General features: G+C 37.2%; 1 long non-coding RNA gene across 1 annotated transcript; it reads left to right on the top strand.

Moving 5' to 3' along the window:
• Positions 1-11,895: 11,895 nt before the first annotated feature.
• LOC144379334 (uncharacterized) lies at positions 11,896-53,989 on the top strand. The gene is made up of 3 exons (XR_013442154.1): positions 11,896-11,931; positions 15,228-15,339; positions 53,838-53,989. It is a non-coding gene; the product is annotated as an uncharacterized LOC144379334 (long non-coding RNA).
• Positions 53,990-122,972: the final 68,983 nt, after the last annotated feature.

Genomic DNA, 122,972 nt, shown 5'->3' with positions numbered 1-122,972 from the left:
GAAAATATACTTTGTGTATTTGCTTATTAGAGTATTTATGTTTCTAATAAAAATAGTGAGTATTATAAGGAGGAGGAAGAATAAATACTATTATCTGCCTTTGCTTTTTGGAGAATTGCTTGGCTGATATAATGACATGGAAATGAGGTCTGTTTGGAAGCTAAAGCTTGGTTTGTTTGGGGACTGTAGATAGATTTTTCAGTCAAGGCAAAAGTCATGACCATATTTATGTTTGTTATAAGCAAGAATGAGGCAGAGATTGTAGACTTAGTAATGTTTTTCTTTGTCATTGTTTTCTTAACTTCTGGAAGCCCAGCCTCAGGACTGCCTGACATGCAGGATCCTTCCCCATCCCTGTCAGGGTCTCATTTTCCCAGATGATTTTCTTGAGACTACATCTTTTCTCTTTCAAAACTCTACCCAAGGTCATACTTTCAGCTAGCTGTCACAAAGGATAAGATCTAATAAATTATTTTGTCATAAAATATGAGTGATCAATAACTTCAAAGCTATGACCACAAGTTCCCCCTACACTCAAGCATAGCAGATCTTTATTCATAACTTTAATTAATAATATTATTAATGATAATGTGACAGAAGAGTTCCCTATTGCAAGTTCTAAATCTCTAGAGATAGTCTACCTGTGCCAATTTCACCCCTGTTCTGAGAAGGGGCATCCAGCCTGCAGTTCTACTGTGGCTTCTCTGCCAGGAACCCTGTCACGGTCCTAGTAGAATTTCAAGGACCAAAAATGAATGACCAACTATGCTCTCTTAGTTCTCCAAGCACTAATTGCATTGTTTTGTTCAGAAATGGTGTTTAAGCAAGCATAAAACCTACATATTTGGACTTCAGTGAACAATTCTATCTTGTTTTGAGTACTGGTCAGCACCGCAGACAGCAGCCTCTGAGCACCAATGGGATGAAAAGATTTCTGTTGTACAAATGAAGCATTTATCATTTTCGAGTGACTCTATTTTAAGTGGTTATTGATACAAACCAATTTTCCTTGAAAGATATAAAACCCAAGAAACGTAGGGGTAGTTTGTGCATGATTCCCAGATTGTTGCATAAATCATGAGCTGTCTGGCACTGTTTCTTTACAATAGTAAGTGAATTTTACCATTGACAATAGATACCTGCCTGCTTCTTTTAAGCCATTTTAATTTTGGCTTTTCTTCATAGGGTATCGATAATTAATTGCATCAATCTACTACTTTAATAAAACTGGTCATCCACAAAGCAAATATGTATTGCTTAATTTTCAGTTTGAGAGTTGATAACCACTGAAAATTAATCATCCATAGAAAGGGAACTAAGCAGCACTTCTAATCTCTGAAAAGATTGCCAGTCTATTAGAGTTATGTGCTATAATCAATTCACTTATAACTGTATAATTTATAAGCTCCAAATTAGATCAGCTATCTATTAGACCTAATAAAAATGGAAATGTATTAATCAGATTAGAAAAATAAAAAAGAAAATTAGCAAGGAATTGGATGTGATACTCCTAGAGGAAAGAACAATGACAACTTTTCGTGTGAAACGAAAATACGAGCGGGTTAAACTGGCTTACCCTGTGTACAGCAATGTGCTTTTATTGATAGTTCTCTACAGTTGATATACAAAAGTATAAAAGAAGGCTCTTCTTGGAAATTGTATGGAAGCTAATATGCATGAGCAAAAGTTTTTTTACATCATCTGTTACTTCCAAGAAGAAATAACATTTATCAAGCACTTATTACATGCTAGGTGTGGGACTAGGCCTCACGGACACAGGCATACATTTTGAGATTAGTATTCTTGTTGAGCTTACTTTCTAAGTTATAGACCTCATTAACTATTTTTTGGTTTCTTGATATCCAGGTCACTGATTAAGTTTGTACTCATGTTTCAAAACCATGAATATTTTACATTTGGTAAAGTTTTAATGCTAATTATGAAATCTAGTTTTACTTTTATGCCACATTCCTTCCTTTCTTCATTTTGCTCCTCCACTCACCAGCTAAGGTTGGGCCAGACTCATACCGAACCAACAGAAGTAACCAACAACCACAAACCAACAGTTGCAGTAGGAAAAGTAACAGTAGAAATGAAATCACTTCCATAAAAGTATTCCGTGAAGAATAATATTTTCATGGTTTTTAAACATTCCTAGTTTTCTCCCAAGTGAAAGAGTTTCCAACTTGAAACAAACTGCAACAAACAAGTAACATAATGCCTCTGATCTATAATTAACCATTACTTACACATTAGAAACTTTATAGCATTTAGGGTAATAAAAGCACACAAGTGAATTTTTGTTAATCACTTATTTGTTGGTTTTGTCTTTTGAAATGTGGATATCCTTCTCCATCGACCTCCAAAAGATACTGAGCATATGTCTGCAAAATATTATGTATGTATGTATGTATGTAATATCTGTATAACTCTGTTATCATGGAGTAAATTTGCATGTGACTGACAGATATATCACTTACGTTTTTTCAAGTTTTTATTTTAATTCCAGTTAGTTAACATACATTGTTATATTAGTTTCAGTTGTACAATATAGTGATTCAACACTCCCATACAACACCCTGTTCTCATCACATCAAGTGCAGTCCTTAATCCCCATCACCTATTTAACCCATCCCCCCACCCACCTCCAGACTGGTAACCATCAGTTTGTTCTTTGTAGTTAAGAGTCTGTTTCTTGGTTTGCTTCTCTCTCTCTCTTTTTCCCCCTTTGCTTGTTTTGTTTCTTAAATTCCACTTATGAATGAAATCATGTGGTATTTGTCTACCACTTACTTTAAATCTATGCTGCAAAGAAGTAATGAACACCAGGACTTCAGCTTTCTTTGACGACTCTGTGTCAGTAGACAACATTCCTTTTTACAGTTTTTCTTTATGTTTGTTTATCTAGTGTTATGAATTTTTTCAATATTGTAGTATGTCTATACCCAGTATCGAGTAATATCATGTATTTATGTGGAGTACATATATACATTTATATGAAGCTTATTTTGCATTCTCTATTTTAAAATAATTAGTTTTTTAAAATTTTGATCAAGTTTTTTTTTTTTATTATGTTCTGTTAATCACCATACATTACATCATTAGTTTTTGATGTAGTGTTCCATGATTCATTGATTGTGTTTAACACCCAGTGCTCCATGCAATACATGCCTACTTTAATACCCATCACCGGGCTAACCCATCCCCCCACCCCCCTCCCCTCTAGAACCCTCAGTTTGTTTCTCAGAGTCCATAGTCTCTCATGGTTTGTCTCCCCCTCTGATTCCCCCCCTTCATTTTTCCCTTCCTGCTATCTTCTTCTTCTTCTTTTTTTTTTTTTTTAACATATAATGTATTATTTCTTTCAGAAGTACAGGTCTGTGATTCAACAGTCTTACACAATTCACAGCGCTCACCATAGCACATACCCACACCAATGTCTATCACCCAGCCACCCCATCCCTCCCACCCCCTACTACTCCAGCAACCCTCAGTTTGTTTCCTGAGATTAAGAATTCCTCATATCAGTGAGATCATATGATACATGTCTTTCTCTGATTGACTTATTTTGCTCAGCATAATACCCTCCAGTTCCATCGACATTGTTGCCAATGGCAAGATTTCATTCCTTTTGATGGCTGCATAATATTCCATTGTATATATACACCACATCTTCTTTATCCATTCATCTGTCGATGGACATCTTGGCTCTTTCCATAGTTTGGCTATTGTGGACATTCTTGCTATAAACATCGGGCGGCACATATCCCTTTGGTTAGGAAAGATGAGAGATCACAACCAACACCAAAGAAATATAAACAATTATAAGAACATATTATGAGCAACTATATGCCAGCAAATTAGATAATCTGGAAGAAATGGATGCATTACTAGAGATGTATAAACTACCAAAACTGAACCAGGAAGATATAGAAAGCCTGAACAGACCTATAACCACTAAGGAAATTGAAGCAGTAATAAAAAAATCTCCCAACAAACAAGAGCCCAAAGCCAGATGGTTTCCCAGGGGAATTCTACCAAACATTTAAAGAAGAATTAATACCTATTCTTTTGAAACTGTTCCAAAAATAGAAATGAAAGGAAAACTTCCAAACTCGTTTTATGAGGCCAGCATTACCTTGATCCCAAAATCAGTCAAAGACCCCATCAAAAAGGAGAACTACAGACCAATATCGCTGATGAACATGGATGCAAAAATTCTCACCAAAATACTAGCCAATAGGATCCAACAGTACATTAAAAGGATTATTCACCATGACCAAGTGAGGTTTATCCCTGGGCTGCAAGTTTGGTTCAACATCCACAAGTCAATCAATGTGATACAATACATTAATAAGAGAACAAGAACCATATGATCCTCTCAATAGATGCTGAAAAAGCATTTAACAAAGTACAGCATCCTTTCTTGATCAAAACTCTTCAGAGTGTAGGGATAGAGGGTACATACCTCAATATCATAAAAGGCTTCTATGAAAAACCCACAGCGAATATCATTCTCAATGGGGAAAAACTGAGAGCTTTCCCCCTAAGGTCAGGAACATGGCAGAGATGTCCACTATCACCACTGCTATTTAACATAGTACTAGAAGTCCTAGCCTCAGCAATCAGACAACAAAAAGAAATAAAAGGCATCCAAATGAGCAAAGAAGTCAAACTCTCACTGTTTGCAGATGATATGATACTTTATGTGGAAAACCCAAAAGACTCCACCCCAAAACTGCTAGAACTCATATAGGAATTCAGTAGAGTGGCAGGATATAAAATCAATGCACAGAAATCAGTGGCATTCCTATACACCACCACCAAGACAGAAGAAAGAGAAATTAAGGTGTCGATCCCATTTACAATTGCACCCAAAACCATAAGATACCTAGGAATAAATCTAACCAAGGAGGCAAAGAGTCTGTACTCAGAAAATTATAAAGTACTCATGAAAGAAACTTAGGAAGACACAAAGAAATGGAAAAACGTTCCATGCTCATGGATTGGAAGAACAAATATTGTGAAGATGTCAGTGCTACCTAGAGCAATCTACACATTCATTGCAATCCCCATCAAAATACCATCCACTTTTTTCAAAGAAATGGAACAAATAATCCTAAAATTTGTATGGAACCAGAAAAGACCCCGAATAGCCAGAGGAATGTGAAAAAGAAAAGCAAAGCTGGTGACATCACAATTCCAGACTTCCAGCTCTATTACAAAGCTGTCATCATCAAGACAGTATGGTACTGGCACAAAAACAGACACATAGATCAATGGAACAGTGTAGAGAGCCCAGAAATGGACCCTCAACTCTATGGCCAACTCATCTTTGACAAAGCAGGAAAGAATGTCGAATGGAAAAAAGACAGTCTCTTCAACAAATGGTGTTGGGAAAATTGGACAGCCACATGCAGAAGAATGAAACTGGACCATTTCCTTACACCACACACAAAAATAGACTCAAAATGGTTGAAAGACCTCAATGTGAGACAGTAGTCCATCAAAATCCTAGAGGAGAACACAGGCAGCAACCTCTTCGACCTCAACCACAGCAACTTCTTCCTAGAAATATCGCCAAAGGCAAGGGAAGCAAGGGCAAAAATGAACTATTCGGACTTCATCAGGTTAAAAAGTTTTGCACAGCAAAAGAAACAGCAAAACCAAAAGACAACCGACAGAATGGGAGAAGATATTTGCAAATGACGTATCAGATAAAGGGCTAGTATCCAAAATCTATAAAGAACTCATCAAACTCAACACTCAAAGAACAAATGATCCAATCAAGAAATGGGCAGAAGACATGAATAGACATTTTTCCAAAGAAGACATCCAAATGGCCAACAGACACATGAAAAAGTGCTCAACATCACTCGGTGTTAGGGAAATCCAAATCAAAACCTCAATGAGATACCACCTCACACCAGTCAGAATGGCTAAAATTAACAAGTCAGGAAATGACAGATGTTGGTGGGGATGCGGAGAAAGGGGAATCCTCCTACACTGTTGGTGGGAATGCAAGCTGGTGCAGCCACTTTGGAAAACAGTATGGAGGTTCCTCAAAAAGTTGAAAATAGAGCTACCATATGATCCAGCAATTGCATTACTGGGTATTTACCCCAAAGATACAAATGTAGTTATCCGAAGGGGTATGTGCAGCCCGATGTTTATAGCAGCAATGTCCACAATAGCCAAACCATGGAAAGAGCCAAGGTGTCCATCGACAGATGAATGGATAAAGAAGAAGTGGTATATATATACAATGGAATATTATGCAGCCATCAAAAGGAATGAAATCTTGCCATTTGCATCGACGTGGATGGAACTGGAGGGTATTATGCTGAGCGAAATAAGTCAATCAGAGAAAGACATGTATCATATGATCTCACTGATATGAGGAATTCTTAATCTCAGGAAACAAACTGAGGGTTGCTGGAGAGGTGGGGGGTGGGAGGGATGGGGTGGCTGGGTGATAGACATTGGTGTGGGTATGTGCTATGGTGAGCGCTGTGAATTGTGTAATACTGTTGAATCACAGACCTGTGCCTCTGAAACAAATAACACGTTATATGTTAAAAAAAGAAGAAGAAAATAGTAGGAAGGGAAAAATGAAGGGGGGGAAATTGGAGGGGGAGATGAACCATGAGAAACTATGGACTCTGAAAAACAAACTGAGGGTTCTAGAGGGGAGGAGCATGGGGGGATAGGTTAGCTTGGTGATGGGTATTGAAGAGGGCATGTATTGCATGGAGCACTGTGTGTTATATGTGAACAATGAATCATGGAACACTACATCAAAAACTAATGATGTAATGTATGGTGATAAACATAACAAAATAAAATTAAAAAACAACATAATGGACAAACTTTTTGAATAGGCACTCCACCAAAGATAATATACAAATGGAAAATTGAGATGCTAAATACAAATACTGAATATTATTTGTCAGTAGGGAAATGAATATTAAACCAAAATGAGATATCACTACAATTTGATTAAAATGTATATTTTGTATATTATATGATATTATGTGATATTCATAATATATTATATATATTATGTGATATTCTACAAACCAGTGAGTGTGCATGTGAGGTACAGAGAGGAAGGAAGAGATGCCTACACCCTATAGAATTTTCTTGGCCGGTGGAACTGCTCTGTATCCTGATTTCGGTGAAGAAGCTAGGAGTATGCATTTATCCAAACTCAGAACTGTACACTTTAATTTTGTCTCACTAAAATGAAATATATTATAGAACTGAAATCAGGGTAAATATAGTTAAATGATAATGAATTCCAAAAGCAAGTCACTTGTTTTGACTTTTTTTTGTACAAATTAATAGCTGTTTAAAATGCACTTATTAGAGATTAAATGAATTAAATGTATAGCATTTTTACAACAAAATGGGTTAGTCAGATTTCAAAAAACTACTCTTTTCTGTAGAGTTCAGCAGCAATATGCCAATGTTTAACTTAATTCATATTTGTCCTATCTCACATGAGCACTACTTTTAAATACTCTGGAGTATCACATAGTCACACAACCGTTTCCTCTCTTCCATTTGCTCCTCATGCTGCTGTAACAGCATGGTGAGCGCTGTGAATTGTGTAATACTGTTGAATCACAGACCTGTGCCTCTGAAACAAATAACACGTTATATGTTAAAAAAAGAAGAAGAAAATAGTAGGAAGGGAAAAATGAAGGGGGGGAAATTGGAGGGGGAGATGAACCATGAGAAACTATGGACTCTGAAAAACAAACTGAGGGTTCTAGAGGGGAGGAGCATGGGGGGATAGGTTAGGTAATATACATAATATCATATAATATACAATACAATATAATATGCTGTTCCCCTACTCCATTTCCCTTAGCACTGCTCTCACTTTTACCCTGGACCTCTCCAGATGTCCAATGCAATGGGATCATTTCAAGTTTCATCATAAGATACCTCAAGGCATTCAGGACTATTGACCTTTCCATCCTACACAGAAAAGCATTTTTAATTTCTTGAGTTTTCCCATATCCTCTACTGATTCCCCTTCAAACTCTTTAGCTACTCCTCTATTATTCTTTCAGTGGATAAGCTACTGAAAGAGCTTACTTTGTGGATAAGTTAAAATTTGCCATTCTCCATTCTTACTCTCTTTTCAGTGAATGCATTCTTCCTGGGTAAGCCCATCTCCTCCCATGCTTTAAACAACTCTCAGTATGCTTATGACTCACCAAGCCATTGTTGTCCCCCAATAACAGTATCTCGAGTTGCAGACTTATATTACTTTAAACTCTCTCATCTCCATCATCCTGAAGCTCAGTGAATAGCTGTCATTTTCTCTTTATTCAATGATGTCATCTCTGCAAACATGTTCATCAGTGTTTCTCGATCTCTAATAGTACTCCAAAAGTCTCCTGCTTTCCTCCAAACTAAGGATGGAATTAGCCGTTTGGCCACATTTTTTGAAGGATGGATCCTTAGGAGTTGCAATGTAATTGAATCAGTGTTGTGTCAGATAATCTTGAGCTAGAGTTAAAAGGACCATTTATACTTGAAATAAGATCTTGATCTCTTTTTCTCTCTCTTTCTTTCTCTCATTCTCTCTCCTGGTATTTTTTATTTCCCTTGGCTGGTAAAGTGACCTGGATATGTCTCCTCTTGGTTAGAAGTTACCACCATATTAGATAATTTGGGATATGTGCTTTGATAAATTTAGACATTTGAGCAAAGAGCCTTTTAGTCTCTTACTTTGGCTCTTGTATTCTTTTTCTTTCTCCTTTTCTTTGGATCTCTTAAGATTCAGTGGAGATTTGAAAGAACAAGAAATCTACAGTACAAAAATATAAGCATTTGGGCATCAAAGATAGAGGAAGAGAGAAAGATGCTCATATAGGTTATTATATTAATGGGAAAAGAGATAGGGATATGCTTCTCTGTGATTTTAAACTAACTAGAAGACTAGGGGAGGTGCTCAAATGTATAAGATTTTGGTCTGGGGATTGCCAATGTCAGGGAGTAATGGGAAAATAGACTAGCTGCCCTACATTCTGCTTTATTTAGCTTGTGCTGAACTATTTTCCCACCTCAATGAACATTTTCATTCCCCTTAATGAAAGCTGATAAGTTCTGAAACTGTAGAAAAATACACATAATAAAATATCAAATACAAAAATATTAGCCAGCCAGAATAAAGAAATGCTAATATTTTATTGCTTCTCCTTCAGATTTTCTTTTATTTTTAAATAAAATGTATACTGTATAACATTATGGAAGATTGTAAAGCCCTCTTTGTTCCCCATTGCAATGACATTATCTTATCTCTTTTTTCCAAGAGATAAGCACTATCCCCAATATGATGTGCATCCTTCCTGTTTATGCTTTTAGAATTTTGTCATTTATATATCCAAAGCAAAGCATTGCTTCGCATTGTTTTAAAAATGTGTATTAATGCTGTCATAGTGTATATATTATTCCAGAATATTTTTTTACTCAGTACTGTGTTTTTGAGATCTATTCTTGTTCACATGCATTAACTGGTTTTTATTGCTGTATGAATTGTGTGAATGCACAATAATTTATTATTGATTCCCTTAACTAAGGACACTGCTGCAGTGGTTATTTTCATGCATATTTTCTGTGGTGAATATGTGCAAGAGTTTCTCCTGGACATATATTTAAAATCAGCATTGCTGAGTCACAGATTATATATTTCAATATCCAGAGATTGACAACATACCCTTTAAAATGTTTTACCATTTTGCTCTCTGACCTGCTAATGAATGAGAGTTTTAGTTTCCTTTGTCTTTGTCAAATCTTGGCAGTATCAGAATTTTGAGTTTTTAAATTTAAATTGATATTAATTAACATATAGATAATTTTCATTGATAATTAAGGAAGATGAGTCTTCATATGTTTGTTGGTGTTTATTTTTTGGTGAATTGCCTATTTAACAAAACAAACAAGCATTATTATGGAAAACATATACACTGAGATGTGTGTCCACATAGCTTAAATATCATGACTGAGAACTGAGGCCACCTGTGTCAGCATGTCTACATGATTTATTCTAGGAAATTCTTGCCCAAGAAGATGAGTCTATAAGCCAATAAGTATTTTCACTATTTGCTTCAGGAAATTCTTGCACACCATAGGTCTGAGAAAAGAGTTTGCTCATCTGGGCAAATGGTCACCCTATAAGATATTAGATTGCTCACCTGAGTAAACAACTAGCTTATCAAACAACAGTTCATTTATCTTGACCCATTTCAAGATCATTGCCTCTTAATGTCCACCACAATTATGTCAGAAACTTCTCTCAAAATTAAGTAGTTCTGCACCTTGAAAAAATTACCTTTATCATTGAGCCTAAACCCTACAACCTATAAATGTCCTTCCTTGATATCCTTTTTCTGAGTCACTACTATGACTCTGTCATGGTGTCCTCCTTTACCACAATAAGTCTAATAAATTTAGCCTGATTTTACCTACCTATATTTAGGTAAATCAAAAGGTTTATTGATGATCTTTGGGGAGTCAACAATTGATAACATGTAAGTAGGATAACATAAGGATTTCTCCTCCCTATATATTTGTCACCCAACTTAAATAATAAGCAATCTTGTTTCATCTATATCCCTACCCATTTCCTTCTTCATGTCCAGATATTTTAAATTAATCCTTGACATCATATCATTTCAGCTCATTTGTTAATTAGATTGTATATTTTCTTATTTAAAAATCAAATATATCGTGGACATTCATTCTGTTTCTACTTATGTACTTCAAATATCCTTTCCAATTCTCTTGCTGGGCTTTTATTTGTGATTCATTAATATACAGAAGGTATTTATTTCTTAACAATTTTACAATGTATTTATAAACCTGCTTAAAATATGTTGAAATTATTGTTGTGTATAGAATTAGGTAGATATCTAAGTTAATACTTTTCCATATGGAAATGAATGTTCCCTGCTCTAGTTTTGAACACTTGTTTCCTTTGTCTTTGATTTGTAATGCTAACTTTGTCATTTATGAAATTCACATATATGTTTGAGTCTAAATCCTATCTCTGTATTCAGTTCCATTGATCTCTTTGTCTATCACTATATGAAAGCTATATGATTTTAATTAATACAACTCTATACTAATTCTAGATATCCAGTATGGCATGCATCAACCAACATATTGTCCTTTTATTAATCAGAATATTTTTGATGTTCTTGAATCTAAACTTAACCACATTTAAGTTTGTCTTAAGTCTTTTAACATTCTGTTTGAGATTTTTCTCCAAAGTTATATTAATTTTATAGATTTATTTCTGCACAAATGATACATAAATGGTGTGAACATTCACAACTATGCACACAAAATATCTATTTATTCAGATTTTCTTTTATGAACCTTTAATCACCTTTTGTGCTTTTTTTTCCAAAAAGTTTTTGTACATCTTTTCTCAAGATTTAGTTGTAGGTGTTCTGCAGATTTTCTAAATTAACTTTTAAAATATTTTAGAGTAGTATTAAATTTGCAAAAAACATTGTAAAGATAGTACAGAGAATTTCTATGTATCCCATGTTCAGTTTCCTTTATGTTTAACATCTTACATTAGTATGGTACATTTGTCACAATTAATGAACCAATATTGATGTATTATTAACTAAAATGTATATCTTATTCAAATTTCCTTAGTTTCTGATGAATTTCCTTTTTCATTTCCAGAATTATCTAGGATACAGCATTGCATTTAGTTGACATGTTTCCTTGAGCTCCTCTTGACTGACAATGTCTTGGACTTTCCTTGTTTTTGATGATCTTGACAGTTTTGAGGAGTACTCATCAGGCATTTTATAAATATTCATCAATTGGAATTGATCTAATGTTTTTCCTCATCATTAGGCTAGAATTATGGATTTTGGAAGAAGGAAGACCACAGAGGTAAGGTGTCATTCTTGTCACAGAATTTCAAGGGCACATATTAGCAACATGACTTACCACAGTTGATGTTGACCTTGATCACCATGTTTAATGTAGTGCTTGTCAGGGATCTGCTCTGTAATGTTAGTCTTCCTTCCTCTTTCCATACTGTATTCTTCTGAAGGTGATCACTGCATGCAGACCACACTAAAGGACTGGGGATTTGTGTTCCACCTCCTTGAGGGAGGAGTACCTGCATACATTTATTTGGAATACTTCTATGTGGATGCTTTGTCTATTCTTCCACATTTACTCATTGATTTTTTTATTGAAGTATAATTGACATATAACATTATAATAGTTTCAGGTGAAAGGTTATCTCTGTAAAATTAGATTAAGATTTTTCAATTGCTCTTCAAAGATTCTATACCATTATTAGATTTTATTTGTATAAGCAATTCACTTCTAGAAGATATAATTCAAATTTATTTCTCTGGTTACTATCTTTTTTTTATTTCTATTTTAGTTCTATAATTTCTGCATCTATAGGCCATTGCAGTTCACAATGATTTTCTTCTTAGTGGATATACTTTTAGAATACATAGTTTTTGTCTTTATCACCATTAATGCTTTTATCTTAGATTTTTTTTCTTATATGGTTACTGTTATACTAGCTTCCTTTTTAGTAAGATTGCCCTTTTATATGTTTTTCTGTCCCTCTATATTGAGATTTTGGGTTTGTTTTCTTCTAAAATTAATTCTTGAAGTAGTTTATCTAAATGAAAAATACTTGTTTTTTTTTTTACTGTATTCAAATAGGTAAATAGATATTTATTTCTTTTACATTTGTAAGATTGCTACTATATTTGAACTTTTTGTGACTTTGACTTTATTTTATGTTTTTACATTGGAACATCCCTAAAATTAGACTTTCTTACAATTGAGGATTTTCTTTTCTTCTGCCTTCTGGGAATTGATTTTGTTTTTATTGCATTTATTTCTGCCTTTAATATCGATTGATTTTTATTATTCATTTTCCTCTTACTTGTCTGGAAAGCATAGATTTTATTTCTATATTAGTGCCTAACATTTGTTATGTGATTGTTAAGTTCTTTGTATGTCTTATGGATAAGGCAATAAAATAATAGACTAGTATGAAAAAAGAGATTGTAAATGTAAAAAAAAATAAATTGAGGTCCAAAGAAACTCCATTTCAGAACCAGTAAATAAAATAAAAACCACAAGCAAAGAATAGACACAACTGAAATGTGAATCTACATTTTTAATAAAAAGAATGCAGAACACAAAGGCAAAGGAGTCAAGATAATTAGAAATAAGGTAACAACTAGAGAGGACAGAAATTTGCAATTAAATACAAGGACGATTGATTTTTTTTTAAAAAGAGAACACAACAAATGCAAACAAAACAAAAAGTAGAGTATAATTTCATGAAACGAGTAAGGAATTGAACATAGGCATAAATGACATTGTTTTAATGTTCATAGAATGCACTGTTTAAAGAGAAGATTAATAGAACCATAATGAGAAATTAAGCACATAATTACAAGAGGGCAAATTTCTGTTAATAAGATATAATAATATCTATGTAATGGGGTAGCTCCTCCAACATTGAAATTGAGGGAGGAACTTCCTAAGATCTTATGAATGAATAGCTGTTAATCTACTGAAATGAGAGGACAAAGGCACCCAAGAAATAGTGATAGTGTATGGGAAGACTTGAGGAAAAAAATAGCATGTTTTAGGAACTAAAAAGACATGCATTGTTATGAGATGAATTGTGCCTTCCCCGCCCTTGACCCCGGAATTCCAATGTTGAAGCCCTAATACCCAGGACCGCAAAATGTGGCTGTATTTGGAGATAATTAAGTTAAAGTGAGGCTGTTAGGTTAGGCCCTAATCCAGTCTGACTGATGTCTGTATATTAAGAGAAAATTTGGACTGAGAAAGGTACATCAGGGATGTACATGCCCAGAAGAAAACCTTTATCCAGGCACAGCGAGAAGACAGCCATGTGCAAGCCAAGGAGAGAGGCCTCAGGAGAGATCAAACCTGCTAACACCTTGACCTTGGGCTTCTGGCCTCCAGAACTATGATGAAATAAATATCTTTTATTTAAGCCAGCCAGTCTATGGTATTTTGTTGTGGCCGTGCTGGCAAGCTAATAATGCACATAGATGGAGTTGAGAGCAAGGAGAATGAAGCAAGATGAAACTGACATAAAACCAAAGCTATATCCTGCAGGCTTTATAAACCAAGCAAAAGGTGATCTTCTCTATTTGAAGTAGAATGGGAAGCAATTGAAGAGTTTGAAGCAGAGCCATGACATATTCAGATCTGCATTTTACAATGATCAGTCTAGTTGCTTTATGGGAAATGGCTTTGAGAGAGGCCAGACCGGATGGATGGCTTTTTTGATAGTCTAGTGATGAGATGAAGGTAGCTGGGGACTGAATGTCTGTGCCCCATCCCCAATTCATATGTTGCACCTCTATTCCCTAATGTGATGGTATTTGGGTATGGGGCTTTTGGAGAGTAATTAGGTCGCTATGGTGGAGCCCTCATGATGGGATTAGTATAGACAGAGACATGAGAGAGCTTGCTTCCTCTCTGTCTCCATCATGTCGAGGAGACAGCAGGAAGGTGGCTGTCTATGAACCAGGAAAAAGGTCCTTCCCAGAACCAAACTGGCTGGCGCATTAACCTTGGACTTCCCAGACTTCAGAACTATGAGAAATAAATATCTGTTATTTAAGCTAACTCAGTCAATGGTATTTGTTAGAGTAGCCTGAGTTGCCTAAAATGAAGGTAGTCTACACTGTGCTTTCACATCCTAATCTACTACTATACCATATATACTTACTATGCCACACTTCTACATTCTCATGGAAGTGTCCCTGCTTTCATTATAGCACCTAAAGCATTGCACAATAATTTAGCTGTCTACAAATATATATTTATCTGCATTAAACTCTGTGCTCTCTCATGATGGAAATGTTATCTGATTTATCTTGATTTTTGGAGCAGTGCATGGCATCTGAAGGTATTCAACAAGTCTGAGTTACCTTTCCAGAAAATTTTACAACGTGACTATTGAATTTTTATTCTGAACTCTTAACTCCATTGTCATCCTTGTGGTTTACTGTTACACAGTGTCTGGTGAGGACCTATAGAAATGTAGAAACATCCATCTGACTGCCATAGAGAAGTCAGAATTGTCACCTGCTTTGATTCTCCATAAAACCCTCCTACATTTTGCATTGATTTATCCATTGAATGTGCTCTTTCTATCTCTCCAGGTAAAACCATGCATTTTCTTTCTTCTGGCTCTGCTTGGAAAGTTGGTCAGCGTCTTTGCCGATACCTTGTATTTGAGGCTTTGTACCATAGATTGTGATTGATTTACCACATGTGAGTATTTGCATTTCCTATTCATCCTTTGATGTTTCTTTGTTTTTCTTTGTAGCTGGGTTTGCTCTAATGCAAGTAGGATTAACATCTTCACTTATATCTGAATTCTCCTGAGGTCCTCCTGATCCTTTACTTGAAACTTTCTTTACTGAGGTACACTTGCCTTTCATGCAAGCAGATTTGTTAGATGAAGAAAGTTGTTGAGTAATATGGAAACTCTCATTCTTGATTTTGGATATTTGTGTCATTAGATATCCTCAGAAAGGATAAACAATTATTTAGTCACCCTAACGTGAAGTTTGGGTTTCCCTGTCTTGTAACAGTTGACACAGAAATAAATTCTGTGAGCCATTCAGCTTTGGTGGAAATTTTTTATTATATACTGGTGATTGAAAAAGATCCCATGTCTATACTACATATCTGGATGGATTGTGTTTCCTGAAAAGGATTTAGGAAAAACAAGCAAGTGAAGCTTCAACTTGGCAAATTTCAGTCATTCATTTATGTACCACATGTATTTGGTATATACTATGTGCTAAAAATATCCTAGTTACTTGGGTTATGGCATTAACAAGACAGTGTCTGTCTGTGGAGATATATTCAGTATAGCGAGGAAGATAGAAGTATTAAAATAACTGTAATATGTTGATTGATGTCATATCCATGATCGGGGTATGCATAGGGAGCTATAAATATGATCCCAGGTCCCATTTATTTCTTTATGCTGAACAGGCCTAAAATACGTCGGAAGTCTTAGGATCACTCTTGGTCCTCTTTGGACCTGGAAACAAAAGATCTTTGATCTGACCTAACGTTAATCATTTTGAAAAGTGATGAAGTAAAAGTTCATGTATCACACTCGGGATAATGAACAGAAGTGGAGAAGGAATTAGAAAGTAGAAGTGTCTCAGTGTTAATTTTATCACCCACCCACCCACCTCCAAGAGAAGTGAATATTTCAAAACTGGAAGACTAGAGCTGTACCCAAAGGTCGTAGTGGGAAACCTAGTGATTCTCATTTTAGCATTTAAGACTAACTGGCATATGTTCCTGGCAATCTCATTGCATAAATTAGATTTTAAATAAATGAAGTAGGAAACATTCTCAGAAAATGAGGACATTCAAATTTAGAATTTCAAAATTGAGCATCATTTTTTTTGACCCCTAAACAAGGCCTTTCTGTTTATAGAGTATGCTTTAATGTATCGGCATATAAACTGAGGAATAAGTGGTTGAAAAAAAATATCTCAGGTTGTACAGTGGAGGCAAGGGAAGAAAGAGGAGCACACATTGGGAAGAGTCAGTGGGGAGTTAGATTTGGTGTGGGAATTTTGAGCGAATGTAATGAATTCTTGGTAGCTTGTGGGACTCAAGCACAGAGCAATGTCAATGTAATTTCTGTGGGCTGCAAGAGGAGACATGATGAAGCCAATATGGGTTGATTGAAGAAATGCCTGAGCCTGTGAAAAAATATAATTGGAGCACTGGCTTCCAGACTGTTGTTACCTCTTTCCAGAGAGGTGAACGTTCTATGTCATAGGTACTTAGTCAATAATACTATTAAAAGCTAATATTTGTTAAGCTCTGACTATGAGCTAGGACTATTCTAAGCGCTAACATATATTGTCATTTAATCTTTCCAACAACTCCAAGGAGTAGAGGCTGTTATTCCCACTTTTAAAGGATGAAACAGAAAAGATGAATATCTGTCCTAAAGTCACACAGCTGGAGAGTGGACAAGTCAGGATTTAGCCCAAGAAACCCAGCTCCAGAGCTCACTATGAGACTCTTAACCACTATGTGAAGGATATGGTGATACTTGGGTGTTAAGCCACTTTCATGGAACTCAGAATGCCATGGAAATCATTGTTAGATCTTGGCTTACTTTTGGGAGACTATGCTTACATATAAAACCCAGAAAGCCACTCGTCAGTACTGGACTTATTGCCTCTCTGCTCCAAATTCACTTTTTGGTACCTGCTCTGCATGCTGGATTAAACGTTTCTCCTTAATAATGTGCACAGTGTGATGCTCTGTCAGGAGAGAGCACTGAGGTACATTGCATGAGAAGAGGACTTCTCTTCATGGATTTGGTTGTTGTGTTTGCTTCTGTGTGCTCCTGCTGCATGACTGGTCTGTGGTGTGAGTGTACTGGGACATCCAGTGGTGCTCTGCCCTGGCAGCACCCCCAGAACACAGTACCTCAGGTACCTCAGATACCTCACAGCCATAGCTCAGGCCCAGGGGCCACTTTCATGTAGTTCTCCTGACACGAACACCAGGTGCTCCAATCCTGCAGTCATGCATGCCCTCAATCCCTTGGCCTGTCCACTCACCAGTCTCGGCTCACTTGTGAGTTGGAGGGTTTTTCCTACCTGTTCAGCAACTGTGGACAAGCATTAGAGTAGGCCAGCCAGTGAACTTGTCCAGCATCCTATAGTCTCCAACTCATGAAACTATGCCTTCATCCATGAGGTCTGAACCCCACTGTTGAAGAGGCATCCCCTTCGAATTCTGTCTTTCCACCCTCACCATCAGCCCTAGAGTACCTGTCTGAGTCCTTTTTACATTTTTATTGATCCTTTGATCATAGTTTAATAAATTCTTTGTATCAAGCTTCCCCTTTTTAAAATTATCATGTGGTTTCTGTTTCCTGATTGGTTGCAGACTGATAGAAAAGCCAAGCAGCTTGGGTACTGTGGAGTCCTCCGACACATATAAAGTACATACGGGGCAGCACATTTCTCACTCAGTGTGGGAAATGGTGGAGGAAGCTCTCTCAGATTGTGTGTGTGTGTGTGTGTGTAAGTTTTGAAGTTGGGAGTACAGCGTATACTTCCCAGATATTCTGATGATGATCTCTGTCCTAAGAAGAGGGGAATGAGGAACTGAGTTCCTACACATTAGACAATATTTCCTACTTAAATGCCAGATTGAGCAACTCATGGACACAGAGTGAATCTGAAACCTTCCTTTGAAAGATTCAGTCCATAAATCAATGACTAGATTACACTTTGTGATGGCTTTTGAAATTTACAAGAAAGATAATGTGTGTAACATTCTTTAAAAATTGACTAATTCAAGTATAATTCAGAACAATTTACTAATGTGCAGTGATTTATACAGAGACTTCGTTTTGCTTAAGAATTTCCAAATGGAATGCATGAGAGAGAATAGCCAAATTGAAATGGCTTTTACAAGTTATAAAAAAGATGGGATATCTTATGAAAAATGCTATCACCAGGGCATTCAAAGTGGGCACATGCTGACCTTATAGTGTCACAACATCCAGCCCGTGTGAACTGTGATTGATCCTGTGAGTCCGCTGCATCCCCTCCTCCCTCTCCTCTCCTCTGGATCTGAAATGTGACCCTTAGCATGAATAATGCTGGTGACAGGATAAGCAGAACAAACAGCAGTTTTTATGTCATGAGAATGGTCATGGGGTAGGGGGCATGTCCATATTTAGCACCCATCATCACAGTGTTCTAGTTTTAGCTACCCTCATACACTCATTCCACCTTCCCCACTAGATTATAATGAACAAAATTCCAGACATGTTAGGTTGAATTGTGAAATTGCTGAGATTTTCTGACCAAGAGAGAGATCAGTTTTATATGATCAACTTAATGCTACTTTATCTGGGAGTACTTTAGTACCTATTTCAAAAAGGTAAGACCTATTTTAAGATAGGGTCAAAATAAAAAAATATGACAGATTCTTTAATATCAAATACCTAATTGACGTTCAAATTACCTTGAATATCTATCTTTTAATAGTTGTTTTGTCTGTAATTTTCTTCTCTTGTCCAGACCTAGTCAAGTTTTGCTAGCAGGGTTAGGTTGACTTCATAAAGTGAGTTGGCAAGTGTTCTCTCCACCTCTGTTTTATGGAAGAGTTTTGTGTAAGCTTGGTATCATTGGTAGTTTAAATGGTGATAGATTTTACTAGTGAGGCCATCTAAACCTGGAGTTAGTTTTCTTTCTGGGAAAGGTTTAAACTACAAATTTAATTTCTTTCAAAAGATACAGGGCTAGTCATATTTTCCATTTCTACCTGTGGCCAAATTGGTAAATTGTGTTTTTGAGGAATTTTCCCATTTCAGATTGTTGTTTTTATCCATAGAAAGCTGTTCATAATACTCACTTTTTATCATTTTTAGATCTGTAAAATCAATAGTGGTTATTGTTGTTGATTGTAATTTAATCCTGTTGTTGTCAGAGAACATACTCTGAGTGATTTCAGTCCTTTAAAAGTAATGAGACTTGTTTTATAGCCTGGCATATGATCTTTCTTGATGCACTATCCATATCGACTTTAACAGAATGTATTTAAAGTAGTCAGAGGCAGTGTTGCATAAATATTAATTAAATCAAGATAACTTCTATTGCTATTCAAATATTCTTCATTCTTATTGAACTTCTTTTGTCAACCTGCCTATCAATTACTGACAAAGGAGTGTTGAAATCTGCAACTAAGTCCATTTCTCTTTTTAGGATTTTCCTTTCAATTTTTCCTTTATGTATTTTGAAGATCCACCATTAGATGTGTATTTATTCAGTATTCTGCTGTTGTCTTGACAAAATTACCCTTCTATGCTTATGAAATGCCTCTCTTTACTTCAAGTGTTACTTCTTGTCTTAAAGTCTTAGTTATTAGAGCCTCTCCACTTTCTTAAGCTTGATGGTTGAACTTTGTAGTTTCTATCCTTTTACTTCTACTGATAGGTATCTTTATATTTATTAAGTTTAGATATAGTTGATCAGAAATTTTTATCCAGTTTGACTAGATAAGAAATTTTCTTTTTTTTTTTTAAGATTTTATTTATTTATTTGAGACAGAGAGGGAGAGAGAGAGCATGAGTAGTGGGGAGGAGCAGAAGGAGAGGGAGAAGTAGACTCCGTGCTGAGCAAGGAGCCTGATGCGGGGCTCGATCCCAGGACCCTGAGATCATGACCTGAGCCAATGGCAAATGCTTAACTGACTGAGCCACCCAGGTGCCCCTAGATAAGAAATTTTCTTAATTGTGGGAGTGTATTTATTGATATGGTTGTATTTAAGTTTATCAACTTATCAAATTATCAACAAACTGTTTGTTCCCTTTCCTTTTTTCCTCCTTTCTGCCTACTTTAGGTTAATCAGAAAACATTTTCTAGTATTCTATCTTCTCTATTGGATTTTTGCTTTAATTTTGTATTAATTTTTAGTAATTGCTCAAGTTATTATAATATACGTCTCTAACTTTGTAGTACTTCACCTATAATGTAAGAACTTTACAAAAATATAAATCAGTGTCAGGGTGCCTGGGTGGTTCAGTCAGTTAGGCATCTGTCTTCGGCTCAAGTCATGATCCCCGGGTTCTGGGATCTAGCCCCACGTTGGGCTCCCTGCTCAGTGGGGAACGTGTTTCTCCCTCTCCTTCTGCCCCTCCCCCTGCTCATGCTCTCACTCTCTCTCTCTCAAATAAATAAATAAAATCTTAAAATATAAATCAGTGTATCCCTCATAGGATCAATGAATCCCTTTCTTTTCTAGTGCTAATTTGGTCCTATATTTTTACGTATACATGTATTTAAACCCCAATATACAGAACTATTACTAATTTTCTTTCAACATTTAACTATTTTAAAAAGAATTTAAGAAATGAAAAAAAAAACTACCTAAGTTTTACTATTTCTCATGCTCTTTGTTTCTTCCTTTAGATCTAATTTTCTATCTGGTATGATTTCCTTTCAACCCACAGACCTTTCTTCTGCATTTCTAGTGAGATTCTTTCAGCTACAAATTCTCAGTTTTCATTCATCTGAAAACATCTTTATTTTAAAATGATTTTTGAAGGATATTTTTATTGGGTATAGAATTCTAGGCTGTGTTATTTATTCAATATTTTAAATATTTTGTTCCATCAGATTTTTTTTTCCCTGTTGTTTCTTATGAGAAGCAAGCCATCATTCTTATGCTCGTTTCTTTGGTTGCTTTTATGATTTTGTTGTTGTTGTTTTGGAGTTTGAGTATAATATATGTAGGTGTGGTTTTCTTCATATTTATCTGCTCATAGTTTGCTGAGCATCTTGGATCTATTGGTTGATGTCTTTAATCAAATGTGGGAAAATTTCAACCAGTAGTCTCTCCAATTATTTTTCCTGCCCCATTTTCTCTTTTCTTTCCTTTTGAATCTCCAGTTTTATGTACAGGTTGTTTTTTTTTTTCTCTTGAATATAGGTTACATTTTCCTGATGCTTGGTATACAGAGTAATCATTGATTATACAGATACTATGACTGAAGTGTAGATACTCTGGATTCTGTTAACTTCTAAATGGTGTTTTATTTTTTCAGGCAGTTAAATTACTGGTAGGGCATCTTGATACTGGGAAAGCTTAGATATAGGCTCTGTTATTTCTGTTTTGTCTTTGATCCTAGGGTAAGCCCCTTCCTGAGTCCTGAACATGTTCTTTCTTTTATGGCATTGCCCTTTTAAAATTTTGAAAGTAAGTCTGAGTTGTTTGCCAATCCCCTTTAACATGGCAGGACTTGAACCCTGAAGTTCTCCTCTCCAACACTGAGCAGCTGTTGAAAATCTCTGCTCAATTCCTCAGCCTTCCAATCCTTCCATTTCTTCCAGTTCGAAACTTGGTTTCTACTCTTGCCTTTTGCATATCCAGATCAGAAGATCAAGATTTGATTGATATTTATATGCAGAATTTGGGGCTCCTCCTGTTTCTGTATCCTTATTTTGGGTTTCTCTCCTCAATCACATCTCTTTGGCAGCTCTGAGCTCTTCCCTTATTCCTCACCAGATGAGATTATGACTTTTCACTTGAGGTCTATCCACCATGTACTGTGAACAGGAGAATTCCCTCCAGGGAAGAACTGGTTTAATGTGGATCTCACCTAATTTGTTTCATTGCTTTAAGGGTCACACCCCCTCCAATTTCTGCCTGCTTTTGCTTGTTCTCCAATGACTTCAAAATTATTTTCTTTTTTTTCTGGATGAGTTTGTGGTCCGAGGCTTAGACTGATATAAACTAGTCCATCATTATCAGAAGTGATACTCCATAACCATCTGCTTTAGTCTTTTATTTGAACCATGGTAACATCCTCTTATCTGACCTCTCCGTTTATAAACCTTCCACCCACTCCTCCCCACATACCTTTGTATATAGGACATTCAGAGTAGTTTTTCTGAAAAAAAGAACAAAAATAATTTTGATTTTTTCCTGCCCCTGTGTAAACTATCTTGGAGCTTCCTTTTGCTTCCAATTTAAAGTATATACCACTTTTCTAGGTACAAAAATAAGAACTAAAATATTTAATAATTTAAAAGTGCTCTATATTGGCTACACCAGGTGAATCTGTATCAGGTTTACCTTTCCAGCCACATTGCCTGATAATGCCTTCCACTTCAGCCTCTATATTTCTGACTTCCTGAAAAACTCATTTTCCCCAAATATAGCATGCATGTATGGAACCATTCTTTTCCTTCATTGTTACATATACATATACGTGTATTAGTTTCCAAAGGCTGCCATAACAAAACAAACTGGGTGGCTTAAAAAGATACAAAGTTATCGTCTCTCAGTTCTTGAGGCTAGAAATCCAAAATCAAGGTGTCAACAGGATCATGTTCTCCCTGAAGACTCCAAGGGAGGATTCTAGATGGATTCATCACTTCAGTATTTGCCTCCATCAATACCTACCATTTTCCCTCTGTGTCTAACTTTTTCTCTTTTTATAAGGACATCAATTTTTACATTAGGTCCCATCCAAATGCAGAATGAGCTCCTCTTAACTCATTACATCCGCAAACACCCTGTTTTTAAATAAGGTCACATTTATAGGTTCCTTACAGGTATAAATTTTGGGGTAGAATGGAATATCTAAACTTTATTTGCCTGATTCCTGTCAAACAACTCTCTTCTTTGAGTACTTTTCTGATATTTTCATAAAATATTTCTCCTTCCATTAAGTAGCTGTGTCTACCACATATAGCATGGATTTGTTTTCCCTACTGCCTCCTCCAACAATTTTGAGTCCTTGGAGAAAGATTGGTTTATTATTTATCTTTGCTTCTCCAGAGACTTCTTCAATGCCTACCTTAGAGTAAATGCTTAATAAATGTTTGATAAATGAATGATTTTTAAGGGAACAAAGGCCCTGTCTTCTTCCTCATTCCTTAAAACCCTCAAGCACTATTAACTTTCATACCACTGGCCCATCCCTGTCAGCCACAATTTTATTTTCACCAAGATGAAAAGAAATTGAAGCCATATTCTTGGTAAATTAGAAACATAAACTTTGGTATCAGTGTGGACTCTCTGAGTAAAAAAACGATAGAAACATAATGTAAATCTAAAAATGTTACTGAGAATGTTAGTAATGATATTGACTTAATTCTGCTCACCAGGGGAGGACCATGACTGAACTCAATGTGTTGAAAAGTTCAGAGACATTAATCTTCTTATCTGTGCCCCAGAACTCCCCCTGCAAAGACAAATGAGCAAGCATTGATGAATGCTGTTTCATTAGGAGAATTTAAAAATGCAATTTGTCTTCATGAAAAGGAAGTATTTTTACATTTTCCATTTTAAAATGAATCAGTGAAAAGAATTTTTCAACCATTACCCTTTGACTTAGAATGGCCTTGTGAGCAACATCTCAATGCAGTAATAGACTTACTTTGGGGGAAATCTTGACAAAAAGATACTTCCTGGAAAAACAATATCCACAATATACAGGCCTCTTTGAGACTCTTTCATAACAGTATTTTTAGGGTTTTAAATTCTCCCTTTTGTTTAACCTCCTAAGAGACAAGAAAAGTAAAAACTAAAATAATAAAAAGCAAACAAAACACCAAAAACAGCATACCTTTAAAAGGAAGTTTTCAGGTTTATGCTAGAGTAAATATATCACCATCCCAATCTTGTATTTTTTTCCATATCCATATAAGATGTTAAATATTTTGTCTCTAGTGACTAGCATGAAAATCTGAAAGTCCCTACTGACCCAGACATAATTACTCTGCTCTAAGAGGGATATAGAATTTAAACAAACAAAGCCTTAATATTGCACAATATTTTTTAGTTAACCATTAAGTAAATAGAAAATGAAATTATTCAGAAATCCTCACCATACGATGTCTGATTAATGAAAGGCAATGTAGTTCCTTTATATGAGAGTATCCATTCAAGTAATTATTTTTCGCATCTAACTTTTGCTCCAATTGTTAAATATATTTTAGTGTGTTTCAAAATCAGCCCCAAGTTTGGGGGATACCAGGCATATTCCCTCGTGTGTTGCCTTTTATTATTATTATTATTATTATTATTATTATTATTATTATTATTATTTTGCGCTTGGGTCTATCTGTAGCAAATTTGTTATCAGTAATCTTCAGAATCAACTGGTGAACTTTTAAAAATTCTGCCCCAACTAAGAATTCCTTCACAGTAGGAAATGGATTGAAGCCTGGAATTTTGCATTAAAAAAAGGTGATTCTAATGCAAGGAGTGTAGGGACAATATTTTGAGAAAGTTTGATTATCTTTTCTCTACTAAGTATGTTTTCTGTATGTAGATCACCCTTTCCTCATTCCTGAGGAACACACGGAGTTTTGTTGCATCAGTGACTTTCTCTTATATCTTTTTAACTTTACATGTACTGAGAATTTATTTTGGAAACCACCAGCTGGCTCCACGTGTCACCTCCTTTACCTAGACCTTCCATTTTTTTAGACTCTTGTTCACAATTGAATACTTCATTTCCTTCAACCTTGAGGATCAATTTTGTACAGCCTCAAAATCCTTTTTCCCTGGGTCCTTGGCCTCTACAAAATTCAGCTCCTCAACTCAAGTGCCCACCATCTGGAAAAAAATCCTGCTTACATTTCTCTACCTCATCAGCTCTCCATATGGCTTTGAAACTCAGTTAAAAACACATCGCCTTCTTCTGTGCTAAGGATCTCTTGATTTTCACCTATCTTTGAGTTATAATTTATTTTTATCTCAACATCTGCTAACCTTGAAGACCATCTTTAAAAAAAATGGTTTAACTCTTGATTGGTGGTATAGCTTTTAAGATTGATTGCCAAGGACTGAAATACTAATCATGCCGGAGAAAGACCATCTCTCTCTCCTTTGCAGAGTAACTGCATCTATACAGACCCGTTTGTCTGTTCATTGACCCAAAACTGCACCTTTAGTTTTGGTCAGTATAACATCTTCTAGAGCCATTTGGTGTATAAGCTGGTTTTCTGATGATGGCACATTAGTTTTCTTCCTTTCCTTATTTTCATGGGAGACCCTTCTGGAAGATCTCCACTCAGCTCTTAAGGAGTGTGAAATATGATATGATCAGGAAGGAAATGGAAATAAATTGCAAATTTGTATGAAAAATGAATGTCATGAAATATTTCACCAAAAAAGTGATTCAAGGCTGAGGAAGCAAAAAATGTGAGAAAAAGACATTGGGAGCAATGATGCGTGAAATGTCTAAAACCACAGAGGAAATGCCTGACAAGATAGGTAGTAACAAGGAGAACAACATATCAAAGACTGGGAAGGAACAGCCCTTGAGGAAAGATAAGAGGGTTGACGAGAAGGAGTTACTGTGTGTCTGGGAAGGTGTTTAATATACTCAGCTGGGTAACACCCTAAGGGAAAAGATCACAGAATTTATCCAAAAATACTCTGTCATTACGGACTAACACTGCCATCAGAGAAAGAATGTTGGTGGAATTATTTAGAGAGCTTTCTTCTCTCTGAGTTGTAACTTTTTTTCCCCAAGATATTGATCAGGAACCCCTAAGGAATTGAATTAAAGCCAACAGGTGTGATAATCATTTGGGGAGTGCATATTCAGTGGACCATAGCTATTGAAATATTTTACTAGCTTTCCATTCTTAAGGGCTCGGGGGGAAAGAAAATGCTACCACCATAGACCCTGGTGGTGTTCCCTCTGAACCAGGTGGGAAGGAGATGGTGAATTCTGAAGCAATTCACATTTATTGTGAAATCCTATTGTGACAGGCTGCCTGAAGCCTTTCATTTCAGGGAATCTTTGAGTTCTGCCCTCCTATTGCTGCTGCTGCTGTTTCTAAATTTCCTAGTGCATTGAGGCTCTTCCCTCTCAACTCTGCCTTCTCGTGTTTTCTGTAATGGATGTAGGTATGTGGTTGGAGGTAGAGCCAGCTCATCCAATGGGGCAGATGTGTGACTCCGTCACACTCTGGAACACTTCCCTCCCCACCACTTAGCCTGCCTGCCTTCTGTGTGAAGACAGTTCTTCCTGTGTAGCAGCTCCTGATGGGAATTAAATCACCTCACTGTCTTTGCCAGCAAAGAATGAGCAGAGACAATGTGTATCCCAGGCAGGGTCAGAGCCTTAGCAGCTAGAAGGACAGAGGATCTTGAGTCCTCTTTTAAGTCGCTGTAGTGTGAACTGGTTCCTATAGAATCTACATTTACTTCCCTGTTGGCTAACTGCCTCAAAACATCCATACTAGTGTTCTGATTTTGAAAGCTAGAATCCTTTGACCTGTAGCCCTGGTTAATTTTTTTTTTCTTTCATTTAAATCAAAACTGACAGGAAGAAGAATAGACTAAAAGAGTTATTTTCCTTTGCTGCTTAATGGGATATGAAGCCTCAGCTTATGACTGAAAATAAAACTTTCCACTTGGGTAAACATAATTTTCTCCCTTTTTTCCCCCAGAAATAATCCCATTCATTTACAAGGATATAGTAATTTAGTATAAAATAATTCCCTTTCAACATCTTCTGTTGTAATTACTTGGCTATCTTCTTACTTCCCTTCTTCTGTGAATTTTGGACCATTCAGAGACTGAGCTGGCAATATAACTGTGGAGGAGGCTGAAGGGATGGGCACAGAGCCCTACAATGCCCAAGGAAGCCACAGGCTCTTAATACCACCCTGCTCAGATATCCCTGTAGGGTTGGTATCAGACCCAAAGATGGAGGAACCCTGGAACATCTCCCGCCATGCCATGGGAATTTGTGGTTTTTCTTGGGGGAGTCTGGGAGAGCATCTCTAATGTTTGGAGACTGTGATGTGCATATCCAGGGGAATCTTTGGCTAGTCCAGTGAGGAGCAAAAGCGATCAAGGCAGCTGTAGGGGAGCTTCATACACAGATAACTTTGGAAATGCTTTATCTCAGGCTCGGTGTCTTTTTTTCCTTCATGTGCTCCAGCTTTTGCTCAAATAATAAGGAGAAGAGGCAGAGAATTTATCATTTAAAATTATCTGCAAGTCCCTTACGGGGCTCAATTAGTCTTGGGTTTTGTCATTCTTAACATTCACTAAACTGCAGTTTTTCTTTTGAGAGCTTATTCTGCGTATATTAATGTGCATTAAAATGTAACAAAAAGTTTGGGATGGGGTTGAAAACACCACATATATATAGGTATATCAAGATTTCATATCTCTTTTGTGGAAGAAACTCAAAGTTTCCTACAGCTTGTTTAATATTGAAACTTAATGAGTCTACCTAGTGCTATTACTGAGAAAGTAATGCTAGGCTTTGCTAAGGAAGGGGCCAGACCCCAGGGCATTGGAAGAGAACAGCTAACCAGACTTTAATATAGAAAAATAGATAAATAGGGTGATAATTCAATTGGAAGGCAATGTACCTATCATGCACCAGGAGAAAGCACAGCTGGAGGATTTGAAAGTGATTTGGAAGCAAAAACCTCTCATTGAATTACAGACAAAAAAAATCAAGTTAGGGGTTGGCAGTGGAGTGAGACCTGGTTGTGAGGTTGTAGAAAAGAGACTGTCAGCTCTTCTGTTGTAAGCCAGAATTCCTCAGAGAGGCCAGCTTACCTCAAAAGTTTGCTTTGGGTTATATCTAAGCCAACATTCTCCTAACACACACACACACACACACACACACACACACACACACAGAGAGAGAGAGAGAGAGAGAGAGAGAGAGAGACGAAAAATTGTTCTTGATTTACTTGGTAGCCACATCTCTGGGGATTGACCCTGAGGCTGTCACTGAAACCAGTGTTGTTCAGAAGTCATTGATGGATGATAATTTAACCTGGCAGGCATGTGATGTCACAGAGCAACTAGCTAAAGGGAAATAGCTTTCAAAAAAGACATTACAGTTTACGTTGAATTCATACTGGCATAGATTAAGAAAGTTAATGGAAAAAAATATTTGTAGGATGTTTTAGTCTTTGTCTGGAGACCAATTTAGGATCTGTGGAAGAAGTCCTTAATTTTGGATTATTGACATGGCACCAACTAATTTCATGGTTGTGCATTTTAGGTCAAATGAATGTTTATTCTGTGCTCCTGTTACAGAAAGATGAAAAGGGAGTTAGACCAACATCTTTCCTTCAGGAGCTTACGGTCTAGAAGTGGGGGGAAAACAATGAAAGTATAAACCCTAATTCGGTGAGACAAAAGTCAGGGTCAAAAGAAAGGCAGTGAGAAAATGCTGGGAGTTTGGAGGAGTGAGATGTCAATTTTTTATTGCTGAGAATGTCAGACTCTTCAATGGCATTGTTTGTCTTCTGTACTCTTTGTAGGTATTAAACCATAGATTTCCCAGAAGTTGTTTTTGGAGGAATATAAAGATGATTTTTCTAAATTATTTGTATTTGTCTCATTTTTCAAAGACAGTTTTTCCTCCTTTTTCTTCCACTAGAGCAGCCTTTTCACCTTCCATTGCTGATCATTGGAAGGTTGTCTGTATAGAAATGTGTAGCCCTAATGCCTCCTGAGAAGAAAGGTGGAGTCCAGCTTTTGGATCCCCAGTCGTCAGTTGGTCAGTGCCCGGTAATGCAGAACCTGGCTCAGTCTTTGCTCTTCAAAGACTTTGGTTGCAAGTGGAAGAGCTTCAGTAATACTGGAAAGGAATCTCCTGGTCCTTGTTTAATCAACAATGTGGTGGCCTTGGAAATCAATTCATGGATTGGTGCTCTACCCATTAGAGCAAAACCAGACTGCTTTAAGCTTCTCCAAACTGTCAGGACACTTTCTGGCACTCACATTTCCAATTTTATGTATTTCCTTGATTTATACTTTTTTTGTGCATACATTCTTATCCTTTTATAGCTCCTTAGGAGCAGGATATATGCCTGAATTATCACTGTATCCTTAGTAATTCCTAGAACAATGAAAGGGCTTAATTATGTTTTGGAATAGCGGGGTAGCTGATGAACGAATATAGTTTTATTCATGGGTATTTTTAGACCTTTCTGTAGACTTTGAACCTTATTTCAAAATTGTTCAAAAAGAACTATTTTGACAATCAGGGTCACATTATTTCAACTCTCTGAGACTCAGTTTTCTCACCTACATATGAATCATTGAGACTTCAGATGTGGAGATGTTCTCCAACTGCCCAGTACTGACATTTTAGGACTTTGCAGGTCACCCATGAACTGAACTGCTTAAATGAATGTTGAAATACAGATAACTTTTCTGGCAAAGGGTTGTATATAATAGCTCTCTTCTACCTGGAGTGTGCACTTACTTGAAGATACACAAGAACTGTCTAGGGGCACCTGGGTGACTCAGTTGGTTAAGCATCTGACTCTTGATTTTGGCTCTGGTCATGATCTCAGGGTCCTGAGATCGAGCCCCACATCGGGCTCGGTGCTCAGTGGGGAGTATGCTTGAGGATTTTCTCTCTCTTTCCTCCTCTGCCCCTCCTCCTGCTCATGTGTGCATGCACTCTCTCTCTCTCTAAAATAAATAAATCTTAAAAAAAAAAAAGAAGTGTCCAGAGCTGTGTGGGAGTGTATACTTTAAAGAAGTCAGTTTTCAGATTTATGCATCTTCTTTCCTAAAATTGATCTTTGTAAAAATTCCTTTGCACTGCCATTCTTTTATTCCCAACTCAGTCTTCACAATTTTCCTGTTTGCATTTAGTGAAAATCTATTTCTCACCCATTGTGACTCTCACTGTGGTTTGTTGCCCTGTGGCGGGGCGGGGGGGGGGGGCAGTAAAAACTTCTGAGGCATCAAACAAGGGGCCAGAGGAAATGTCTTGCTTCAAAGAGAAGTCCTGAGAAAGCCAAGAGAGAATGTAGGGCCCAGCTTCATCCAGGTAACAAACTCCTGGCAATGCTCTGTGCCTTTTCTACCTGTTAATCTGTATTTGAATTAGAACTCAGAAGAGATAAGCTTGCCATTAAGTAATTTATTAATAAGTTTATCTGAACTCAAAAAAGTTGAAGTCAGGCTTTTTCTGACAAAAAAAAATAATTCTTATTTGACTGATTAACTGGATGCAAAAATTTGTTTTGCCCATTAGGTCACGTGAAAGATTGTATACATCAGTTGAGTAAGATAATCCTTCAGCTTTTTAACAAGTAGCACATATTTAAAGCACATTCAAAGCATACACTAGATTAGAAATTATAGACTTTGCGATTACACGTTCTTATGAAAAAATGTTGATGTCCGCTTAACACCACAGAAGAGGGTTTTCCAATACTCTGGCTGGGGGCTCTAGAAACAAAAGTTTGAAATTCAGGGAAATGTAGATACTGCAGTTAGCATTAGTGCTACTTCTTGTAGGTAATGATAAACAGATGGGAAAAGTATGCTCCATGTGAACTTACCTAGTCACCCCCTATTAGAGCATACATCTGGGATCTCCATACATCTGGGATCTCAATCCCAAGTTAGCGCTCTGTACTCACAATCCATTCTACCACATTTTCCTGATCTGTTCTCTACACTAATGTTTTAAGCCATTTCAACTTCTTCCAAACCTATAGTTTCACCCCCTTATCCATTTGCTCTCAACAAATGACCTTGCTTCTCACTTCACAAAGAAGTAAAGGTGATTCCAGCGATGAATCTCTCACCTTGTGCTACCAACCCTACAACTCCATTCTGGTTTTTCCTTACTCCTTAGTAGGAAGGGGCCCTTCGTTGTGTGTAAGACTAATCTCTCTTGACTCATGACTTTGCTCTTTCCTGTATCTTCCTCTTCCCCCCATTCTTTCCAGTCATTATTGAAACACTGAAGTTTTGCCTGTCTTCAACAAGCAAATGAACAGTAATTATTTTTATACAGTACATTGTCTCTCAAGTGTCATCTTTCCTTTGCAGACATCATTTTTATCTCTTTCCACCTCACAGCTAATCTCTAAAGAATTGTTAACTTGTACTTTTCATACATCTCTAACTTCCACTTATTTACTAGCCTGCTCCAGTCTGGCTCCATCCCTGTCTTTGCAGAGAGAATAGTTTTGCCTAGGATACCATGGACCTACATGATATTAAATTCAATAAGAATGTCTTAGTCCTTAACCTGCTAGATAACCCAGGAGTATCTAGTTCTATTGGCAGTTCCCTTTTCCTTTAAATCTATGTGTTTTGCTCTTGACTTCCATGATGTCATATTCACAGGCTTTCCTTATATCTCCTTCCTTTCTACCCAGGAATCCCAAAACACTCAGTACTAGACCCAAGGATACCTGGCTTGAGTTGTGTAACATTTTCCCACAATGAGGCCTCCTTTCTTTTACATTCTATACTATTTTTCTAAATAATGTCACTCATTCTCATGGTTTCAATTGCCATTTATGGGCAACTGGCCCCCAAATTTCAATTTCTAAGCTTCAAACTCATGCATCTGCTTGCTGATGTGACATCTCCTGTTAGATACCTCAAAGGCTTCTCAAATTCATGTCCAAGACTGAACATATATTTTTGCCCCCAAATCTGGCTGTCTATTCTTATAGTAAATGACACAAACACAACTCCATTTACAGAAGGCAGACATCAAGTACTCTCTTGCTTCCTGCTTTACTTTCAACCTTCAGATATAAATCATTTATAAGATTTGAACACTAAATGTTTCTTGCATCCATTTCTAGCTTATTTCACCAGCCCAGTCTAAGCATAATTTTCTATAAAATACTTATGTCTGTGTTAAGTAAAAATGATGGCATTATCTTCTGGAGTTTACAATGTATGGGTGGGTAATAACTATGACAACTCCTGCATATGGGAAATAAATACGCTAAGGTTGAGTTTTCTACATTTTATGTAGAAAAAGTAATTTTACATATAAAATATATTTACAGTATACTCTAAATATACTTTAAAAGATTAAGGCTGTGTATTTTAATCTGTAGAGCAACTATTAAAAAATAATGTTAAGAAGTATAGGTAAAAAGTCAATAGATAGATTAAAATGGGATTATAAAAGATATTGAAAAAGAAAAAAAAAAAAGGAAAGGAAGACCAGCAGAACAGAAACTACAGGGAGCAAACCAAAACCAAATAACAAAATGATAACTTTGAATTCATTAGCACCAATAATTGCATGAAGTATTAATGGAATAAATGCTCCAATTAATTAAAAGGCAGAGATTGTCAGAACAGATGAAAAAGTTAAGACCTGATTAACATGCTATCAACAAGAGAGATACTTTAAATACAAAGTATAATATACTTTAAAAATTAAAAAAATATATACTATAAATATACAGATATTTTGAAAGTAGTTGGATGAAAAGAGTATACACTGGAAACAGGAAGGCTGGAGTGGCTGTATTAATATCAATAAAATAAGCTTCAAGGTAAAGAGTATTACCAGAGATAAAAATGAACATTTCATAATGCTAAGAAGGTCAATTAATAAAAAGGACATAACAATCTTAAACATCCTAGCCACTTATTAGTTGTATGACCATAAGACCCTGAGCCTCAGTTTTCTTACCTGTAAGATGTATTATAGCATGTCTGGACAGGTATGTTAGATAATATATATGTAAATAAATATTAATAAAGAAGTAAGCAAATAGCATTTATGTATATCCCTTGGCACATAGTAGGTTTTCAATGAACATTAATTCTTTTTCTTACATAATTGCTCAGTTTGAGCTCAGGAAGGCCAAAAAGAATGGTGAGTAATTTTGTTACAGAGATAAATCCATCAAAACAGAATAAACTAAAGTACATATGATACAATAAAATTTTGTTTAATGATGGCATAACTTAGATGGAGGTTTTACTGGTACTGTTTCCTAGAGAGGGGGCTTCAACTTTTACTTTGAGATGCTGGAATTGGGGGAAAGTTATTGAACAGCAGTTTTCCCTTTTAAAGGCAAAAGTAACAAAAGCTAATCTTAACCCAAGTGTATTATTATTATTATTATTTTTTTTTTTTTTGAGAGAGACAATGCATGCAAGTGGGGGGAGGGACAGAAGGAGAAGGAGAGAATTCCAAGCTGGCTCCACGCTGGGCATGGGGCTCGATCTCACAACCCTGAGATCATGACCTGAGCTGAAATCAAGAATCAGACACTCAACCAACTGAGCCACCCAGGTGCCCCTTAACCAGCATCTATTGGTGATGCTTTTTCTTTCAGACAAAATGACCAGTAGTCACTTCTTCAGCACAGCTGCTAACATCACAAACCACTATTAGCACAACCACCTTACTTTTAATGAGTGTTACACACATTGTAGTGTGTGTAATCTTAACCACAGCTTCTAGAAGTACTTGGCATATTCTTTAACTTATACATGAATTGGGGTCCATTAAGTGTTTTCTTCTAGTTTACACAGCTCTTATATGGCACACACAAGGTAGTTTCAACCTTAAATCTAGGTTCTTAAATTATTTTGCCTCCAAAAATAGGTTATACTTGGGGCACGTAGGTCGCTCAGGCGGTTAAGCATCTGCCTTCGGTTCAGGTCATGATCTCAGGGTCCTGGGATTGAGCCACATGTCAGGTTCCTTCTCAGTGGGGAGTCTGCTTCTCCCTCTCCCTCTGCCCCCGACTCGTGCTCACTCTCTCTCTCTCTAATAAATAAAATAACATCTTTAAAAAATGGGTTATCCTTTCCCTAAATGGTTTTTAAAAATTGAAACTTTGTAGCATCTCCAAAAGCTGGATCCTATTTAAAACAATTTTAAATGAAAATTACAGTCATTTTTGAGGGTCATGATGGGATTTTAAATAGCAAAATCAAGGCTTAGTGTTTCTCCCAAGCTCTGAAGTGGACTTATAGGAAATAGATGGAGGAAAATGGCCACATGTGGCCTAAAATATGGAGAAAAAATCTATGTTCAATTAGGTAGTAACTAAACAATTCAACATGTAAAGTTGAATTTAATGCCTATTTCTCCTTTAGAAAATTTTATGAATAAGAATTTCACAGTCAACTCTGAAATTTATGGGAAAATTCCTGTACTGGATGCATATTATTATTTGTTGATCTTGAGGTCACTTTTCTAATTTCATGGAAATTAAGTGTCTGTGAATCAGTCGTCTTAAGTGGACAATTTCTTCTGCTTTGATGATGATGATACAGTGCAATGATAAACATTTCCTATTTACTGAGCAATTATTATGTGCCAGTAACTTTGTTAAGTGCTTTCCATACATTATTTAATTTGAAACTCATGAATTCTCAATGAGATAGATACAATTGTTATCCACATTTTAGAGAGAATGAAAATTAAACTAGTAGAGGTGAAATGACTTGTAAGTCCCACAGTACATGGTGGAATGCAATGGCAATGTAGACTGCTTGACTATGAAAGGCTCTATGTTGAATTATTGGTAGAGATTAGAAATTTTCTTTCACATAATCATATACAGAATCCCATTTCCCTTTTCATATGATCTTCAATGGCTAGTAGAGTTACCTTGACTTGAAAGCTTAGAAAGTGTATCAGAATCAGAAGAGGACTGGGGACAGGGTGACCTGGAATGAACAGCTTAGTTCACTTATACAACAAGCTTTGAGAAGAATAGGTTGTCACTCAACGAGTTTATTTTTCTGTGCTTCTTTTTACCAACACAGTGGCATATCAGAACTTGAACAGGCTATAAGGCAAGGTGGTCACTGACAAACAAAGCCTCAGACTTATATGTTAGGTCTTTCCTTGTTAGGAAACTAATAACGTTGTCTTGGTCCTCATCCTGATTCTTCCACCTCCTGACCAGATAGGATTTTGGCAAGTCATTTCTTATAGCATCTATTTCCCCATCTGCAAAATGGGGGCTTCCTTTTAGGGGTGTTATTTTGATAAAGGAGAGAATTCATTTAAAGTGCTTAGTATGATGTCAAGTATATAGTGAGCATACAAAATACATATTAGCTATTATATCATTATTATTTTCATCATTATTGTCATTTGCTTTGGGATGCCTTCCATGTGATAAATGTCATAGATAAAACTTGGGAATCTATGACAATTTTGGAAAATTGTTAAATAATTTGGGGACATCTACATCCTCCCTGGGGACTTGACAACACTTTGCAGTTGGCTCTGCTGTGTGATATGTCTTTGATGTCTTCACATGCATTGTGTTAGTAAAGAAAGACACTAAAACCATGGATGGTTTCACGGAGTGGATAGGTAAATACTATCTAAAGTGGTGATTTATCCTGTTTCTTTGCACATTTCTTCCTGGAAATGTTTCTTGAAAGAGACTCAAGGCATGAGTTGGGATTTATTTTATAAGAACTTCTGGTGTAAGTGGGCCACAGTGAATGATGTTGTGAGAACAGTGGTGCCTCTCCAATGAGTCATATTTCTGATCTTTGCTTTGTGACTGGCATGGAGAACTGGAGAGCTGGTAGGCATGATGTACTGGATACAGCAGTGCATAGTACACACAAGCAGACCTAACATTTCACAGCAAAATATCTTGCCATCCTTGCTGCAGGAAGGATACAGTAGTGGATAAAGTGTTTTAGAACAATAAAATGCTTAGCATTTGGGGGGCCAACTACTGTTAGGAAATGTTCTTTTAAGTGAAGAGCTGTGAGCAGTTAGTAGAAAGCAGCAATTTCTTTAGCTTCTCAAAAAAGAATATGAGTGTTGTGTGTGTGTGTGGGGGGAAGGCTTCAATTTAGGACACAGATGCTGATAACTTTATTAAATATTGATTTTTAAAAAATATATATATTCACTAAGCCATGAGCCAGAGAAGATCAGAGTTGGTGATAAAAATAATTATTAGTAGTATTTCAGTTTAATTGCAAACAAAATGAGTTGATATAATCTATGTATATAACTATATATAAAAATAACTCCCATCCGTAGCCCACTTGGAAAGTGGATGCCACTCTTTCTGTTGTGACAAGACCCACTTCAGAGTGTAACAATATTTGTTTCTTTTGTGGCTTTCGGGGCCAGCAAAGCCAGGATTTCTAGACCTTTAACAGACTTACAAAAACTATTAACCCAGGCTCAGAGACAAAGGTGCAGAATTTGTGGCAAGCAGGGCCTGGGAAAATTCTCTGGAGAGGAAAGGGCCACTTGAACAAAGACCAGGAGTAAGCAGTGGCCTTGCTAACTCAATATAACATTTATTTGGCATCAGGAGTGTTTCAGACTCTGGGAATCCTGAGAACCTTCAATGTCAGTCACTTCTGTAGATGAGGTGTAATGAGGAGAAACTACTGATTCATGCAAGAAGTGTTTCCTAAACTCAAAGATGTAAATGTAAGCACGGGAAGGGTTTGCTTCTGAACTTTGGAAGAGGCTACCTTGAAAACGCTGAGCTTCTTGTCACTACCAGTAACAGGCAGAGGCTAGACAAGCACCTCCCTGGGCATATGCTATTGGTGGGGTATTGAGTCAGGTCAGACACCCCCAAAGCACTAAGCATTCTGTAGACTTCTGCGGGCTCACATCTACTTTGTACTCTCTGTGCTTTTAGGATTGTAATGAGAGCAATACTCGTGTTGTTGTTGATGACAACAATGATGCTAACTAGCTAGCACTTACTGAAGTTGAATATATGGTAGGTACTGTGATGAATGTTCAGCAATCTGCACATGCAATCCTTACCACTACCCTAAGATGTCGATATTGCCTCCATTTTATGGGTAAGGAAACTGAGGCTTAGATAGATAAGAATTGGTTCCTGTGCTTAAATATTTGGGGATGAGATAAGACTCATAACTGCAAATAGTTACTGAAAACCTTAGTCTACTGACATGTGACAGTGTGAGAACTGTTATAAGACAGTACGCATGATGCGCATGCCAAGTGTTCATCAGCCAGACATGGCCGGGGGCCGAGAGGGAGCTTTACGGTGGAGGTGGGAACACATTACTTAAGAGGATGGTCTATTTGGTCAAGTAAGTGGAAGGTTTATGCTTAGTTTGAAATAAAATCTTAAAAAAAATGAATGTGCTAGCTGGAATGTTTACTGTGGTGTCAATAACTTCCCATGCTATAGCTATCAAATTGGCTTTGCCTCTGGATAAATATCTTCCCCATTTTATTTGGCTTTAAACCTGATTTACAGGAGGTACAAATCACTATAAGTAGGAATACCCAAATTAAATGAGGGTTCAGTTTTGAGTCTATCTGCCTCGGTGTTCTTAAGCCACACATTTTAAAATCCCTTTGGATGACGTTGGTGGGAATCTAAGTAGATCCAGATAAAGAAAACAGATATTTCTCCTACCTTTCTGAACTCTTAACCTTGCTAAACTGTTCTGTGAAATGGGAGATACTGACAACTTTGAAAGTGGTGTGTGCACATACACCTGTATATATAGTGGTTTTCTCTGACTTATCCTGAGATAATGTGCAGAGTGAGTTGGAAGACATGGTTTTCAGTGGGGACTTTGCCACTGTGACCTTCTGATTAACCTTGACATTCCCATCTGTGGGATGTGGCCTTTGTACAAGATGCTAGAATGGGATCATTGTGTTACAGGATCTTTTGAGTTTGTGTTTTTTTCACATAAGAAAACAAGTAGAAAAAACTGGAAGTCATCCTTGAGTACGATCCATCTTCTACCATGCTACTCTATGGAGGAGTTTTGGAGGTCATGTCAAGTATTCATTTAAGGAAGGAACGATTCTAATGCAAATTAAGCCAAATAGTCATTGGCATCTTCAAGGAGAAGGAAGTTTACATAACCTCAATTAAAAACAAATATCACTATAAATCGGTTTTTACGCTTCTTGAACTTCATATAAATGTTTGTTTGAAATATTTTCTATTTTGTGCCTGACTTCCTATGCTCAACATAATATTTTTGAAGATAATCCATGTCATTGCATGTTTCAGCAATTAAGATTTTGCATTTTGTTATATGTAAACCATACCTCAGTAAAAAAAGGAATGAAAAAATATTATTTAAGAAGGAATAAACAAAATAATCAGCTCCTGGGTCTTGAGGACAGGCTGAGAGTAAAAGAGATTATATTATGGGATAGGAGAGATCAGTTGGGGAAAATTTTTCTGCATCAGCAGGGTACTCATCTCTATGTTGGGCCGTTCCTTTTGTGTAAGCAGAAGTAAAGGAAAACTATTTAGGTTTGTAATATATCAGTTTTCCCCATTGTGATCCCACTTAACACAATGTTAAAAACCCCGCTGTCTTGCAACATGGAGATGGTGCTTCTTACCAGCAGTAGCAAGGCATCTGTGTGGATCTACTCTTCTAGCAGGAGGTGGGGACATGACTAGACACAAGCATGAAGTCTAGACTCCAAGCGTGGCGTTCCAAGCTGTTCAGAGCCAGGCCTTGATTCAGACTGATGTGTTCCCACTCCATTCTGATTTTGGATGGCTTACAAAAGAGCCAGATAGCTCATCATCATGGCACCCCAGAGCTAAATTTAAGGTGGTAGGTTTTTCCAGAGTGGTAATTCATTCAAGCCAGCTAGCATTTATATAGTGGTTATTGCATGCCCATCTGTTTTTAGGTAGAAATAAATCAGGGTGTGATCTTTTAAACTCTACTTTTTGTCCTCTTATTCCCTATCATCATTGCTGATATGAGCACCCTTTGATATATCATAGACTTAGAGATTCTAAGCTTCTCTCTGAAAAGTGAGAGCATCTTCCAGTTTTCACCTTATTCCTGGCAGGCTCCTTCTCTGAAATATCTTCACTCATCCACCCATTCATTCACTTAGTCCCTCACTCATTTCATTAAACCAATATTCTATTCTTGGTGATACATGGTAAAACAAAAATGCAGAATTTCCTATCTTCTTCGCCACAAGTGTACCTGTTATCCATTGTTCAGGAATCTGCTTAATTCTCATGTCCTTCAGAATCCTACCCTCTCCTGAGCTTCTGCAGGCCTTATCTTCAACATCATCCACAGACACTGCTTGCTTACACTGGCCTTGCAACTTTTCCTTTACAAGGTTAGATTGGTATCGAATTCTTGGAATGCAGATATTTCCATCTCCCAGCACCATTATCGTCTCCAAGGGGTTGTGCATTTTAGATCACTGGACTCCTGACCATTTCTGCCTCAATATATTGTACATAGTAGGTGTCAAGTTGACAAGGGAATGGCTATTTGCTTTCTAGCAATTATATGACAGAATGGACCTTGATGTCCAGGCTGAGCTCTATCTTCTCTTAAAACCTAGGAATCACTCTAATGTAATTCCACTTAAAACATTCCATCTGAATCTGAAGTTGCCTCAGTACTACCTTGGGGCTTGGCATATTTCTGTCACTCAAAAAAATTTTAAGTTTATGACTTTCTCAAGAAGATCCCATGGGTATTGCATATGCAAAGAACAAGAAGTTTGCTAAAGGACCTCCAAAATACTCATAGGCTGGGGTGAATTGGGGTCCTCCTTATTGGACTGGGAATATTCAAACAGACAATAGAGAATATTGAGTTGCCTGAAGTGGTTCTGGCCAGAGGGGACATCATGATCATGGTCTTATTCCTGGTCTTACTGTCTTTCTCCTTATATGTGATCCCTAAAGGAAGAGTATGGTTTGGCAGCAATGACGTGAAGGACTGCTCTCTGGGTAAGTATATTGAGCGTCAGAGAGTTGGGGAGAACTTCTGAATTATGAAAGCTGCCTTGGTTCTTGAGTTCTACCCAATTTTCTCTCAGCCAACAAGTGTTAATAAATTCTACTCCTCATCCTACTTAGAGCAGGTCATCTTTGGAAGGGGCTATCATAGGAGCATGAGGTTCTTGTGAATACAGCTGTTCAAGCGGAGGCCATATAAGCACCTCTCAGGGGATATGCTGCGGGAGGGCACTGAACTAGATCTAATGCCCCCTTTGTATCCTCCTTCAGTATACGTGCATTTTCTCTGATGTTATGTGAGAGGAAACCTATTGCAAGGGGGAGGGAAGACTTCAGTGAGGGGCTGCAGTTGGTCTTCTTAAGCCCCATCAATGCACAGTGGGAATTCTGGGTTGAGCTATCCAAGGATAACCAGTGCACCCAAGTGCAACACTACTAGCAGCCTTGAGCATTTCCACTTAACACTTTCATCTCCATTCCCACTCCCCGCAAAGTGAACTCAAACTGCTTACTACCTACATATCCTCCAGGCTCCTGTGAGGTTGAATGTGTTAATGGTTATAAAGTGCTTTGACCTTCTCTCTTGGAAAGTACTGCAGGAGTAAAAAAAATATTATTATTATCATTTCACAGACATTTTGCAGTTCCCACTGGTTAGTTTCATTCTCTCCTTCAATCTTGAATGCATTAAAGTGGCTAAATAAAAAGTATTTTGAGTAAATAAAGATACCCATGATTTTTGAAAGTTCTTTATTATATATTTTGATATGCATCATCACCTTCTCTGACTTTCCACATAAAGTGCTATGGCTAAACAGCTCTGTAATGATATTGCTACTTGGCTATAATTTCGAATGCTATAAAGATTATTTAGCACAAAGAAGTATTTCCAGTTAAAATTTAGCAACTCCTTTCAAATAGATTTACATTAAATCTTAGACTGAATTTTAGAAACATTGAACAGAACAAAAATAAAATCTAGTTCATGTTCTCATAAAATATCTGCTCTTCTCCTGGCTCTTTACCCTCTGTGTGTGTGTGTGGGGGGGGAGGGGGTGGGCAGATTCCCTCTCTGCTTAGAATCAACCTAGCTATCCTTCCTTTTTTTCCCCTACCTCTTCTTCCCTTTCTCCCTTCCTCCCTCCCTATATCTCTTCTTTTTTGCTTTCTAAAAAAACCAAAATGAAACAAAAACAAAACCGCAAATTGAATAAATTACTTCTTTAGCGTCTGGCATATTGTGAAGCCTAGATAAGTACTCAGTCTTGTTGTTGTTGTTATATACCAGATACTGTTTAAGTTCTTGAGAAGACAAAAGAGATTGAGTTCCTGCCCTTAAGAATTATGCGGTCTAGAGAAATAGAGACGTAGACATATAAATGTGTAAATAACAACATATTGTTATAGTCCTAAAATGGGGAATATAAAAAATGTTGTGAGACTTAATAATTTCTTAAGGAGCCAGTAAACCATAACTGTTAATTGCACAGACTTTGGAGCCAGAGATAAAATGTCAGTCTTTCCACTTACTTTCTATGTGACCTTAAACAAGTTGACGATCTCTCTCTGTTCCATTTTCTCTTCCGTAAAAAGAGGATACTCATGCCTTCCTCATATGCTTGTTTTAAGACTTAAAGGAATTAATATATGCACAGAACATAGGCTCGTCCATGGAATGTAAAAAAACTTTCAATACACATTTGCTATCATTTTTACTGGGAGCAGGGGAAGATCACACACACACACACACACAATCCTTCTCTTGAACTTCTCAAATTATCATCATATTTCTTTCATGTTTTTCGTAGCTACATTTTATGAATAGATTTTTACATTTTATTTTCTAGACCCTCCTTTTACCCCTTTAATCCCACTTTTTATTTAATTCCATCAGCACAGTATTTAATGAAAGTGCTTGGATCCTTCTGAATTCTGGTAGTTGTATGGTGCAAAGATAGTCACAGTTGAAAACCGACCCAAGGACTCCTGCTAATTCTGCTTTCCAAGTACGTCATTTTACTATGCCATCCTCTCCTCAACCCACCCCATTTGGGCTTTCCTTCTCATCACTGAACTTAACATCAACCACCTTCATCTTGCCATATCCGGTGTCCAGTTCCCCATTTTCCTTCTACTTCAACCCTTGGCCCTCATTCATTATAAAAGGCCAAGTTTTAGGTAAGGTGGGAGGTTCCTTTGACATCTTCCCTGTCCTCATCCTGTGCCCCCCTTTTTTTTAAAATTTAATTTAATTTTATTATGTTATGTTAATCACCATACATTACATCATTAGTTTTTGATGTGCCCTTCTTGAGTTCATTCCAAATCTTTCAGTAGCAACTGACCCTCTTCATCCTCCTCCCATTTACACTGCCTTTCTCTGCCAGTCACGGAGGAGACTCCACTCTATCTGTGTTCATTTAGTGTACTCTCTAGGGGGCATTTGGAATTTAAAAGTCCAGAGAGACAATCCATAACACAAGGGGATACACCATAATGCTAAAATTTCAGGGTCTGAAGTAGACATTAGGAGACATTTCTGAGTGTGGATGCTCTCCTGCGTTCCTTAAAGCAGACCCTATAAACAACCACGTGGCCAGCACTATGAAAATCCAGGCTCTGTTACATCCCTAGCAGCCTGGCTGGAGATTAGTCTCCACTTTGAGTTTACCTATTCAGTTTGAATGAGACAGGATATTCAAGAAACTGGAGGAATAGCTAGAAAATGACCTATCACCTTAAGAGGTGATGAGGCAATCAGGAGCTATCACTTCCTCCTACATCCCAGTGTCTCTCTCTTTCTGTGACATTTCAGTGTTGGTGTCATCTCCTAAATGTCAGATTCCTTTTGAAAAATCTTATGCATGGATTAATAAACAATGTGCTGTCAGTTAATTCTTATTAATCTAAGAAAATATCATGGACAATTAGAGATTCTGAAGTGAGGAGGAAACCCTTAAATATTGTTCAAGAAGCAAAGAGCTTATAACTGAATTTATTCACAAAGTTAACTGATAGACTTAGTGTTTTAAAATGCATATATATTAAAACATCAGAATTAATTAAATTACAATTGCATAATGATGAGTAAAGTGTGTGTGTGTGTGTCTCAGTGTGACACAAAGATTTCTGGGGTAGTTTATACTAACAGTCACCATGGGCAGCCCCAAGTTTCATTAGAGGAGATGTATAACTCACAGACACAAGTCAGTGGCTGCAATAGTCAAAGCTCACTGCATATCCATTGTGATACGGTTACAACAAGCATTTTAGATTCTAGCATATTCTGAAAAGAAAATTATGGTAACATGGTGCTGCTGCCAATTATCTGAATATGACTGACAGTCGGAGCAACCACGTAGAAAGTCTAGCTTGTGATTTCCCTTCGACTGCCAGTTTTTGAACTACAGGGGGTTGAGTTCCCAATCAGATTTTCTTGTTTCCCAGACTCAGCCTGTGTAGAGCTGCATTTTCCTTACTTTAAGTTTGTCATACTAGGGCCACAGGGCCTTTTTACCCCCCACACAGTGGGCTTTATTTCTGACTTGGTAACTACAAGGAGGCAGAGAATTCTGGGTGAAGCATCTCACACAGTGCGGTGAGCAATTGTCTCATGACTCACCAACCTTTAAGACCTATGTTCACTGAAGGATGTTAAGTTGGGTTCCTCAGATATGCCTTCCTTGCTTTATATTCAACCCAACACCTTGGTCATTCCATTGTCCCTAGGGCTGGCAGCATTGCATTTTCTGGGATTTCACTTGTACTTGCTACTTCCTCTGCCAAGAGTTCATCTTGTGCAACCACACGTGGAAAGCATGTCACTCTTTAGGGGTGACATTTCGACCCATCATCAAATCCTGTTATCTGTCCCTGTAAAATATATGCATAAATGACCACCTTTCATACCATCTCTGTCTCTACTACTTGAGCCCAAACCACCATCATCTCTGGCTTGACATTGCAATAACCTTCTGAACCTCAGATCTTCCTCTTAGAGGCTTGTTTCCTTGAAATTCATTCTCTATAAAGTATCCAGAGTGATCTTTCTGAAATTTAAGTTAGAATGTGTTACTAGTGTACCAAAAGTCTTTTAATGGTTTCCTACCTGACTCAGAGCATAAGCCATGGCCCTTACTAGCAGGAGAACCACCCACATTGTCCCATGTGAGCTGGCCACCTGCTCTATCAACATTTTCCCTTTTTGACCTCCCCCCCACCCCTTCCCGACCACATAGGTTTTCTTACATTTCCTCAAACTCACCAAGCACTTTCAAGCCTTAGGGCTTAATTTGCACTTTCTGATTCTCCAGGCAGGGATGATTTTCTCTGAGTTATCCATATGGCTATTACTCATTTCTTGCAGATTTCTGCTCAAAGATCACTTCCTCTGAAAAGCCTTTCTGTGGTAGTGTTCTTCATGTGGTTATGGTCTTTCCCTTTGCCGCTTAATTTCTCTTCCCAGCACTTAACCATGCCCAAATATTGTTCCTTTTTTGTTTATTGTCTATCTCCCCACTAGGATTGGGCGCTGCCTGCACAAGGCCTTTTTAAGGTTTGTTTACTATCAGGTCCACTCATCTAGAATCTTGTCTGTGACACACAGTAGCGTTCAGTAAAGAAATGGCTGAGTTAATGTCTGCGGTCCTTTGTACCCAGTCCTCCTCATTTTCTTTATAGCCCTGCACTTGGCCATTTCAGTGCCTCCTGGTGGCAAGTGAGCTGCTACATCAGGCTTCCTCATTTTACCTTCATCTTCCTGGAAGTTCAAGTTTGGTATTTGTGTATCTCATGTTTGATAATTCTGTTATTCCAGCTTTTAACAATGCTCACCTGGAAATAAACTTTTCTTTCTGGAAAGTTTTGGAATTATGGTAGAGAATTGGGAAGAAGAAGTCATTTCTAGTGCCCTTATATATAATCAGGGCATTACCTAAGCCACTTAGTTCAAAACCTTTCTTTAGCAGATGAGTTTGTGGCCCACAGACGTGAAGCACTTTTCTTGTCACATAGCAAATCACGTTTGGAGGTAGAACTCAAATATAGTGCTTCTTCCTGTTACTGTCCTGCCTTAGAATTGATTCCTGGGACCATCAGTCTCTGGTCTCTTTGTGTGGGAGGGCAAAGGAGGGGGCTATCCTGTATTCAGACATTGTGCTTTTAAGGGACAAAATAGGATGAGATGCATGCCCCTTTCTGTGGATCATGCCCTAGGGTCTCTAGTTTCTTTATCCTCTATTTTGTCTTGGAACCATTAATCATCTCTCTCCTGCCACTTGTTCTGGGCACCACTTACTTCATTTTTGTCCAAATTACACATACAGTTATGAACTCTGACCAACTAGCTCATGGGATTCAAGGTAACAGTGTCATTGTATATCTACTATGTGCTCCATACTCATTCTCTTTCATTGCAGACAGAGTTTGAATTAGCAGTTGTGTTCATGGAGACACAGATTTCTATACTGAAACATTTTCTTCCTGCCAAAGCCAAATGTTAAATACATTCATTCTCTGCTGAAGTTTTAGAAAGCAAAATTGCATAGTTTGAGAGTGAAAAATCAAAGTATCATTTTAGGATATGTCAGGTACAATTCTAAATCTGTGTGCAAGGATTGGAGATTTGCTAAGTACGGATCCAGGCTGGTATTAAAATTAGCATTCCTGTAGAATTCAGAGGAGCAAGCAATGCTAGCTTGGCTATACCTTTGAGGGCTGCATAGGCTTGCTTGTTCACCTGACTTTTGTGTTTATCTGACTATTTAGGGAGGCTTTGCCAGCATAGGGTTATCTACTGGCTTAACTACTTCTCAACATCCATAAGGATATACGTATGAAAGTACTTTTCACTTCATAGCTTAGGGGAGCTGATTAGATTCTGATTAATACACAAAAAATACCCGGAAGTCTTATGAGCAACTCTATGCCAGCAAATTAGATAACCTGGAAGAAATGGATGCATTCCTAGAGATGTATCAACTACCAACTGAACCAGGAAGAAATAGAAAACCTGAACAGACCTATAACCACTAAGGAAATTGAAGCAGTCATCAAAAATCTCCCAACAAACAAAAGCCCAGGGTCAGATGGCTTCCCAGGGGAATTCTACCAAACATTTAAAGAAGAATTAATACCTATTCTTATGAAACTATTCCAAAAATTAGAAATGGAAGGAAAACTTCCAAACTCGTTTTATGAGGCCACCATTACCTTGATCCCAAAATCAGACAAAGACCCAATCAAAAAGGAGAGTTACAGACCAATATCCTTGATGAACATGGATGCAAAAATTCTCACCAAAATACTAGCCAATAGGATCCAACAGTATATTAAAAGGATTATTCACCACGACCAAGTGGGATTTATCCCTGGGCTGCAAGGTTGGTTCAACATCTACAAATCAATCAACATGATACAATACATTAACAAAAGAAAGAACAAGAATCATATGATCCTCTCAATAGATGCAGAAAAAGCATTTGACAAAGTACAGCATCCTTTCTTGATCAAAACTCTTCAGAGTATAGGGATAGAGGATACATACTTCAATATCATAAAAGCCATTTATGAAAAACCCACAGCAAATATCATTCTCAATGGGGAAAAACTGAGAGCTTTCCCCCTAAGGTCAGGAACGCGGCAGGGATGTCCACTATCACCACTGCTATTCAACATAGTACTAGAAGTCCTAGCCACAGCAATCAGACAACAAAAAGAAATCAAAGGCATCCAAATTGGCAAAGAAGAAGTCAAACCCTCACTGTTTGCAGATGATATGATACTTTATGTGGAAAACCCAAAAGACTCCACCCCAAAACTGCTAGAACTCATACAGGAATTCAGTAAAGTGACAGGATATAAAATCAATCCACAGAAATCAGTGGCATTCCTATACACCACCAACAAGATAGAAGAAAGAGAAATTAAGGAATTGATCCCATTTACAATTGCACCCAAAACCATAAGATACCTAGGAATAAATCTAGGTATCTAGATCAAAGAGGCAAAGAATCTGTACTCAGAAAACTATAAAATACTCATGAAAGAAATTGAGGAAGACACAAAAAAATGGAAAGACGTTCCATGCTCATGGATTGGAAGAACAAATATTGTGAAGATGTCAGTGCTACCTAGAGCAATCTACACATTCATTGCAATCCCCATCAAAATACCATCCACTTTTTTCAAAGAAATGGAACAAATAATCCTAAACTTTGTATGGAACCAGAAAAGACCCCAAACAGCCAGAGGAATGTTGAAAAAGAAAAGCAAAGCTGGTGGCATCACAATTCCAGACTTCCAGCTCTATTACAAAGCTGTCATCATCAAGACAGTATGGTACTGGCACAAAAACAGACACATAGATCAATGGAACAGAATAGAGAGCCCAGAAATGGACCCTCAACTCTATGGTCAACTCATCTTTGACAAAGCAGGAAAGAATGTCCAATGGAAAAAAGACAGTCTCTTCAACAAATGGTGTTGGGAAAATTGGACAGCCACATGCAGAAGAATGAAACTGGACCATTTCCTTACACCACACACAAAAATAGACTCAAAATGGTTGAAAGACCTCAATGTGAGACAGGAGTCCATCAAAATCCTAAAGGAGAACACAGGCAGCAATCTCTTCGACCTCAGCCGTAGCAACTTTTTCCTAGAAACATCGCCAAAGGCAAGGGAAGCAAGGGCAAAAATGAACTATTGGGACTTCATCAAGATGAAAAGCTTCTGCACAGCAAAAGAAACAGTCAACAAAACCAAAAGATAACCGACAGAATGGGAGAAGATATTTGCAAATGACATATCAGATAAAGGGCTAGTATCCAAAATCTATAAAGAACTTATCAAACTCAACACCCGAAGAACAAAGAATCCAATCAAGAAAGGGGCAGAAGACATGAACAGACATTTTTCCAAAGAAGACATCCAAATGGCCAACAGACACATGAAAAAGTGTTCAACATCGCTTGGTGTTAGGGAAATCCAAATCAAAACCTCAATGAGATACCACCTCACACCAGTCAGAATGGCTAAAATTAACAAGTCAGGAAACGACAGATGTTGGTGGGGATGTGGAGAAAGGGGAACCCTCCTACACTGCGGGGGGAATGCAAGCTGGTACAACCACTCTGGAAAACAGTATGGAGGTTCCTCAAATAGTTGAAAATAGAGCTACCATATGATCCAGCAATTGCACTACTGGGTATTTACCCCAAAGATACAAATGTAGGGATCCGAAGGGGTACATGCACCCTGATGTTTATAGCAGCAATGTTCACAATAGCCAAACTGTGGCAGGAGCCAAGATGTCCATTGACAGATGAATGGATAAAGAAGACGTGGTATATGTATACAATGGAATATTATGCAGCCATCAAAAGGAATGAGATCTTGCCATTTGCAACGACGTGGATAGAACTGGAGGGTGTTATGCTGAGTGAAATAAGTCAATCAGAGAAAGACATGTATCATATGACCTCACTGATATGAGGAATTCTTAATCTCAGGAAACAAACTGAGGGTTGCTGGAGTGGGGGGCGTGGGGGAGAGATGGGGTGGCTGGGTGATAGACACTGGGGAGGGTATGTGCTATGATGAGCGCTGTGAATTGTGCAAGACTGTTGAATCACAGATCTGTACCTCTGAAACAAATGCAATATATGTTAAGAAAAAAAAAAGAAGAAGAATGAAGGGGAGGGGAAGAATGAAGGGGGGAAATTGGAGGGGGAGACGAACCATGAGAGACGATGGACTCTGAAAAACAAGCTGAGGGTTCTAGAGGGGAGGGGTGTGGGAGGATGGGTTAGCCTGGTGATGGGTATTAAAGAGGGCACGTTCTGCATGGAGCACTGGGTGTTATGCACAAACAATGAATCATGGAACACTACATCAAAAACTAATGATGTAATGTATGGTGATTAACATAACAATAAAAAAATTTAAAAAAATACCCAGAAGTCACACCCTATTTTCATAATTCACATCCAAACAGACCCTTGCATGTGACAGAGTTCTCTTTTCATGATTACCTGACTCAGTGGTTATTTAACCTTGCACTGAAATTCCTAAAGGAGGCATTATTAGGCATTTTGTTTCAAGACAATAATAACTGTCATATGAGGTCACTGTTCTTCCAGTAGCATTACCTCAGTCACTGCTGAGACTGGTATTATACCATCTTCACATACATAATGCCTTTTTAGTGCAAAAGTGAAAAAATCAGCACAAAAAAATAAATCTCTTATTGGGGTTTCAAAGGAGTGGATTTTCCATATCTAAGAAATGTATGAAGTAGAAATAGATGAAAGGAGACACAATCAGAAATGAAATATCCTAATGATTAATCAAAGATATAATCCCATCATTGAAAAATGACTCAATGTTTAAGGTTTTTCTCTATTTCTTAACATCAGAATTCTGCAAGACTCTGAACTCTCAATATTAGAAATGTAACTATAGAAAATTTTCACTCATACTTTTTTTTAACAAGATGGAATATCATACACTAAAGCATAGAATGATTGCTTCTTATTGCCTTTCAGTGAAAGCCCAAACTCCTGGGCTTGGACTCAAGAGGCCCTCCGGCTACAGCTCCCTACCTAGCCAAACCCAACTCCCTAAATTCTTAGCAGAGACTGACTGTGCCAGTCATCCTCATTGCAAGCTTCTCCTCCATCTTAAACACCTTTTCACCTCTCATTTTCTCTCTCTCTCTCTTTCTCAGCATCTTGACCATCAAGAACCCGTCGAAATCCATAAACTACTATCAGCTACTCTTAATGCTTAGATACAGAAATAGATATTAAGTGGAAGTTTAGTTCCTTTCTTCAAGGAATGTTTCCTTCCTGCCCAAATTCAGATTTGTCTCTACCTTTCCTAAGCTGTAGTAGCACCTATAAACTCCCATAGCGGTTCCTGCCAGCCCACGGTAGTATTATAGGCTATTCTGAAGTGCTAATAGACTGCAAATTCCTCAAGAACTCTGAACAATGGTTTATACTTCCTTACCGTTCCCCAGAATGCCTAAGAAAGTATGAAGTACAAGGCTTAGCCGTTGTTTTATGATTTGATATTTTCAGAGAGAACTCTATTGTTTATGAGAAAGGACATATTCTCATCTTTAGGCATGACCAGGTGAGGTTCAGGTAATTACTACTGGCAAGAGGTTTCTTAATGAAAATGTCAAGTGGCCTGGAGACACTATACTCCACATTCAGCACCTCTCAAGTGCTTTTCCTCACCTACAATTAGCATTTATATTCTGGATACTTCTTTAGCATCTGTAAAAATTCTAAAATATTTTCTTTATATGGAGTGCTCAAAAACACCTGCAATGAGGGGTAGCTGGGTGGCTCAGTGGGTTAAGCATTCGACTCTTGATTTAGACTCAGGTCATGATCTCAGGTTCTTGGGATCAAGCCCAACATCAGGCTCCCTGTTCAGTGGGCAGTCTGCCTTTCCGTCTCCCTCTGCTCCTCCGCCAACTCACGCTTGCTTGCACTCTCTTTCTCAAATATATAAATAAATCCTAAAAAAACAAAAAAGGAGATTTAACAGCAGTAGGACTCTGTAGTCCCAGTATGTGAGATCATCAGGGAAAGCATGTACCAGAAACAAAACAAAACTGGAGTTGTTTAAAATAGGTCTTTATATACCATCATAATGAAACAGTACTTTTGTACCATACTTTACAGTACATGATACACTTCACATTTCTTATTTTATTGTATTTTAGTTTCTTTTACTTCTTCTCACTTAATATTCATATCTGGATTTTTCAAAGATGAAGAATCAGAGGCTTGGAGATGGTGGTGGTGCTGGTGAGCTGTCCCAGATGCATAGAACACATCTGTGGCAGAAACTCAATTAAGGCTGCTTGTTCTTTCTATAACAGCAGCTCACGTGTCCCCTAATTCCATAATACAAATCTTGGAGGGCTTTATTAGTTACAGGGGAAAGTAATGCTGAGAATTCTTTTAACTACTTTTTCTCAGTCCAAATCCACATGAGACCAATATTTTCGGACTCTCTTTTAGTATATGATTCCCTTTTAACATATATCACTGTACCTTATGTACCTGCACAGTAAAGAAACAATACACATTTGCTGAGTAAGCAATTGAGAGAGTGTGTAAGCTAAGTAAATATTCTATTGAGGCAGGGAAACAAAAGTGAATCTGCAAGCTTCTGTCTGGTAAACTTCCTTTCATAAAGAATTTGTTTCAAACCTTAGAGAGAACAGTCCCATCTTTCACATTATGTGGATACTAGGTTATTAGTCTGGGGTGACATGAATTCTGTTGCAAGCTTTTTAGAGTCATATTGAGCCTCTGTTAGACACTGAGGTCTTAACATCGTTGAAAGCCTGAAAATTTTTAATTTTTGTTGAATGTCAATCATCTCTTTTCTAGATAGGTGGGCTTGATTGTTACTTTGATGATCCCAGTGAACCATATCCTCTGATATCTATGCTCTTGTGTGGTCCCTTTTGTTGAATCTGGGCCATGACCTACTTTAAAGATTAAAATATGGCAAGAATCATGCTATGCCTAATAAAATAAAATTAAAAACTGAAAAGTTAAAAAAAAATTAAAAATCAGGCTATGCCTATTTCAGGCCTATACCTTAAGACTTCAATATGTTCACCTTTGTGGTCTGGGGGAATTCAGCCTCCACATAAGACATTCGATGACCCTGTGACCACCGTACAATGAGAATCCAGACCCAGCCATGTAGCCAGGCTGTGTGGAGAACTGAGGCCCTAACCAATAAGCCAGCTGAGCTCAGAGCTGAGAGTCCTCATCAGTTTGTTGGCCGTGTGTGAGGTCACCTAAGAAGCAGTGTCTTCATCCTTAGTCAAGACATTCTCGCTGATGCCCCCTCACACAGAGATAGATCACCCTTGCTGAGTTCTGCCCAAATTGCAGAATCGTAGCAAATGAATAAAATTGTTGTCCTTAAGATCTATTAAGATTTTGGAATAGTTTGTTATGCAACAGTGTATCACCAAAACAACAAATAACCAGGAAACGGAGAGCTATCAGAAGAAGCTGAATAGGTAACCCTGCTTTGAAAGAGAAAAGTCTGCTGTTACACACTGTTGCAGGTTCCATCTGTCTGCCCCAGAAAGCTGCATCTCTGTTCTCTCCTTCATTCCTCTCTCTGACCTCCTGACCACTTGCACCACTTCCCACTTTCCCTGATGTCATTACCACCTCCCCTCACATAGAACAAAACACATATTATTACAACACAAGAAAATAATAAAAATTACCAAAACAACAGCAGCCGAAAACTGGTGTAAAGTTTTTATTTACAAATGGGCAAGAGGACTTTTTTCCAATTAATTCCACTAATTGTTGCCAGCATTTAAGAATAAGATTTGTTTCTATTTTATTGACTGTTTTTGTCATCCTGCTAATTAGTCTTATCTGAAGCTACCATATTTTAAATGAAACCATTTGATCTGTATTTACTATCTACACCAGCAGAAGTTCTAGTCCTTTAGCTCATATTCTTGAAAGGATTTTAAAGTCTGTATTAATTAATGAAGTTGGCACCCAGAGCTACAAATCATGGCAATTTTTACTTTTCTCTGACACAGTCTATTTTGCTTTCGAATGTTTTTCTTCAGCTAGTAAACAAACTTTCTGGTTTCCCAGAATGACTTTCAGTCTTTTCTATAAAAACTCGTTATCATGAACTCTAAGCAGTGGCTTGCAATTTCATAGATAGTAAAATGTACAAGAAAATGTCCCAGGTCACATCAACCTGTTTATCATTATGGTTGTTACAAGGTGTTTATAAGTCAGTGTTTTAGTGGTTTTATAATAATATGAATAGTGCTGGTAATTGCTCATTTATTTTTATTCTTTAGTAAAATATTTTCTTTCTACCTTTCCCAAATTACAAAAATCAATTAATCACAGATTTTGATATATTCCTAGTTATGTGCTTAATGCAAACATGCCCATGGGATACCAGTCTAGACATTCTTTTGTATATTGTTAGACATTTCATATATATGATCATGTAATAAATCATAATTATTAAATAATAAGTCATAAACAATGACAATCCTATTTACATTTATTTCACAGATTAAGAAATCATTCTAGTGTGGTGACAGGGGGACCTCAGTTGAAATCAAAAGAGCTGTGTTTAAGTCTGTCACTAACAGTTACATCTCTTAGTATTTCTCAACCTCAGTTTCCTTGCCTGTATGGAGCAGATAATAATCACTGATCCCATGGAGTTCTTCTGACCATCAAATGAGACCATAGGGGGAAGTGCTTAGCACAGGCATCTTGGGCAGAATAATCACTCAGAAAATGTTTGTTGTGTGAATCTGAATGGTCTTGAATACTGGCATTTATTGAGTTAATATGGAAGAGGCTTTTTAGTAAATATCTACACTACCGCAAACGTTTGGCTCTTCCATTGGTTCCTGGATAATTATATTGCATTTTACTTCTGTGTGTCATCTGGATGATAAAATAATCTCTCCTTGTCAGATGCACGAGCATGTGGGCACAGGTTATCTGGACATATTGAGAATCGAGAGAATGTACCAGTGTTTTTCATACACAGCGTACCTCCCTGATATGGTGAATTACTCAGATGACAGATGCAATTATTTACATTCAATTTAACAAAAAGTGGGTGATTGTTACTCATGCTGGGCACTGGAAATACAAAGCTGACTCAGACACACAACTTTTTTCCTAGAAGATCTCAGAACCTATTTATGGAGACAAATATACACCCAACTGATCATGAAATACCTCACAATGAAATAAAGGTTAAATGTAAAGAAAGGAAAGTCCTATGGATAACAAAAAGTAGTAGCTGATTGTAAGGAGATCTGGAAAGGCTTCGGGAAAAGGTAAGCTATTAATAATGGCTTCAAAGATGTGAAATACCCACAGACTACCTCTCTTGGGACTGGTCTTAGTCTGTACCCCTCTGTGCTGGGTATTTTAGGTTGTTCTCCAGACCTGCACTCCAACCTTCTCGGGTATGCTCTGTGCTGAGGGTTTCTGACCAGAAGAGACTACATCAACTGGCTCTGTTGGTCTCTGGCTTGCAGTTGGCTTTAACCAATGGGGAGCACCAGGAGAAGACAGGGAGGAGGGTGAAGAGTGAAGTCAGGAGTATTCATCCTCCTGGTTCCCTCCCTGCAGTCTTGTAGTAGGTGGCTGAACCCTCAGATTCAGTCTCCCTTGTCATTTAACACCCTGCACACACCTTTGTGAATAAACCCTTTATTAAACTTGACTCAGATTATCCTAATTTTGTTTTACTCCCTATTTCCTACTGAGAGACCTTGATGAGAATACTTTCTTTCATGAAATTTTGTTGGCTTTTACTGTTTGATTTCCCAGATAACATGCTATGACCATTTTCCTATTTGGCTCATGCTGCCTCACTGCTCGTAGCACCTGCCCATTCTTCTTCAGCTGATATCCACTCATCCTTTAGGACTCTTAGTTCAAGAAGTCACCTTTTGGGCACCTGGGTGGCTCAGATGGTTAAGCGTCTGCCTTCGGCTCAGGTCATGATCCCAGGGTCCTGGGATCGAGTCCCACATCGGGCTCCCTGCTCCTTGGGAGCCTGCTTCTCCCTCTGCCTCTCTCTCTCTGTCTCTCATGAATAAATAAATAAAATCTTAAAAAAAAAAAAAAAAGAAAGAAGTCACCTTTGTTTGGGTCCCCATTATGGACTCAGTTTCCTTCCTTTACTTTGCACAGCATCATTCCCACATATGAGCCACAGCTCTTGCCACAGGAATATTTAAACTAGTATTTCCCATTAAAGTGTGAGTTCCCTCAAGGGTAGAGATCCCATCTTTTCCATCTTCATATAATAGTGGTTCCCATGGTTCTCATAATATTACTTATTACACTGGAATGATTTAGTGTTTTATTCAGTAATCAGTAAAAATCTTAGTTTTCCTTGTTCACTTGATTAATTTGAAACAATCTTGGACTTGGTATGTGAAAGTTCAAATCAGGTGATGGGTTCCTTTTTTTAAATGAAAACTTTGTTCTGGGTTCAGCTAGCCTGGTAGGTGTTTTCTGTGTCTTGGTTAGTCTGACACTGCACTCTCCATGATACAGAAGAGGGTGTTTAATTCTTTGTGCTATTACATATCAGAATCTCTGGATTCCCTCACAGTCCTTTTTCCTCTTGCCTGAAGTTGTTAAAATGCTGTACATGTAGTCATGTGGGATTCACATGACAGATATATGTCATTCATATGCCTAACATACTTCATGGGCTGCAGCATAGATGAGCAAGTATGAGTTTTGCTAAACTTCACACTTTTTCCTATTCAATAAATTAGGCCATCATTAAACTGAAAGAGAGTGGTGTCGTAAAACTGCACTAGCCTTGGCCCTATTCTAATTCATTTTATAAAGAAAGCCTAAGACAGAATTTAGCACAATAGGTAGGTGTTTTGTTTTGTTTTGTAAAAATTACTTGGGAATGTGACAAAATTATGCAAATGGTAAGCCCTTTCCAGTTCCTTAGAGGGTGGCATCCCTGTTTAACTTTACCTATCTTTAACGTCTTGAAAAGAGATGGAATGGCAAGCCATTTTTGTGTCTTCATAAAAGATATGACTAAGCAGGATAAGAGAAGGAGGAGGCAGAGTCTCTCTTTTCTCCATTTCCCATTCCTTGCTCTCCCTCTTCTGCCTCCATGGGAGGAGAAATTGAGAGAAGAGAAATTGAGCACTGTGAGTGGTTTGGGTGGAATACTTTTGCCTATCCAGAGAACAAATAGTGGTTGGTTCCAGAACCTCTGTAGATTCTATTTCAAAATTACTCCAGAAATGGTGCCACCATGGTTTCTTGTTCTCTGTCTCTATCTCTGTGGTGGACTTTAAGAGAGCCAAGTGACATGGTTTCTAAGCCTGGGATCTTTTGTAGTAAACCCACAGGTGAAAATGCCATCAATTTCTTGTTGCCTTGTTTTCAAGAACAAACTGGTTTGATGTTTTTTCTTCTTCGATTTTTCCAGGACATCACATTCAATTCTCAACTGTCCCGTTTTTGAAGAAAGATAAGACTTTGGTTTTGATTGAATTTTCCTTGATATCAGTTATTTCCAAGTCCAGTTTATTAAAGGATTAACGTGGCATCAGTTCTGAATTCTCTGAGGTCATACTCAAGTTCGTCTTTGAGTTACAGAAATTTTTTTTTTCCCAGAGTGTGAGTCTTGAGTTATATCTGTTTCTTATTCAGGGGGAGAGAGGATAAGTAAGAGGTAAAATGGGAAGATTATCCTTCCTTCTTTTTGGTATTTAATGCTTTTTTCTTAAGTATGCACAGATGTTGATGCAAATCTATTGAAATATATACTTGTTAAGCTTACTGCTTTGTTTCTTTGTTTTTATTATTTATATGTTAATGATTTCTGTAGTTTGTTTAGAATAAATGTTTAGGCTGTGAGACTCTTAGAAGGAAATATTATTTCTCTTCATTTAAGGACTTGAAAGATGAGTCGAAAAGAAAATGTGATTGGTGCCAAACAAAAATGCATGGCTCCTCACCTTTAATGTGTCATGTTATGGATGAGAATTTTATATACTTTGCTTTCTTGGAGAGCATTCTGTGTGGGAAGATGCTGGAAAGAAAGGAGTTACAGGTGCCCCACTTACTGTTGTGCACCTATGTCAATGATACACCTTTGTAGGTGGCATACCTGTGCAGATGTAACACTTATTTAAATGGCAAACCTATTAGGTTGGCACACGTTTTATGGATGGCACAATAGAACGGATGGTACCTATTTGTCCATCTAGGAGACGTCTGTACAGAAAGCATTTTTGTGTGGATAACACATGAGGGGATACTAATGTTTGAGCTTTGGTTGGCCAATCGGTCCATGCTTTCCTAAAATGTATAATGTGTACATTTCCTAAAATGTACACCATTTAGGACTCTCAAACTTTAGAAAATATTTCCTCTGCTGTTATCATCCCCACCTCAGAGAACTGTCAGGGTCTTAGGGTGAAAAGCCATGATCGAAATTATATGCAAAAAATGAAGATTTTTTTAAAAAAAATCTTAATTTCAAATTTCTGCTCAGAAATTCTCAGATTATCTACTTGTTTGGTTGCATGAAGTCTAGCATTTTTAATATAGAATTCAAAGCCCACATTAACTTGGTCTTGTCACCCTTCTCCAACTGTATCTTCACTGTCTTCAGGGCATGAAGCAAATTTGTCAAGTGTGGTCTTTACTATTACCATACTGTGCTCACCTCTGACTCATTTTGTATTTTTTCTCAGGTCATTCTCCTTAGTCAGAGTTTTAATTTTCCTGTTTCTCCAGCATCTGTTCATCCTTCTAGCTAGGAACTTCTCTCATCTGAGGAGATATCACTGGACATATCAAGATCCAATGATTTTTTTATTTCTCTAAGCTTTTACAGAGTGTGTTTTTTGATGTGGAATTTTTCTGTTCCAAACAACTTAATGTTGTCTTATGGGTATGATTCTCTTCTCTCCCACCAGGGACCATTCCCTCTTCTGCCTGCCTCAGTGGTTCACTTTGTTGATTACAGAGACAATTTCTCCTATTTTTCTACTCCCAGACTTCAAGAGGTGAATGCCTATGACTGGCTGAGTTTCTCCTTTGCCTCTTTTCCAAGGTCCTCCTGGTAGGACTTTGGTCTTTCCAAATGCTGGCATCTTTAATCTGTGAGTTTCCTGAAAGCTGGGTCTTTTTAAATTCCTCCTCAGTTTCTCAAACTGTGAGCTCTTTATAGTGTAGTCTGGGTCTTCTGCTTCTCTGTGTGAACACCTCATGAAGCCATCCATGCCTGCATCTGCCCCCCTTGATCTCTGTTCTAGAGTTTTACAACATTTAATGGTTTAAATCACATACTTTCATCAGAACCATGGAGCAGATTTTGTCAGCAGGGATAGGAAATACGTTTATTTGGGGAGGCAGGTGTTAAGGTACAGAGGTCATCTGGTAGCCATCCTATTTTAAGAACTAGAAGAACTAGAAGAAGAACTGTGGCTGTTCAGTCGATGCGTATTGATTCATTTAAGAAATGATAATTCTGCTTTACTGATTATCTTCTGTCTCCTTCCTCCTACAGGCTGTTCCCAGCTATTCAATGATTCAGGTTTCAAACTTTTTGTCATGTCTCTGAGCTACTTCTTACCTGTCTCCTTCCTTAGTTTTTTATGTCCTTGAAAGTTCTGCTCCAGCCTTAGCATTTTATACCTTGTGCATGCCTTGCTGTCTGATGATATCTGCATTTTCTGTGATTCTTCTCATTTGGTCTGAAATCCCACACCCTGTTTAAATAGAACTTTGTGACTACCTCTCAAGCCCTTCCCAGCCCCTTCTCCTAATACCTTAAATACTAATTTGCAGACTTTAGTCTATTTTGGTGACTTATTAGATTTTTCTTTTAGCTTTCCTCCAGGGGACATCAATTTCAAACCCTCACAAGCACAGGTGCAACTTCTGCTCTTATAATTCCCACCCACACTCCTAACTCCACTCTATCTCCTGATAACACCATATTAAGTCACTAATGGTTAGAGTGTGAAAGATTGAATGTTAAAAGCATAATTAGAGACTTAAGGGAAACAAATTGTACCCATAAAATTTAGAATTAATTTCAGGAAAATAGGGCAATTGAAGCACCTAGTGCAATTTGAAATGACTTTTCTAAATGAGCGGCTGTGCCAGAAATCAGCCCCCTCCTAACTTCCTCTGTTTCCTTCTTATTTCCTTCTAAGAATAAGGGCAGGTCAGTGGGGGAGTTTTGGCAAACAGCAATGTACATTTCTTGTCAGAATATCAAAGGCAAAGAGCTCACCTTAAAGTTAAGCTTTCTCTCTTTAGTGGAAATGGAAAATAGGAGAAGGTGTGTGGGTGAGACCAATCATTGCCCTTGGGCAAGCTTGAGAAATTGCAAGACCAGAACCTACACATTCAAAGAGGTAGTGCTTCTGAGCCCAGGCTAATCCCATCAGTCAGTAGTTTCTCATTTCTTATATCCAATATTGGCTAACGGCACCATTCCAGTTTACACACAGTCATATTACATCCCTTCAGTCCCCTGATGCCTTTGCCCCCGCAATCTTCCCCTTATGGGAATGTTGGGCAGCTTAACTCAGCCAGTGGAAACCCATTCACATTTACACCACTTCTCCTTACACAGCCAGGAAGCCAGCTTTGACTACCACAGCACTCACGTCTCTCCCTTCACAAGTCCACACAGAGACTAAAACAAATAGTAGCAGTTCCATGAAAGGCCCTGTGTAAGCCACTGTAGGTGCAAAGAAGAAAACATATGATCCTACTATCTAGGAGCTCATAGTCTAGTGTGGGAGGCAGCCATAAAAGTGGCAATTATATAGCATAGAAGTACCTGTGAATAGGATGTTATGTGGTCTCAATAGGGGTACTGATGGCCCTGCTCTTCCTCCTCCTAGCGATATGATTACAGACAGGTCATTTCTCTGGTATTCAGCTTTTTCACCTTTAAAATGATGAAATTATCAATTATTCTGTAGGGTGGCTTTATATATTAAGTGAGATATATTAAGTGAATGTAAAATGCATGGTAAAGGTCTGACCTATAGTGGGTGCTAAATAATCATTTCCTAGTTGGAATTCAGGTAGAAAATGGTTGAAGAGACTACACTTAGAGGTTTGGTTGCAATTTAAGGCTGTTAGTGACTCCAGGTCAGCCTTGTCTGCCATACAATATTTATAACTCTCAAGAAAGCAAGAACGAAGATTATCGATAAATCAGGGCATCGTTAGCCTTAGTCTTAGAAACCCATGACTGTGGATGGCAGCCCAGGATTTTTCCTTGGTTAGAAAATTAAGGCAGCAAGCCCATGGGATCTGTGTTATCTCAGGTTGGTGAAGTTGGATTGATAATGAATGTTTGGAAAATGTGAATGAAAACAAGGCAAGCTCAGGAAACCACAAGATTCCCTAAAAGATTAACCATTACAAATTTCTGCTCTGGGGGACTTACTAGAGAACATTCTTCTAAAATGTCTTATTCCCTGGGGTTCTCCAGCTGTCTCTCTTTTGTTGTTACTGAAGCAAAAAGAAGAGAACAAGGAAAATCTCTAAAATCCAAATAAAAATACAGATTTAAAGCAAGCAAAAAAAGAGACTCTTTGACAGTCCCTTTTACTGGCCTGGTAGTTATTTCTATGTACTGTGCATGAGTTTTAGTAAGACCCGTGTCTGTCTTTGTAAGAAAATGGAAAACTATTGCTTTTATTTATTTATTTCATTTAGTGTCTTCTTATACTGATCCTGGAACCCATGTTCCTTATGCTGGAAAGTAAAAATAATAACTTAAGGACTAGGCACTCTGAGAGGTAGGGTGAGCTTTATCAAATGATGAGATCTTACCCATGGTTTGTAGACTGCACATGAAGGCTCACATCACTACCTGCTTGCCCGTGAAGAGTCCTCAGCAGGCATATGGCATGTATTCCCTTCTTATATCTCCTGGAGGCCCTTAGCACTTTGTTTCTCATTTGTATTTGATCATCCTAGAACCGGTGTCACTGGGTCATAAATTGGAGAATGCCAGACCTAGAAGTTCTCTATGATCAATTACTGTCCATCCTTTGTGTCTACAGGCAAGGAAAGAAACCCAGAGGAATGAAATAACATATGAGGTGTAGCTAGTTTCAGACTAAACCCAGAGTAGAAACGTGGGCTCTTGACTCTCAGTCCAGTGGTCTATTAAAATGTGGACAGAAGTGCTAGAACTGTCAGAGATGAGAGGACATTGTTCTTGCCACAAAGTCATTGCCTCTTCATTCAGTAAAGGAGCTGTAGGTGGGTAATAATGATGAAAATGCTGCAAATATTGTCTATGTTGCATTCAACACCAAGGGCCATATTGAGCATTTACAATGAACAAAGGTATTAAGACACTGTGGTGGGCTAAATAAGGGGACAGTTGAAAAAGAATATTCCACCCTGCCCTCTGAGAGCTCCAATCTAGATGGGGGAATGTACCTCTGACTCTTATACTGGGGAAAGAATGACATCTGCTCAATGTTAAATTAGTGATGAGAATGATCAAGCACTGTGCAATCTAAGAATTCATGAGGAGGATGGCAAAACAATACTACAGATATAAAGATCATGCAATGGAAGGGAGTCTAGGGAGGCTTCTCAGAGGAGATGGCATTTTCTGTGGAATTTGCATAGAGGCAGGACTTTGGTAAATATGAAGAGAGAAATTTTTCCTTTGACTAGAAAAATTGGTAAATACCCTCTCTGTTCATATTATCTGGGTACTAATGGCATCCAGAAAGAGTTATGTGCCATTTATTGCGGGAAACATCTAGAGGAGAAAAGAGGGGATGATGTGTTAGGGGAATGCAATAGGGAGTACAGCAGTACAGCCAATACCCAAGTTGGGATGGGGTTATGATAGAACGAGATGCTGCTTAAAATGTCTGACAGGAGCCAGCTTCTAGGACATGTTGTATTTGTCTTCCCTTACACTACCAGCAAATAAAACCCTAAGGCCTCAGAACAGAAGAGTGGCACAGATAACATTTTGCTTTCAGAAATATACCATCTCAACAGGACAACATTATGACTTTCTTGGGCCTTAGGCACTTTTGCCTTCATGGGCATCTTCCACCACTAAAAAGTAATTTTTAAGAAATTTATTAAAATTGACTGCATTGATATAAGAGTGAACATACTAACACCAAACATTAAGAACTTCTCTTTGACCTAAAAGTTCATTTTTAAAAATTCTGATTTCAAAGGAAATTAAACCATTTCCATGGGTCCCTAAAAGTTGTGTGAACCCTAAGCATTTTACCTATGTGCTTTTTGGATAAATTGGCCCCGATTCTAAAAGCAACCTTTGAATTATTTTAAGGGGCAAGTATGGAAACAGAGACCAAGGAAGATGTTTCATTAATAGTCTAAATGAGAGTTGAATCTAACAGTTACAAGTTGTAATGCTTGTAGAAACAAAATATTGAGAAAATGTTCTGAATTAGTCTTTCACAAAAACAAAGAAAATCCAAATTTAATATATAAAAACAAGAATACCTAATGATTTTAATCATTGTGAGGCTAAGAATGTCTGCAAAAGAACTGTATGTTATCATCCAAGTTAATATGAACTTTGTGGTTTATATTATGCTGAGTATCATTATATAGGATTTTAATACTTTCCTGTTTCTCCTACTGAAACCTCTACTACTTATAAGTATTCGGGTATGTGCACACAACCATGTTCATTTTTCAATTATTGGGTTATTCTAAGATGTACCTAGATCAAGGTCATCTATTTGACCTCCCAAGGTGCTTTATCTGATTCACTGGGGGCTCAGAGTTATCATCTAAGACAGTTATTTCTTCTGATCTGTAGTAAAATCCCCTGCCTATTGCTGCAGGAAGCTCTCTCCTGAGTCAGTCTGGCTTCTTTTTTGTTCCCTTATGAAATATATGATTTAGTGTAGAAACCCCACAGACCCTGGGCTTTGCAGCTTCCCTGGTGATGGTGGCTTTGTTGGATAGAGATATGCTCACTTTGTTTAGGGAGGCTCTCCCCTCTCATATCACGAGGGGCATATCTTCTATCGCCAGTTCTTTTTTTTTTTTTTTCTATTGCCAGTTCTTAAGCTTTGACTATTGGCCTCATGGAGTAATTAATTGCTGCCATCTACATTTATTTTTTACTCATCTCTACCTACAGGGTTAAAGATTCCCAATCACACAAAATTTTTAATAAACTCAAGCTTTCCAAATAACATTTAGCTATATGTGGGGGAAATTATTAATTCATGTTTGACAAGTTCTCTGCCCTTGTAAAACTCAGTTGCATTAAAAGAAGAGGCCTAAAGCAAGTCTTAACAAATTTAAAGAGATTGAAATCATATCAAATATGTTTTCTGACCACAATGGTATGAAACTAGACATCAGTAACTGTAGGAAAATTGGCAAATTTACAAATATGTGCCAATTAAACAACACATCCCTGAACAACCCATGAGTCAAAGAAGAAATCAAAAGTGAAGTAAAAAAAACCTTGAAACAAATGAAAATGGAAACACAACATAACAAAACTTATGGAAAGCAGCAAAAACAGTCCTAAGAGGGAGGGTAATAGTGATAAATGCCTATATTAAGAAAAAAGAGCTCAAATAAATGATCTAACTGTACATCTCAAGGACTAGAAGAAGAACAAACTAAGCACAAAGTTAGCAGAGGAAAGGAAATAATAAATACTAGAGCAGAAATAAATGAAATAGACTCAGAAATATAATAAAAAAGATCAATGAAACTGAGGATTTTTTTTTCAGAAGGATAAGATTGGCCAAGCTTTAGCTTGACTAACCAAAAAAAGGAGCGAAGACCCAAATAAAATTATAATTGAAAGAAAACACATTATAACTGAATAGAAATCAAAGGATCATACAAGACTACTGTGAATAATTGTACATTAGCAAATTGGATAACCTAGAAGAAAATGGATACATTCCTAGAAACATACAACCTAACAAGACTGAATTGTGAAGAAATAGTAAATCTGCACAGAAAAATAACAAGTAATGAGATTTAATCAGTAATCAAAAATCTCCCAACAAAAAAGGTCCAGGACCAGATGGCTTCTCTGCTGAATTTTACCAAACATTTATGGAAGAATTAATGCCAATCTTTTTCAAACTCTTCCAAAATATCAAAGAGGGGGAGTACTCTTGAACTTATTAAATGAGGCCAACATTATCCTGACACATTATCAAGAAAAGAAAATTATCAGGCCAATATGCCTGATGAATGTAGATGCAAAAATCTTCAACAAATACTTGCAAACTGAATTTATTTATTTAGTTTTTGGAAACTGAACTTAATAGCACAGTAAAAGGATCATACACCAATGATCAAGTTGGATTTATTCCTGGGATGCAAGGATGGTTTAGCATACACAAATCAATAAATTTGATACATCACATTAACAGAATGAAGGATAAAAATCATATGATTATCTCAATAGTTGCATAAAATGCATTAGAGAAAATTCAACATCCACTCATGATAAAAAGTCTCTCAAAAAATTAGGTATAAAAGGAATGTGCCTCAATGTAATAAAGGCCATATATGAGAATTCCTCAACTAATATCATACTCAACAATGAAATGCTGAATGCTTTTCCTCTAAGATCAGGAAAAAAGACAAGGATGCCTATGCTTGTCTCTTCTATTCAATATAGTACTGGAAGTTTTAGCCAGAGCAATTAGGCAAGAAAAAGAAATAAAAGTTATCCAAATCAGAAATGAAGAAGTAAAATTTTATCTGTTTGCAGATGAAATGAAACCCTAAAAGACTTCACAAAAAAACCTGTTTAAATAAATAAATTCAGTAAAGTTGTAGGATACAAAATCAGTATACAAAAATCAGTTAAGGTTCTGTGCACTCACAAGAAATTATCTGAAAAAAATTTAAGAAAACAATCATAATAGCAACAAAAAGAATAAACAGGAATACTTTAACCTCCAAAGAGGTGAATGGTCTGTACACTGAATATTATAAAACATTGATAAAAGAAGTTGAAGAAGACACAAATAAATGGAAAGATATCCCTGTTCATGACTTGTAAGAATTTATATTATTAAAATGTTTGTACTGGGGTGCCTGGGTGGCACAGTTAGTTAAGCATCTGACTCTTGATTTCTGCTCAGGTAGTGATCTCAGGGTCATGAGATCAAGCCCCTCATCAGGCTCTGTGCCTCTGTACTCAGCCCAGAGTCTGCCTGGGTTTCTCTCTCCCTCTCCCTCTGCCCCTCCTGCCCCTCCCCCCAAGATAAATAAATAAAACTTTTAAAAAATGTTTATACTACCTAAAGTGATCAATAGATTCAATGTAATACCTATCAAAAATTCCAATGGCATTTTTCACAGAAATGGAAAAAAAAATCCCAAAATTCATATGGAACCACGAAAACCTCGAATAGACAAAGCAATCCTGAGAAAGAAGAACAACAGAGGTATCACACTTGGTGATTTTAAAATATATTACATAGACCAATGGAATAGGATAGAGAGCCCAGAAATAAATCCACAGATTATGGTCAACTAATCTTCGACAAGGGTGCCAAGAACATACAATGGCGAAGGCTAATCTCTTCAATAAATGGTGTCAAGAAAACTGGATATCTATATGCAGAAGAATGAATTAGATTCTTATATCACACTGTAAATAAAATCAACTGAAAATGGATTAAAGACTTAAATATAAGATCTGAAACTAAAACTGCTAGAAGATAGTAGAGAGAAAAAGCTTCTTGACATTTGTCTGGGAAATGATTTTGTTTTATATAATAGCACAGATAGCAAAAGCAAAAATACACAAATTAGAATAAAATTAAAAAGCTTCTTTTATTATTTTATTTATTTATTTTAGAGAGAGCATGCATGTGAGTGGGGAGTGGGGGAGCGAGAGGAAGAGGGAAAGAATCCCAAGAAGACTCTGTGCTGAGCGTACAGCTGACATGGGGCTCGTTCTCACTACCCCTAGATCATGACCTGACTTGAGACCAAGAGTCAGACACTCAACTGACTGAGCCACTCAGGTGCCCCAAAACTAAAAAGCTTCTGCACAACAAAAGGCACAATCAATAGAGTGCAGAGATAACATATGGAGAGGGAGAAGATATTTGTAAACCACATATATGATAAGGAATTAACATCCAAAATATATTAAAAACTCAAAAAACTCAGGAACAAAAATCAGTAAATAAAAATCCTGATTTAAAAATGGGCAAAGGATGGGGCGCCTGGGTGTCTCAGTTGTTAAGCATCCGACTCTTAGTTTCAGCTCAGGCCATGACCTCAGGATCCTGAAATCTAGCTCCTCATTGGGCTCCACGCTCAGTGGGGAGTCTGCTTGAGATTCTCTCTGCTTCTCTGCCTCTGATCGTCCCCCCCAATCTGTGCTCTCTCTCTCAAATAAGTAAATCTTTAAAAAAAATGGGCAAAGGACTTTGAATAAACATTACCCAAAGGAAGATAAACAGATGGACAAAAAAAATGTTCACAGCACTAATTATCAGGGGAATGCAATTCAAAACCTGTAGAATGGCTAGTAACAAAAGGACAAAAGATCACCAGAGTTGGTGAGGATGTGGGGAAAAGGGACCCCTTGTACACTGTTGGTACATTGTTGAATGTAAATTGGTATGGCCATTTGCAAACCAATATGGACATTCCTAAATAATTAAAAATAGAACTACCATATGAATCAGTAATCCCACTTTTGGGTATATAGTCAAAGGAAATCAGATTCTTGAACAGATATCCATATTTCCATGTTTGCTGCAGCATTATTCACAATGGCCAAGATATGGAAACAATCTAAGTTCCTGTCCATGGACGAATGGATAAAGAAAATGTGATATATCTATATATCACATTATCACTATATATAGATATAGGTATCTATCTATATATATAAAGGAAACTTACATATATTATGTAATATTATATAACATTATTATATACATTATATAAAATTATATATATATTATATATATAAAGGAACATTGATATATATCACATTGTATATATCTGTATCTATATCTGTATATATAAAGGAACATTATTCTGCTATAAAAAAGGAAATCTTGCCATTTGCCACCACATTGATGAACCTGGAGGACATAGGCTAATTGAAATAAGCCAAATACTACATGACAAATACTATGTGATCTCACTTATATGTGGAATTTTAAAAAGTCAAACTCATAACAGCCGAGAGTAGAATGGTGGTTGCCAGGGACTGAGGGGTGGGGTCAATTGGGAGATGTTGGTCCAAGGCTACAAAATATTAGTTATATAGGATGTATAAGTTTTAGAGAGCTAATGTACAGCATGGTGACTACAGTTAATTATACTGTATTATGTACTTGAAATTTGCAGAGAGTAAATTTTAAGTATTCTCACCATATACACACACAAAAAGGTAACTATGTGAGGTGATGGATATGTTAATTAGCTTGACTTTGGTAATCATTTCACAAAACATCACTTTGTATACCTTAAAAATATACAGCTAAATATATAAAAATAGAAAATTTTGTCAATTATGCCTCAATAAAGCTGAGGAAAATAAAAGAAAGGATGAGGCTGGAATTTAGCTCTAAAATAGAACATGTATACTCCCAAAAATCCATTCAATGAACAAAATAATTTATATTTATGTCATCCTTTAAAATATCCTAACATATATTTTATATAATAGTCCATTTGGATAGTAATGCATGTGTATAATTTTGAAATGAACAAATGTACATACTCTTGGGGCACCAGTTAAATTCTTTTTACTGAAGGACTGATGAGACCTCTGATTTGGGGAGATTATTACTTCTTTTACTTCTTTCACTAGTCCTAAGGCATTAGCTATCTTTCAGCCAAAGGAAATTACTCATTGTCCCTTGCAAACACCATTTTTTTTCAACTTCTTCAATCTTACCTTTGTGGCTTTTCATATTTTGAAGGTCTTACAACTTCCTCTCTGTCTCTCCAGAGACCCATGCAAAGATTTCGGAGACCTGTGCAAAGATTTCCTCATCCCTGCTTCATTCTCTGGACATTCCAACCTCTAACTCAGACTGTTCTCCTTCTCTTGGGCACTCATCCAAGAATTTGCAGTCACTCATCTGACATCTCTTATGTTGATCTCTTTGTCTTGAGGTGTTGTGTTCTCAATGAATCTTTGCCATCCCAACTTGATTCTAAGATCCTGAGGGCAAGGTCTGTGCCTTTTATTTCCCAGAACCCCCTTCTGTGGTGGTTACAGAGATGGCCATAATGGGAGTTGGGAACAACAATGATGTCTGGTCCCCTGAGCTTTAGTAAACTTCACTGAGGTAGGTATTAGCCATCGTTTGGCAAAACCACTGAGTGGTGTTTTCCCGTGATGGTAGGTGCTCAACACAGAAGCTGACAGGATGGATCCTTAGGTAGGGTGCAATAATGTGGCATAGTAGAAATAACATAGGTTTTCCTATAAAGAATGAGGTTCAAATCCCAGCTCCACTCTTCACAAATTTTGGATAAGTCTCTTAAAACCTCTGTCTGTTTCTTTATTTGTAAAACAGAAATAGATCCAAGCATGCAATAAATATCAAATATCATGTAAGTAAATCCCACAGTAGGTGTTCAGAGTATCATAGGTGTGATAATGACCTGCTGGGTACACACTAATAGCTCAGTAAATCCTGTCTGTTCCTTAACAGGAACAGAAGCGCCATCACTGATTACCTGAAGTGTCAGGGCCTCACACAACCTACCTGGTTCTGACTAGCCATGCCTACTTCAGGTTTTGAAAGGATTTATGTGCTTACTACCAACAGACTAAGATTCCGCTCACAGTTCTGTTCTAGCCCAAGTCCCCCAAACGACTGTGACATATCCCCCTCAGCTCTGCCATCTCCTTACCTCTCACCTGGAGGCTCTTTCTGTTCCCTGATTTTGCTGAGAGAATGGTTAATGAAGAGGAAGCCTCAGATCCTTGTGTCATTATTCTTTGTTTTTGTATTTTGTTTTGTTTTGCTTCATTTTTGCACTTGAAAACAAGGAGAGGGCCTAGGTTTTCTCCAGGCATCATGGAATGAGCGGGATTTAATTATTGCTGAAGGGCTGGTACAAAAGGTTATCCAACAGTGTGCGATCTTATTTGGCACTGAACTTTGAAGCTGAGAATTATGGATTGTGGAACAAGATACAACCGTCTGCTGCTGTCTCAGAGCCGGGAATATAGAATTTAGAGGAAACCGGGTTAGAGCTGATGGGACCTCTCAGGGAGGTCAGAAAGAAACTAACTAGCCATCCATAAAGCTGTCGGAGCAGTTATTTGAAGGAAAAGGCCGAGGGTTCTCTTCCATGTTTCTAAAAACTTCAAATAAAAATAGACAATTCTGCATTGACATAGATATGAAATGGGCAGCAATTGAGGGCATCAAACTCAGAAATGAAACTAAGGTAACCTGTCATTGCTCTGAGGAAAAACTGTGAAATTGGTAGCCACAGCCCAAGCTGGGGAGATGCTGAACAAGGGGAGAATTTTTCTTTCAGACTTACCTAAAGCCACAAGAGAAATGGGATGACCAGGGAGTGAAGGAAAGGAAAGGAGTCCTGACACCATTGTTACAAATGCAGGGCCAAGCCTGGAGCCAAGTGTCCATCATTCCTTCAGTTTTACCTTGAAGAGGCAGAGCTGGGCTGCCTGCTGACATTGGAGAATTGCACCTCTCATGTGCCTTTGCTAACTGTCAAACTGTTTGGCATTTTGTGATATGGCATCCGGAAGCTTAGGCGAGGTCTTGATAAAATGCGGAAGTGTGCATATAGGCCCTTCTCTCTGGGTGAGCATTATTCTCCAATCTTCTACTCTTCCTGGATATCCAATCTATTTAATATTCCTGCAAGTCTGCACTGCCTTTGAGGCAAGCTGTTAATTATCTAACCTACTTCAAGTCTGTAAAGTTTCATACCCCTAGAGCCTTTATACTGGTAGATAAAGCAAGGTAGTTGAACTACATAGACCCTCTGACTTTTCCTTGAGTTTTGCTACTGGCCAATTGACCTTGGGAAGGTTACTCAAAAACAGCTTACTCTCTCTTCTCCGACTGTCATCTGTATCCACTACAGTGCTCCAAAGGGATTATCAGGCTTGCCCCAGCCTCTTAGTCTAGTTTATAAGTACTTTCCATGGCAGGAATCTCACTTTCCCTCCAGTACCTCCCATCTTTGAACAGGTCTATTACAAAGGTTTCCCTGCTAATAGAGTAAAAAGTTTGCAAATCTACTGATTCATCAGGCCCACACAAAGAGTTGCTGTTAGTTTCATCAAATTGTAACATTTTCTTGGATGCTCATTTTTAACAAAAACATATCCATTTGGCTACAAGGATGACCTTTTCTGCCTCCTCACCCCTCCATGCTGGAAGTCTTCATTTTCTGATCCCTGCTGCTAATATAGGACACATGTTGAAATGTTTATGCTAATTAGGCTTTGATTGGAATCTCAGAAACAAGTTAAAATGACAAGTTTTTTCCCATTGATGAATTAATTAATGAAATGAAATCGCTGTTATGCTGTTTGAAATCAGCTCTCTGATTTTTGCAAAAGACAGGAGGATTTTCTACTCTAAAACCCAGTACTTTTTATGCAGAAAGGCGTGAAGGAGTTATATGTTTTGAGGTGGAAGTGCTGAGGGATAAAAAGGGATCATTCTTTTGGTGAATAAGTGACTAGCAATGGTAGATTATAAGAGCAGGCATTCATTCATGTGACTGTGCATATGAATGAGAAGGAGGTATTGAAAGAGCAGGCAGAGGGATCAGTGGCCTATGTCTGTGGTTCTAATAAGCTGAAATTTTTCCCAACTGAGTCCTATTTGGAAAATTCAACTCTTAAACTATGTCTCAGTATGTATTATGGTTTTTCAGAGAAACAGTACCAATAGGATATGTGTTTATATGTCTTTATTGAGCATCAATAGGATTGAGTACCAATAGGATGGAAATATATATATATATATCCTATTGAGGAATTGCCTTGCACAAATATGGAGGTTGAGAAGTGACATGAATGATCTACCTTCTGCAAGCTGGAGAGTCAGGAAATCTGATGGTGCAATTCTGGTCTAAGTCCGAAGGCCTGAGAACAAGGAGAACTAATGTTATAAATCTCAGTCCAAGGAGAGAAGACAGATGTCCCAGCTCAAGCAGGCAGGTAGGAAGCAAAAAAGGCAAATTCTTCCTTCTATTGAGGCCCTCAAGGGATTGGTTACTCATCCACACTGGGGAGGGTAATCTACTCTATAGAGCCCACATTCAAATGCTAACCTCATCCAGAAACACCCTTACCGATGCACCCAGAAAGAATGCTTCATCTGGGTACCTGTTGGCCCTACCAAATTGACACATACAATAAACTATCACAAAGTGTGTCCTGAATAACATGCTGGTGAGGTCAGTCATTGTTCACAATGGACCAGGGCCATGAAAGAAGCCTACTTTTTAAAAACTTTAATATATATATATTAAAGTAAATATATATATATAGTAAAGTAAATATATATATTAAAGTAAAGAAAGTAAACACAAAATATCCTAGCTATCCAGGGAATTAGTCTTTTTGTTTGAATCATTTGGCCATCGGAAACTAAAAGTTCAACTTATAATGAGCAATGGGTACATTGATACCATAGAGTAACCTAGTTAGTTTAATAACCCCACATGGTAGAGCATCCTAAAAAGGACAAGGGGCTTATCCCAGATCACACATTCTGCCTCTGGGTGAAATGAGACAAAATGCGTATTTCTTCATCTGGTTTAGGCTCTTCTACTGTTTTGATTATGTGAAACAAGGCATTGTAATAATGTCAGAAAAAAAAATCATTCGAGGAAATTGAAGTCCAAAGACAAAACATGAATTGCCTGAGGCCACCCAGGGCATCTACCAAAGCCATAATGAGTAAATTCAGATTTGGTTTCTATTGGCCTATCTAGTCTCTGAGTTAATGTTTAAAATGAGTTTTAAAATAAGTGTCCCCAATACATGACAGTGTGTATGTTCACAAGTCATGCATTTCACTTTGGTCAATCAGGCTGAAGAAACACACTTTTGTCCTCAATGACTATGATTTAGGTAGAACTTGTATTTAAGTAGTAATTCCCGGTGTTGTAAGTCCTGAGATTGCAAAATTCTTTAACAGATTCATTAATGTTCTTTCTTCACAGGGAAAATAACCAGAGCTTAACACAGTTTAATTCCAATGAGCATGTAATTTGGATTTAGGATATGCATGTCATTATGCTTGGTGCTGGCTAAAATACAAAGATGAGTAAGTTCTAGACCTCGCATTCTATCGGCTGACTGTGTATTTAAGGGAGTAAATGTATAAAAAGAAAAAAAGTAATTTTGGTACAAAGCAGAATGAAGTGTTCTCCAGGAGAGGTACATACAATGGGCTGTGGGACTTGCTAATTAAGAACAATTTAATGGGCCAGGGGTTTCTGAAAAGTTGCATGAAACAACTAATATTTACGTAAAGCTTAAAAAATTAATGAGATTTTCGACTGGAGAAAAGGGAAAAGCAGCCATTCTGAGCCATAGGAACAACATGGAAAAGGACCTATGTGCAAGAAAAGGAAAGGCATTATGGGTGAAGGACAAGTAACTAGTCAAGACTAAGACACTGTTTGTGAGATACAGGCACATAAAACCATATTTACTTGTATGGTCTAGATTTAAGCTTATAATCTACTTGAATTGCCAACATGTACCTATGGAGGTCAGGTAATGCCACATGCTTTGTGTAATGAGCAATTATTATCTAGGATTGAGAATGAGCTCAGCATGCATTTAGTCATGTCACCTCCCTTGTCCTAAGATGACACAGTTGGAGGCTGTGGCTGCAACACAATGGTGGTAAATATAAGAAAGGCTCACATTGCTTCTTCAACATGCTTTCAGGTAGCTAGCTTCATTGTATTAAAGGGACGGATAAATTTAGCCTAGACCTATAATTTAAATGACTGGCAATTCACTAACTATTTAAGTGCATTTGGCAGAAAACATATTTATTTTCTGGCTTGAAACTGCAATAGAGTCTTTATAATTCACACCAGATTTGGAACCTGTTCAGAAACACTTAGTTAAATTAATGAGATATTACCTACTACTGTTTTTCAATAGTGTCATTCATGCTACCCAGTAGAAGTTGTGTTTTTGGAGACCCTGTTAGATCCAAATCCAACTCAGGGACGTGTTTGTCTAATTGGTAAGAATGGCACATGATTGATTCAAGCAATTTCTTCTGAGAACTCTCCATAATGCATGTTCGCTGTATTTGTTGTAAGTTGGTGTCATGTGTGTAGTTGGTAGGTGCCAGGATTTGTCCACTCATCGACCTCTTCTCAGGCTTGCTCCCTGCACCGCCTACCTACCTTAAATACTTTTCTTTTGCGCATGAACAGAAATAGGACCTCAGCAGAGATTGGCTAAATTTTGATAATATTCTAATGACAATAGTCATATTATTAGTGTCCAATGGGTTTTCATTGCTATGGGATAAATACTTTACATGCCCTTCTCATAACATTGCAGAATTTCCTTCTAAGCAGGTTAGCAATTGTATCACACTCAGCTACACTGTTAGACTCCAGGTAGGAGCAGTTTTGCTTCCCAAGACAAGGCTTCAGTGTAAAACACAACTGTAACAATATTCCACTCAACATTTTTATATGTAAATATTCTTCACATGCCATTCAAAAAAATAAAGAGAATGATATAATATGGAAATATAATACCAGATTTGCAATAGTCATCATTCATTGTAAAACATTCTTCTTGTATTAGAAAGAAATAGATGCTAACTATAAAGATGACATCTTAGATTAGTTTTCCCTACTCCACTCTGTCCTGTAATATCAGAAAGTATCCATACAAAAATTTGTCAAACTAAATAACTTTCTTGCTCACAGCTGAAGAGCAACTCTAAGTTTGAAATACTATGATTGGTTATAAGAACAAGTATCACTTTGTTTTTGCTGATATCTCTAATATCAGGAAAGGGTTTTCTACCCCAAAAGCCCTTTGATGACAATAACAAACTTACTTTTACATCCTGTATCCAGGAAGAGAATATTTTGATGAAGAAGAAAGGGGAATGGAGGGGGTAGGTCAGTATAATTTGTTGAGGGGCACAATAATAAGTTCATGTAGAAGTAAAATCCTAAATCTGCCATATCTCACTCCTCAAACCCTGTCAAAGGCTTTGGCCCAGCAGGTATTCATGGAAACATCATGGGGTTCATATACAGTTCAAGGCCTAGATTTCCTTAGTTGCATTTCTAGCTTTGAGCCTGCTTGCTGCTGGAAGAGGGGAGTGGAAGATAGTCAGGAGCACATGCTGCTCAGTACGGGTCCCACTGGGTATAACAAAAAGTAGGAGCACAGCCCCCAGATCCCAGTTAATGAAGGAGTAGTTTCTGCTAGGTCCCGAAGGGGTAACAAGAAAAAGGGGGGCTTGCACTAGGGATGGAGATCTTTGATTCAAGATTGGATAAAAGACTGTCATTTTCTATATAAGTGCCCCTCCATGCCCCCACAGATTCCATAGCACACATTCCTATTTTAAATCTAGTGCAATAAGGCAGGAAGATTTTTGTAATCATTAGGAAGAAAATTTGAATTAAGCTTTTATTCTATTTTCTTTTGCTCTTGAAACCAAACTTCTGCCCAATTTGTCAATTCCAAAGAAAAAGACAACTAATCCCTCTAACAGAAATCATCAGGATTTCTTAAGCATAAAAATGAATAAGGGGGGGGAAGGATTTCTGCATGAAAGTTAATTTTATGATATTGCAGCATAAATTGTGACCTGGCAGTTCCTTCTGCAATTTAATAGAACTGGCAGCAGGCTCCATGACTTAAGCAGACTCTGTATAATGAGAAGCAAAGACAAATCGGTGTGAAGGACAGGGAGAAGGGCATTACTGCTTCCCTCCTGGAAGATTAAAAATAGTAAAATATTGCAACCAGAATTTATCTAAAAGGAGATACTATCTCAGAAAGAGAAAAAAAAAAAGAAAAAAAGATTTTAAGAGACCGCCATAGCCCAGTGTCTGATGAACCGAGCCAGAGAGCCTGGTGCTGACATTTGCAAGAAGTCTGTGAGGGTTGACCATTCTCCTAAAGACCTGGTGGCAGGTAATTTCTGACATTATAATTTTGAAATGGGACAATTTTCTAAAGCATAATTAGAGTAAAATGAGTATATTACTCCTTCTGCACAGTGAAATGCAGGCGAGAGGCTTGGGTGTACTAAATAAATGAGAGAATTTATTGTTACAGGACAAGAGTCCGTCTGCACTGTCAGCCAGGGGGGTGACTTCCTCAGAATGCTGTCCTGAGGAGCCCAAGCACGTGTGATAGGCCTGCTCTGAGCTCCATATCCACAGGAACTATATCAGAGCAATTTCTAAAATTACACAGGGCATGCAGCTTCTAAATCTCCTAGCAGAACAGCCATATTATCCTGAGGACTTGCAATAACAGGAATTATATGCAATTTTCTGATAATGACTCCATTAATGTGAGTCACTGCTGACAATACAATTTGTTAAACATTGCTGGATTCCTAAATCTTACATTCTTTCACTCTAAAATCCATCTTTACCAGCACTGCCATCATTACAATGGTTGTCTTCATTGTCATCATCATCATCATCATCATCATCATCATCATCATCATCGTCAGCATCAGCATCAGCATCACCAGAATAGCTATGGACGTGTTTGGGTTCTCCAATTTAAGTTTTCTTAATTTCACTAACATTTCATTCATTCATTCATTCATTCATTCATTCATTCATTTTAGAAGCAGGGAGGACCAGAGGGAGAGAGAGAGAATCTTAAGCAGGCTCCACTTCCAGTGTGGAGCCTGACTTGGGGCTCCATCTCACAACTCTGAGACCATGACCTGAACGAAATCAAGAGTCAGCCGCTTACCCAACTGAGCCACCCACCTGCCCCTCACTAATATTTTAAAAGGGAAGACAAAACATGTCTTTATCTGTTCAGGTATCAATTTTGTAGTCGTGTTTGATTCCTTCTTTGGGAAACTAAGGTCCCAAATTAATTAAATTTGGACCAGATATAGCTTAACTTTAAATTGTCCTTTATATCAAGGGAAACTGCCTTGGCAATCAAGTGCTTCAAACGAGTGCCTGTAAATACCCATTATTGTACATTCTAATATATCCGGACATAGAATAGAACCTACAGCTCATGGTCTATCTGATTTACTAATTGGGAGCAGCAAGTGCACCTAGTGTTTTGAACCTGAATTAATTAACCAAAACTGATTAAATTGTCTTTGAGCTATTCAAGGGAGTGACACCAAAGGCAGAATTGAATGAGGAAAGGACTATTTAACTTTTTTTAATCACAAAGGTCAGCTTTTTTATGTAGCAGATCATTAGAAAGTCTTCAAAGGTGGAAAGAAACTAACAAAACAGCCTAAGTTTCCTACACAAATGTGTAATCTGCTTTTCCTTCAACCAGCTTTCCTTCCTGTGATAAGGGCTTCTCCTAGGACACCTGCCTTTGTCTGAAGAATTACATTTTTACCTACCAAATTTGCTCATTCAACGGAGTTTTCTGTTGTGTACGTGAAACTACCTCTTGAGCTTTATTCCCTCATTAATTGAAGCCACCACCAACTAATGGCCTTCATGACATTCCTGTGTTCCTGCTCTTGTCTCCTCTGTGGCGGTACTGCCTCTACTTTCTCCTCCTTCCAGCTCAAGATGAAGAGTAAGCCAGACTAACACAAGGAAGTATTTTTACTTCATTATCCCCTTGCTCAAGAAATGCCTGGTGAACACAATTATGACCTCCTTCTCCAGCTTCCAGGGCTCGCTGGAAGCTGGATTCAGAGACACAACATATCACAGTGATGGGGACATGCTCACTTTGCTCAGATTAGACCAGGCCCTTCCTGTCCCTCTGTCACTTTTGATCTCTTATCTGTTTCTCTATACCCCTCCCCACCCCCACTCCCTGCAAATAAAACACACACACACACAGACACATAGAATGTTACACTCCTACCTTTGTCTGCAGGAAACAACTGATACTTTAGAGAGAGAAAGGAGGGACAAGGGAAGGAAGGAGATGAATCATTCCTTCTTTCCTTAGGGGTTTGCTTCTTTTTCATTCTAAACCACCATATTGTCTTTCTCATAAATACCTGAATGAGAGGGTTAGGTCTCCACACAAATGTATTTGGGAAATTGAGTTTAAAATTGTGTCTTCATTTTTTGTTTTTTTTTGAGAATCCATTTTAGAAATGGCATTTAAAGAACATCTCTGGATGTTTTGTAAAACTTCAATAGGAAACATCCATTATGTTCTTTGATAGCATTCATATTTTTTAAAAACCTGACCTACTAAGTGCATCCCTTCATTTTTTTATGTCTTTTAATGACCCTTTATCTTATTATTTAATATATTAAATTTGTCTTTTGATTTGATGGCTAGAAAGTTTAGCTCATATTTTATTCTCATTTTCAATAGCTTCTATGCCACAGTTTTTAAACCAATATTGCCTCCAAAATCAACCCCATTTCTTTCAATACCTAGCTCTTATTATCATGGCCTGGTTTAAACATTTTGCAATGTGTTTGTACACTTGTAATCCATCTGAGGTTGTTTCCTGGAGTCTCTACAAGGGATAAATAAAGCCACACACTCCTGTATGTTTTCTTCTTGTTTGCAGATCATTGCTGTTGTTGTGACTTCCCTTGAAAAACCCAGTGTGGGCTCCCTGAAAAACAATGAAAATAATGGGGGCTTCTTTAAGTAAAAGATGCTCTGGCTCCCGAGGCCTCCCACCTCCTGAGGACATTACCTTCTTTGGTTATCCCTCTTCTCCCCTGTGGCACCAGCCTTTCTCCCTTTCCTGGATCTTTTCCATCAGCATGCCAACATGCATTCACACCTCCCCATGAAACACTCCTGCTAGGTAATACTCCCCAGTCTGGCTACTACCCAATTTCTCCTGATTCCCTTCCATGGCCATGGTGGCTATTATTGCATGCTCTGGGTCCTCTTCTTCATTCCCAGCACTATTACCTCTCCCTAATCTGGCTTCCACCACATCTCCACAAAATTGTTCTTGTGTGGTAACTAGGGATTTCCATGCGAGAAGAGTTCTTCCCTATCTCCACCTTAGTCAACTTCTCATTGTTTATCTGCTTTTGGAATATTCATCTCTCCTAGTTCTTCTGACAAGAATTTCATCTGGGTTTCTTACCACCTCACTGGACACTCTTCTGGGCCTCTTTTGTTGGCTTTTCCTCCTCTCTCTCTAAATATTGGGTTTCTTGGATTTCAGTCCTGGACCCTCTTATCTTCACTCTCTGCACTCTCTTCTTAAATCATTTAAAGAATTGTCATGTCCATATTTACCATTTATACTGATGAATTTCAAATGTATATCTCCACCTCAGATTGCAAGTCTGAAATTCTGGCATATATATTTAACTGTCTTTTTAAAAATCTTTCTCACCTGGTGGTCTCATAAATATCTCAAAGTTAGCATGCCCACAATAAAACCATTGATTACTGAACATCTCAAGGGCAATGTCCTTTACCATTTTATTCATTTCCATAAACAGTACCAACTTGCAACCAGATACTCAAGCCATACCACTGTAAGTCTGGCTTGAGCTCCTTTTTCCTCATCACCCATATTCATTCCATCAATAAGTCCTATTAATTACTTTTAAAATATGTCTTGACTCTATTCACAGCTTGTATTTTCACTGTCAATTTGTTTAGCATTATTAAACCCAAGCTGTATGATTTATGTTTTTTCTCCTCTGCACTCACCTGTTCTCTATGTCATCCCTTGGGTGGAACAGAGCCAGTTTCTTGTTTTATTGCTTCAACTAGTGCCCTCCCTCACCAGCCACTGTTCTAATAGAAACCCGTGCATACCATTCTATGTCTGAAATCCCATGGTGGCTCCCCATAGCACCTCAGATAAAACAAAATGCTTTTCTGGGGCGCCTGGGTGGCTCAGATGGTTAAGCGTCTGCCTTCGGCTCAGGTCATGATCCCAGGGTCCTGGGATCGAGCCCCACATCGGGCTCCTGGCTCAGCGGGGAGCCTGCTTCTCCCTCTCCCTCTGCCTCTCTCCCTGCTCATGCTCTCTCTCTCTCTCTCTGTATCTCTGTGTCTCAAATGAATAAATAAAATTAAAAAAAAAAAAAACCAAAATGCTTTTCTGTACCACACAAGACTATTATCTGACCCCTGCCTCTGCTCCAACATCATTTAGTGCCCATCCTCCTCTCTCTTCTGAGTGCCAGGAAGTCATTCATTCAGTATCTAAAATATATCACAACTTTTCTTATTCCAAATTTTTGCTAATGCAAAGATTATTTTATCTGCTTCTGGCTTCCTTCCCTATACGTCCACATTTGGAACCTTTCTTGTCCTTTAGAAGGAATCTTAAATATCACTTCATCCAAGAGGCCTTCCATGACTACCTTACAGAAAATGAGTTCTTTTCAGTACCAGCCTCTCAGCCTCATTTTTTCTGTGTCTGTGCTACTTTTTACAATGTGTATTATTTTTGTCTGCTTATTTATATTTTATCTGTCTCCCTAAATTGAATGTGAGCTCCAAGAGCTTAGAAATAGTGGCTAGCTTATGCCTCTTTGTTTGCCTGACAATTCTCCATTAATATCAGGGAATGAATGAATGAACGGATGGAGTGGGTAAATTAATTACAAGACAAGGTTTCCTCCCATTGCTCATCCCATTGCTACTCCAACTTGTACTTCCCATTCTCCCAAAGGAAATCATGGTTAAGACTTTGCTATGTGTCCTTTCATGTTTCTACTTGAGTCATTATTCTCAGAATCATGTCTTTATGGAATGTTGTATTTGTCCTCTCCACTAATCCATGTCCTCTTCATTATTCAATAATTACTTCAATTCCTAACTCTCCTTGGAGACTTCTTGATTTATTCTATCCTATTTGCATCCTTCTTGTTTTGATTTCCTATCTCCTGATTAAAGTATCACATACTGGCTCACTGAACAAATAACCCCCATCTCCTGATCACCTATGCACCGACAGCCCTGTGTTAGTAGTTTGATTATATTATTTGGTATAGTTTTCTCAAAATTCCTCAGATATATTTCCCATTTTACAGATGCAAACATTGAGACTGAGCATAATAACCCCAAACTGGAAACAACCCAAATGTCTGTCAATATGTTAATGGATACACAAAATGTGTTATGTTCATACAACAGAATGCTACTCAACAATAGAAAGGAAAGAAATGGTGATGCACACAATAATATTGATGAATTTCAAAAATCCGTATACTGACTGAAAGAAGCCTGGTGCCAAAAAAATACATACTGTAAGAGTGTATTTATTAAAAATTCTAGAAAATACAAATTAATCTATAGGTATTGAAAGTAGGCCAGTGTTTGTTTAGAGTCAGTGGGAAGGATGGATTGAAAAGAGGTATGAGGAAGTTTTGGGGGGAGATAGGAATGTTCCGTATCTTGGTTGTGACATTTGTTTTGTTGGTATATGATTCACTGATTGCACAGGTGTGTATATATCTGTTAAAACTCATCAAAGTTTACCCTTGTAACGGGTGCAGTCTACTCTATAAATCGTATGTCAATAAAGTTGTTTAAAAGAAACCTTGAAGCTTTGAGAGTCTGAATAAGTTGATTAAAGTTTCATAGCTTCATAACAGACTTAGAACCACAAAGCTCATCCTCTTAGCTGCTCTGGATTACCACCTTGAAATTATTTATTATTATGTGGTATAATTACATTTTTACTTGAAAATTTCCTTCACTGTTTGATGTAAGAACATATAAACTAAACCATAAATTTATTTAATGCAATGTGAACATAGATCACATTCATATCCTGAGGCACCCTATATTATGCTAAATGCATGGTAGATGCACATGTGTGATATGAATAAGCTAATTGATTCCTAAACCACATATTTGACTAGCTTATTGATGAGTGTTTTGATTACTTTTTCCAAATATAGGCATTATAATATCTCATGTTCCACATGTGACCTCTATTAGGAATTGATATGGTTTCCTTCCTCTTGAATCTGGGTGGATTTGTGACAGTTTCAACCAAAAGAGTGCCGTAGAAATGATGATATGTGACTTCTAAGGCTTCATCGTAAGAGATAATGTAGTTTCTTCCTTGTCTCCTGAAGTATTTACACTTGGAGTTTCAATCTGCCAGGGAAGAAGTCCCTCAGCACTGAGGTTGCTTGGCTGTAAAGAAGACAAACCACATGGAGAGGCCATGTTTAGGCATACTGATTGGTATTCCAGTTACTCAAGTCATCTCAGGCAAGGCACCAGCCATATGAGTAAACAAGTCTTCAGGTGATTCTGGTCCACAGCGGTTGCATTACTCCCTCCTTTGTGTTTTCCCATCAGAGACCCTAGATGTGATGGAGCACAGATCAATCATTCTCATAGAGCTCTGTCCTAATTCCTGTCCTACAAAACCTGTGCCTGTAAGAAACAATTCTTTTAGCAGCTAAGTTAATTACTATAAACTTAGAACATAAACAGTACCACAAGTGGGGTTCTGCTATTGTAAAAACTTAAAACGTATGGTATTGGCTTTGGAATAGGGCACCTGCTATAAACTGAAAGGTGTTTAATGCTAGTTATGTAAGTTAGTATATTAGCTAAGGCAAGGAGGAACTTAAGGAGACTTTTCATAAAATCTAGCAGACCTTCAGAAAAATTGGAAGTCAAGGCTGTCAGGACAGGAAGGAAATTGTAATTGGAGGGTGGAAAAATAAAGGACCCTTGTTATATAGTGGCAGAAATTTTTCAAAACTATCATCTGCATTGATGTGAAAAATATAATATTTATCTATATTAACTGATGGATTTGGCTAAGGAAAATTTCAGGCAGTTTTTGAAAGTACCTACTGATTTCTTTTAGCTGTGTATAAGAAGATACAGAGAGGAGAAAGAGAAGTGAGCAAAAAAAAAAAAAAAAAGAAACACTTGATAGTTTTGAACAAAGTTTATAGGAAACATAAAGGAGCTAGGACTTGCTGGACTGAAGGAACCGGGCAACATGTGCCCAGCTGAAGCTCAGAATTGCTTTGAACAAGTGACTCCCATTGAGCGTCTATAGCAATTACCTAGGTCTGCCCGCCATTGTATTTTGAGTGTGAATGTATAGGATCCTTTTTTTTTTCTTTTTTGTTTATAGTTCTCCAGATTGAGAGTGACAGTCCTAAAGGTACCATATCCAAAATGCCTTATGGCATCTAGACCTGAGTTAAATGACAATATCCTGGAATTTGTAATGGGATGAGAATTGGGGGTCTTGGAGGAGGGGTGTCAAAGATAAACAAAGCCATATGTTAATTAAAGTCGTGAAAATAGATTCTGTTCTTTCACTACTGACACTGGGGAAGAGAGGTGAGTGAGCCTCATTTCCATGTGTGCAGAGGGGACTGGGTGTTTTAAAGGGATAGTGAAGGAATAAGGAAGGAGAGCTGCAGGGCTCAAGTGAACACTTAAAAAGGTTGGTCAATGTAAATGAGGTTAGGCCAGCTATGTCAGCTAATCTGGCAATTATTGAAGTCAGGATTCTATTGCACAGAGACTGGGAAACTGAGGACCTATCCTCCTGATGGTTACATTTCAAAGGAACAGTTTTCAGATCCTTGAGAAAGACACTAGTGAGTTGTAGGAGATATGTATATCTCTCAAAGGAAGAGAGGAAGGATTTACAATTGTAAACCCTTTATAAGAGGTTGGGGCCTATCTTCAGGTATTTGCTAGATTCTCCTGGCAGCCTTGAGCTTTTTCAGGTCAGCATTTTAATGGAGTGCTGGGGTCATCCTAAGGACACAGCCTTATGCTGCTAGAAGCCATGCTAGAGTTTGGTCCTCTCTTAGTGCGCAGGTTTGAATGGAGTCATGCTGCGCTGAGAGATCTCCAGTTTTCCAGGGGTGAGGGTATTTTGTATGTTAGAGGATTATAAATAATTTATAGCCAGAAGTCAGACTAGCAATTTTAAAACGTAGCCTGCATATTCTCTGATACTCTATCAATAAAGGGCTATAATTGCCCTTCTTTTGAATCTGGGACAGCTTGTGACTGACTGATAGGATATTGCAGAAGTGATACTATGGACTTCCAAGGCCAAGTCATAAAAATCTTTATCCACTGGAGCAGCCAAACTTGGAGACCTAGTTTTCCATGTTAGAAGAATGTGGACAATTATTTCCAGAAGAATGGAATGTTGAATAGATTAGAAAACTGTAGGATGATTACTAGGTACCACTAATGGACCAGTTGTGGTACACGTCATTCAACTAATATTGGTAGAATGCATGATTGCTAATTGAGTAAATGAATTCATGAATGGATCTCTTCATAGTGGATAATGCAGTATCTGAATTCAACAACATTAGATTTAAAATAAATATAAGTAATTAATGATAAATTCCTGAATGCTACATTTAAAACACGACAAGATAATGGATCTTAAGTTATGTAATGGTCATGTTAGGAACTCTAAAGTAATTTTAAAGTTTTCTACTAAAAAGGAAAAAGGTCATGAACAAAATAGAATGGTTTTGATTCATGATCATTATCATCATCCTATGATTACTTGTTGTGTGAGTGAATAACTTAGTTTTATTTAATATGCACTTTTGTGCCAAGTCTTGTGAGGAGAGTATTTTCATGTGTCATACACCTAAATGGCAGGTATAATTAATATCCCATTATAGAGATGAGAAAATCATTAATTTGGTCAAGGTAAAGACTGGGGTTTAAGATAGGTTTTAGTAGGCCTTTACTATGACTTTTAGAAAGTGTTTTCTTTCAAAACATTCCACATTCTGGTTTTTAAGTGTAACAGTTATTTTAACAACTGAATAAATTAACTTTGGAAACTTACATCCTAAAAGACAGTTAATTAAACTTTCCTCAGCTGAACAGTTTTCTCCCTGGACACCTTCATGTCTTTGCCCAAATGTCACCTTCCGATTGGGATTTTCCTGGAACACTCCATTTGAATTGTATCCCGCATTCTTGGCATTCTTGTTCTCCCTTAACTTGATCTAAATTTTTCCACAGCCCGGATCACTTTTTAACATAGTATATCATTTACTTATGTTTATTGCGTATCTACCAGCCCTAGAACATAAAGTTTACAAAATCAAGTGTTTGTGTCTATTTTACTCGCTGATATGAACTTAGAACTTTTAGAATAGTACCTGAGATATAGCAGGTGTTTAGTACAGATTTGCTGGAAGGATGATTTGTGCATGCGACACCACGTGCTGTGTCTAAAATGGTGATCAGAAGGACAAAACCCCTGCTTGAGGGGATTTACCCTGCAGCAGGAGAAAATGAGTGGAGATTTTGCCTTACGTTTCAGTGGGTTAATTCAGCTTAGCCAACTCTTTCTCCTTTATTTAGGGGCTAATAGTTCTTGATTCCTTCATTCCCTCTTTGTCTAGCTTTTCTCTACTTAGTCCAATTTTTCACTCTTATCTCCTCCATAATATCTTTAAAAAATACAAGTAATAAATTTGAAAGGAAAATCACTCTTTCAATGAAACCAAAGTATAGAACATGATACCTCTCAGGGTCTTTTCTCTCAGCACTTTTGCAAAAGCTTCATTTATCTTGTAACATCTAGTATGGCTTAAATCCATGTTTGCCAGAGCCATCCCTTGCCCTCTTGGTACTCAATCACCCACCTTCAAGTTTCATCAGACCTTAATGGATCTTTGTTGACTGCTAGGACATTTGTCTGTCCACTACCCCCTTTTTCACTATTATAGTGATGTTTAGTGAGTGGTACTATTTCCAACTCTTAGATATCACCTTCAAGCAACAATAAACAGTGTAAATAATCCAGGAAACAAGATGTCTCTGGTTTATCCCAAATATATAAATGCTTATTTCCTTTTGGAACAAACTGATAATATGAACATTTCAGAGTATGTCAAGTTGGTACAAGAGAATATCCACTTGGGAAGATAAAATTGGAGATGGAGGTCAGTTAGACTGAGGACATTTTAAGAACAGGAAGTAAAGCTTTCAGTATAAATTATGACCTCGATTTCTGTAAGACCTTCAGAAATATAAAAGCTGATAGGAGTAAGAAGTTTTGTTAGTCAACCAGAATGCCAGGTGCATGGATGCTTGCTCTGCCATGCACACACGCATGCAGGTGCATGCACACATGCACCATCGCAAATGAAAACACAGCACACATGCACATACAATAATGAGATTATGGAAAACGCTTTTCTTTATTCAAATTTTTAAAAACCTCTTCAGTGAGGAGAGTGCAGAACTGTCAGAGAAGGAAATAGTTGACTCATATCCTGGAGAGTGGGTTGAAGGTACAGTTTCACAATAAGAATTTTATTCTTAGTTAATTGTATCTGTATTAATATATTTCTCTCTATTTTAGTTATTATTTATCTTATATTATCCAATTTTGATTCTAATTTCTCTCACTGTGTTTATGTTATACACTATTTTTTTGTGTGTTTATGTTATACACTATTTTTATAGTACATTCTATTTATTATGCTTGTACAACATGCTTAAAGATGACTTTCCCTTCCTTCATTTTACATTCTCATCTGATTATCTTTTCCAAATAAAAATGAAATTTGCTCTATCCACTCAAGAAAAACAAAACAAAAACAAGCAAGTTAAAATACCTATAGGATTTTAGTGGGACAGTGCTCAATTTTTAAAATACTTCAAGTACAAATAGTAAATTAGAGAAACCTCTAATCTATTAGTATATTTATGATTAACAAGCTTAACTGAGAAAAATGCATTCCAATACAAAATCATTTGGTAAGATTTAACCACTATTGACAACAAAAATGAATCTTAAAAATATACACTACTTATATTAAGTAATGCTGTATGTTAAATCATGAATCATTTTTGTTTTACCAGTAGGTTAAACTCCTAGGCGTTCCTTTTGGAAATAGATACATAAAAATCATCTCTAATCTCACCATCCTTATTTAATTATTTTTAAAAAATTTTAATTGTTGGACTAAAACGTGGAAAACTAAAGAGGATAAATATTAAAGGAAGATTTAAATAGCACAACATGTATAATGAATATAAAAGAATAAGTTAGAGTATATAGATTTTGTAAGGGGTTTAGTATATCAAATAGTTTATAAGATACAAAGCAATACTCTGCTTAAAAAAAAAGGAGATTGATATTTCGTTGACACAAGCAACAAAAATGTAAAACACATGAAAGTGGTCTTAAAAAGAGGCACATGACAACTATATAAATGCTACAGTAAAGTGGAGCTGTAAGTAACCAAAACCTTCATACATGGAACAGTCATGTTATTTAATGTAAAAAGGAAGTATATAATATCTTTGTTATTTTGCCTGGAATCCTTTATGCAAATGACCCAGACAACACTTAGGTCACATAATTATGATTGTTAATTTTATACTTTTTGTTCTCTCTCCCTTTCTTAAGAATACGTATTATTCACAAGTCAGACATCACATTCTTCTCTCCATGACTTAATGTTTGGCATTTTCTTTTCTTTATTCTTTCCATTGTTTTTCTGCATTTCTTATTGTACTTTTTGATGCTTCCAATGGTTATCCTAATTGTTCTATTGCATATTTTTTTATTTGTAGAAATTCACTGCTTTCTTTTGTTGAATAGTGTCAATGCCCTCTTTTTTATTTTTAAATATATTTCGGAGGATCTTGAAAGTCTTTTTTGTACATAGTGTGGAAAATCTTTTCAAGTGAAGTTTAGCTCTGATCTGTTCTTGAATTATTGTTCTTTTGGCTACAAAATGTTTTCTCATTCCCAAATTGATATTTGCTTTAAGTTTTAATTTGCACATATATCTTTAGGTATACAGACAGTCCCTGACTTGTGATAGTTCAACTTAGGATTTTTTGACTTTACGATGGTGTGAAAGTGATATAGATTCAGTAGAAACTGTACTTTGAATTTTGAACTTGGATCTTTTCCCAGGCTGGTGATACGTGGTGTGATCCTCTCTCATGATGCTGGGCAGTGGCAGCCGCAGCCCCCAGTCAGCACACGCTCACGTGGGTGAACGACCGATGGCACTTAACAATCATTCAGCACCCATACAACTATTCTGTTCTTCGCTTTCAGTGTAGTATTCAATAAATTACATGAGATGGTCAATACTTTATCATAAATTAGGCTTTGTGTTAGATGACTGTGTCCAACTGTAGGTCAATGAAAGTGTCCTGAGCATGTATGAGGTAGGCTAGGCTAAACTGTGATATTTGGTAGGCCAGATGTATTAAATGCATTTTGACTTAATGGTATTTTTAACTTACAATGGGTTTATCAGGATGTAACCCCAGTGTAAGTCGAGGCAGATCTGTACTCTGTTATTTTCTAATGTGTTCATTTGTTTGTATCAGGGGATGCTAATGCTAGTGTGATTCAATAATAGGCTGCTGATAATTCAGAAATCCTTTATTAATCTTTTCCACATTTTCTTAAGCCCCCTTCTAACCAAGACAGCATCCCTGGGGCGCCTGGGTGGCTCAGTCGTTAAGCGTCTGCCTTCGGCTCAGGTCATGATCCCAGGGTCCTGGGATCGAGCCCTGCATCGGGCTCCCTACTCAGTGGAAAGCCTACTTCTCCTTCTCCCACTCCCACTGCTTGTGTTCCCTCTCACTGTGTCTCTCTCTGTCAAATAAATAAATAAAATCTTAAAAAAAAAAAAAAAGACAGGGGCGCCTGGGTGGCTCAGTCAGTTAAGCGTCTGCCTTCAGCCCAGGTCATGATTGCGGAGTCCTGGGATAGAGTCCCGCATCAGGCTCCTTGCTCTGCGGGGAGCCTGCTTCTCCCTCTCCTCCCCACTTGTGCTCTCTTTCACCATCTCTGTCTCTCTCTCTCAAATAAATAAATAAAACCTAAAAAAAAAAATCAAACAGCATCCCTTTGGTAGGGAATTCAAGTTCACTGCTGAGAATATCACTCAAGCTATAGCCATAGTACCTCTAAATGATAAATTCACTACTAGGTTCATCAAGAGATGGCTGGACAATTGGTACACAATGAAGCTCCCAGCTAAGAAAGCAGGCTATAAATAATTCATTAACCAGATATACTTTTAAAAATTATGCAAGTTAAAATTCAAGAATATTTGAATGATAATACTAGCAAATTCAATGACAATTGTTTTGTTAAAAAAATAAAACTGAAGTCACATAGAGAGGAAAAATAAGAGAGATAGAAAAGAAAGATTAAAAACAAGTTTTAGAGGTACCTAACAAAACTGAGCAGAATGTACAAATAAGAGCAAAACACAAAATCAGTTATCAGATCTGATGAATATAAAAATAGAAATCTCAGATTTGAAAAACAAATATGGCTTTGAATGCAGGAACGGTGCCAGGAGAATACTAGCATGCCAATTAAGAAAACAATGTGTTTCTGGAATGTGACCAAAATAAGATACCCAAACCCAAATGGATTTAAAGAAGAGGTAAGAGATGGTGATGTTGCCCTGCATCATCATAGCGTTCTGTAATTACAATTTCTGGGTAATATTTTTAAGGAAAATAAGCAATAATTAGTGGGTAGTATATAAACGTATACTAACAAGGAATCCTAATTAGGACATGATATTTAATTTCATCAAAATTATTATCATTTTTGCCCTAATGAATTACTGTACTCAGCCCAGATGGTGCCCTCAGAAATAGGAGGAAACAGATAAAGAGGAATAAAATTTCTATCACAAAAGCCAAGGAACTTGAGCCGGGCATACTGGACTGGCCTAAGACACTACATTGATAGAAATTGCTAGAAACAACCGGCAAAGCATTTTGCAACCCTCCTCAGGACAGTGTTTCCATTAATAACAATTCCAGCTTTACCTGAGGGCAGTTACCTGAGGCATACATTTTAGAATCCCTCCAGATATTTCAATACATTTTAAAGACAGGAGAAAAGTAGAAGGTGGATCATTACATTCACAGAATCCACAGAAAACCAAAGCTCTTCAGATCTGGTTTCTTCTGCTATGACTGAGTTGCTGTGATTGTAGAGAAAGTATCTTCTCTTCCTTGCATTCCACTCCATTGCCTGGCATGGCGCATAGGTGCAAAATGGTGCATGTGCCCTACATGTTTACTGAATTAACTAGATACTTTGAAATCTATATTTTATACTTTTGTAAGTTTTGTTGTAGACTCAAAGTAAATAAAATACCAAGAGTTTTAGCACTTGGTTCCAGGTCCTGAAATAAAATACCAAAGGTGACCCATTAAACTGGTTGAGACAAATATGGCTTAGGAAATTGGTACATGAACTATGCTGACATATAAAGATGCTTAAAGCATGTTACATGAAAAATATAGATCCCAAATAGCCCATGTCCACTCAATATAACTTTGAAATTATTTATATAATATATAAATTTTATATATATATATATATATTCTATATTTCTTTTCATATCATCATTACCTAAACATTCACAGCATTATCACCACCACCCTTTCTGGTTCTCCAGGAAGTTTTACTTTTTTAAAAATAATCACTTATTCTGATCTCTATGAGGGTCTTCAAGTGTCTGAAACAAGAGAAGGATTCCCCGGAAATGGTGATTATGCTCAGTTGTCCTTGGCCTGTGGAAATATTTTTTCACGATCTGTTTTACTCACTTATGAACTCAATAATAAAGCCTATGCCACGCAAGCAATATAGAAGAAAAATACCCTTCGGTTGAGCAGCAGTACACCATCTAGAGCATGAAATGTGTGGAATTAAAGGTTTTGTGGAGTTTGTAGAACATAGAGTAATGAATATTTTTCTCTTTGTTCAGTGCATACTCAGTTATTGAAATCTTAAATCATTTAATGATTGGTTGCTACAAGTAGCACCAATTCAAATTCCTGAATATCATTTGAAATAGCACTGAACAAGTTCTAGCACCAATACAGTGGGATATTAGTAAATGGAGTTGAGGTGTAACAGATACCTGTCCTAGGGTCCCTGGTGTCTAATATATTCCTTATCATGCACACATTCAGCTAAATGTTTGTGAAGACCCTCTTAAAGTCTAATGGGGACTGTAAGCAAGGACACAGGTAGTGATTGCAATGCAGTACTGCTCCGAGTCCCACAGAGGGAGAAGATCAGTGTAAACATAATTTCTGGGGCACAAAGGCCCATTGCCTTACAAATATTTCTTTCACCTTCTTGCTAGTGTTTTAAATTCCAGAGATTCAATGACTCTAATCTTGACTGAACATGACCTGGAATTTTAATATTTTTTTTCACAGACTAGTCTTGGCTTTCTGCACAATTCTCCTGGCATCCAACTTAGAACCTATTCCTAGTGTTGACCTTACTCCTTTCATTTGGGTACTGTCAGTTTATACTGTGTTTTCATTCCTATCTGTATAGGCTACTCTGCCATACCTGAGTGGATGACCTCCTTATTTTTATATATATGCTTTTTCCTTACAAAATTGGCTGGCTAGATATAAACCTTAATTTTAATAAATTATTTAATACTTCTTAATTCTTAATTTTCCAAAACCAATATACAGCCACATACTCATTCCCCAAAACTACTTAGGTTAGTGCTAAGAGATTAGAGTTAATCATCTTAGGTAAGAGTTTCAAATTTTATTGGGTTCTATACTGTAATTGAACTGTCTGATTTTTATTCAGTTGATATGTGTTTCTTATGTTTTGCTTTAAATAAGACATGAGATTTGCAATGCTTTTAGGAAAGAATAAACAAATAAAATGATAATTTTTAGCTTATAATAGGTTTGAAGTTTTCAGCACTTAATTTCAACATAACATTGACTTTGTTGGGCCCTCTCTTGGATTTTATAACTCTTATTAGAGCACAACATTAGAGTTTTCAAGTTAGCCTATCATGCACATCACAGTGTGAACAGATTCAATCAGATTTTTTTTTTTTTGAAAAGGGACAGAGAAGGAGAAATATAAGGGCATTAAATCCTTATAGGATGAGGGAGGAGCATACTAAGGAGTGAAGGAGACACAGAACCCTGAAATTGAGGAAGCGAGAGGAAGGAGAGATGTCCTAGGCTTCCCCTGTCCGTGGACAGCCAGGACTCATCAAGGCTGTGACATCTTATGCTTCTCCTTCTCCTGAAAGTTCCTATCCTTTACTTCTTCTTGATTCAGTCCTCTCCATTCTTAAACATCTGGTTGAAATGTGGCATTCTATTTCAAATCCTCCTCGACTCCCCTTTCTCCTCCAAATAGACTCTATCCTTCAACTGAATACATCGAATACAACTGAATGCAGTACAAAGTTGTCAGTACTCACTGCCATGCAGATAATGCTGTGATTTACTCAGCTGTATATGTTTTACTTCTCCAACTGAAGGAGAGTAGGGATAGAACTAACATCCCTTGAACACTCATTAACTATCAGGCACCATAACAATCCCACATTGCATATTGCCCTTGCAAAAGCCTTGTAAGTGAAGGACTTCCATTATATTTTATACCACCCTGCATTTCCTTTATAATCATTTACAAAATATGTTTCTTTGGGAGATTATTTTATTTTATTTATTTATTTATTTATTTATTTATTTATTTATTTATTTATTTTTACATTTAGAACACACTTTTATTTTTTCTATTATATTAATCACCATACATTACATCATTAGTTTTTGATGTAGTGTTCCATGATTCATTGTTTGCGTATAACACCCGGTGCTCCATTCAGTACGTGCCCTCTTTAATATCCATCACCAGGCTAACCTATCCCCCCATCCCCCTCCCCTCTAGAACCCTCAGTTTGTTTCTCAGAGTCCATAGTCTCTCATGGTCCATCTCCCCCTCTGATTTCCCCCCCTTCATTTTTCCCTTCCTGCTATCTTCTTCTTCTTTTTTTTTTTAACATATAATGTATTATTTGTTTCAGAGGTACAGGTCTGTGATTCAACAGTCTTACACAATTCACAGTGCTCACCATAGCACATACCCTCCCCAGTGTCCTTATCACCCAGCCACCCCATCCCTCCCACCCCTATTTTGCAGCCATCAAAAGGAATGAAATCTTGCCATTTACAATGATGTGGATGGAACTGGAGGGTATTATGCTGAGCGAAATAAGTCAATCAGAGAAAGACATGTATCATATGACCTCACTGATATGAGGAATTCTTAATCTCAGGAAACACTAAGGGTTGCTGGAGTGGTGAGAGATTATTTTACATGTTTATCTTCTCTGCTAAGCTCCAGGAGAACATGCACTGTGTTTTGTTTACCTCCTCAGTATCCAGCACGGGGCTAGTACCAAATAACCAATCAATAAATATCTGTTGAGTGAATGAATAGATCAATAAAAAAGTATTTTATGCCTATTTTGTAAGTGAGGAAACTCAGTCTCAATAAAAGTAAATAACTCAAGGTCACTTAGCAAGTAGGGGCAACATTGTGACCAGACTGACAACTATTGACTCCCATTGCAGTCAAATTCCAACCAGACATCGTGGCACTTAACAATCACAGGGTGAGGGATGGTCATGAAGTTCCTGAAACAGAACAGGGTCAAGGCAAATACTTGTCATCTGTTTGAAGTCACATTAGGAAGACCTCACTTCATCATTCATTTCTTCACTCAGAAACTATTTATTGTGCACATAGCAGCCGACTTCTCTCGATTCTCGTTCCAACTACTGCTGCTGGTCTAGTGATTTGGCATGATTCCTGATCACAACAGGCATCTCTTTAAATCTGCTGTATCAGAAACTGTTAATTCCCTCTCAATATCTCTTCTCCCGATTTTCCACAAAATGCAACGCTGATTTTTCTTGGCTGTCTACATGTTTACCAAAAACCTCCTTTACCGAAAACCTCCTTGGAATGTAGGTCTCCTTTGAGACCAATATTTGTGAATAAGATGTAAGTAGAAGTGTCACAGCGGACTTCCAGGAAATCCCCTTAGAGAATAATGGGAGATGGCATGCTTTTCTTTCTCTCTTCATCCATCCTGATGTGGATGTGGTTCTGAGCTCCAGCATTCATTTTGAATCATGAGGACAAATGTCTCAGACTGATGCAACACTAGAAGTAGCCTAAGTCCATAGTAATAATTATACTAACCCTGGCTATCTATCTCTGAGTTTCTTTTAGTAAAGAGAAAGTAATTGTAGTCTTGGATAAGCCATTGTTTTCTGGAGTTTTTGTTTGTTTGTTTGTTTGTTTGTTTGAAGCTTGTAGCCAAATGTAATTCTAACTGATACCCATTCTAAAAGAAATAAAGATGATTAAATATTAGCAAGTCTTCAGGTTTTAGGAGACATCAAAAGAGAAATCACATATGACAATAAAATAAGTTTTTCAAACGGGTGAGTGATTTTAAGTCAACTTTTGCTATAAAGAAGACATAATTCATAAAATAAAAAGCTGATGGTAAAAGTATTCACCAAGGCTCATTTCAAGTATGGGAGGTTTTCATTTCCATTTAAGACCATTTATCCCATCTTTTAGTGTAATATGAACTATGTGTTATAAAAATGCTCTCATAGCTAAATATGCAAAGAATAAAGAAAAAAAATTTAAAAAAAGACAAAAGTATAGGAAATCATGTTAGATGATTCTCAAGCAATATGGAGTGAAATATTTTCTTTAAATGTAAAAGAGAATTGTAGCATCCAATTTTAAAGAATAATGGCGTGTGATTATAAATGCTCTCCTGCACAAGATAAGCATGTTGTTTTGAAGAGATCAAGGGGAATTAACAGTTGGATCATTTTTATATTTTCCATTCTCATTGCTTCCAAATTAAAAGGCATGAATACTTGAGCCTGTACCAGAAGAGATGACCCTGTCCCCCCCCACCCAGTGTCTGTAAGGCAGGCCTCGAAAACTGGTTCCTGGCAACAGGCTCGAGCACTCAGGGCTGGTTGCACCAGTGCCATCTTTTGAAGGCAGCTTGCACTGAAGCTAAACTCAAAGTGGTGATATCCAAAAGAAACTGATTTTCTTTTTTTTTTTTTTAATTTTTTTTTTAATTTTTTTATTGTTATGTTAATCCCCATACATTACATCATTAGTTTTAGATATAGTGTTCCATAATTCATTGTTTGTGCATAACACCCAGTGCTCCATGCAGAACGTGCCCTCCTCAATACCCATCACCAGGCTAACCCATCCTCCCACCCCCCTCCCCTCTAGAACCCTCAGTTTGTTTTTCAGAGTCCATCATCTCTCATGGTTCTTCTCCCCCTCCGATTTCCCCCCCTTCATTCTTCCCCTCCTGCTACATTCTTCTTCTTCTTTTTCTCTTTCTTAACATATATTGCATTATTTGTTTCAGAGGTACAGATCTGAGATTCAACAGTCTTGCACAATTCACAGCGCTTACCAGAACATATACCCTCCCCAGTGTCCATCACCCAGTCACCCCATCCCTCCCACCCTACCCCCACTCCAACAACCCTCAGTTTGTTTCCTGAGATTAAGAATTCCTCATATCAGTGAGGTCATATGATACATGTCTTTCTCTGTTTGACTTATTTCGCTCAGCATAATACCCTCCAGTTCCATCCACGTTGAAGAAACTGATTTTCTGATTCTCCTGTTTGGTTGCCTGCATTCTCAAGGTTTCAGAAACTATCTTTCTGTTTCCTATCAGCTGCCCACAGGACTCCTGCTGCTGCAGCCTGTTAGCCTGACACCATTCTCTTATGCAGTGTTGTCCTTACTCGACAAATGTGTATGCTCCTCCCTCATGCTCACCCGGCTCAGTCATCGGACTTCACATCCACTTGGATAGTTCAGAATATGTGTGACAGCTAAGCTGGAAAGCCTCCTTTGCCAAATTGCTTTCCTGCAGTGATTGTTCTTGAAAATTAAGAATCTAAGTTGATTCAGAAAGTGTTTGTCAAGGGCCTACTCTGTGCTGAGTACTATATACTAGGACTAGTTGGGATCAGGTCTTTATAATCTAAGCAGTCCAAAGAGGGAATTCAATTCTGTCTTAAAAATAAGTTGGCCCAATGTTTAACCCCCTTCCGTGTTTTTTTTTTTTTTTAAATTATGTTTAAATAATGTGAGCCTCTCTTGCCCCATTTTATAGATGAGAAAATACTCGTCAGGGTCCGTAACTTTTTCAGGGAATATCTTTATGAAAAAGAAAGAAAGAGGAGTCCCTTCTATTACAGCAAATGGTGAACAGGGAGAAAGAGAACGACAGGTATCAATATCAGGAGTGAATGCCTGAGATCACCCCACCTGTTGAGGAGACCTCAGTGACTAGATGTGGAATCAGGGACTAAGACTAACACTGGTCCTGGTCACCAGTTCCCTTGGTCTAGGTCTAATAGTGGTCCTCACTGAAGTAAGGGATTCTCTCACCTCCTGAGACCAAGAACTTTTGTTTCTATTCCACTACAAGTTTTAAATATTAAAGGAAGAATAAAAGGATGAAACTTAAAGTTTTCCCAACTAAAAAAAAAAGAAAAGAAAAAAAGAAAGAAAAGGTATTTTTCCACTTTTGTGAGTATAATGCTACTATTTTCAAAATGCTAATTCGCTTTTTCATATTATACTTAGTAATTAGTGAATAAAACCATAATGTACTGTGGGTATGATTTGTAAAGGCTTAAATGACAGACTCTAAGTAGGATAATTTCAGTCCTGATGTGTTGTTAAGTAATAATATATTCTAAATGAGTAAACTTGAAATAACTAAGCCATTGGGGACTATTGGCCACCTGATAATTAAACTTGATCTAACATGGACATCAAAACCAATTATATGTACTAAACAGAAAGAGACAGGTCAACTCCTCAGAGAGATGAAATGAACTTGGACAGATGGACAGAATGCAAATCATGACGGGTTTCTTAATGAAAAAGCAATGAAATGCAATTTAAAGCCCTGTGAAAAATCTGGATAGCTATTCCTAGTGTACAAATTGCTGAAAAACAATTATGTTGAAACAAGATGGATTGCCATATTTCCAACAACCAGGAAAACCATTTCTCTAGAGAATTTAGATTTTCTAGTTTCTTAGGCAATGAGGTTAAGGGGAAAATTACTTTAACACTATATTCATATGAGGTTGCCAGGGGTGCTGTAACAAAGTACCACAGACTGGGAGCCTTCAACAATAGAGGTTTCCTTACAGTTGGGGAGACTGGAAGTCCAGGACTAAGGTGTCGACAGGGTTGGTTTCTTGTGAGGTCTCTCTCCTTGGCTTGTACATGGTTGTCTTCTTCCTGGGTCCTCACATGACCTTTTCTCTATGGGTCCCTGGTGTCTTTTCCTTTCTTCTGAGGATACCAATCATATTGGATTAAGGCCTGAGCCTTGTGACCTCATTTTACTTCAATTACCTCTTTAAAGATCCTGTCTCCAAATACCGTCACATTCTGAGGTACTGGGTGTTAGGACTTCAACATATGAGTTTTGGAGAGACACAGTTCAGCCCATAACAATATTCAATGAACAAATGATGTGTAGTTTAGAGAACAAAAATATCAAAACATAGAAATGGATTGAGGGGAAATAAATTGAGTACCTTAGCAGAGGGAGGTCTGGATCTGCTGGCAGGGTGACTAACCCTCTTAGTGTGCCTGATTTCAACTGAAAGTCCTATATCTTGGGAAAGTCCTCAAGCCAGAATGGTTGGTGACCAGGGTCATGTACTGGATATCCCTCAACCACTGTTAAGGGTAGGGATGTGCTTAGTGACTTAAGGAAGCATGGTGGTATGTGAAATAAAATTTTACCAGGAATATGAATTATGCCCAAGTGGGCAGACCTCTATATCAGTATGGAGGACAATCCAGGAAGGCCTCTGGTCATTGGGAAGTTAAGACATGGTAGCCAGCAAACCACTCTCAAATGTCTCTCATTGACAGATTTTGTCACCCAGATACAACCTCCCTCCTTTCTTCTTAGTTTTTATGCAGGAAGAATATGCTTTTTCCAAACTCTGGGACTTATATTTGGGATGACCAAATATGTGGATGACCATCATCCTGCTTTTCATAGGACAGTCTCTTTTTTCCTGTTGTTTCAACATAATTATTAGTAAGGCCCCTTCACTCTCAAAAGGTCTTTGTTTATAGAACAAAATACATGGTCACACAACTTCTATTGCTCAGAGTTCTGGCCCTGGCTCTTCTCCACTTCCCTTTTCATATAGCACACCAGTTTCTGAGCTAGCCATTCACAGACACACAGATTCCTTGATCCTCTGTGTCAATCTTCTGCTTATGTCTGACTAGAAGAGTGGAGGTAGGACTCACAGATTTTGTTTTGGACCCTCCTGTTTGACCAAATTTGATATTGGGATAACACAAGAGGAAGCATCATTTTTCCATCATTGAAGAATAAAAATATAGTAGTAAGCCACAGTTTAAGTAGGGGAAAAATTAGAGAATTCAAAACAGTGCAGATAAATTAACATGTGTGTGCAAAATATTTTTAATAATCACAGCATCTCAAAGGGTTTCAGGGATCATCTACTTAAATCCTGACTCCTCTCTTTTTGCCAACGGATAAACTGAGGCTTAGAGATAGGAAGTGATTTGTCCTAGGATATAATCTAACTTGATCCAGTTAAAGAAAGATTCATGACCACCAAGGAATTAGCTGTTTCTATCACCCAAGTCAGGGTGATAAGAGAAGACCTTATGAGAAGACCTTAATAACAGTTTCCTTAGAACATTCTTCCTGGGCTTCTTTTTTTCTTAAAGTAGCATACTAGTTTTCTTAAATATATGGTTGTTTTTTAAATATTTATTTATTTTAGAGAGAGAGTGCACGAGAGTGGGGGGAGCAGCAGAGGGAGAGGCAGAGAGAATCTCCAGCAGACTCCCCACTGAGCAGAGCCTGAAGTGGGGCTTGATCCCATGACCTTGAGACCATGACCTGAGCCAAAACCAAGGATTGGATGCTTAACTGACTGAGCCACCCAGGCATCCCAGAATACAATTTTTTTAAATGCAAATCTATTTTGTGCACCTTAGAAAAATTATAAAATAGATGTAAGCAAAAGAAACTTTTTAAAAAATTGCAAATCCATTTACTTATCAGATATAATCACAGAATTATTTCCTTCCATTATGATCAGTTTGGTGCATATGAGGGGTATGTGTGTATATGTGTCTGTGTGTTGGTGTGTTTTTGTTGATGAGTGTATGCATAAATTCATGCTTCTACCTGTATATGCCATGCAAATTAAGAGCAATTTATTTTTGATATATATTAGCTATATCTTTAAGCCTAAAATATATATAATGAGCATATTTCCGGGCCATTAAATATTTTTTCTATAACAGTATTTTTAATACCACACATTATTCCATTATATGATAGGCCAACATTTATTCAACCACCATGATGTTACCATGGAAGATTTAATTTGTTTGCTTTTTTTTCTTTGCTGTATAAGTAATGTTGCTAGAAAAACCCTTGTGATGGTATTTGTAAATTATTACTTACATCTGTACCACCAGTCACCTGAAGTGAAAAATTGATAATTAGAAACCTGTACATTCTTAGTCTTTTTAAAAATGTATTGCATATGGTCAATGCAATGTGTATTAACTTGGAATTTATACACCTTCAGTGCTATGGAAGCATTTCTATTTTCCTCCGACCCTTGACAACACTGGCAGTTAGCTTTTCTTTGTCTTTGACAGCTTGATAGAGAAAAATAGTGTATTATGGCTTTAATTTGCATTCATCTTATTATGATTGCATGTGTGCAGTTTTTACGTCTATAGGTCTTTTGTGAAATGCCTGTTTCTGTTTTTTAAACTTTTTAACCTTTTTGGGTTATTTATGTTTTTCTTAACACTTAGCAATAGATCTTTATAGTAGTATAATAATGTATTAACATAATAACTCCTTGGGTTGAATATATGTTATAAAATTTTTTACATGGAAAATAATATTTTTCCATTTCAATTATCTATTTTTTTAAATTAATTTAAAGAAGTTTTAAAAAGCGTTATATTATTATTCTATATTGTTCACTCCTGATATTATAGAAATACTTATCCTATATTTGTAAATGCATTTTCATTCTTTGATTCGTTCATTTTTGCATTTATATATTACTCCATCTAGAAATTTGCATGTGAGTAGATACAAGAGGAGATGCTATTTTATTTCTTTTTCTAAATATTGGCTATTTATGCCAATAATGATCATTGAAAAATCCACCTTTTCTCTTATTTTAAGTGGCTCTTTACCAAATTACTTCAGTTACTAAAACACTGCAATGCATTTTAATATATGCTGCTATAAATTTCAATGTCCTATATGGGCTTTTCTTTTTAGAAATTATTTTGGATATTGTCTCATGTTCATTGATTCACTTCATTATACCCAATACTAAATTAAGCAGAATTTTTAATGAATTTGATTAATAGGAAAAAATAAGTTGGAGAGATGTAAGATCATTCTGGGGTTTAACCTTTATATAAGGACATTGTATGGCTCTCCATTTGGAAGACTTTTGAGTATGTGTCTGTGTGTGTGTGTGTGTGTGTGCATGCACGCACCCCTGTGTGCATGCACCTGTGTGCATGTGTGGGTATGTGTGTATATTCCTCAGTAAGCTGCTGAAGGATTCATTGTTGGTTAAGCAACTGATATCCAAAGATATGATACAGTGATTTCAACTATTTTTCAGTTATCTTACATTGGCTACGTTACCAATCATACCTATAAATACTGAAGTTTGGTCTTAAATATTTTCTTGTATTGTTTCTTTTTTTTTTCACGTGGGAAACTCATAAAGTTATAGAGTAAAAAATGGGATGGAAAACACCCTTGTTTTGTTGTAGACTTTAATGTATGTGAGTGCCTTTATTCTGATATTTGCTGTTGGTATTAATTATATATTCTTTATCATATTAATATTCTTCTGTCCTTATTTTATTAAGAGAATATTTTAAATTAAGAAATGAGTTTTGACTTTTATTAAATGTCTTTTAGTCTTCTTCAAGGTGATATTATTGTTCTTCTTAATTAAGGTAATAAAGTATATTAAATTTTAAAACAATTTTGTACCATTCAGTTTTGCTTGGAAAAAATTTTACATAGTGTGGATTATATTCCATAAAATTTTATTTATAATATTATATCTGTAATACATTTATGCACCTCTCTATCAAGAAATTATATTATTTCACAAATACATATACACACACATTTCCAGGCTTTGGGAAATTGATTGGGATATTTTCCCAAAACCTAGGTATTTTAATTATTATTTGAAATTGTTTCTTGAAAACTTGGTAGAACTTGCTTATAATAATATCAACCAAATTAGTGTCTATTTGATTGACAGTTCTTGTACATATTTTTTCATATCAGTCAGAGTACATATCAGGCTAATGTGTTCAAATGGCTTAACACAATAAACATTTAGTGATCATTCCAGTCACTGTGTAATGCAGCATGTTGGGGTTGGTTCATCCAGAGACCCGTGTTCCTTCCATTCTGTGTTTTTGTCCTGTGTGTCCTCAGAGTTACTAAGTTAAGCTAGCTCCTAGGGAGACTGACAACTGCCTGTGGGAGGTTATTATGGGCCACTTTGTAAGTGATTCACACCCTCTCTGCTCATTTCTGTGTGATCAGAAAAAGAGCATAGATATTTATAAGCACTAATGTTCTGTGTCAAATGTATTAATTTTAATCATTTATATTTTCCAGGAAATAGTGTAATTCTTTAAGATGTTTAGAGGTATTAGCAGATAATTGTATGGATTATTTTTTTATTTGCTATTTTTTGTCTATGGTTGAATCCTTTTCTTATGTTCCTTATCCCTGTCTTTTCTTACTTTCTACCTGTCTTTTTCTTCTTCCCTTCTATGTGTGCTTGTCTCTCCATGTTCCCTAGCTCCCTCCCTCCCTCTTGGTCTGTCTTCTTCCTTTTTTTCTCCCAACATTTATTAAGTAAATAATATGTCCCTGACTACAGAAAACAACAAGACTGGCTTATCATGTCTCCTTACACAGTATCAAGCACTGTGCCTCTCTCAATTTAGACATTCACTAAGTTGTTGAATTGGACTTGAATTGAGTCAACCATATCCTGGGTTGCTCTGACAGCCTCACAGTTGTTTGTCCTACCTCCAGTAATATCCCCAGTATCCTGCACACACTGCCAGATTCACATTCCTGCAACATAGCCTGGTCAACTGTATCTTCCTGCACACAAATGTTCCAGAGCTCCCCCTTGCCTCTCATATTAGGTAGATGTAGCCAGACTCCTCACCTGCACAAGGGCTCTCTATTCTGAAGTGGTAGCTTTGCTTCTCATTACTTATGCATCCTTGCTTTGTGTTTTAACCAAATCCAGACCTCATCTTAATACTTATATTTGTGCTGTTTTTCAAATTTACAATACTGTCATCTTCCTCAGGAGAATTGCTAAGCTAGTTTCTTCGCCTGAAATGTCATTGTGTTTCAGATTCTGTCTCTTATTGGCTTGCTCATTCTTTAAGGACTTACTGTATCTTTCCTGAAACCCATAACTAAATGGACTATCCTCCCTCTTTTTCTCACAATGGCACATAGCACATTAGAAGAGATTCTAATCAGGGAAGAAATTTATACTAGTATCCTCTGCGGCCTGATCATTCGAAGAAGAAGCATACATTTTGCCAGCTTTCTCTGCTATTTATCTGCCTTTTATATGTCTAGAATAAGCCTAAAGACCAAACCAAAGCATCTATTTGAAGAATAGACTAGAATCTTAGATAAAGCTGATGGAGAGGTGGTTTTGCCAGACCCAAGGACACAGCTTAGTTTTTAGGAGAGGTGCAAAAATTAAAAACATAAGCTCTCATAATTCTTTCTAGGACTTCTGACTCTTAATTCCAAATAAAGAAGAAAGAGTTTAAACCAACTTTTTGATAAAGGGCATCTACTTAACCCAGAAGAAATTTATGATGAGAAAGGCAGCATGGTCACAGACCTCCTTCCTAAATTAAACGGTAATGTCCATTTCTAATAAAAAAAGGTTTATATTTTATTTATACTTGGTATTTCAATAGATCTAACATAATTTCCAATTTAGATATGGAAAACTCAAAATGAGCAGAAATTACAGCTTAATGCCCGGGGTAAGAAGGAAAGGGATTCACCTTTTTACAATTCAATCAAATGCAGAATAGGAGCAGTTAATAATTGTAGAATATGAATAATCAGATAAGACATTTTCTAGTGAAAACTCATAAATTTTATTTTGGGACTACATTAAAATTCAGTTAAATTTTAAAATCATAGCATATCTTGAGTCACTGTTGAATAGTTGCTGTATCTATAGAAATCTATTTTAGAAATATGCAAGTACAAATTATAGAATGTCAGCATGCAATTTGATTTTATGTGCTTTTCTGCTAATATAAATAATGAAGCATGCTGAGAGCATTCAGATACATTCAGCTGAGTATAATTAAAATACTGAGGTGTAACATGTTAAAAAAAAAAGAAACAAATTAAGTACTAAAATGAAGTAGGTAGAAATACCAGCAATTCAAAGCGATAACTATGTTGTGATTACAGTATTGTGAATAGACTAAATCTAATATTTTGGTTTAAATGAAATCAGTGATAGCTGGAAAGTTAATAGAAGCAGTGTCTTTATATTTTCTGTGAATAATGGAGAGGCTTCATTTCAGGAGCATGCATTTTTTTTGCCATCTCTGGAAATAAGTCTCCATGGTACTCTGAACAAACATTCTCGCCCAAATGGAACAAACTCTCTGATGAAATTGGCTACTGGGGCCTACAACAAGTAATTAAAATGGGATTTGGGAATCAGTTGGGTTTTTGTGTTCCACACTCCCCATTGGGTTAGCTGAATGAGGGCAAATCAGCTTCTTCAGACCATGTAAAAACCACAGTTGAACTTCCTGCTGGTCACCACTAATTACACTGTGGTTGTGACTGCCCACTCTAGGCTGAAGGCAAACTTTTAGGTTTTGTTGTTGCGGCCCACCAAAGGACCAACTGTTTATTTGTGCTTGCTCAGGCCAGTTCGGAGTAAGAGATACTGATATTGTTAAAAGAGTGTTCGGTTAACTTTGTTCTATTCTGTCACATGAATCACCACCTACTTTAGTCCTTCTCTGTGATGATGAACCTCTGGGTTCCTGAGTAACCTGTTTTGTACTTTCCTACCTCCAGCTTCATCCCAAACTCCTAGTAGTCGATTAGGATTTATGAGAACTGATAGATAAGAAATTGGGAAAAAGAGGATTTCATTTTACACTACCAGTAAAATACCAAATGTTTAGAGTTTGGAGAAGAAAGTATTGAAGCAAGTGGATTAATCCTCCCCATAGGAGTAGAATCTACTTTCTACCAACTTCAAATTGGGGGCTATGATTGTAAAGTTGGAGCTAGAATCTTAGTGGTGTAAACACAAGACTCTGCATTTTGGCCTTGTAAGGTTCACTTATCCCTGGACCTAAACCCTTCCTCTTCTTTGAGTAATCCTTCGTTTTTCTGAATCATGTCCTTAAGTACCTTTCTGAGAAAGGGTGGATGGGAAGCAGATTTCCTCAATGCTTACATATATCCCGTATTAGAGATAAACAATGCATTCCCCTGTTTATCTAGAAACACTGACTGGAGTTGTCTATGGACTGACGTTCAACTACCACTTGTGTTAAACTTCCTTGACTCTACCCATCTTCTTCTTGGAACTTCCAGTGCAAGTGATTCATACACAAAACAAAGAATTATATAAAACACAATTTAACAAAATGCCATGTGTAGAGGAGGACCACATGGACTTTGTCATTATAAACTGTGTGACACTCTGGGCTCCTCATCTGTGTGAGCCTTAGTTTTCTCATCAGTGTATAGATGAAGTTGTAGATAACCTAGAAAATTTTTGTGAGAGCCACACAAAGTGCAGGTCAAATACTAGCACCATGCCTGGTACGAGTAGGCAGTCAATAAATGACAGTTAATATTTTGCTCCTGTGATTTGAGATTAACAAAGGGGGCATCCAACTTCCCTTCATATCATGAAGTTTTCACTACTCTCTGATCTAGCTTCTTGTGGTTAACTGGAATCTATGCATGATCTTAAAAAATTCCTTGACTAGTTAAATTTAAAATTTAAAACAAAGCTTCCCTGGATGGATACATTGGAAAACACTGAATACTGAGAAGTCTTGAAATAATCATGTTTACCTTTGTTTACTCAGTGCTTCCCAAACATATTGACAAAGGAACACATTAGTGTGTGTGTGCACAACTCTATTAACAAACTGCATATGGGATGTTAAACCTAGTGACACATCACACGTAGAGAATCACTATAGTTCATATGTAATAGAAGCCTAATAATGAATGGTTGAATCTGTGCATGAAAAAAAGATGCTTTTCTTACCCTCTATCTAGGCTGCTGATGCAGAATGTCTTCTATGCTTCAACCATTGAAATCTTACCTATTCTTCTTCCCAGATTAAGTGCCATCCATTTGCCTTCAGAGAAAGGAATTTCTCCTCCTCTGCATTACAGAATATACTATCGGTACCCTGCCATTTAGTATTTGTTTTGTTCTATAATTGTCTGTGTATGAGTCATGATAATGGCAGCTCCATGGAATAGAGGAGCACCTTTGTCATTGGTTTTATCCCATTCTAACAAAACCTGGCACAGATCTGGAAGAAATCTGCCATGGTGGATTTGCGCCTTTTAATCTTGTTCTTCTATATGTACTGTACTTTCCTGTTAGCATCCATGGTTTTATTGCCCAGAAAGACACTCAAAGACCCCTTGCATCAGTAGAAGAACAAAACAGCAAGTGAAATTAACCAATTTCTGCAGAACTCATAAACATCCTGAATGTAGGTCACACTCACTGCCTGATGTGCTGTGTGTGTCATGTTCCAACAAAGCAGCTGCCACGAGTAGCCAAACTCCCAGAAAGGAGCACAGCCCCCAAAAGAGCAGCCATTTGGAAACACATTTTCATTGACAATTGGGGGAAGTTGGGCATTCACTTAAGAAAAAGCCATAATTCTGTAAGAAATGAGCAATTTATGCACATTATAATCAAATTTATTTTTATATCCAGCTACTCCTACATGTGGCATAATTCAGTCTGGGAAATCATGCTAATTAGTTAGAAATCCATTACATTGTAAGTCTTGTAGCATATGCAAATGCTGTTTCAAGTGTTCTCACCTCCGTAATGCATGTGCTTTTATTAGAATGCATTCCTGATGTGGGCAGTTTGTCGGTGAACCCGGCTCTAAAGTGCATTGGATGGGAAAACATTCTCACAATACCAATTGATAGCATAACTTTTCATGCACTTTTTAATGCATTATGCTTTAAAACATAAGAACAATTCCACTTGTCAGAATAGTGTCCAGAGCAGTAAACTCTCCAAATAAAATAATAATGATGATAGTAATGTGCTACGTTCTAATGGTCAATAAGATGTGCATCTTTACTGAACTCAACACCTGGACCTGCCCTTCACAGACAGTGAGGAAGAGAAGTGACCCCCAGAATAAGAGTACAAAGACAGAGTTCCACAGGCAAAGACACTGCTTGTGGGTCACGCTGGTCAAGTCACTAAACTTTTAGATGCTACTCTTCTTCCGCTGTAACTAAAAATAATATAACCACTCTGTCTTTCTCACAGAGCTGTTGTGAATTTAAACTAAGATCAGGATGTAGTTTTTAATTAAAAAAATTGCTCCAGTGGTTACTCTTAGATTATTAAAAAATATCCTAGCCCCATTAAAAAGTAAAGCTAATAATAAAATCTCTATAAGGACATCATAAACTGTACATTAATTATATTTTAAGATAACTTATCAATAACAAAGTCTAATTAAGGAACAACTACCTGATAAAAGATTTCTGATGAGTTAGGGCTTTAGGATCCAAAAGTTAACAGGCTGGAAGGGTGAATTTGGTGAAATTCACATATTAGATCCACATTAACAACAATAATGGGAAAAACATTCCAAAGAAATGAAGACGTACACCTTCTCTTCCCTCTCCAAATACCACCACCACACCACCACTGTCCCTTGCAATTCCCCCATCTTCCTGTAAGCCCAGCCCCTTCCTGTAAGCCCAGTGATTGGTACCACACCACCACCTAGCAAAAGCCATAAACCAGAAACTCAGATTGATCTTTGTCCTTTCTATCTGCCTTTCTGTCCAGTCTAGCAGAACATCCCATTAATTCTGTACCCTAACCATCTTTAAAATCTATCCCTTCACCTGTGCCTTTTTCTTTTTTCAAGTAGGCTCCATGCCCAGTGTGGAGCCCAATGTGGGGCTTGAACTCATGACCCTGAGATCAAGACCTGAGCTGAGATCAAGAGTCAGATGCTTAACTGACTGAGCCACCCAGGTGCCCCTCCTCTGCCCTTTTATACTTTCTCAGGCCATGGTCCTATTTCCTCAAGAAGTCTTTTATCACCACCTAATGGGTTTCTGCCTCCCGGGCAGTTTCACTTACAACCAGTCCCATCAATGCCATCAATGGTTTTCTAAGATGTAATTTAATTTTAAATTACTTTTAAATTTTGAGTGTTTTATTTTTTATTTATTTATTTTTTAAAGATTTTATTTATTTATTTGACAGAGAGAGAGGGAATACAAGCAGGGGGAGAGGGAGAGGGAGAAGTAGTTTTCCCGCTGAGCAGGGAGCCTGATGCGGGGCTCCATCCCAGGACCCTGGGACCATGACCTGAGCCTAAGGCAGACGCTTAATGACTGAGCCACCCAGGCACCCCTAAATTTTGAGTGTTTTAAATGGCTCCAAGGAGCCTCTAGATAAAGTACCCCTGTGAATAGTCCCCATATGCTTCTCCTACTCCTTCTTTTTCTGCACAGGCTATGCACCCCATCTGCACAGGTATGATCCCATAATGGCTTCCCTGGATTTACCAAAATGTCCATGCTCTCTCACACTTTAAGACTTCTGTGTAACTTAATTCTGACTAGAATGGTTTCGGTCATCTCTAATCAGGTCAGTTTCTCCTTTTTCTTTCAGTTTTCAGCTAAAATGTTCATTATTCTGAGTAGCATGCTTTTTCTCACCAATACATAGTTGACTTTTCCTGTATACTGGGCTCAGTCTTGCAGGAAACTGGGCTTTTAGGGAAGATGGTATCTCTTTCCCTACCATTCTTTTCCCAGAACTGGGTATGAGTAGGTATTTATTTTCTTGACAAAAAATTTATTTTCTTGACTAAAATGAATGAAAAGAAGATGATCTCAATTAAATAACAAATTTAAATCCTTTTCAGAATGCTCCTTCAGCCTGCTCAAGAAGCTCAGTGATGTCAATGGGAACTTTCAGAATATAATGACACCAGTTCTTTAGAAAACATTGCGAATTCACTTGTATTGTGAGAAAGACCTCTGAAAACAAGGCTCAGATGTTACATCTGTTAACTGGGTTCTGAGGCCCCATCTATGGAAACAACGTGAAAGAGGAAAAAAGGAAACCCTCCCTACCCCTCCTTGCCCTACAGATATATCCATCACTATCTTCAAAACAAACAAACATACAAAATACCATCACTTACAATGTATTTTTTTTAATTGAACAGTCTAAGGATGATCTGTCAATTCTAGGATTTTAATAATAAAATAATTAAAAATTAAAGCATTAGAAGTGCCCTTCTGATCCAATTGAGGAGTGTATAGTAAGTCATTATTCCTTTCCATCTTCATAATCTTTGACCTTTGAGAATATATGCAATCTGAACATTGCAAAGAACTTGTCCTGCAGGAGTTAATTAAGCCTTGCAAAGTCCATTAGAGATAAGCATTTTCTGGCCTCATGTCTTAGTTTCACTGCTGAGTCCTGAGAGTTTGTACACTCTTGCTGTCAGATACTCAGGGTGGGTCCTGGCTTGGTTGAGAGAAACCAAACAAATGCAAACACTGTTGCCCATGTATATCCACATTTTCCTGGTTAATTCAGGCCAACTCTGGCTGACAATTTCTGTTTCTTTCAGTTAATTCAATCAAGAAGAATTATGGGTGACTATAGCTGGTGACCCATTACATGCACAATGTAAATGTGCATGTGATTACAGATCGGAGATAATAATTGCTTAAGAAGGAATCAGCATCAGAGCCCACCAATTAGGATTCTTTTCTCTAGGTGACCATGTACATGAAAATTAGCCATTTATTCTGTGTTTCAAGACTACAGCAAAGGGTCATTCAAACCCTCAGAGTATTCCCTTATTTGCTGAATAGATCCTGAAATCCCTCTATTGGGGGGAGGAAGGAGAGAGACTCTTCCTGCAGTGCAGATCATAGGCAGGAACTTGCTCAAGAAAACTCACTAACTCCACTCACTATACTAATGATGCTGCTGTCCAAGAGTAAATTTTGGGATGGCAAGGGGTCAGGAGCATGAGGAATATGGGGAATGTCAGAGAAAGGGGAAAGGCTCAGAAAGGAGATTCTGGTAGCTGACAACATATCTCTTGATTGTGTTCCTTCAGGTCTTAGAATATGGAATGTAACTATTAGCCAACATGTATTTACCTTGTTTGTAGTTCAACCAGGTCTACACTGCACTCAGTTCTGAGCAAGGTACAGAGAGAGACATGAAATAGAATGCATGATGCACATGCCCTCTGCTCTGTGAGGCTTGCAATCTTTCTGAGTGCACAGCACTCTAAGCAGCAAGACAGCACTGAAAGACTGAACAGTATGTTATTTATTTCCCTATTCATTTATTTGACACATATTCATTGAAACTCTTCTGAGTAGGAAGTACTTTACTGGGATCTAATGCAGAAATTGGATGCAGATACAATAAAACATTTTACATGAGTGTTCAGTTTAGAAGGGAGGTAACTGGGAGCATTCATACCAAAGGGCAGGGATTTGGAGAGCTGTAGGTTAGGAAAGGAAACCAGGAATAAGAAAGCAGTCTAACATATGTGGAGGATAAGCTTGTAAATCTTGCCCCTTTGGGTTGGGCCATTGTGGTATCAGATTGGGAAGGGAGGCCACAATTTTCCAGAAGAAAACAGAAGTGTCTCTTTTTTTTTTCCCTCTTCAGTGACACATGGAAGTTTTACAATTCTGGTTTTGTTTCTTTTGATTGCTAAGTGGTCAGTGTTTCTTTGTTTTTTGTTTTATTCATGCATTCCTTCAAGTACTGACTCTTTTCCATCATGTTTTCAGCATGGAAAGATCAAGGACTTTGGAACATGTGTTTGAAATCATGCTTTGGCACTTAGCTATGAAAATGTGGACAAATTAAACTCTTAGAGCCTTAGTTGATTACTCTGAAAATTAAAAATATGTGTGTATGTGTACATGTGTTTTTAGGCTTTGTGAACATTCAATGAACTATTACATAGTTTAAAACATAGTAATGTCCTTGGTGCATAATTTGGGATATGAAAATTGTAGGTATATCTGAATCTTACCATCAAAGTCATTGTAATCTACTTGGGACAACAAGATGATTACTTAAAAACACAGGGAGTGAATGAAGGGCTGGAGAACATCAGGGCTCATAATCAAGAGTGATGATTTTGGATGATCAGTGCAATGTTATCACAAAGAGATTGGCCTCTGTCAAGAACATGGCAGAAGGAAAGGCAGGGAAAACTCTATGGCTCTGTGTCCATCCATATAGGCAGATTCTGAATCTTAGAATAGGGCTTGTTTTCATCATGTCCCCCCAGCCTTTTGGGGCTTGATTTAGATTTTAGATAATTTCAAGGTAGTTTGGGGGAAAAAATATTTCTTTTCCTACCCTGTATATGCAACCCCTTGACCCAACTCAGGGGGCCTGAGCCATTGAAAATGTGTATCAAGCTTTTAATAACAAATGCTGCTACACAAAGATGCTGTGTGGAAAAAAAAAAATGAGTGCCAACGTATTCTAGACCAAAGTGTTCTCAGCACCTGTGGCTGCTTTAAAGCTCAACACATGAACAGAGTATTACAAAATACCATTATGTCTTTTTTCCTTGTCCTACTCCTCTCTGTCTCTCTCCTTTTCCTCCCTCCCTTCATTTCTCCCTCTTAGCAAAAGTGTATTTTAAGTCTATGTGAATTTCAAAACCGGAAACATCTATTATCAGATATGTTCCATACTGTTTGGGCACACCTTAAAACCGAATATATAAACATATTAAGTCATGAAACAAATCCACTAATAGGAGTCATTTGCATATTAGAACTATCCTTATATTTGCAAAGGACAGTCTGTGAGATTGCCTATAATAGGAAGTTTTCCCAGCATATATAAAATGTGAGTTCCTTTTCAGTAATTTCTATGTATCTTTTTAGGAAGACATCTGTTGTGTGAAAAAAGACATACCTGCATATAAAATTTCAAATGCCAATGTAATAAACACTTATGAATAACTGATGAAAGAGAAAATATATTCTAGGCCACCATATTTCCAGTCTTTCATTCTTGTTATCAGAAGAATTTTTAATAAAATGCCTTACATTCAGTATCAATTCACAAGTCACTTTCCTATTGTTTTAGCAAGCAGGACACTTTTCCAATTTTCAGCTCAGAAGTGAATGATTCAATGTGACTTGTCCTCACCACAACTGTACATTATCATAAAACTATTATTCAGATACCTTGAACAAAGGTTCCTAATCTTCAACAAATGGCATACACCTAAATGCCATTTTTGACATCTTAAGGAATTAATCAAGATTTCATAGGTGTCTAAAGATGCATAGGTAGAATGTTTTTTTAAAGTTTCCTTTTCAGTCAGAAGTAAATTGCTGACTCCTCACTTCTAACTTCTAAGAAAATTTGCAAACTGAACAGTAACTGCATGCCTTAAAGTCTAAAGACTTATCTTGGAATATGAAATGGTTGCAGAAGAAAAAAGTAATTACTTCGTGCAGATAACTCCATTGGATAATCCTAGGTGGTTGATCTGGAGTTATGCTAAGATAGAAGAATTGGGCTCTGTTAGGGAAATTATAAAATGAATTTAAGAAGGGATAATAAGAAAGGCTATTTTGGAGTTTAAAAATAATGAGTTTGATCTGAACATAAAGTTTTGGATGTTAGAACTTGAATCCTTGAGGCATAGATCAAGTCAGTTAAAATTTGCATATGATGGAGTAATCTTGGGTAAAGATGATGAAGGAATCAGATTTCTTTTTTGGGATAGGCAGCATAGCATCTGCCTGAATCCCCAGGATGACTACTTCATTTCTTTGATCTCTGGGTCTTCCCAGGTGATGTCTCTGGGTACTTGGAACACTTGTCCCTGTCCTCTTCACATGCCTGATTCCTTTAAGTGGCTAGGAATACATTTCTGCCTCCTACCACCTCCAACTATGATTAGGTCAGAATCCATGTAATGGGCCCCAGAATATCCCGTATTTCCCTTTCTCAGCACTTTATTCACTTAAAATTATATAAGAACTTATTTGTAATTAATGACACTGTTTTAGATATCTGCTTTCACTGCTGACAAGGGCTGTGCATGTCATGTACATCATCATAAACTCAGCGCCTGGCACAGGGTACCTTACAGGGACATATGAAACTTTGCTTTTTGACCAATTGGAGGAAATTCAAAATTAGTTACAGACATACACTTATTTGAAGAGGGTATTTTTCAAGGTCAGTGATCTCTTGGCTTCTCATCACTCTTACTGGGAAACATTAGTAGTAGCAGACATTTAGCCATCACGGAGAAAGTATAAATAAGGTCCTAGCTATCCAGGCTTTGGGGTTAAAAATAAAATCAGGTGCATTCACATCAAAACTTCATTCCATCCACCACTGAGTCAATCAAGTTAGGAGGCACTTTTCCCAGGCTTGCTGATTTGATGTGGGAAGCCATTCCACTTGAGCATCTCTCCCTTAGGATGTGTCTACATGCAGTAGACACAGTGCCTGGAGAGAACACTTGAGTACTTGCTCTGGTGTGAAATTGCCCTTTCTTGGCCTTTGGCTTGCCTTTTGCTATGCATGAAGCTGCATTTTATTTTATTATTTATTTATTTATTTATTTATTTATCTATCTATTTATTTATTTATTTTTTAAAGATTTTTATTTATTTGACAGAGAGAGAGACAGCAAGAGAGGGAACACAAGCAGGGGGAGTGGGAGAGGGAGAAGCAGGCTTCCCACAGAGCAGGGAGCCCGATGCGGGGCTCGATCCCAGGACCCTGGGATCATGACCTGAACTGAAGGCAGACGCTTAACGACTGAGCCACCCAGGCGCCCCTGAAGCTGCATTTTAAAGTTATACCAAGAGATAATGTTCCCTAGATAGCAGCGTAATCTGGGGATCACCTTCCGTTAATGGTGTTGCCCAGTTACTCTTAAAAAAAAGTCAGCAGCCCATATGATAGAATTTCCTTGGTTGTTAGAATGTTTTTCCTTTGCTACACTTTAGTAAATCTAAAGAACCACAGTTCTTTTCTGACTCATCCTTGGTTTAGATCTGCTTTGAAAAAAATGATTATTTTCTTAAGGTTCAACTTTTATTTCCTTATTAATCAGTTTGAGCTTTCCCTTCCTTAGACTCCCCTAAGCTAAGCTGCCAATCTTAGACTCTGTGAATGCCTCTGTTTTAGAAAGCAAAAATAAATGCATGGGTTCATTTCATAAATGATTCCAGAAGAATGCTATCCTTAACTTTTATTTCAAATAGCATTTAAGTTTTGCAGCTTTGCACAGAGATCTCTTCAAGGCTGTTTCTTTTACTGAAGATGATGAAGTTATTAGCCTTAAACTCTAGTGATCTCTTCTTAAAACATGGTGGAAGGACACCATCAAAAAGGGTACACTTGGCCAAATCTCATCATCTGAATTTCCTGCCATTCATAATCAGGCTTATCCACCAGTCCATAATGCTCAACACTTGCTCCCATTCTCCAGCCAAAGGAAATAAGTGTTATAACTTGAAAAGAAAATGATTGACATTTGTTGATGAATTTCTATCTCTTTGGTGGGTTTAGGGTAATTTCTAAAGGTTGTCTGACAATAACCAAAGTTTTTCTAATCTCTCTGTACAAGGATTTGTGTTATGCCATTTTATGAGCCATGCTCAGGATATATAGGAAATGCAGCCAATGACCTTTTACCTGTATAATTTCAGGGATGAAAAAGACTTTGATAAATCATTTCCCATTTTTCTTCCTTTAAGTATGTCTAATCCAGATGATATAATCAATCATGGTCTGAAAAAAAGTATAAAAAAAGAAGATGTAACCATCTCTGGTTAAACTTAGTAGTTCTGTTTTTCTTACAATTTTAAGTTCACGTTCCTTATAATTGATCCTAATGAGACTAAAATGGACTGCCAAATTTTAGAATATGAGATAGTAATGTTCAGTGTCATATTGAAACCCTGGCAAATGCTTAGGACAAGGGCAAGAAAAAATAAATATAAAGATTAAAAGGAGAATAAAAAGTCATTATTTGTAGATGATCTGATCATGTACGTAGTAAACCCAAAAGGACCCTGAAACAATCATTAGAACAGATAAGATAGTTCAGCAGTCCTCCTGGCTTACAGATCAAAACATGAGAGCCAAAAGCCTTCCTTTAAAATAGCATGAAATAAATGAAAAAAAAATGCAATATAAAAAAAAAACACAATAAAGTATTTGAGAATTAATCTAACAAAGAAAGAAAACCCTTATAGAGGGTTATTAATTAAAGAAGGTGTGCAAGACTGTTGAATCACAGATCTGTACCTCTGAAACAAATAATACATTATATGTTAAAAAAAAAAAGAAGAAGAAGAAGAAGATAGCAGGAGGGGAAGAATGAAGGGGAGGGAAACTGGAGGGGGAGATAAACCGTGAGAGATGATGGACTCTGAAAAAACAAACTGAAGGTTCTAGAGGGGAGGGGGGTGGGAGGATGGGTTAGCCTGGTGATGGGTATTAAAGACGGCACGTTCTGCATGGAACACTGGGTGTTATACGCAAATAATGAATCAATGGAACACTACATCAAAAACTAATGATGTAATATATGGTGATTAACATAACATAAAAAAAAAAAAGAAGAAGATACAACCCAAATGAATAATGAGGTATATGTGTTTGTGGGTGGAGAATTTAACCATGTAAGATGTCATTATCCTGAATTTATTCTACAAGATCTGTGCAACTTTAATCAGATCTCTGCCAAGATTTGGGAGGAATATTACAAGAAGATTTTAAGATGTACATGAAATAATAAAGCTTATCAAATAGCTAATTTTGGGGGGAAAACCATAATCTCTCAGTTTTTAGGACCTACGATATAGGCATAGTGATAAGAATAGTATTGACAGGGGTGTCTGGGTGGCTGAGTTGTTAAGCGTCTACCTTTGGCTCAGGTCATGATCCCAGGGTCCTGGGATCGAGCCCCACATCAGGCTCCCTGCTCAGAGGGAAGCCTGCTTCTCCCTCTCCCACTCCCCCTGCTTGTGTTCCCTCTCTCGCTGTCTCTCTCTCTCTCAAATAAATAAATAAAATCTTAAAAAAAAAAAAGAATAGTATTGACACAGGATGAAGTAGATCAATTGAACACATTAGAGACCCAGAGAGAGATTTACATAAATGTTGGAACTACAGGATGGCATTACAAAGGAGTGAGAAAATAATGAGTTATTTAATAAGTGCTGTTTGAAAAAAAATAGTCCTGAAAAATTGGCTTAGTATATAGTAAAAATTTATAATATAGTAAGACTATTTTGGAACCCAAAAAGGGAAAACTCCTCTATTTTTCTGTCTACTCACATAACACTCTACTTCTCTTCTAACCCTTCTCAGAACACTTCTGATACTTCTGGTCACCAAATGTGTCAGGATTTTCCTCCACCAAGCAATTTTCAGATACCAGCTGGATGTCCTACTACATAAGTCAACATGACACTATCTACCTGGACATGGAAGATTGCCCCTCCACCCCCCTCAGATGCCAGTCTCAAGTCCAGGTTGTTGCCTGTACTTCTGACCAACTGGCTATAAATTAGAGGTTCCCACAACCCCCTCCTAGCCATTTGCTAGAACAACTCACAGAGCTCAGCAAAACAGTTTACTATCTTACAGGTTTATTATAAAAAAGATATAACTTAGGAACAGCTGAATGGAAGAGATGTATGGGGCAAGATATGTGGGAAGGGGAACAGAGCATCCATGCGCTCCCCAGGGGATACTGTCATCCCAGACCTTCATGTGTTCACCAACCCAGAAGTTCCCCAACCCTGTCCTTTTGGATATTTATGGAGGCTTCATGACATAGGTATGATTGACTAAATCATTGGCCATTAGTCATTAACTCACTTCCAGCCCCTCTCCCCAACCCAAAGATAGAGGGTTATGGCTGAAAGTTCCAACCCTTTAATCACATGGTTTTTTCCCCTGGTGACTAGCCCTCAACCTTAGGGACTTGCCAAAAATCATCTCTTTAACATAAACACAGGTATGATGGGAAGGAGCTAGTTATGAGTAACAAAATGAATTTCCAAGAGTTTTAGGAGCTCTGTACTAGGAATAAAGATGAAGACCAAATATATAGATATTATACATTAGATGATCACAAAACCCTGTAGAAAACCATATACAAATAAATTAAACTAAATGTGAAAGAAAAAATTATGAAGCTAATACAAGTGTAGGAGAATATTTCTGGGTCTTTGAATGGGATTGAAACTTAAAAGACCTAAAGAAACACTAAAAAAAAGAATGTCATATATATGTATATATATATATATATATATACATGAATCAAAAAGAGATCAATGAACAGTACCAAAGAAAAATTAATAGAAGTATGACAACTGAGTGATGATACTTGCAGAGTGTAATACTGGCAATGTACTATTATATAAGAAAGGAAAGAACAACAGTAAGTTAGCAAGAAAAAGACAAATTCTCTAGTGGAAAAAATTGACCAAAGAATATGGAAAAGCAATTCTATATGAATAGAGAGAAAAATCCAATAACTAGTAAGACTATGAGATAATGTGCATCCCCTTAGTAACCAGAGAAATGTAGATTAAGACAAAGAGACATTATTTGGTGTACTTCCAAATGGTAAAAATCAAAAGCTTTCTAATATTAAGGGCATAAGATCATGTGGAATTTGACCATAGATTTGAGGGTCCATATCTGGGCTCTCTATTCTGTTCCATTGGTCTATATGTCTGTTTTTGTGCCAGTACCATGCTGTCTTGGTGATCACTGCTTTGTAATATAGCTTGAAATCAGGCAACATGATGCCCCCAGCTTTGTTTTTCTTTTTCAACATTTCCTTGATGATTCGGGGTCTTTTCTGATTCCATACAAATTTTAAGACTGTTTGTTCCAGCACTTTGAAAAATGTCATTGGAATTTTGATCGGGATGGCGTTGAAGGTATAGATTGCTCTGGGCAGCATAGACATCTTAACAATGTTTATTCTTCTGATCCATGACCATGGAATGTTTTTCCATCTTTTTGTGTCTTCTTCAATTTCTTTCATGAGTGTTCTGTAGTTCCTAGAGTATAGATCCTTTACCTCTTTGGTTAGGTTTATTCCAAGGTACCTTATGATTTTTGGTGCTATTGTAAATGGAATAGTTTCTCTAATTTCTCTTTCTACAGTTGCATTGTTAGTGTATAAGAAAGCAACCGATTTCTGTGCATTGATTTTTGTATCCTGCCACATTACTGAATTGCTATATGAGTTCTAGTAATTTGGGGGTGGAGTCTTTTGAATTTTCCACATAAAGTATCATGTCATCTGCGCAGAGAGAGAGTTTGACTTCTTCTTTGCCAATTTGAATACATTTTATTTCTTTTTGTTGTCTGATTGCTATTGCTAGGACTTCTAGTACTATGTTGAACAATAGTGGCAAGAGTGGGCATCCTTGTCGTGTTCCTGATCTTAAGGGAAATGCTCTCATCTTTTCCCCATTGAGGATGATATTTGCTGTGGGTTTTTCATAGATGGATTTTATGAACTTGAGGAATGTTCCCTTGATCCCTATACTCTGAAGAGTTTTAATCAGGAAAAGATGCTGTATTTTGTCAAGTGCTTTTTCTGCATCAATTGAGAGGACCGTATGGTTCTTCTCTCTCTCCTCTTATTAATGTGTTCTAGCACACTGATTGATTTGTGAATGTTGAACCACCCTTGCATCCCAGGGATAAATCCCACTTGGTCATGGTGGATGATCCTTTTAATGTATTGTTGGATCCTATTAGCTAGGATTTTGTTGAGAATCTTGGAATCCATATTCCACAGGGATATCGGTCTGAAATTCTCCTTTTTGATGGGCTCTTTGCCTGGTTTGGGGAATAATCTTCGACAAAGCAGGAAAAAATATGCAATGGAAAAAAGACAGTGTCTTCAATAAATGGTGCTGGGAAACTTGGACAGCTATATACAGAAGAATGATAATCGACCATTCTCTAACACCATACACAAAGATAAACTCAAAATGGATGAAAGACCTCAATGTGAGACAGGAATCCATCAAAATCCTAGAGAAGAACATAGGCAGTAACCTCTTTGACATAGACCACAGCAGCTTCTTTCAAGACACATCTCCAAAGGCAAGTGAAACAAAAGCAAAATGAACTTTTGCGACTTTATCAACATAAAAAGCTTCTGCACAGCAAAGGAAACAGTCAACAAAACAAAGAGGCAACCCACAGAATGGGAGAAGATATTTGCAAATGACACTACAGACAAAGGGCTGATATCCAAGATCTATAAAGAACTTCTCAAACTCAACACCCAAAAAACAAATAAGTAAAAAAATGGGCAGAAGACAGGAACAGATACTTCTCCAAAGAAGACATATAAATGGCTAACAGACACATGAAAAAAATGTTCATCATCATTAGCCATCAGGGAAATTCAAATCAAAACCACATTGAGATACCACCTTACATCAGTTAGAATGGCAAAAATTGACAAGGCAAGAAACAACAAATCTTAGAGAGGTTGTGGAGAAAGGGGAACCTTACACTGTTGGTGGGAATGCAAGTTGGTACAGCCACTTTGGAAAACAGTGTGGAGGTTCCTCAAAAAGTTAAAAATAGAGCTACCCTATGACCTAGCAATTGCACTACTGGGTATTTACCCCAAAGATACAGATGTAGTGAAAAGAAGGGCCATATGCACCCCAATGTTCATAGCAGCAGTGTCCGCAATAGCCAAACTGTGGAAAGAGCTGAGATGCCCTTCTACAGATAATGGATAAAGAAGATGTGGTCCATATATACTGTGGAATATTACTCAGGCATCAGAAAAGATGAATATCCAACTTTTGCATCAACATGGATGGGACTGGAGGAGATTATGCTAAGTGAAATAAGTCAAGCAGAGAAAGTCAATTATCATATGGTTTCACTTATTTGTGGAACATATGGAACAGCATGGAGGACATTAGGAAAAGAAAGGGAAAAATGAAGGGGCGGGGAATTGGAGCGGGTGACAAACCATGAGAGACTATGGACTCCGAGAAACAAACTGAGGGTTTTAGAGGGGAGGGTGTGGGGGGATGGGTTAGCCCGGTGATGGGTATTAAGCAGGGCACGTACTGCATGGGGCACTGGGTATTATACGCAAACAATGAATCATGGAACACTACATCAAAAACTAATGATGTAATGTATAGTGATTAACATAACATAAAAAAAAAAAAGCCGTATAGCCACCTCCTAAAAAAACAAACAAACAAACAAAACTAATGATGTACTCTATGGTGACTAGCATAACATAATAAAATAAAAGAAAATTTAAAAAAAGAAGATCATGCGGAATTTCCATGCACTACTGGTAAGAGTATACACTGGTATAGTCATCCTGGCAGTTTGTTGAAATTGAGTATGCATGTACCCGGGGGGCTCAGCAAGACTGTAGAGAAAATCTAAAATCCACAGCAAGGTATTTTGTAGGAAGTGGTTGGAAGCATGACTGTTGATATGTAAAATATGCAATATGCATGCCCCAGAATAATGTGTCAGTCCCAAGAAACATATTTACATAAACCAACATGGACGGTTCCCAAAAACATAGAGGTTAATTTTAAAAAAAGAAAAAAAACCAACATGAGAATTGTACCACAGTACCATTTTGTATTTTAAAAAGCCACAATATTTTAATAAATTATATTAATATAATTAATTATAATATAATTAATTATAATATCTATTATATAACATATAATAGATTTAACACATTAATAAATTATATTAATAAAATATTTTTATTTAAAAATAATACAAATATACAGGACAACATAACATCAACTTATGCATACTCAACATAAAAATTGATATAATAATTCCCTCAGATTAGTTTTAAAGTTAAGAAATTGCAAATTCACAGTTTTCAAGGAAATATCTATATCTAAATAAACATGTAGAAAGCAGACATTAAAGACATAGTATGTGAAAGGGAGTCTTAAGGATTTACAGAATGGAATGGATTTGGTGATAGGACATGAAAGGTAAAAAATAATAAAAACACAATAAAAGCAGTGATCTTTCTTGGACTGGTAATTATAGTGTGCAGTTGACCAATGGGTATAAACAGCTCAGTTCTGTGTATCTGAGGTCCAGAAAGAGGAACAAAGAAATAACTGTGTATGTTTGTGCGTGTGTGTGCGTGTGTGTGTGTGTGTATGTAAGCATGCATGTGTTTATTTCACTTCATGCCATTTCAATGGCTATGTCAACTTTCTCCAAAGTGTCTCTTAAGTTTTCTATTCTCTTCTTACCTTGCAGCTTGCAATTGGACCCGTCACTTGGTGCCTGAAAAAGCATGGCTTGGAACTTACCTCCTTCCCACCAACTTATCACCTGATTAAAACCTTGCCTTGCCTTTCTGAGGTTGGCCCTGAAATGTTATCTCATCACTACAGTTCCAAGCCACAATTTTACCTGGATCTTTTCCATTCCTGATTTCATCTTCTTGGCCTTTCTTGTTCATCTGCAACACAGATACAGACACCTTTACTTTTCTTATCATCCTTTTTATTCCTCTTTGCTATGTAAGCTTTGACCCTACTTTTCTGTGATTTAGGATTATATTGCCCATAAGACCAAAGGACCTCTCACTATTTCAAAGAGCCTATCACTTACTCATGATAGAAGTGTGAGTTCCTTGCTGTATCTTGTCTCCTTGTCCCTGTGCCCTCCACAGACACACAGAGCCATGTTTACTAAGTAATCAGAGACCTCCCCTCCCATAAGGCCAGATCAGCATGAACAAGGTGGAGGAAGACATTTTCTGTGCTACAACAATAAGCTCCAGTAAGGGAATAAAGTTTGAGCTGGTAGAAGACATGGATGTTTGCCACAACATTCCCACACAGAAAAGGGGAGAGCGTTCTAGTGAGATTTCCAGAAAGGAAATAAGTGACTTAAGGGAAATTAATACTTTTAAGGCTTTTTAAAATTAAATACTGACAGCTGTCTTTCCAATAGGGTTTTTAAGTAATTTATGTTCACATTTATGTTGCTATAAATGTGCCTCTTTCACCTTCCACCAAATGGCATTGCTATGTGTGTATTAAATTTAAATCATTGCTAATTTGTTGGAATTAATAAATGCATGCCATTATACCATTGGCTTATTTATTTATTTGGCTACTCATGAGCGTAAACATTTTTCTTTCAATATACTTGTTAAAATGTTCTATTTTCATTTTGAGGAATTATCTTTTTTATATACATCGCTCATTTATTTACTGGAATCTTTATATACTTATTTTTCCTTTTTAGAATTTAGCTCTTTATAGCATCTGCAGTGTGTTTTGAGGTTTAGTTTAAGAGTAGGATTTATATTTTTAAAAATAAATTTTTTATTACCCCAGCTCTATTTATTATTCTTACCCTTCTAGACTGATTGGGGATGACTCATTTATTACATATAAACTTATTTTATATATCTTGAGATTGGCTTATTACTTGCATGAAACCGTACTCTTCTGCTGAGAGGCAGAACACTCCATTTTTGATAGTGTCTATTTAAAGCTAATAATGGAAAATATAATCATATCTGAAAATATTATGAAACTGGTCTTTAATTTTCAAAACTGTGCTCTATTTCTGTCTTCTTGCTTTTTTCATACACAGTAAGTAATTGAAGAAATATTCTGCCTATTGATTTAAAATCTTGGCAGAAAACTTTAATATATTTCAGAAGAAAGTAAAACAAAATAAATAAGTTATGACCACCCTTGTAGTGTGTTAAAGCAAAGAGTATATTAATAAAATTCAAAAATAAGTTTAAATTTTTAGTGTTGATTAACAGAATTGGACTTTCTAGATGAGGACACTTCATACTTATGTTCATTCATTCATTCACTAATTTAATAAGTATGAGTCCTCCAGGTTTGTGATGGTTATAAAATATGGAATGGTTAATATATTATTTCTTTGTGTTTTCCATTTTTGTTTGTTTTTTGTTGTTGTTGTTGCTGATTTGTTTGTTGATTGGTCTTTCATTAACTGGATACCTGAAAAGAAAGACTGACTGAATGTAATGAAACATGTTCAAAAATGGAAAGAAACACGTTGTGAAGCAAGGCGACCATAGCAAAACAAATGAAGAGACTGTAACTGAATACTGACCTAAGAATTGCAAACACTAATCTTTAATGAGCAGTGCAGAATGGGGGAGATGGCACAGGACTGGGAATGGGCAAATGACATATTAATGTTCAATATAGGGAGAAGGTAGAATAGGAAATTGACAAACGTGAGCTTTATGCCAACTTAGAGTGTTATTATAAACTGTAAAACAATGGCCTCTGAGGCACTACAAGAAAAAAATATAATAATATCTCTAGGACTTAAAATGGGCTTATTAAGTAGTCATTTCCAAACTAAATCCTTAAAAACAAGATTTATTTATTTATTCCAGAGAGAGAGAGAGAGCGTGCACAAGAGAGAGCACTTATGTACGTGCTATGCGTGGGGGGAGGGGCACAGGGAGAGAATCCTTAAGCAGATTCCATGCTGAGCTTGGAGCCCTTCCTGGGGCTCACTCTCACAACCCTGAGACCATGACCTGATCCAAAACCAAGAGTCAGAAGCTTAACAGACTAAGCCACCCAGGCGCCCCTAGAGACTTTTTTATTTAACATAACAGTGATCAAGCTGACAATGCCAGAAAAATGCAACAGACATAACTCAAGTATTTTAATATCCTTGTGGATAAAGTGAAGATATGTAGGATGGGTATTAGGAAAATAAAGAGAAGTATTAGTTGGTAGAAGGTCTGTTTGAAAAGAGTTTGGAAGATCTGAATCTGAAGAGATTGCTGAAGGCCACTAGGATGCTGTCCAACACATTTTCCATTTTAGCATTTATATCAGTAACTCAAATGCTAATAGTAACTTGACAGGTAATAGACTTTTTAAATTGTTGGATAATATTGTATCTATTGTCAGATATGTTGATTATCTAAATATTTACTGAAAAAGATCTAAACAGACTGGAGAGAACCAAATGTAAAGATGTGAAATTATTAAAAATAAATGTACAAATCCAAATTTAGATCTAAAAAGCGTTGCATAAGAGCAGGATGGGGAAAACAATATATTAGTTGTCTACTACTGTATAACAAATTAGCCTAAATCTAGCAGCTTGAAACATGAAAATTTATTTTCCTGCATAGTTCCTGAGAAGCCAGCAGAGGCTTGGGTGGTTCTGGTTTAGGGTTTTTCAGGAGGTTATATTCAAGGCTTACTGGGGGCTGGAGATTTTGGAGTTTATGTGATATTAGGTGTTATAATGTACATATATGAGCTCACATACACACACAGTCAAAGCATACCTATGATTATTTTTGTTACTTTAGAGCTCCAAATTTTATGAAAAATAGATATAAATTAGAATATATTCAGAAGAACAAAATATGCAATGGAAGAAAGTCTGGATAGTCTCAGCCTGCATAGAAGAACCTATACAGGGGATTTGAAGGCAATAATCAAAGAACTGATAGGGATAAGGGATTAGATTTGCTTTGTGTGTTTACAAGGGGTGGAAATATTCATTAATAGGTAGAACACTTCAGAAAGGCAAACATCAAGTGAATAAGGAAAAAATCTGTGCTATAAAATCTGTATAAAAATGAAGAACTACTGAATTTATTATCACGATTTCTACTCAAGGAAAAATAAGAATCACACTTGCTTAAGATACCAATAAGTATGTTTGAGAGGGGTTTTAGCACTGAATGAATTA

Source organism: Halichoerus grypus, chromosome 10 (genome assembly GCF_964656455.1).
Source record: "Halichoerus grypus chromosome 10, mHalGry1.hap1.1, whole genome shotgun sequence".
NCBI lineage: Eukaryota > Metazoa > Chordata > Mammalia > Carnivora > Phocidae > Halichoerus > Halichoerus grypus.
This window is presented reverse-complemented; position numbering and strand designations above follow the sequence as displayed.